Raw genomic sequence first — 144,179 nt, forward strand, 5'->3', positions numbered from 1 at the left:
AAGATTTAGAGTAATAATCTCAAACCAGAAAAAAAGAGTTATGTTCTTAAACATATGAGCTGTGTATATTTTTGGGAGTAGTATTGAGCACTGATATTAGAAAGAAAAAATTCTGATAATTCAAGTCTTCATAAATCATGTAGCCAACGTGGATATAAAGGGTAATACGTATTAAATGATTTCTTAATTCTTTTAACCTTAACTTAGTGGATCCACTTAGTTGATAGGTCTTATGCCCTGACAAAGTATAACAATTCTTGAAGTGGGGCGATACGTTGTATCATCACATAGCTCATTGTGATGGTTGTCGGTAAGAGAATCTCCACAGAGTTGTATTTATTTTATTATATACAAATTGAGTTCTTATTGTACTTTTTAATACACTGAGTTGTTATTTTCTGTATTAAAAGCTTTCTATATGTTGCATCTTTTATTTTTTCTTTATCTTGAGTTGAGTATCCAGATTTGAGTATCTAGAGTTGAGTACCTTAAGTTAAGTATCTTGAGTATCATACCTTTGAGTTGAATATTATATCTTTGAGTTGAGTATCTTATTCTTGAGTTGAGTTTAGTTGAGTGAGTTGAGAAGATTACTTATGTTTCCTTTTTATCAAGTTCAAGTTTATATTTATGCTTTAGAATTTCCCTTAGATGATATAGATACAAGTAATCAGTATTATCAATAGGAATTTCGTTGATACCACTTGCAGTTCCAGTTACCTATGGTGAGCCTCCTTACTTCCTAAAGATTTTACTTTTTAACCTTGTCAAGATGTAGTAGGTCTCTTCCCTACTTCCACTTTGTCATTATATAGTTTGAGAAGTACGTTTCATTTATATTATTAAATAATATTTTAAAGACTTGACTTTTCTATTATTGGCTATTTAAATATTATATTTATATTCAGAGTAAATTATTTGAGTTAAAACTTTTTATTTGAGTTTCAAGAATTTTATTCAGTTTTTAAGATTTTGAATGCTTGAGTCAGTCTTCCGCTTATAGTTAGCCGAATGAGGGTTCACTTGGAGACCGATTTTACAATGGTTCTCAAGTGCCAGCCACGTTCAAGGTATAGACACGGTCATGACATAGCCTAAGAAAAATCTGCATGTATGGATTTTGTTTTATCCTTGAAGAGAATTATTTATATTTACTCCAATATGTTCATGAGCAATATCTCTTTAAAGAAAGTTATTACACGCCTCAAAGTCAACTTCTTCAATTATATTTCCTACAATTTTTTAATAAAACAAATGTTCCAAGAAAAGTCGATTAGTTGGTAGACTAATGGAACTTAACTTTTATCCCTATATTGATGTAAGGATGAAGACTAGGATAGTATCGAGAAGCAAATTGCTTGGTGCTCAACCAAGGCAGATAGTTAAGGTTTTTTGCTCATACTTGTAATCATATTTCCTTGGTAATAAAATTATCATTTACCCAAAAAAAATATTTCCTTTATTGGTTGTTTATTAAATTTTGTTGAGTTCAGAACATCAGTTTGGGTGTAGTAGCATAGTGTATTTGCGCTCACAGGGTTTCGAACGAATCTCAAGCCCTCGTCTAAATATTTTAAAACTTAAAGTTAAGCTGATGTAGTTGAAGTTGGTTCCCTTCAGCCTTGTTCAGTGAGTTTGTGTGCTTGGGGCCACGTTCATGAAGGCAACTAAAATGATCTCCGCGATCGCAAGTTTGACACGACGATAGTGAATGCTAACTTCCCTGGTCGATGGGATCATGTATCTTGACATCTAATTAACGATTAAATGTTTGTAGAACTAGTCAAGGTTAATAAACTACTATCGCGACCCTGGGGCCTTGTGATCATGATGAATAACTGAGTTCAGTTATATTTGTGATTCACGAATTTCAACATGCAAGTCTCGAAGTGATCACTCCCTCTGGCAATTATTTTAGCTCGAATTGAAGAGAAAATCAATATGGAATTGTTTGAAATCATTGGTGTATGGTGTGGGATTGTGGTGGGGTTTGTTAATCTTTCGTTATATTATAAGTTTTTTTATTTTTTCGTTCTTAAAATTCTTTTTTATCATTATTGAGATTAATTGTCGGGGGGTTGATTTGAGCTTGTTATTTCTTGGATTGTGTCTGTTCTGAGGCACAAACTTTATGAGCTAGTTGGGACCTTCAGATAGAGTCAATTTTGTGATTCAACGCGTAAATCCCATGTTCATATTTTGATTCAATTTTTAGGTGGGAAATCTTTTATTTTCAAATTGGATATTAGTTTCTGTGTATTGACATTTTAATTGCTCATTTGATAATGTAATATCGTTTGGGGGTACTCATGCAACCTACTGTATCTTTTTATGAAGCACGAGTGAGCTCTTGGTGTCCAGAGTTTTATTAGCTATTGTTTTTTTTAATTGTCTATGTATTTTTTATTTTGATAAGACAAATTTGATGTACATTGTCTTTCTGTGCTTAGACATTCTTGTACCAGTTACACCAAGTTAAAGGTTTGGTTCTTGTATGTAGTTCTAGCTTTCTTATTCACTTTCCAAGCCTTCATGTATATTTTTCTAAACGTTGTGTGTGTACGTGTGCACACACGTGTTTGTGTTCGTGTGTGTTTGATCAAGACTCAATTTTGGATCGTGACAACTATTCCACCCAAAAAATTATCAACTCAATATAAATTATTCCATACTATATAACCAAACAATTAATCAAGGGGTCATTTGATGTGACAGATAAGGGGAATTAATCTAATGATAAAATTTGAAACTCTTTAATCCCTTGTTTGGTTGTAAACACTAGGATAACTTATCCCAGATTAATAATTAATTTTAAAATAAGTTATCTCTACCTTTTGGTGGAATAGTAATATCGGGATAACTTTTGACTTAGGGTCGTTCGGTACAAACATTGTAATGCATGGATTAGTAATGCAGGAATAGTAACAGAAGGAATAGTAGTGTAGAGATTAGTTTTTGTCAAGAGTTTGATTCACTACTTTTCACTTAATTTTGTGTTTGATTTAAAACTTTAGTAAAATATATTTTCTATTATACCCTTGTGTTACTATGAGTGTTTATTTCATGTAATTGAGTCAAAATAGATAACCATCGAGATCGGATAAAGTTTTTTGAAGAATTTTATTCCATTTAATTAGTTAAATGTAATACATATATACATAAAATTGTTATTAATTTTGTTGAGTGAAATAAAGAAGAAGAAATGGCCTTTAAAGGTCAAAATCTAACTGTTAGTGTCTTTTTAAGGTGTCTCATGCTCTCGCTTTGTGTGTATCACACGCTCCATGTAGAGTCTTACCACATAGGATGCCACATCAAAAAAATTATTGAAAATGTTGGGTTTAGATGGGTTCAGGAGTCCAGATGACAAAAGGGTTAGTAGGAGTGTCCAAAATACAATCCTATACAACTACAAGGGTCCACCAAACCATACTGCCTATAAGTTATAATGGGATAACAAAAATGTTTCAATTGACTTCTTTCTTATTATTTTTTTTGCCTATTTTTGATTTTTTTTTTAAAATTAATTTTTAGAGATATTTGACAGAGACATTATTTTAGGTAGCCTAGCTTTTGTCTTTTGACTTTTAAGGACTAGTTTGGTAGGCGGTGGATTAAAATTTAGTCCAACTACTACATTGTTTGGCTACTTCATTTAACCCATGAATTTCTTATCCATCATATATAGTCTTATCTTATCCCCTAGAAAATGAATTGATAACTAATCCAAGGTTTGTTAAACCTTAGATAAGACCCCTAAATAACTAAACTAACCCCTAATTCTTTTTTCTAAGTTTCTTTTGTATCTAATTTCCTTTTTATTTATGTTGGAATGGTTATAAACATTTTTTAAAAAATTTTCCAAATCCGTTTAGTGTAATTTAATGATTTCATTAATATTTTTTTCTCTATTTTTTAATTCAAGATAGTTTGTCAATTACCCACTTAAACTATTTTTTTTATTTTTTTAAAAAATAAGCTTTAGATATTGAACAATTTAAGTACTTAAATCTATGTTAAGTTTAAGATATAAACTTGACCAACAAAAAATTAGAAATACATTGTGCCATCAATGATCTTCCTAGTGGTACATTACACCATTATTAGTGCCTTTTGAGCTTTTTTCTTTTTTCTTTTCTCAATCTTGTCACTGCAATTTTTTTCTCTTTTATTTTTTTTCCTTAGATCTACTTATCTCTTTTTTGTGTGTGTTTGATTCTATTGTATTTTTGTTCGTCTTCATGATGAGGGGTTGATGTTGCTACTGTGGAATATATGTTGAACTAAAGACATCAAGAACACCAACTAATCCTGAAAGAATGTTATGAGGCTGCCAAAAATATTTATCCGGTAATAGATGTGGATTCTTCCGATGGGCTGATGCAAATGATCCAACATGCCAAGAACAATACAACATCAAGAATTCATCAACGATTCCAGGGCAAGGAAGACAAAGAAGACAAGAAAGATATAGAAGACAAGGATCAAACACTAGTATTGATATCACTATTATTGTGATTGTTGTTATTTGATTTAGAGATGTTATATTTAAGATATATTGATTTTTACAATGTGTTATTTGATGATGAAATGAACTGCATTTGCTTCAGAAATCTGAATAAAAACTTCATTCAAACACAAATTTATACTAGAAAAAAACAAAGTCTTCCCAGTACCAACTTAATAGAAATTCATATACAAAACAGTACAACCAAAACAGTTGGGATCAAGTCATTAATCAAAATAAAGTTAGTTGAGATCATGCCATTAAGCTAAACAAAGTGAAATCTAATGTGTGCCTTGAGATTCTTAAGTGTTTGGTGTGCCTTGAGTGCTTGGTGTACCTTGAGAGCTTGGTGTGCCTTGAGTGATTCTATAACTCTCCTCTCATAGCCGCCTTTGAATAATTGTAACTCTTCCCTTCCACCTTGGTCCATTGGATTTGTAATCAAGATTAATATTTGTAGGAGTTGAACTTGTCAATGTAGCACTATGTAATACCCTATCAATATTCCCAAGACTAAGAGAACAAAAAAAATCTTAACTTGAGATGAACTAATATCAATTAAAGTAATTTAATAAGTTTAAATGATAAAATACATGCCCTCTCAGTTTCTCTGCCACCTGATCCAAATAAGAGACCATAACCAGTTGTCTTTGCCTATTTTGGTCTTGGTTTCTTATAGGCTAGAGATGCACCATCTCTTAAAAGTTATGCTAGTATTTTTTGTTTGGCCAGCTGCACTAGAAGTTGATTGTTGAGTGCTTACACTTGAACCTGCACTTGGAGTGCAACGTGCACTTGGACCTGCACTTTGACCTGCTCTTGGACCTGCTCTTGGAATTTCTTTCGGACCTGCTCTTGGACCTGCACATGGAGTGCAACTTGCACTTGGAGTGCAACCTGCACTTAGACCTGCTCTTGGAACTACTCTTGGACCTGCACTGTAAGACCCCCAAAATGAGTTAGGGTGTCTAGACACTAACATGTTCGTCATAAGGGTCTAAGATCCTAAAATGGTTTATAATGTGGTATTGAGGGAGTTACTAAAGTTTGAGATGATTTGGAAGTCAAATGTCAAGGGACGACCAAGACGTTTGACGACTTAGTCACCTAAGGGGCCTCATGTGTTTTTACGTTCTTATGTGTGTTTCATGAGCTTATGAGGTCCTTTTATGATTAAAAATGATGTTTTTAGGCAGTATGGTGAGTTTTATGGTTTAGAGTTCAAACGTCCAAGAACGTCCAATATGTTCGAAAGTTAGCCCTTGAGACGTTCATGTGTGTCTTGAGTGTGCCTTGCATGTTTGGATGTGTTTTACGTGTTTGGTTTGGGTGAAATTGATGTGGAAGGTCTTCAACATGTTAAGGTTTATATTTACAATTGAAACATCTAGATATGACTTTCCAAGGGCCCCGCAAAATGGACAAAAAGAAGGAACCAAAGGCTGTCTAGAGACTGCCTTAGCAGTGTCAATCGACCGAAACAAATGACGCCCCGTTGGTGGACTAAAGCACCATCGATGGAGAGGCATCGATCAACACTTAGCCTGGGGAAGTCTCAACCAAATAACAACCCAAGATGCAACCGATGAAAGCCACAGACGGTGGTCCGTCAATAGACCTACTGGGCGTCAATGGTGGCCGTTGGTGCAGGATGTAACAGGCTGCCGGGCGACTGCCTCAGTTAACGGTGAACAGGAAATTCACCCCACGTCCTAACCTGACCCTAATAGGTTTATTTGATTAATTTTTGGTGTATTTAAGTGAGAAAAAACGTGACCAACCCATTCCCAATCCATTCTACAGAAATTAAACTTTTCCTCCAAAATCAATTCTCTCTAGAAACATCCATTGAAGGTGAAGCTCAAGAACAACTTGGAGCTTGGATTTTCATGGGTTCTTTATCAATTTTTAGAGGTTTTATTCTAAATAAAGGTATAGTGATCCTTCATCTCTAGTTATCATTCAATCTAGAGAGTTTTTCTCAAAATTTTCAAAAGAGATTTCATGATCAAACTTCTTCTTCTTCAATCTAGCCATGGGTTCTTTCTTAAAACATTTTCAAAGGATTAATCATTATAAATCGATGATAATATATTGGTTTTAACGTGAATTTTAATCCAATTGTATTGTGAACCCATGTCCCTTTCCAAACTCGATTTAACCTATGCATGGGCATTGTGATTGTGGCTTGTTATTGGTGGATTTGTGATTTTATTACATTGAATTTCTTATGCATACTGTTTATTATGTATATTTATGGTGAATTATTGATGAATTATCCATGTGGATCAATATATGAAGATTTGAATAAGTCTAGCCTATGTCTTTATGTGTTTACTGAAACCTTGCCTCTATTATGCATGAATGTGGGATTTTATTGTGTAGGGATAATTGTATCTACTACCTTACTTGGATGTTGTTGATGAATTGTAGATAAGTTATCCATGTGGATCAAGGTTTGATTAGTCTATGTTCTTCTATCTTCCATGGGTTCCTAATATAACATGCTCACTGTAATCTCAACTTTATGACAATTGTGGTAGAATTTCGATTATGCTAAGATCATTGTAGCTACTGCCTTAGGTTGATATTATGGAAGAATTGTGGGTATGAATCTTGTATGATCAAAGTAAAGTAGGCTTGGTATGAATTGATCTAGGTTCTTCTAGCCTACAGATTGATAATGTAATGTATATGATGTGATCTCACTAGGGTAGATGAAGCATGATTTCGTTTGGGTAATGATCTCTTTAACTACTTCCATACATGTATATTGTTGATAAATTGTTATTGGTGATTAATGCAAATGAATTTGGTTAAAGATCTATGTCTGTCTACTTTCTAGTATGTTGATGATGTGTTGTACTAGTTTGTAGCTTGGTCTTGTAGTAACCTTATGCATGAATTCATATATGATTATTGTACTTTAGCTACTGGTTGATTAAAGAGAATTAACGGTTAATGATGACCAAAGACTAAAGGATTGGTAAGAATTGCTCTACCCTTCTACTTCTCTATAATATTGTTGATGAAGTCTTGTAGGGCATTGTGTGGTATGGTCCACTTATGGTGGCGGTGTTTACTTTATTATCAATATATATATGTGATGTAATCATGGACTTGAAGGAAATTATACTATGAATGTGTGTTGGTGATGAATCACCTTATGTGAAGCCTATGCCTAGTTTTCTATTCTAACTTTGATCTAGGTTGTGTTGCTAACATCATGATCATGTAAATGGTTATGTTATGTTTATGTGTACCTTTTGCCTATGAAGAGGTCCTATAATGCTATATGTGAATTAAAGCTAAAATAGGTGTATGAAGACTAGAGCTTACTGTAAGAATGTTGTAAGTCTTGAATAAATGAGTCTTATGCTATGCTTACCATTCTATGATATTGTGTGATGTATCATTCACTAGGATGACTTGATAGGTGTGCTAGTATGGGCAAGAGTATGGAACCTTGTCTATGCATGAACAAGTGTGCCTTGATAGTAAGGGTGGTTGCTTTTAGGCAAACCTCCTGGCTGTCTCTGCACCCCTACCTCCTTTATCACTGAGCGGTCATTTAAGGGCCTTAGTCCTTAGGTTGGTCTTCCAAGTACATGCATAGTATTGTATGAACATGTTATGAATATGACTTACATGCTATGATGTTAAGTATAAGATGTGAGCAAATATGAATACGCATAGTGTCTTGGTGTGTTTATATGAAAGGATTGCTCATATAGTTATACCTATGGACTTGTGCATTTATATATGAACATGTGTGACATTTATATGTTAGGTGAAAGGTTTGCTCACATACAAGTACAAACGCACATCAAAGAAGATCTAGTCAATAGAGGGGCCTTGAAGGTGTGCTCATGTGTACCCTAAAACTAGATAGGTGCTTGAATATGCTCTAAGCATATAAGGAATCAATATCCTAAGCCTATGTTTTATGAAGTAAAGTAATAAAGGCTTTTCAATAAAGGAAACTTAGCTTAGAATCGAGTGAACTTGACAATAAGTTGGCTTACCTTGGAGGAAGATTTACCATTTGGGTCCTCATAAGGTGTTGACTTCCCTTGGAGGAAAATCACCTATGGTTCCACATGAGGTGTTGACTTTCCTTGAGGAATATTCACCCATGGTTTCTCATGATATGAGGCTCCAATGCTAATGAGCATGTAGAGGATCATGTTTATCTCTTAGTTCCATAAGCTACGCTTGCCACATAGGATCTAGCAAGTGGATTCACTTAGTATGCTAGCATGTGTTAATGTTCTACCTTGGCTAGGTAAGAACACCTTCCATTGGTGTAAGGCTCTACAACACCAAATTCCATGTAGAACCTATGGTCTTAGTGTCGGTTAAGGGTATAGTTTTCCTAAAGTAAAATGGACAATGGAAGTAAATGACTAATACCCTAACTAGGATGACCTAAGGGAGGTTACTTAGTATAAGCGGAAGTAATGAACCCACATAAATATTGCACAAGTGGCTCCTTGGAGATTTCTAGGAAGGTGTTCTCAGGTATATGATTATGGTTATGTCTTTATGCATGGCATGGTAGTATTTGTCTACTTGTTATGAAGATGTGCATGGTATGAGTCTGTATGATGTGATCTTGTTCTGATATGCACTATGTTGGTCTTAATGACTATATGATGAAGGTTTTGTTGACATAAATGAAGTTTTCTTCACTTACTTGTTGATGTATGAAATAAAGTGTTAAGACTTGTGGTCTTATGATAGGTTTACTAAGTATGTGTGAGGTTATGGGGCTTCACATATACATTGCACTAGTATTGTTAGAGTAGGATTGTGAGTAAGGTATTATAATGCATTGATATGAAGTGAAGTTAGTATATGTGCAAGTTGATGTAGCTTACAGTAATATTCTTATGGTATTGGCTTAAATGTGTCTTTGATGTATTATACTTCTATGATGATATGTGATGATTTGTATAGAATGTATATATGGTTTTCCTTGTGACCATAAGGTGATGCATTGCACCAAGTATCACTAGAGGGTACTTGGGAGGCTAATGAGTTAAAAGGAGAAGTTCACTGTAAAGAGGAAAAACTTAATGTGAAATATGAGAAACTTACTATAAAATACTCCCAAATGTGGCTTGAATTCTATGTGTGATTTTATATAATATTTGGCCTTTGAATATGTCTATATGAAGTATGTGAATAATATAAATGCTATTGTATAGTGGTTTTATGAAGATTTACTCAAAAAGAAATGAAGTATGATTTCAAGAAAATGTCGCTTCTAAATGCATGTTTTTGCATGGTTTCCATACTTAGTGCATTCTTGTACTAACTCTATTTTTTTCTATTTTTTACACAGTGTAGGTTATGGATTCTTTAAGGATGTCTTTATGATTGAGGAGCTTGATATGTGATTCCCAAGCTCAAGGGAAGGAAATCCTTAAGTCCAAGGATGTCCTAAGTCTAGTTTACTGTAAAATCCTTTATGATTGTTCTTATGTATTATTTTATAAGGGTCGTGTACCTAAAGTACTCTTATGATGTTGAGTCTAGGATGCAAAAGAGACTAGAGTCTTTAACTATGTATGATGATATTTTATATATGAAGTAATGTTCTAGCATATGATGTGTTAAGAAAGTTTTAAATCTTCCACTAAATTTACCTATGACAATGCAATGAATGATAACTATGGCTTGTATAAGACCTCCTAGAGGTCAAGTACTCCGTGTTACTTCTAGGGGGTGCTCCCCCGATGTGACATGCACATGGAGTGCAACTTGCGCTTGGAGTGCAACCTGCATTTGGAGTGCAACTTGCACTTAGACCTGCTCTTGAAACTGCACCTGGACCTGCATTTATACTTGACTGGCTTCCAATTGCAGCATCAACATATGTAAAATCCAAAGTTGCAGCATTTCCAGCAGTTGCAACACTTGTTTCAGTAGCAACATTTGATGTTCCGACACTTGCATCACTTGTTCCAGTAGCAACATTTTTATACGAGACATGAAAACACAACTTACCAAAGTATAAAAAGAGTAAAATCCAGTAACAAAGAGACATTAAAGCACAACTTACCAGAGTTGGACATCTTTTCTTGTTACGTCTAAAAGTCTTACACACAGAATATTTCTTTTTTCTTCCCTTCCTTGTAGCCTTTCCAAACTTCTTCTTAACTGGTTCATCACTATCTTTCCTCCTGTTTTTTCCTAGTTTTCCTGGCATGGCTATGATTTCGGGTGGTTCAATGGCTGGTCTATCACTGTTTGACCACATCTTCATGTTTATCATAGGTTGAATAAACCTATTATATGCTTTCAGATATATTTCTTTCTTAAACCAGTGATCAACAAATGACTCAACAACTCAATCCTTAAAATGAATTGTTGTAAGTGCATGACCACAAGGAATTCCTTTTAATAGCCTTGACCTACAACTACACACCTTCTTTTTAGGTCAACAACATGTTTATATGGTGGATCATGAACCTCAAAGCCAAGATCACCATTAAACTTTATCTCATAATTATCTACAATTTCAACATTTTTTCTAAGAATATCCATAGCCATTGCGATACATCAGTAATTTATTTTTCTAAAAATTCTCTCATTTGATTCATTCTTTCCATAACTTTGACTCTTATTTCCTCTAGCATAATGATTATTGATTTGAACCTAGTACCTAAAATCCAACTGTTAAAATTCTCACACATGTTGTTCTCAACCACATCACACTTTTTATGTTCTTTAAAATATGCGCTATACCATGCTTTCTTGTTGTACTTTAACAGAGATTCTATAATCTCTTTTCCTAACTCACTTAAATCATCAAGTTTGGACTATAAAAGTACCTCAAATGGTGCCCTAGAAACTGTTAGAATTTTCTTCTCCTTTCTTCACCCCTCCAGTTTTTCTTCCAGATTGCCCATATATGCATATCACACCATCTAATTTCAGCATTTGACAATACATCAGTAAATGAAAGATGCAGACCCTGTCATAAAAAGAATATTTGACATACAACAATGTTAAATATCAATTACTTCAAAAATGAAAGAATAAATTTAATAAATAATATAGTAACATCTTCTGCATATTAGACATCATTGTTAGTCCTTCATCTTCTGTAAGCTCCAAATCATGTCTGATGCACTTGATAAACCAAGACCATGTCTCCTTGGTTTCTTTATCAACTATTGCCCATGCTATAGGGTACATATGATTATTTTAATCTTTGAAAATGCAAGTTAACAGTTCATCTTTGCATACACCTTTAAGAAATGCACCATCTAAATCAATAATCCTTCTACACCCTTCTTTCCATTCATTTTTTAAGGAACCAAGAAAAATATAGGTGCTTATAAACACCTCTTTTCCTGGAATTGTATTCTTGGATGTCCTAATAGATACAGTAGTTCCAGAATTTGTGGTCTTTAATTGCTTAGTATAATCATACAACCTAGCAAACACCTCTATGAAATCTCCCCTATGTTCATCCATAACTCTCAATTTTGCCTTTCTACAACTTGTCTTACTAACATACAAATCATACTCCTTTTGTATCAAAGACAGAATATGATGTAGTTTGATAGTAGGCTCACTCATAATCCTCTCCTTGTAATGGTTACTAATCTAAATGGGGGTAACAATTTGTTTCTTGTTCTTTTAGAACACCTGTGGATTGAAAAATATGTTTTAACACTGAAGTTTCAGTGTTACCATCAATACTTCCAAGAATATGCCAAGGAAAATTCTCTTTCTTACAATGTGCCCTTATCTTTTCCTTCTTATTAGGTTTCAACTTAATATTAACACCCTTCTGAATAAAGTACGTTTCCAGTGCCTCCCTGAACTCAATATTATTTAAAATTACCATATACAGTTGAAAAAAAACCTTTTAGCAGTTGGATCAAAGTAGACCTTTGTACTTTCCTTCCTAGGTGCTAGATCTACCACTTCATCATCCTAAATAGGATCCCCTTCATCTTCACTAATGTCACTACCAGGATCCGAGCTATCAAAATAAGGGTCATCACCATCCAAAATTTTCGTCGAATCTCCCCGTTCTCTCTTTATAAATGTCTTCAAAACCAACATATATACCTACAAGACCAGATGGTATCTCATCTAGATTTACTCTATCAGCGCTCTCTTTAACTTGTTCTTGAATGTTAAACTACCTAGCTTGAAGAAACTCCTCATCCAAATCACTCAAATCGTCAATATTTTCATCAAACATCATAGAGTGAATCAGAATCAACTTGTTCTTCAAATCTAGGGGAAGGGGCTTATTCTTCAACTAAAGGGGATTGCTCTTCAACTAAAGGGGATTGATTTTGGTTTAAATCCCTATTTTAATTTCATCAAATGGTTGAGATGAAGACACATCAGCCTCATATATTTGTGGGGAGGATAACATATCAACATTATCTTTTTATAGAGATGAGGACACATCATTCTTAGTACTAGTCAATACAAGTATTTCCTCAACAACTAAAGGTATACTAATGGGATGTATAACATGTACATCAACAAAATCAGCACCCTTCAAACCATTAAGAAAGATTAAAACATAATAATCAGTATTTAAGATGTAAAAAGTACCATTTTTGTTGACTCTACATCCAAATGTCTCAACATTTTCAACACCCAATTTCAATGCTATATTATGAAACAACATACTATGCAACTCATCTACATCTATATTAACTTTTTCAATACTAGTTATTCCATCGTCATACTTTAAAGTAGGATCATATACAAAACAACCCCCATAGTCAAATACACTATAGTTAAAGTCATATCTTAGGATGCGTGTAAAGTCAAATGAAAAACAACTACAATTAAAACTTAAAGGCATAAAATTACCATGACAAAAATAAATACAGGTAAAGAGAAAAACAAGCATAAACTTACCATGAAAAACAACTACAGTTAAAGGCATAAACTTACCATGACTGTAACACAAAAAGCCCTAACTTTTTTAAGAAAATACTAGTAACAGTTAAAGCCATTAACTTATCATAACTATAATTGTTGTAAAAATGGACCAGTAACACTATCAATACCCAACCAGAAATAGAATATTAACTTTAGTCGAAATTGGAATTTTACGAAAAAATCGTAGAAGTTACTCGAATTCACGAAACATGCAATTGAAATCACTCGAAGTCACTAATCAACTAAGAGAGCAAATAACACTAACATTACACCCAAACCAAAGTAAAATCCCCAAAAAAGTTTCAGAAAATCGAATGACAATCGATCCTATAATCAAACAGATAGGCACAAGAAACTTAAAAAAATCAGAAACTAACACAAAAGGCAAAAACTTTCAACGATAAGCGGAGTGAAACTGAGTTTCAATTGAGATTTTTACCGAAGTTGGACTATTCTTAGTTGGCAGATTTACCACATGGATTTCAATATCATATGTGAATTATTATTTTTTCTTTTTGGTCAACATGTACGTGGTTTGTGCAACACGCGCCATGCCACAAGAAAAGATATTTAAAATATTGGATATAAATGGATTAAGGGATCCAGATGACAAAATAATAAATAAAAGTGTCTAAAATACAATCCTATACAAATAAAAGGGTCCACCAAACTATTTCACCTAACTTATATTCAAGTCAAACAATTTCCTCCTCAATACTCAAAATTTATCAATAATTAACTTTCATTATCCAAACAACCCCTAAAAATAAGGCCTAGATAAAACAGAAAGAGAGCAGGTTACAAATGGTCCAAAGCGTGAATATTACGCGGCACCTAAGGAAACACAATATGGACAAACCATACCCATTTTCCTTTAAATTGATATATCTCCATCACATTACCCGCAATTAAAAGGACATTTTGTCTAGTAATATTAAAACTTTCCACTAGTCCATCATTTCAAAGCTTTTTTTTTTTTGAAGAAATGGGAGTAACAATACATGCGAAATCGGACTCAGTGGTTACTAGTATCGACGCATGTTCACCAAGAAGAGCATTGTATTATGTTCAGAGTCCATCACACTCTCGAACAATATGATGTTGAGAAAATGTCATATGTATCTAGCCCATTTGGGTCACCAACTCATCACTACCACTGCTCTCCCATTCACCATTAACATGAATCCTCTACATCTAGATTCTCTGCTTCTTTGAAAAACAATCAACTAGCTGTGTGGAAAAGAATACACTGTACTAATAATGACGAGGATAATGAGGCTGAGGATGAAAACGGTGAACACGTAGACTATGATAATAATAGCAAATCTGTCAAGTTCGATGTGGTCTGCTTTTCTTTTCTTTTATTGTGTTGTTCACCATATTCTCTCTCATACTTTGGGCTGCTAGTCTACCTTACAAACCCAAAGTCTTTGTTAAGGTAATCAACTGCATTGTTGTGTGAATAAGGGATTTTTTGCTTTATTCTTGTGATTTGTGAGTAATAATATATAATACTATGACGGTGTGGTACAGGGTATGGTTATTGAAAATTTGGATGTACAAGCAGGAATAGATGGTACTAGGGTACAAACGGATATGTTGAATCTAAATTCAACGGTGAGGATATATTACCAATATCCAATGAGTTTTTTCGGAGTGCATGTCTCAACTACACTACCTGAATTTCATTATTACAAGCTCAAGCTCGCCTCTGGTCATGTATGTTTATTAATTTCTGCAATTTTCTTTAAATCTACCAACTCTTCCCTCTTCTCTTTCTTGGTCATGTTCTAAATTCAAAACTCAAACAAAAAAAGAAAATTAAAATTAAAATTATGGAATAGTCTAAGTCGTACTCTCCTTTTTTTTCTGATTGATTTTGCGTATTGAATAAAAATTATAAAAAGGAGAATAATTTCAAAAATGACTTTTCTCCATCTCTAATTATTTATTTATTTTTAAACTGATATATCCTAATAAATATCATAAATATATCATTTTATTTCTATTAATTATCAAATGAATAAATTAAAATTGTAAGATATTATAAACAAATAATTAGGAAAATAATTATAATTAGGAAAATAATTATAATTAGTGATAGCAATAATTTAAGAATTAAAATATAAAATAATTTCTTGATTTTATAAATTAAATAAATATTGTTAATATTTCAAAATAATATAGAGAATCATTATTAGTGAAACATATAAAGAAAAATATTTACAACAATAATGATGTTGTCCTTAATAAGATATTTTAAATTCAAGCCATAAATATCAAAATAATTTTGTTGAAAGCGCTACTTCAAATGAACCGTGCAATATGTCATTCGAATTTAGGGTCCTTTTGATTATAGATTTTCCAAATAACATATTGGAAAAAAATTGGCAAATAATATTTGTTCATATCATTTGCTATTATTTGGCAAATATCTCATATTTTCAAAAACTAGTTTTTTCTAATATTTGGTTCAAATATCATTATTTAGATTTTTTTTAAAATTAAAATTTTACCTTAAATTTTTATTTTTTACAAAAACATTTATAGTAGTAGATTGCGTTGTATTACATAATTTTTTACGTGAACACCGAAATAATAATATTTTATCTTTAGTGAATATTAAATAATAATATAATTATTAATGAAAATGATAAAAAAATTTAGCGCAAGATAACAAAGTCTACTTTACTTTGTATAGAATGATGCTTTTTTGCACTCATTTCAAATTATCACATTGCTCTAGTGTCATAAATATTATTTGTTATTATTGTAACGAACATTCCATTAATTTATAAATAAACTTATAATTAATTTTAATAATTTTTAAAACTTATAGATATAAATTATATTTTTATAAAAAAATAAAATATATTTTTTAAATTATATGATCAAACATATTATAAAATTTCACTCAAATAATATTTATCATAAATATTTAAAATTTTTGAGCAAAACGCCAACTTAATCTAAACTCTAATGTAAATCTCCTATCACCCGGTGGAATCAAAAAAAAGAAATAGAGTGTTGGTGTGTTAATTACTATATTGCCATTCCCTAGGTTGGTGTGTCTCTTGGGTAATACCATGAAAAAGGCTGCACAAAGTCTGTACCCACTTTGCTTTTTTGATTAAAATGCGACTTTCTATGTCCTTCCTAAAAACAAGCTGCCTGCCCTATGCCACTACATTTAACACAATATTTTGATTATTACTTTCTTTTTTTATATAAAATATTTTATTTGTCAGCATTTACTTTAAAAGATCTAACAATAATATTGGTTCAATTTTTTTAAAACATTAGATAATTTATTATGTTATATCTATTTTATCGTTGTTATTAGATTCTATTTGTTTTTTTTTAATATTTAGATAATTTATATTTTTTTATCTCATTATGTATATATTTTTTAATTGATATATTTATTAAGAAATAATCATTAACATAATGAGTTTATCATTTCCTTTATATTTATTATGTAGTGGATCAATTCAAAATTTTAAAATTTTCATAAATTTCTATCTTACTTCAAAGTAATTAATTAAGAGTATAATCGATAAGAAAATTATTTTGATTTGTCAACATAGAAGTAATTAGAAGTAACTATAAAAAAAAAAATAAACAAGTAATTAGGAACATAAAAAAATATTCAATAAGAGCGTAATCTTATAAAAGTACATTTATAGTTATTGTTTCTTAATCCCTGACAGCTATTATTGGACATGAGTTTAATTTATTGGAATAGAGCCAAAAATATTTTTAAAGTATTGGAAATATTGTAAAATTATTTTTCATCTATATATTGATTCCAAAATGTCCTTTTCATCAATTTATTGACTTTAAAATATCCTTGTCATTCATTTTTGAGTTCAAAATAAACTACTTTTTTAGCTATTTAAAAATTAAATATTTTTAAAAAATACTTGACGCTCAACTATTGATTATAATTTAATTTATTAATAAATTAAATTATAACTAATAATTGGTTAAAAAGTGGTCAATTTTAAACTTAAACATGGATGACAAGGATATTTTGGAGTCAATAAATGGATGAGAAAGACATTTTAGAGCCAATAGAATGATGAATAGTATTTTTGTATCATTTTCAATACTTTAAAAGTATTTTAGACTTTTTTTCGTAATTTTATTTTTGATGGATTGACACACTTCTTTTTTTGCTTTAAATTAACGATAAATTTTGTAGTGAAATTGAAAATTTGAGTAAATATAGAAATAAATCCTTATTAAATAAAAATGTAAAATATTTAAGTCGAGACAAAGAGACATTCTTACAAAAATAATTGTTTGAAGTTTCTATACTTCAAAAGGACAGTTTGTACATTCTCATTTCATATTATTTTATGTGATATTATAGTTTTTTATTGATTTATTCCAGAAGAACAATACTTCAAATATTGAAACTAAACAATAAACTAAAAATAATTTGTGTACTCATCTTCTCAGACTTTAAGATGTTTGTATTTTTTGATTGTTTACTTACAACACTTCAATTTTTATTTTTAATTACAGTAGAATGCCACGATAAGCTCATATTACTCACGTGTTTTTATTTATTTATTTTTTCCTAATTAATGTTTTTTTTTTGTATTAATAACTCTAATTTTAAGTTATTTTTATCGAAGTTGGACTATTCTTAGCTAGCGTTTGGCCATAGATTTTCAAATATTCTTGGCAAACATTATTTGAGTGAAAATTTGGGTGAAATTTCACCATGTGTTTGGCCATAAAATTTGGGAAATATATTTCACCTTTTTAGAAAAATATGATTTATACGCACAAGTTTTAAAAACTAACAAAACTAACTAAAAGTTTGTATTACAAGTCAATTGAATGTTCGTTACAACAATAACAAATAATGTTCATGACACTAAAGCAATGTGGTAATTTGGAGTGAGTGCAACAAGAATTATTACATACATCGTGAAGTAGACAAAGTACATGACTTTGTTACCTAAAGCCAATTTTTAATAATTTTCATCAACAATCATATCATTATTTAATATTCACTAAATATTTTATCACTATTTTGATGTTCACGTAAAAAATGATGTAATACAACGCAAGCAACAACTAGAGAGGGTGTTTTTGTAAAAGATAAAAGATTGGGGTAAAATTTTAATTTTTAAAATATCCCAAATAATGAGATTTGGCCCAAATACTAGAAAAAACTAGTATTTGAAAATTTGGAATATTTGCCAAAAATATTTACCAATAATGACAAATTGTATGGACAAACATTATTTGCCAAATTTTTCCCAAATATTATTTGGAAAATTTATGGCCAAACGGGGCCTTAGTTGGCAAATTTACCACATGAATTTCAATATTATATGTGAATTATTATTTTTCCATTTTGGTAAACTTGTACGTGATTTGTGCAACACGCGCCATGCCACAAGAAAAGATATTTAAAATATTGGATCTTAATGAATTTAGGAATTCAAATGACAAAAGAATAAATAAAAGTGTCTTAAATACAATTCTACACAAGTAAAAGAGTTCACTAAACCATTTCACCTAAATTATATTCAAGCCAAATAATTTCCTCCTCAATACTCAAAATTTATCAATAATTAACTTTCATTATCCAAACAACCCCTAAAAATCAAGCTTAGATAAAACAGAAAGACAGCAGATTACAAATGGTCCAAAGCATGAATATTACGCGGCACCTAGGGAAATACAATATGGACAAATCAGACCCATTGTCCCTTAAATCGATATATCTCCATCACATTACCCACAATTAAAAAGACATTTTGTCTAGTAATATTAAAACTTTCCACTAGGCCATCTTTTCAAAGCCTTTTTTTTGTTGAAGAAATGGGAGTAACAATACATGCAAAATCGGATTCAGAGGTTACTAGTATCGATGCATGTTCACCAAGAAGAGCACTGTATTATGTTCAGAGTCCATCACACTCTCAACAACATGATGTTGAGAAAATGTCATATGGATCTAGCCCATTTGGGTCACCAACTCATCACTACCACTGCTCTCCCATTCACCATTCACGTGAATCCTCTACTTCTAGATTCTCTGCTTCTTTGAAAAACAATCAACTAGCTGTCTGGAAGAGAATACCTGGAACTAATAATGACGAGGATAATGAGGCTGAGGCTGAAAACGGTGAAGACGTAGACTATGATAATAATAGCAAATCAGTCAAGTTCTATGTGGTCTGCTTTCTCTTTTCTTTTATCGTGTTGTTCGCCATCTTCTCTCTCATACTTTGGGCTGCTAGTCTACCTTACAAGCCAAAAGTCTTTGTTAAGGTAATCAACTGCATTATTGTCTGAATATGGGATATTTTGCTTTATTCTTGTGATTTGTGAGTAATAATATATAATACTATGACGGTATGGTACAGGGTATGGTTATTGAAAATTTGAATGTACAAGCAGGAATAGATGGTACCGGGGTACAAACGGATATGTTGAATCTAAATTCAACGGTGAGGATATATTATCGGAACCCAGCAAGTTTTTTCGGAGTGCATGTCTCAGCTACACTACTTGAACTTCATTATTACAAGCTCAAGCTCGCCTCTGGTCAAGTATGTTTTATTAATTTCTGCAATTTTCATTAAATCTACCAACTCTTTCCTCTTCTCTTTCTTGGTTATGTTCTAAAATTCAAAACTCAGACAAAAAAGAAAATTAAAATTAAAATTATCGAACAGTCTAAGTTGAACTCTCCCTTTTTCTGATTGATTTTACGTATTTAATAAAAACTATAAAAAAGAGAGTAGTTTCAAAAATGACTTTTCTCGGTCACTAATTATTTGTTTGTTTATTTTTAAACTGATATATACTAATAAATATCATAAATATATCATTTTATTTCTATTAATTATCAAATGAATAAATTAAAATTTTAAGATATTATAAATAAATAATTAGGAAAATAATTATAATTAGTGATAACAATAATTTAAGAATTTAATATAAAATAATTTCTTAAATTTATAAATTAAATAAAATATTGTGAATATTTCATAATAATATAGAGAATCATTATTATTGAAACGTATGAAGAAAAATATTTTCACCAATAATGATGCGGTCCTTAATCAGATGTTTTAAATTCAAGCCATAAATATCAAAATAATTTTGTTGAAAGCGTTACCTTCAAATAAACCGTGCAATATGTCATTCGAATTTAGGGTCCTTTTGATTATAGATTTTCCAAATAACATATGGGAAAAAAATTGGCAAATAATATTTGTTCATATCATTTGCTATTATTTGGCAAATATCTCATATTTTCAAAAACTAGTTTTTTCTAATATTTGGTTCAAATATCATTATTTAGATTTTTTTAAAAATTAAAATTTTACCTTAAATTTTTATCTTTTACAAAAACATCTATAGTAGTAGATTGCGTTGTATTACATAATTTTTATGTGAACACCGAAATAATAATATTCTATCTTTAGTGAATATTAAATAATAATATAATTATTAATGAAAATGATAAAAAATTTAGCGCAAGATAACAAAGTCTATTTTACTTTGTATAGAATGATGCTTTTTGCACTCATTTTAAATTATCACATTGCTCTAGTGTCATAAATATTATTCGTTATTATTATAATGAACATTCAATTAACTTGTAAATAAACTTATAATTAATTTTAATAATTTTTAAAATTTATAGATATAAATTATATTTTTATAAAAAAGTAAAATATATTTTCTAAATTATTTGATTAAACATATTGTAAAATTTCACTCAAATAATATTTATCATAAATATTTAAAATTTATGAGCAAAACGCCAACTTAATCTAAACTCTAATGTAAATCTCCTATCACCCGGTGGAATCAAAAAAAAGAAATAGAGTGTTGGTGTGTTAATTACTATATTGCCATTCCCTAGGTTGGTGTGTCTCTTGGGTAATAGCATGAAAAAGGCTGCACAAAGTCTGTACCCACTTTGCTTTTTTGATTAAAATGCGACTTTCTATGTCCTTCCTAAAAACAAGCTGCCTGCCCTATGCCACTACATTCTATTCGCTTTTTTTTAATATTTAGATAATTTCTATTTTTTTATTTTATTATGTATATATTGTTTAATCGATATATTATTAAGAAATAGTCATTAATATAATGAGTTTATCATTTCCTTTATATTAATTATGTAGTGGATGAATTAAAAAATTTAAAATTTTCATAAACTTCTATCTTATTTCAAAGTAATTAATTGAGAATATAATCGATAAGTTAATCATTTTAATTTGTCAACATAAAAATAATTAGAAGTAATTAGAAATAACTATAAAAAAAATGAACAAGTAATTAGGAACGTAAAGAATATTTAATAAGAGCGTAATCTTATAAAAGTACATTTGTAATTATTGTTTCTTAATCCTTGACAGCTGTTATTGGACATGAATTTAATTTTATCAGAAAAGAGCCTAAAATATTTTTTAAGCATTGGAAATGTTATAAAATTATTCTTTATCTATATATTTGCTTCAAAAATTCTTTATCATCTATTTATTGACTCTAAAATACTCTTGTCATCCATTTTTAAGTTCAAAATTGACTACTTTTTTAGCTATTTAAAAATTGAATTGTTTAAATATTTTTTAAAAATACTTGACGCTCAACTATTGGTTATAAATTAATTATTAATTAATTAAATTATAACCAATAGTTGGTTAAAAAAGTGATCAATTTTGAACTCAAAGATGGATTACAAGGATATTTTAAAACCAATAGATGGATGAGAAAACATTTTGAAGCTAATCGATTGATGAATGATAATTTTATATCATTTTCAATACTTTGAGGATATTTTAGGTCCTTTTCTGTAATTTTATTTTTGATGGATTAACACACTTCTTTTTTTGCTTTAAATTAATAACAAATTTTATAGTGAAATTGAATATTTGAGTAAATATAGAAATAAATCCTTATTAAATAAAAAAGTAAAATATTTAAGTTGAGACAAAGAGACATTCTTACAAAATAATTGTTTGAAGTTTCTATACTTCAAAAGGACAGTTTGTACCTTCTCATTTCATATTATTTTATGTGATATTATTGTATTTTATTGATTTATTCCAGAAGAACAATACTTCAAATATTGAAACTAAACAATAAACTAAAAATAATTTGTGTACTCATCTTCTCAGACTTTAATATGTTTGTATCTTTTGATTGTTTACTTACAACACTTCAATTTTTATTTTTAATCACAGTAGAATGCCACGATAAGCTCATATTACTCCACGTGTTTTAATGTATTTATTTTTTCCTAATTAATGTTAATTTTTTTTTTGTCTTAATAGCTCTAATTTTAATTCATTTTTTATCTAGCGTTTGCCAAAGTTTTCAAATATTTTTAACAAGTTAGATTTGGGTAAAGTTTTGGTCATCATGTGTATAGCCTTTCAAAAATATTTGACTATTTTGAAAGTCATGAATTATATCCATAAATTTAAAAAATTATTGAAAATATTCATAAATTTATATTAATTATCTTATAACAAATATGGTTTATTAAAAAATAATATTACAAGTTATGTAATTGATACCAATCAACAATAACGAAATAACAATTTAAACAAGATAAAGTATTAATCTAATACTCAAATGTATCATTGGTTCATTCATAATTATAACCCTGTAAATACAAATTGTTCTTTCTTTTCTCAATTGTATCACTGAAATTAGAACTCCCAACTTTTTCCTAAGGAGATAGTAACAAATACTAATTGAAACTAATAAATAATGAGTATTTTTTTTATAAAATATAAAAATATGGGGTAATTTTTAAATTTGTCAAATTAGAACTTGATCCAAATACTAGAAAAATACTACAGTAATTTTTTTCTAGTACTTAAAAACTTAGTATATTTATCAAGTTATATGACCAAATATCATTTCTCGAGTTTTTCCCAATCGGATATGACAAGATTTTGAAATATTGGTAGTACATTATATATATATTTTTAGATTAACATTACAATGTAAAATTAATTTTGATGCTGAATTAAAACTTTGAACACTTGAAAGTGAAATAGTGGGAGTAATCAACATCACAAATTTCGAATTAATGAAATTATTTTAGATTATAAATTTGGTGTGAGGTAAATATGCACAACAAATCGTGAAATGAGAATATATTTGACATGTAATAATTTTGAAATGCTTTGATTAACGATTATGACTAGTCGGATCAAGTTGAGATAGCCCGTAAATAGTTATGTGGGATCGGGACCAGAGCTAGGACCACTAATTTGTTCAATTTAAATTGCTTTTTCTGTGTGATCTTTCAATTTTTTATTTAACTGATACTAAATAAAATATATATAATGTAAAGATATCATTTGAGATTCTTGTTCAAAAATCACTTATTAGTCAACGATGCAATAAAAATATATATATATACATATATATTTATTTATTTATGATATCATTAAAGTTTCTTTATCAGAAATTACCGATTCGTCAATAATTTCTTATTAGTATATAATATAAATCATGAGTATCATAGAGCGTTGTCTTGGAGAAATGAACCGGTCCTCTATAATATCATGTCAGTATATATGATATATATCAGGTAGATGTCATAAACTACAAATGAGTGTTTTCTTTTTACAGGAAAAACCAATACTCTTTTTGAAAGCATGAACCATACTAATATGACTACATGATATATATCGTTAAGGTATTAAAGAAATCTAAGTAGTGTTCACTTGAAAGAATGAATTTGCCTTCTATGATACCATGTTCGTATATAATATATACGTGGATATCATAGAGGACCAGTTAATACTTTCTATTGAAGAAATATCACAGTTTTTAATGATACCATGTCAATATATGATATTTATCACATGAGCGCATCATAATGTCGTTTTAACGGTTTAAGCAGATGAAGAAGTTCTATGAGGCAAGGAAGAGTAAGAGGATTGTGGTGGTTGTTGTTCAAGGCCATCAAATTCCATTGTATGGCGCAATATCAGTTCTTAGTGATGCTAAAAAACAGATTCAGAGTGTGTCTCTACCTCTCAACTTAACATTCCTAGTAAGATCAACAGCGTATATATTGGGAAGGCTTGTGAAGCCCAACTTCTCTATTCATATCTCTTGTCAACTAACTCTTAAAGGCAATCACCTAGGCAAACACATCAATTTGACGAACTCTCATTCTTGTACTTATTCATGAATTACTTCTTTTTCTATCTTTGTCCACTAATTCAAATTTTTCTTTTTACACGACTGCCAGTCGAATTGTTGCTTAGCTTCTACCTTGTTGTGGTTATTGTTAGAGCTTTCAAAATGGGTTGATCTATTCAATCCTAATGTGTTAAAGAGTTGTATGAGTTAGGATTCTTTTAATTAAAGGACATCAAATAGTAGCCCAACTCAACCCTAAGTGGGCCGGAGGTTCGCACAGGTTGTTCCTTTAACTAATAGATGAACAATATTGGTGTATTAGATAGTGTATCTAAGAGTATCGAACGTTGATGTCTGATGAACACGATATCAGTATATGCAAAATTTATTTATGAATTACTTACTCAGTAATTTCTTACAACAATACATAATAATCGAGTCCGGAGCTTAAAGGGCAAAAAAAATTGATAAAATTCTAAAAGGGCTCATGAAATTTTTTTCAAACCAAAAGAGCAACTTTTTTTGTTTTTTTTTTCTCCTGAAAATCGTTGTTCTTTGCAGTATTTTTGCCAAAAAATGTTTTTTTTTTGTGAAATCGCTATTATTGCAGCGTTATTATTAATTTTGTGAAATATTTTTTTAACAAGAAATTGCTGTCATGCAGCAATTTTAGTGGAGTTAATAGGTAATTAAGTGCAGCAAACTACTTTCTTCTAAGTTCTATCAATTTATTAACATTATGTTTGGGAGTTCTTTTACACTTTCTTTACTTATCAAATATCTAATATTAATGCATAAATATAATAAAATTATACCCTCAAAATAATAATGGGAGAAGAACACCTTGTTGTGAGAAAGTTGGTCTTAATAGAGAGAGATGAATTACAGAAGAAGACGAAATTCTCATCAATTATTTTAGTAAAAAAGTTTTTTATTTTCTGTCAATTAATCAACATGTAAATTTCTGTCGACTTTATAAAATTAAAAAAGATAGCTAAAATCGCTGCCCGAGGCAACGGTTTAATTTTTGATAAATTTTCAATTTTCATTTATTTTAAAATATTTTTCTTGGCTAAATTGTTGCAGAGCCAGCGACTTTACATTTCAAAAAGAAAAAAATTGGCCAAAATCGCTGCACAGACAGCGATGCTCTTTAAAAAAATTAAAGAAATAATTTGGAGAAAATCGCTCGTGGGTCAACGATTTTGAACTTTAACGGGAGTAACGGAATGACAAAAATCGCTACGAGTAGCGATTTACCCCTTTGGCTAATTTTTTTTTGATGTGCCCTTTTGAAACTTTTGTGTCTTTTAGGATTCGCACTACATAATAATCAAGGTAAAACATCGTAAAATTTATCTTGGTAAAAAATATTACATGATCACTTTTTTCATAATCAAGACAACAAAGGGGATATGGAAAGTTAGGCATAAAATAAAAGTAAACTTGATTTTAATATACTAATGGCCTTAAAATGTAAAAGATCTGCAAAGGAGTTGAACTTTATTTTATATTTCTTAAATATTTATTGACAAAATCTTTACAAATAAAACAGTACTAAAATATGTACAATAAATAACTTTAACATTTACAGCCCACAAACTGGCCTCTAAGGCTCGTGAATTGGGCTTATTAAGCTAGATGACCAAATGAGGCTGGACTAAAAAATCACATTTCTAAATGAATAGAAAAAATTAGACTCAACCAACTTAATACATAAATTGAATTGGACCAACTTAATGGGTCAAACTCATTTTAATAACTCTAGTTATTATACTACAATAACCCAGCATGATAAGAGAAGCATATTGATTAACTATAAAAATATTTGAAAAACAAAACAGGAAGTTGAGGGTACTCTATCAAACACGTTATATGCGGAATATAATTGTTAAAGAGTGAAATATCAAATTTGTAGCTTGATTTATTGTAAAATTATTTTTCCAGTGTTATAATTATTCTATTGTTTCAAAGAGTATGTTCTCAAATTCATAACCCTTAATATTCTGATAAACAGAATCGACATATAATCTCCTTAAAATTGCTCTGTCTATAGAATTTTTGCCTAAGTCATCTACAATCCTTTAAAGTTGTCGATATATTTCACTTAGACACTCTAATAATAATTATATCCCTCAGTTTCTAAAAGGATGACCTAGTTTGACTTGGAACGGAGTTTAAGAAAAAAAATAATACTTTTTAATCTTATGGTTCTAAATTATAGTTATGTCAAATGTACCAAAATGTTCTTTAATCTTATGGTCTTAAACATGCCACGTGGAAAGTTAAAGTTAAGGTATAGCTGAAAAAGGAAAGGGATCATTCTTTTGAAACAAACTAAAAAAAAATAGGGTCATTCTTTTCGATACGGAGGGAGTAATTAAAAAAACAAAATGTGTCTAATTCAAATAGTTATAATTAAAAAAATAAACTTAAATCCTAAAATATGTTCCTGCCTCCGCCTCGAACCTTCCCCCCTCCCACTTCATCTTCTACTTTTTTTTTAAAAAAGAAATACTTAAATCATTTAAGTTTTTCTACTTTTTTGTTCTAATTTATTTTTGTGTTTAAGCTTAAATTTGATTCATGTTTGAGTTGGTTTGGCGTAAAGAAAAAGATGAGTGGTGACAGTGTTTTCCGATGAACAAATTAAAATTTGTTATTGATTGTTTGAAAGGCTAAAAAGAAAGAAAGATATTGATAATGACAATTTGGAGGAAAATGAGGTGGTGTCGATGGATGGTTACAAAAGAGAAATAAGATGATGGTATGAAAAAAAAGGGGGAAATAATATGATGGTCTGCAAAAAAAAAGGGAAGAAGACGATCGGAGAAAGAAAGGAAAAGAGAGAACTATGGATATAGTGATGACATATCTAATTAAAAAACAAGGTGACATAGAGAAGAAGAATGATTGCACCTTGAGGAAAAATGGAAATGAACTTTAATGGTGGGACACCGGTGATTGCGGTGATGAGAAGGTGGTTTCAATGGTGGTTTAGTCAAAGAAGAAGAAGAGATGCTAATTTCATTTTATCTTCTTTTTTTTTTGCTATGCCTTTCACTCTTTTTTCATGCGTGTATTATACACCTGCTACCTTGTCAGCACAAAATGTTTATTATAGGTGTTCAATAGGTAAGTGATTGAATTGAGGTGTCTAAGTGAAATATGTGAACAACTTTAGAGGGTTGTGTATGACTTAAGCCTAGAACTTTCTAGCCAAAAAGGATTAAAGCTAGCCAAAGGGCTAATACTGCCCTAGAAGAAGACCCCTAGGGATCCAACTCTACAGAGGATCCTCCAAAATTTATTGATGAGACGCACAAGACACTCCATATTATACATATCTCGAGAAAGAAGCTATCGAATTGGCTTCTTACCACCTGAAAGATATTGTATGATATGTGGGAAGACTTTAGATGTCCTAACGCACCTCCAAAATGTAGCGAAAGTTTACAAAGGCATTCTTAGAGCATGTTCTATGGCTAAAGATCAAGAAATCTATGGTCAATTAATTTGTAAGGCCTTCTTAGACTATGCTTTGGAAGTACATGCTCGACGAGTCTCATGTGCTTTCTCTTGATTCAGCTGAGATGGGCCAAAACTTATCTTTTGAAAAGGAGCCTATAACCATTTTGGATAAGCAATTCAAAAAGCTTAGGACCTAAGATATTGCACCAATGTGGGTGCAGTGGAAACATTGAGTCGACTTGGGAGATTAAGTTCTACATGCATGCCAGATATCCTCATTCTTTTGAGGATTCATATACTTTTCTTTTCTTTATGTTTATGGAGGAACATGATTTTTAGTGATGAATAATATAATGACCCGGTTGGTAATTTTTGAAAATTTGTGTTAAATACTATTTTACCCATTCTAATATTGACCCCAAATAGGGGTGACAAATGGTTGGATTGGATCAGATTTGAATGGCTTGAATATGGTTTGAGAAAAAATGGTTTGAATTACAATCCATCAAAATATAATATGGGCTAATATGGATTTGCTCAAATATGGTTTGGGCAAAATGATTCTAACCCATATAAATAAATTTGTTTTTCAAAAAAAAAAATTTAACCCTCCCCCACCTTTCACCAACCTAACCCTTTAACTTTTTTTGTTTTTCAAAAGTAAAAAAAAAAATCTGTTTTTTTTTTATAAAAAAATACCCCCTCCCCCCACACCTTCCACCAACCTATCCCTAAAAAAATTTTGCCTTTCAAAAACATAAAAAATAAATCTCTTTTTTCAAAAATATTTTTTTTACCCCCCGGGACCCCCTACCCCCCTCACCAACCTACCCCTAAATTTTTTTTGTGTCAAAAAACAAAAAAAAATGTTATTGAAAAAACAAAAGTTTACCCCCTCCTCCTTCCTCCCCTCCCCCCTAATATTTTTTTCCTAATATTCAAAAAAAGATAATAATTTACCCCCTCTCCTGGGCACCCCCGTCTGCCCCCACCTTCCACTAACCGACCCCTAATTTTTTTTTGTTTTCCAACAAAAAAAATTGTTTCATTTCACTTATATGGGCTGGATATGGATTCTCATGTTAGCACATTTTGTCCATATTTATATGAGCTTAAATAGGTTGAAGATCATATTTACCCTTTTAAGAAAAAGAAAAAAAATATGAGTGATCCATTTAATTTAATATGGACAAAATGTTTTCATTTCACTTATATGGATTGAAATTGCCACCCCTAACCCCAAGTCCCGTCTGATTGGGTTTTTGGAAGTTGGTTCTAAACCTTGAGTAAGAAGTTGAGAATTGTGTAAATTTTGATATAGAGTTGGTCTAAGAGAGTTATCAGTTTCAAATTCGGAGTTCTTTTGAGGATTTGAGATCTTAAGTTGCAAATTCATGAAATTTTAGCTTTTGAATTAACTTTGGTCAACATTTAGGATTCTCATGCTTGAAAATTCTAATTCCCAAAGTACCATTGGATTTGAGGATTATCTTTAGGCCTACATGTTGATGAAAGGGATGTCTATTAAGGTGGGATCAGTTCTTAGACAGCATATAATATAATTCCTTAATAATATGAGTTAAAGGTTTTGTTATGGGAGCTTGGAGCTTGGTAACCCTATTCCTTCGGTCGAAGGGTATTGAGGAGGAGGTTCATAACTTGTGCCCAACTAGGGCTCCTTATATGATGTGCACATCGTAGATGTGTTGGTGATCGCGATGACGATGACGATGGCGATGAGATCTAGAGGCTTAAGGGAGTTTCTATTTCACTCTTTAGTACTATTTTTATTTGTGCACTGAGGATATACATAGCTACATGAAAATAGGTATGAAATTTATTTCTAACCATACACCTCCTATATATGTGTAAGAATATATAATAGGTTCAATGGGGCTCAACATCTTATATTTATTTTGTGCTAACACTCAATCAACAAAGTTATTTTCATAAAAAAGTACTAATACAAATATGTGTTCTTTAAATAATAACGGGGATTGAAAATTTTATCTTTTATTGGTGAGTATATTGATCGAAAAAGCTTAAGGAATTTGGAGAGTATGTCTCCAACCTCTCAATTTTTCCTTTAATAATCTTATTTTATATAAAAAAATATTTGAATATTATTTATAGTTAAAACTCCACGACTGAATTGTTGTTCATCTTGTATTCCTAAGATACTTAGAACAAAACTTTGAAGAACTTGGTAAGAAACAACAAAGTTTAAAGAGTATTTTCACAACTAGAAAATTAAAATTAGTATAGAAAATAGAATCACAAACAGATTAGAAACAATATATGAAATATTTTTCTTAAAGAAGAAAATCGAGCCCATTGAATGCACATTATACCTTTAAGTAAATTATTCCCCTCAAGTACCCGAGGTTAATGAAATATATCCTCTCAAGATAGAACGATCTTACTTATCGGTGTATCGGTACCGAATTTCACGGTGTCAGTGAACCACTCAACATCAGTAAAGTAAACTTAGAATACTAGATTTAGTATTAGTTGAAGAAGTCCCAAAATAAATTGGTTCTTGAAATGAGAGAAAGTCCATCAATTTATAGAAAACAAAGGATAGAGTGGAACATTTTTTATTATGCCTTACCGGAAAGGTCTTAAACTATTACGACCGGAGAGCACCACCCAGAAATAACACAACATACTTGACCTCTCCGAGGTCTTATACAAGCCCTTAGAATGTATTCATCGCATTGTCATAAAATTAGTGAAAAATTTAAAACTTTTATTCATACCATAACACAAGACTAAAACGTCACTTCATTTACAAAGCATCGGTACATAATTTTGACACTAAGTATCGTCTTTCCATCTTAGACACGACTTCAATAGAATAGGGACATAACCCTTAACAATACAAGAAAATATTTCTATACTATTTATGAACTTAAATAAACTCTTGACATGAAGGTCCTTGAATCATTAAGGACATACTTGAACCTGGTAATAGAAATCCAAGCTCTTTATTCTAGAAAAGGTTCTTTAGCCATCAACACCTACACTTTGTGTAAAAAGATGAAGAAGAATGATATTAGTACAAGAATGCACTAAGTATGATGACCATGCAAAAACATGCTTAAAGAGGACATTTAGTTAGAAACCATGCAACATGTCTTTTTAGTAAAACTTCATGAACATTTGATACAATAAGCACAATATAGTTCACATACATCGTATTAGACAAGGATACCATCCACGACAACAGATAAAGCCACTTATCACATTTAAGACACATTCCATATCTCCAATACATTAACTTTCCATTTTTACCTTAAGTCCTTACCTTAAGCAACCCTTAAGTAATACTTAGTGCAATGCATGAATAATGTCATATTCCACCATTCATACCAAAGTACCACCTAAGGTCATCAAAGGTGGACATTCATACAACCTTCATCAATTCAAGCACATCATTCGTTAAGACATAAACATATCATAAACCACAACCTTCACACAAGAACCATCACCTAAGACAACCCCAAGTAACATTAGTGCAATGAGCAAGTAGAATCACATAAAACTATCAACACCAAGTGTTCGTATGAAGTTACCTTACACTAGGCACATCATATTCAATAAGTCATAACATATGCATATAACTTTAGATATAAGACCCACACACTTCATAGACCTCATATAAGAATTTATTCATTTATTACATCATAGTCATAATCCATTTATTCTTTATGCACATCTCATGAACAATATACAAGTTCATACTATAATGGAATCATAGCCAACATTGCATATTAAGAGTTCATTTCATCAACACGTCACAAGACCTTACTCATAACCACAATCTAAGTCTACTAGTGCAATGTATATGTGAGACCCCATAAACTCACACATACCAAGTAAACAAATAAAAAGATCACAAGCATTTCCATTTACTTCATACATCAATATGACAAGTACAGCCGACAACATGTTTACTAAGTAAGACCTTCATCATGAATACAAAATGAGAGTAACATCATGCATATTAGTTATAACAAGTATGTTAACACCATAATGCCATGTATATGTAGTGTCTCATTCTCTTACCTTCACTAAGTAACATCTCCTAGGTAGTCCTAGTTAGTGTCCATCTTCTTACTTCCATTGTTCATTTTACATTCGGGAAACTTCGCCATAACCGACATAGACAATGTAAGCTACACATGGAATCCGGTGTCATCCCCTCACACCGAAAGAAGGGCATCCTACTTGCCAAGGTAGGACATGAACATCATATAGCATTTAGGTGGATATACTAGCTAAGGTTCCTATGAGGGCACATAGTTAAGGAACTAGGAGGTTGTTACTAGAAACCCTCTTTATGCTAATTGGCATTGTAGATTCCACCTCATGAGAATATCGGGTGAACCTCCCTTGCTTTGTAAGAAACGCCTCTCATTGTCAAGTTCACTTAGTGCTAAGCTAACTTCCCTATGTCTTTATTAAACATTAGTTCATAAGATAGGCTTTAGAGTCTTAACCCCTTGTATAACATGTACATAACTCATAGGTTATATGATGAGAATTTCCTTCATAGAAACCAACACCATGTGAGAATGTGCTTTCACAAAATCATAACATTTATGACCTAGTCTAGTTTAGAGTACAATTGAGGAAACCTTTCAAGAGACTCTCATTCACTAGACTATCACTAACATCCTTCATTCATATATTCATGAGTGCGTAGACATATGTGAGAAAGCGTTTCACATGAACACCTTTAGACAACACATGTTCATACTTCAATAGTCATATACTTTTCATGCATAATAAGATATAAAGGTGCATATGAGAATTATCCTTTCAATTGACACCATAAATATATCATACTCATAGTTATGCATCGAGTATTGGTCCTCATGATCACATAATGGCAACAACATTGTTATTGAGGAAACCACCATTCAAAGGATCACAACACATTACAATATCTCCAAATCATGAACAACTCACATGTAGATCATTTAGGGACTATATAACACACACCCACATTTCATCATAGGAGACAAGAGCACATTTAACATTGAATAGACAATTCCTAACATGTAAAGGATCACACATTCATGTAGGATCATAAAGGTATGGGACATTCTACAATGGTATTATCACAATCAAGCATGTAGACCATACCCTACCCTAACATCCTTATTCACATAATACTTCACATTATCAATACACCAAAATCATGATACTAATATTGAGGACTACATACATAACCTTCATACTCATGATCATCATAATAAAAATTCACTTTACATTTATTGCCTTCAAGGATATGATAACAACATGTATACATAAACAAGAAGTGAATATCACCACCATAAGTAGACCAAACCATACAACATCAATTTACATACTATAGACTAGAAGTTAGGTCGACTTACAAATTCTCCTAGCCACGATCATTATAGGTCAATCCTCAAAAATTCATAATCAATAGCTAAAGATAGTACTAACATTTGACAATGTATCACAATCTAAGCATAATTCCATTAACATCTAATCAAGATGCAAAACTCATTTTATAGGCTAAATTAAGAGATTAAGTATATCATGTGTTATTCAAGGAATAACATTGGAAATCATTTTTAAAACCTTTATGAAACATCAATTTATCATTCCAATGATTTTGAAAACCATTTGATGATGAACCCATGTTTAGATTGGAAATTGGGAAATTTGATTCTAGAAACACATTGAGTAATCTTTGATAGAACTCCTTGGATGAAAGGTTATCCAAAGATCAAGGGCTACCATACCTTATTTACTGAAGACCCATGAAATTGGAGAAGAAATCAGTCAAAAATCCATCTTCTAGTTTGAGTTTGAGCTTGCCTCCAATGGGGTTTTGAGAGAATTTTGGAAAAGAAGAGGGTTTTAGATTTTTAATTTATCATTGGGTAATTGGTTTTGATATGGGAATGGGGTTAAATATGACATAAAAACCATTTATATTAAATCCCCAAAGTTCCTAAAATATCCTTACATCATTTGGACTTAGAAATAACCGTCCAATTTTATTTTAATTGAAGCAAGTGACGTCGGGGAACAAGTCCACGAGCGGATTACCTGACTTCACAAAAATAGGAGGGTGGGACAGAAGAGTCCGTGAAAGCCTCCACGACGCGGAGGCAGAATTTTTCCTTGGGGTAGCAGGTCCGCGAAGCGAGCCATTCTCTCAAGGTACTTCCCACAAGCTGCCAAAGCAACTTCTTGTCTAATCATTTGGGTCCTCCTCGAGGACCCTTGGGGTGTTTCTTGATGAGCCGTACCCAAAAGTTATGACCCTAAACATGTTTATTTAAGACACTAGGCTCTCCTCGATTATTTTTAGACTCCAAGCAATACATAAAAATAAGGTAAACATACAAGGACATTAGTTCATAACATAAGCCTTAGGGGCTTACCCCTTGTATAACATGTACGTAGATCATAGGTGAATACCCTTTTATCAAAACCAACATCTTGTGAAAATGTCCTTTCAAATAATCTTAACATTCATGACATAATCTAGTTTAGAGTACAATTAAGGATACCTTTCAAGAGACTCTCATTAACTAGATTATCATTAACATCCTTCGTTCATACATTCATGTGTGTGTATGCATATGTGAGAAAGCCTTTCACATAAACACCTTTAGACAATACATGTTCATATGTCATTTGTCATATACTTTTCACGTATAATAAGATGTGAAGGTGCATATGAGAATTATCCTTTCAATTGACACCATTAATACATCATATTCATAGTTATACATGGTGTGTGTGTGTAAATATTGGTCCCCATGATCAAGTAATGACAAAACATTGTTATTGAGGAAACCACCCATCAAAGGATCACACCACCTTACGATATCCCCATGTCATGAACAACTCACATATAGAGCCTTTAGGGGCTATAGATTGCACACCCACATTTCATCATAGGAGAGAAGAACACATTCAACATTGAATAGAAAACTCCTAATATGGAAAGAATCACACATTCATGTAGGGTTCTATAGGCAGGGGACATTCTACGATAGTATTTATCACAATCAAGCATGTAGACCCTACCCTACCCTAACATCCTTATTCACATTATACTTCATATTATCAATACACCTAAATCATGATACTAACATTGAGGACTACATACATAACCTTCATAGTCATGATCATCATATTAAAAATTCAATTTACATCTATTTCCCTCAAGGCCATGACCACAACATTTATACATAGACAAGAAATAAACACCGCCACCATAAGTGGACCAAACCATACAACAATTTACATATTAAAGACTAGAAGTTAGGTCAACTACCAATTTTCCAAGCCATGATCATAATAGATCAATCCTATTAAAATTCATAATCAATAGCTAAATATAGTACTAGCATTAGACAATACATCACAATCTAAGCATGATTCCATTAACATCTATTCAAGATCCCAAAACTCAATTTAAAGGCTAAGTTGAGAGATTAAGAAGATCATGGGTTCTTCATGAAATTACATTAGAAATCATCTTAAAAACCTTTATTAAACATCAATTTATCATTACAATGATTTTGAAAACCATTTGACAATGAACCCATGTTTAGATTGGAAATTGGGAAGTTTGATCTTAGAAACACATTGGGAAATCTTTAACAGAACTCCTTGGATGAAATGTTATCTAAGGATCAAGGGTTACCATATCTTATTGATTGAATACCCATTAAATTTACAAAGAAATCAGTTGAAAATCCATTTTCTAGTTTGAGTTTGAGCTTGGCCTCCAATGGGGTTTTGAGAGAATTTTGGAAGAGAAGAAGGTTTTGGATTTTTGATTTCTCATTGGGTAATTGTGTTTTGATATGAGAATGGGGGTAAGTATGACATAAAAACCGTTTATATTAAATCCCCAAAGTTCCCAAAACACCCTTAGATCATTTGGACTTAAAAATAACCGTCCAATTTGATTTTAACTGAAGCAAGTCACGTCGGGGAACAAGTCTGTGGAATGGAGGTGTTCCTTGACTTCACAAAAATAGGAGGGTGGGACATAAGAGTCTGCGACAGCCTCCGCGATGTTGAGGCAGAATTTTGCCTTGGGGGGAGAAGGTCTACGACGCGGATCCTTTTCTTCAAGGTACTGCCCACAAGCTGCCAAGGCAGCTTCTTCCCCAATTGTTTGGGTCCTCCTCGAGGACCCTTAGGGTGGTTCTCAGGGAGCGTACTCCAAAGTTTTGACCCTAAACATTTTTATTAAGACACTTGGGTCACCTCCACTATTTTTAGACCCTAAAAAACACATAAAAACAAGGCAAACATACAACATGAATTTACATATTAAAGACTAGTTTTCGTACGTCTTGGTCGTCCTTGAACGTCTGACTTCAAAACTCCTTAAAACTGACTTCAAAGGCTGCATTTCATTATTTCAACAAGTTATTAACTCATAAATTACATGTGAGGGTCTAGTTCATCCTACTTCAATTTTAGGGTCCTAACAATATTCTCCACTTGGGAACATTCGTTTTCAAATGACTCTTAGACTTTTCAAGGACTCAATGACCCAACTAGCAACTCATAATACATTCAACATTAATAAAACATAATATGCAATGTAACTAACTTACAAGGAACACCAACTTCATATCATTATGCACTAAATGCAACTTAAGTGAGTAGATACTTCATGCACTGGCTCCTAATGCGTCAAACACATAAGTATTTCTCATGTTCGTAGGATTTACTACCTTCTCCTAATCATGACAGGACCTTTACTTTTCTCTCATCAAAAGGCCCAATATGTAATGACATTCAAATCACACATAGGCATGTTCAACATTATAACTCATGACACAAATAAGTAACTCATACTAAATGCACATAAATCATGGGCATGGTAGATCAACTACAATCTTATCATTTATACATAATACCATCTAGGACATACAAAATCACCATGTTTAGTTATGTTCAAAGAGGAATTACCTTATCCTTAACATACTAACATGTCATCATGAAGTTCATATAAAAGCATTCCACAAAGGTCGATTCATTTTAAGGAGAAACTTTCAGTTTATCACCCAAGCATGCTCATACTCCTTTTCTCATGAAGTAAAAATGTAGATCACACCAAACACATCATAACATTTGGAAGTTATTTTCCAAAATTTCTATTTCTTGCATATCACTAGTTTTCATAAACATGCATCATTTAGGGAATTTATTACCATTCATAGGCACACATAATAATATTGGCTAGATGCACGATCACTTATCAAGAGTGATCCTATATTAACACTTCCCAAACAACAAAAAATGACATACTCATAGAGGGAACTTATCTTTTCTCATTTAAAGAAATTCGTCACCTTCATATGGGGCAAAAATACCTCTTCATCAAAAGTGCAATCAAGCACGTTCATTAAACCATCTCATGAAGTCCAATGTGCATTCACCATATTAAGATGCATAACAACATGAGCATCGTAAACCTCATAAAAAATATCTCTTTGCATGCAATAAAAATCTTCCAAAACATGCATAACTTAGTGTCATCAAGGACTTGCATAACATACAGAGAACATGCAACTTATACTCATATGTGAGATTCCAAATCATGAACAAGCTACTAGGAACTCTTTGGTCTCAAGCTTGAGTAAGAATAGAAGGAAAAGATAGGCATATCAACAACCTTACTACTCAACTCATCATCCCTCACTTAGGGTAAACCCATCTTAGAGCAACTTATCTTACCCTAGAGGACTTTAACTTACTAACCTTACTAATAAAGCACAAAATTACCCTTCTTGGGATCAATTTTTTGCAAACACTTTTTAAACATCACCTCATCCACTCTTAAGGAGGAACCATTTCTCACTAAATTTTAACTACACTCCATTAAGTGAGAATTTCAACATATCCAAAATAAGTATCTAAATCACTCCACTTCATATACACCACTCAAAGTGATTCTCAACATGTAGATGTTCAAGGAAACTCAATGTAAGAACATTAAGGGCACTCAAAATGTTACCATCTTGGGCCATTATCCCGTACTTGGGGTGATCATACCCTTAAGACTCTAAGGTCGAGGCAAGTCAAGACTAAACCTCCATACTCCTCACATAATATGATTTTACACCATTGAGGATTTTACTCCTAACATCATAAAAGAACTTACTCGTTCAACATCCATAGGTACCACCCAAGCACCACTATTCCTCCAAGTCCATCACTTAAGGAAAATCATAAGAATTCAAGTTGGGTTATACATCTCAACCACCTATGGTCATAACTAATCCAAAAATTCACCAAATCTCATTTCTCAAGTCAATGATTAGACCATTTCAACCCGTATCATCACTTTTTGTGGAACTTTCCAACCAATCATGTCTACTAACAATCTAAGCACTCTTTTCAAAGAACCATACTTAAAATGAATCTTAAAAGACAACTAACCTCTTTAAAGTTGATCAACATCAATTATCTTCTTCCTACCATGAACCAAGGGGTACATGCATCCCTCTAATTCAACCTTAGACCAAAACATAATCGCACATCTTATGGAATAAAACCCCTTCTTCCCTTCTTAGAGTAAGCCTACACAAGGACTACCATCCTCAGAAGGACAACTAAGAAACATTAATCATATACAAAGCAAACTCTCAACTTTTACAATATATATATATATATATATATATATATATATACATACACACACACACACATCACATTCCTCCAAAACTCCTTAAGTATACACCATAACTTTCTACTATTGCATATAACCATAAAGTAACCCATAATTCAAAAAAAGGACTTCATTTAGCCATAACAATTCTTACGATGCTAAAACTACATCACAACACAATTTCTCAATATAATACCTCAAACTCATATGTCACATATAGCCATAATTGACATCACAACAATATCTTCTAATTCCACCTTCACATATACTCATCTAGTCACAAATCCATAATAAGCATCGAAAATCACCTTTTTCTCCCTCAAACCTTGAGACATCACCCTTCCAAGCAATCACATCTAAAAGACCATCGGACAAAGTAAATAAGAGATAAATCATATAGAGTTAAGCTCTACTAGATGTGGCACTATGAGAATTTGAAACCTAAGACCAATTTTATAACATGGATCTAATACAAAGTTTTTTACGATCGAAGAGCACGCCACAAAAGTAACACGGCGTACTTGACCTCTCGGAGGTCTTATACAAGCCCTTTGCATTCATTCATCGCATTGTCATAAAATTAGCGAAAAATTAAAAAAAATCATGCTATAACACAAGACTAAAATGTTATTTCATCTAAAAACCATCAGTACATAATTAGGACACTAAGTCTCGTCTTGCCATTTTAGACACAACTTCAATAGAATAGGGACATGACCCTTAACAATACAAAATAATATTTCTATACTATTACATGAACTTAAATAAACTTTTGACATGAAGGTCCTTGAATCATTAAGGACACACCTGAACTTGGGAATATAAATCTAAGCTCTTCATTCTAGACAAGGTCCTTTAGAAATCACCACTTACACTTAACATATGAAGATGAAGAAGAATTGTATTAGTACAAGAATGAACTAAGTATGATGATCATGCAAAAACATGCTTTAAAGAGGACATTTAGTTAGAAACCATTAATATAGTTCACACATATCATATTAGACAAAGATACCATTCACAACAACACATAAAGCCACTTATCACATTTAAGAAACATTCCATATTTACAATACATTACTTTTCAATTTTTACCTTAACTTCTTACCTTAATCAATCCTTAAGTAATACTTAGTTCAATGCACGAATAATTGCCCCATTCCACCATTCATACCAAAGTATAACCTTAAACCTTCATCAATTCAATCATAAAACACAACGTTCACACAAGAACCATCATCTAATTCAACCCCAAGTCAAACTAGTGCAATGTGCAATTAGCATCCCTTAATATTATTCACACTTAGTGTTCCTATGAAGTCACCCTATACTAAGCACATCACATTCAATAAGTCATAGCATATGCATTTAACCTTAAATATAAGACTCTCAATTCATATACCTCATATAAGAACCCATTCGTTTATTACATCATAGTCATAATCCTTTTAGTCTTTATGCATATCTCATGAACAATATACAAGTCCATACTATCTAAATCTACTAGTGCAATGTATATGTGAAGCCCCATAACCTCACACATACCAAGTAAACCAACAAGGATATCACAAGCATTACCATTTACTTCATACATCAATATGAAAAGTACAACCAAAACATGCTAACTAAGTAAGACCATCATCATGTATACAAAATGAGACTAACATCATGCATATTAGTTTTAACAAGTATGTTAACACTATAATGCCAGGCATAAGATATATATGTATTCTTGGCAAGTAGGATGCCCTCCTTTCAGTGTGAGAGGATGACACCGAATTTTATGTTTAGCTCACATGGTCTATGTCAGCTATGACAAAGTTTCCTGATTGTAAAATGAACAATGGAAGTAAGAAAACGAACACTAACTAAGAGTACCTAAGAGATGTTACCTAGTGTAGGTAAGGTAATGAGACTTTACCTATACATTGCATAAGTAGGTCTTAAAGGGATTCTAGGGGGGTTCTTTATGTATATGTATGTGCGCGCGCACACACACACACACACACACACACACACACACATATATATATATATATAATTAAGGAACTAGGAGGTTGTTACTAAAAACACTCTTTATGATAATTTACATTGTAGTTTCCACATCATGAGAACATCAGGTGAACCTCCGTTCCTTTGTGAAGGAACACATCTCATTTTCAAATTCACTCGGTGCTAAGCTAACTTCCCTTTTTAAAGAGCCTTTAAGTCTTTATTAAATATTTGTTCATAAGATATTCCTTAAAGGTTTAATCCCTTTTATAAAATGTACATAGCTCATAGGTTATATGATGAGAATGTCGTTTCATCAAAACCAACATAATGTGAGAATGTCCTTTCACAAAATCATAACACTTATGACATAGTCTAGTTTGGAGTACAATTGAGGAAACCTTTAAAGAGACTCTCATTCACAAGATTATCACTAACATCCTTCATTCATATATTCATGTGTGTGTTTACATCTATGAGAATTCTTTCACACAAACACCTTTAGACAATACATGTTCATACTTCATTCGTCATATACTTTTCATGCATAATAATATATAAAGGTGAATATGAGAATTATGCTTTCAATTGACATCATAAATATGACATTCTCATAGTTATGCATGGAGTTGGTGTGCATATTGGTCCTCATGATCACACAATGGCAACAACATTGTTATTGAGGAAACCATCCTTCAAAGGATAACAACACATTACAATATCCCCAATTAATGAAAAACTCACATATAAATCATTTAGGGACTATAGACCACACACCCACATTTCATAATAGGAGATAAGAGCACATTCAACATTGAATAGACAACTCCTAATATGTAAAAGATCACACATTCATTTAAGGTCATATAGGTAGGGGACATTCTACAATAGTATTTATCACAATCAAGCATGTAGATCATAACCTTATCCTACAATCCTTATTGACATTATACTTTACATTATCAATACACCTAAATCATGATACTAACATTGAGCACTACAAACATAACCTTCATAGTCATGATCATTATAATAACAATTCACTTTACATCTATTTCCCTCAAGTCCATGATCACAATATGTATACATAGAGAAGAAGTGAACACCGCCACCATATATATATATATATATATATATATATATATATATATATATATATATACTAATTCTCCAAGCCATGGTCATTATAGATCAATCCTCAAAATTCATAATCAATAGCTAAAGATAGTAATAACATTCGACAATATATCACAATCTAAGGATAATTCCATTAACATCTAGTCAAGATCACTAAACTCACTTTATAGGCTAAATTGAGAGATTAAGGAGATCATCGATTCGTCAAGGAATTACATTGGAAAACATCTTTAAAACCTTGAATAAACATCAATTTATTATATTTGACAATGAACCCATGTATAGATTGGAAATTGGGAAATTTGATCTTAATATTTGAAAATCTTTGATAGAACTATTTCAATGAAAGGTTATCCAAGGATCAAGGGTTATCAGACCTTATTGATTGAAGATTCATGAAATTGGCAAAGAAATCAGTTAAAAATCCATCTTCTAGCTTGAGCTTGAGCTTGGCCTCCAATGGGGTTTTGAGAGAATTTTGGAAGAGAGGAGGATTTTGGATTTTTGATTTCTCATTGGGTAATTGTATTTTGATATTGGAATGGGGGTAAATATGACACAGAAATAGTTTATATAATATCCTTAAAGTTCCCAAAACACCCTTGCATCATTTGGACTTAAAAATAACCGTCCAATTTGATTTTAACTGAAGCAGGTAACGTTGGGGAACAAGTTCGTGACACGGAGGTGTTCCCTGACTTCAGAAAGATAGAAGGGTGGGATAGAAGAGTCCGCGACAGCAGAATTTTGCCTTAGGGCGAGCAGGTCTGCGACCCGGAGCCATTCCCTCAAGGTACTATCCACAAGCTGCCAAGGCAGCTTCATGTCCAATCATTTGGGTCCTCCTCGAGGATTTTTAGGGTGGTTTTTAGGGAGTCGTACCTAAACGTTTTGACCCTAAACATGTTTATTAAGACACTAGGGTCACCTCCACTAATTTTAGACTCCAAACAACACACAAAAACAAGGAAACATACATGTACACTAGTAAACAAAAGACTAGTTTTCGGACGTCTTAGTCGTCTTTTGACATTTGACTTCAACACTCTATAAAACTAACTTCAAAGGCTTCATTTCATTATTTAAACAAGTTATTAAATCATAAAACTCATGTGAGGCTCTAAATCACCCTAATTCATTTTGAGGGTCCTAACACAAACCTTTGAAAAAGGAACAATCTTTTAGAAAGATCACAAGCTTTCATAAAAGTCACAACCTTTCTAAAAGTCGCAACTCTTCATACAAGTCGCAACTTTTGTTAAAATTCTTAACTCTTAATAAAAGTCACAACTCTTCATTTTTCATTCACATCTTTTAAAATACAATACCCCCCCCCCCCCATGATTGGGGAATGATTCCAAGACAAAGACATAGACAAGTATGTGTACTTTACAAGCAATAATTAGTTGAATTTCGATAAGTGGTTTTCCCTTGGACTTTACGTAGTGAATATATGTCAGATATACTTGGTCAATCGATAGATGCTATATCTTTGAACCGTCGAGCTCTGGTGTATACCTAGACAACCGTATGTCACCCAATTAACCCTTTACCATTTATGGTTCTTACAGTTATGTCCGTTTCATCCATGAACACCTCATTGTTTCATGAGTGTATAGAGAATAGAATTTTGACCATAATTCTCTTTGAAGCGTCTTACATTATACACTAACATATGTGATTTCTAACCGTGTTGTCACGTAGATACACTATTTGGTCAAATCTACCAAACTTAGCAAATCATTAAAAACATTAAGTTTAATTAACTAATTAACAATCCTTAATGTTGTATTCTTGTTCTTTAGCATTTTCTTCATCGTGAGAATGGATTGAGTTGGTTGATAATGTCGAACTGTGAGTCACAACTTTGTTTTTCTTAATGAATCTAGCTTTTGGGATCTCTAGTCTGCTAGATAGAGTTACAACCATGATGACTTGTCCTAAGCCTTAAACCCATTCCCTTATATAATATTTAAAATTTCTCTCTAGTTAGGCCTTTTTGTAAGTGGATCCGACACATTATCCTTTGACTTTACATGGTTAATTCTGATAATTTCACTAGAGAGTAGTTTTCTAATGGTATTATGTTGATTTCCTATATGATGAGACTTTTTTTATACATCATGCTCCATGCCCTACCAATTGTATCTTGACTATCAAAGTGTATGCATATTGATGCCAATGGTTTCGAAAAAAAAAGAATATCTATCAAGAAATTTCAGAGTCTTTCAACTTATTCACCGACATTACCTAGAGTACCTAGCTTAGAGATCATTGTAGAGTTAGCGATACATATTATTTTTGGGAAAATTTTCAAGAGACTGCTCCTCTACCAAGATTAAATACCTATCCAGTCGTGAATTTTACTTCATTGTTCGGTGATCCAATTTATATCACCATATACTTTCAATACTGCTGGATATTGTTAAAATACAAGATGTAGTTTTGAGTATTTCTTAAATACTCCAAAACTCTTTTCATTGTCATCCAATGAGTTTGATTGGGATCACTCGTGAACCGACTCAGTTTTTTAATGGCACATGTTATATCTGATAGCGCACACTTTGTGATATACATCATACTTTCTAATAATCTAACAGAATTCAATTGTGAGTCACTTTCGTCTTCACTCTATTGAAATGCAAAACTCAGATTTATTGGAGACTTGACAATATTGAAATTCAAACATTTGATTTAGTCAAATACCTTTTCAATGCAATGAGACTGTGACAATGCTAAACATTATGGAGTTCTAGGATTCTTATACCTAAGATCGCATCAGCAACTCCAAGATTCTTCATATAAAACTTGCTTTCTAGCATACATGAATAGAATTTATTTCATTAGCGTCTCAATTGATGATCAACATATCACCAATATACGAACAAAACAATGACCTTGTCATTTTAATGTGAACACATTTATCACTTCCATCATTCTTAAATCCATTTACCAACATGGTTTGGTTAAATTTCTTATGTCATTGTTTGGGTGCATGTTTTAGTCCATAATGTGACTTAATAAGTTTGCACACTTTTTGTTCTTTACTAGGAACCAAAAAACCTTTGAGTTGTTCCATGCAAATTTCTTCCTCCAATTAAGTATTTAAGAGAGTTGTTTTTACATTCATTTGATGAATTTGGAGGTCATATACCACAACTAATACAATTAACATCCAAATGAATGTAAATCTAGTTACTGGCGAGTATGTGTCAAAAAGATCAAGACCTTGCTTTTTTGTCTTGCTTTATAATTGTCAACAGTTCCATCGACTTTAATTTTTCTTTGGAGGATTCACTTAGAACATTCCTGGAGGAAGATCAACCAACTTCAAATAGGATTATTAAGATTGAACCAAGCTCACTATTGACACCATCTTTCCAAAAAAATGAGTCTACAGAAGACACAAGAAATGTTACTGAATCATATTCGAAGGAAGTGGATGTCTATTTATATTTACTATGCCTTTGAATCTCTTTATTAAGTTCATTCTCATTTTGTTCTTTCCAAGGTTGTTCAGACGTTTTATTAGACTACTCAAGTCTAATTTTTCGGTCCATATTCTTAGGTCCTATTCTAATCCTTTTAGGAATAGGAACTTGGACTTTGGCTAGACACCCCCACACTTTGAAATATTTCAAGTTGAATTTTCTTCATTTCCATTTCATGTGGAATAGATTGTGTTCTAAACAAACAATTTTTTTATTGCGTTTCTTCATAAAAAGACAAAACTTTTTGTTGTTCCCTTTTGCAGTAAGTATAGTTCACCCACATAAGTTTTGTAGTAAACCTGAACTTAAAAGTAGTGCAACCATCATTTCCTTCAAAGTTCGGTTTTATCCCCATTAGATTGATGTTAATAGGGCAGTAGTTTGATGGATAATTCTGCTTTTCAAACATATTTCTGCAAAATGAGATTTATACTCTCCACTCCTATCACTTCTTATCTTTTTTCCAACCGATTTTCAACTTCAATATATATTGTCTAGACGTTTCTATTGTTTTATCCTTACTATTAAGAAAATAGACATAGTTATTTCTAATGTAATTGTCAATGAAAGTTATGAGATACTTTTTTCCACCATGAGATGATGTTGACTTCATATCACAAATGCCAATGTAAGTCAATTCTAAGGAATTAAAATTTCTTTCAAGAGGTTTGTAAGAATGCACATCATACTTAGATTCCACACAAATGTAATTGACATGTCCCAAGTGTTCATGTCACAAACAGTTTGACTCAAGAAAGTAAGAACAAATTAAAATATTAAGTTTTAAAAGCTCTCCGCGGGGTAGATTTTTCTCACAAATATTTGTTCCTATTTCTTATAATTTTGTGTGATACAAATATTATTTAGAGTCATCACATTGTAAAATATCCTTTTTAGAAGGAACTTTCCATAACCTTCTATTTGATTGTTATAGAACTACCATGAACAAAGTTTCATCGGTCCAATAAGGTCAATATAATTCAAATATTTCTTTTACAAAACATGACAAATGACTATTCACCAATATTCATGTCTATACAAATTAGTTGTATCTAATAGACATATCTTTTTTGAAAAATCACAACATTTCAAGTGACAATTTTCCATAAAAGAGCACAACTATTTTAACAGTATACATATAATTTGGTAGTTTCTTACTAGTCATGCCATATACTAGTAAATGAGAAACTCAACAACCACAATATCAAATATACTCTAAGAATTTTGTAGGTTTAACATAATACAAAAGTAATTTCATATCTTATTCTCCAAAATAAATTTGACACTAAGTCTAATTTTTTTTGTCACAAGCAAAAAAAAATAACACATTTTAAATATGATCTCAAAAATATATTTTGAGTATTTGAAAATAGTTTTTCACAGTTTTTCCAAACTACAGAAATGTCATCGCATAAAACCTCTTTTGGACATATTACTCTACGATAAAATTATAATGCTTCAATTCTCTTTGACAATCTTTTCATAGTGTAAAAGTTCATTCCCTCACTACTAGAAATTAGGCCTACGACAACAGATTTTTCAACAACACTTAAGCCACTATTACTATAGATGGTCTATTGTAACGGTTTGAGCCATTGCCAAAAGGATTAGATATTATTGCTACGACTAATTAATAAAGCCGTTACAATTGTGTGAAAACCGTTGCAATATGCCCTTTATATTGCAACAGTTACTGTTATCGTTGCCATAAAGTAATCTATGACAGAATTTATTGTGAATATTACTCTATTGGAACAATTCTATATTACATCCCTCCATAATTTCCCTCTATTATTTTCGCTGACCCCGCCAAAAATTTTCATTTTATTTAATTATTAATTAATTTTTTTAAGTAAAATTATTTCTCTTTATCAATAGAAATTATACAAACATTTCCACAAGCTAGCAGAACGTACAAGCTCCTTTCCTAATTTCTCTTCCTATCTTCTCTTTCTCTTTGACCTAATTACCACAAGAAGAAAACGTATAGGAGCTTAGCAGAAGAAGGACGATGGAAGATTGAAGTTGTGGATCTCAGTAGAAGTGGAACGATGGAAGATGGTAAGTTGTTCTTCTTGTCTCTGATTTTAGGGCAGACATAAACCCATTTTTTTCTTCAAATCTGAACTCGTTTCTCTCTTTAAACCATCTCTAAAATCTAATGAAATGGATGGTTGTATGTTTTCTTGTAAAATCTAAGATAATGGAGGTTCTCTTCTTCAATCTTTAAGGTTACAACTAAATAAACTATAAGTTTTAACTTTTGAGGTTTTGTTCTTGAATCTCTTCTTTTATCTTTAATATTTGGGTGTGGTTAGTGTATGTGAAGTATTTCTCTTTTGTGGGTTTTTTTCATTAAGTTGTAGCTATTGTGGGTTTAATGTTTTGTTGGATTTATGTTGAAATTCATTGTTCTAGACCTATTTAACTTGAAATTGATGTTGTATTTCTTGTCCATGAGTTATTCAAGTTGAACTTTGGGTCTCTAATTTATTGGATTTCAAGTTGTAATTTTCTGAGTATGAGCAGTGCTACTGTTTTTGTTGGGTATTTGATTCAATTATCAGAGTTGGATAATTATAGAGACAGACTGAGTTTGGCTACTATTCTTACTAGAAATTGTTGTGAAATCGAAGGAAATAGAGGGTTGCAGGTTTGCTTGTGAAAAATGAGAAGTTTTTATGTTCTTTTCTTCAAAAACTGAAGGTTCTGTTCTGAAATTTTTGAGGTTATAGTTGAAGAAACTTCATTTGAACTTTCGAGATTTTGTTCTTGAATCTCTTCTTTTGTCTTTAGTATTTGGATGTTTTTTTTAGTTTAGTGTAGTAATGAACTTGGCAGAGAATCTCACTAATCAAATTGTAGTGTATAGTATCACAGCAAGCTCCTAGTTCAATATATGGGCAGCTTCCTTGGCAAGAACTCTTTCCTTGGCCTTGGTTCTGGCATGTGACTTAGAGCCCATGATATCACCACCCGACTTCTTCCTGTTCTCTTGAAGTTAGCCTCAATGGCCTTCAAAATTCTGCTGAACTACATTTTGTCCTCATACTTCACAGTTGTCAAACACAAGGCTGAAGCAGTTTTCTTATGCACGATCGATCCTAAACGAGCTTTTCCCTTCACAATGCATTAAAAATTTCCATCTTTCTGCATAGCGTAGGAAGCTAGACAACCAACTTTATTGGGTCCACGTCATGAGCAATCACTACCAACGGAGCTTTGTTCTGCTCAATAAGATAAGTGATGTGCTTAAGCACATGCTTCACAATAATGGGTTTCTTTGTTTCAGGAGTCTTTCCTTCTTCTTCAGCTTGAGCCCCTTTGTGAATTAGTATTTGGATGTGGTTAGTGTATTTGATGTATTTCTCTATTTGTGGGTTCTTTTTCATTAAGTTGTAGCAATTGTTGGTTTAATATTTTATTGTATTTATGGTTAAATTGATTGCTGATCTAGACCCATTTAAATTGAAATTGATGTTGTATTTGTTGTCCATGAGTTATTCTATTTGTGGGTACTAAAATGTGCTACTGGTTTCACACAAATGTGAAAGGAATTGAATATTATAGTAAGTTCTTCTTGTTTGTAATTTCAAGTTGAACTTTGGGCCTCTAATTTAGTGGATTGCACATTAAAATTTTCTGAGCAGGGCTATTGATTCTGTTGTGTTTTAATCTGATTTGAGTAATGAACCAGTGATTTAACAAGACATACTGGTAACAGTTCTCAAAAATGACTTATTTGTCTGCATCTTTATTTTCTCTGTTTACATATGTTGTTTTATGGGTATTTGATTTAATTATCAGAATTGGATAATTATAGAGACATACACTGTGTTTGAGTATTCTTTTCTCTAGAAATTGTTGTGGAATCGAAGGAAATGGAGGAATGAAGGTTTGCTTGTGAAATCTTGATATTTTTTTCTTCAACAATTGAAGGTTCTGCTCTGACATCTTTGAGATTATAGCTGAAGAAACTTCAAGTTTGATCTGTTGAGGTTTTCTTCTTTAATCTTTTTTTCTTCCTTTAATCATTGAGGTGTAGTTAGTGTATTTGATGTATTTCTCCATTTGTGGGTTATTTTTCATTAAGTTTTAGCTACTGTGGGTTTAATGTTTTGTTGGTAGTAATGGTGAAATTGATTACTGTAGACATATTTCTCTTGATATTGATGTTGAATTAGTTATTTCATGGGTTCAAATAAAAGCTATGTAATGCTTGTTGTAAATTGAATTGTGATTGCAATATGTTTAAACTACATATTTTCCATGTACATTTTGAATGTTTGTTCCTGTGTAATACATTGCTGTATTTTTTATTTCATAGTTTATCATAAATTTGATTCTTTTTATCTGTTTGTGTCACTAGATATCAATGGATAATATAGATAGAAGTTGGATGAGTATGAGACAATGGAGTGATAAATATAATAGTGGAGTGAATAATTTTTTTAATAAGGCATTTCAACGAGCTTCAAAAGGCAATGAAAGTTATGCCCTTGCAAAATATGCATCAATCGTTATTGGCATTACAAAAATGTGGTGGAGGATCACTTGATTGTAAATGGATTTGTGAATGGATACAACAAATGGATTTTTCACGGGGAGAGAGTTTCCTCATGAAATACACAATTTTCATGAAGCCATGATGATATTGATGGACTACTTCATGACACATTTTGAAATATAGAGGGTGAAACAAGTCATGGTGAAGGAGAGAGAGAAGATCTATCTGAAGATGCAAAGAGATTTTTAAAATTAATGGATGAAGGGAAAAAAGAGTTATATCCAGGGTGTGAGAACTTCATTATGTTGAGTTTCATCATTCGGGTATACTTGCTAAAATTCCTACATGGGTTGAGTAATGTGGCTTTTACTGATCTGTTAGACTTGTTAAAAGAAGCATTCCCTTTGCTCAACTGCCCGACTCTTTCAATAAATCTAAAAAAATGATAAAAGATTTGGGTATCGACTATTACAAAATACATGCATGCCTTAACGATTGCATGTTATTTTGGAATGAAAATGCAGAGAAAGATAATTGCTCTGTGTGTGGCTCTTCTAGATGGTCAAATGAGGGTGATGACACGACAAATGCAACCTCTAAAACACCAACAAAGATTTTAAGGTACTTAGCTTTAAAGCCTAGGCATCAGAGAATGTTTATGTGTCCTAAAACAGCTGTTGAAATGAGATGGCATGATTCTGAATGACCTAATGATGGGAATTTGAGGCATCCTGCTGATGGAGAAGCTTGGAAGGATTTTGATTCTATGCATCCAAACTTCTCAAATGATCCTCGTAATATTCGATTGGGGCTTTCAAGTGATGGTTTCATTCCATTTCGAACCATGAGCATTTCCCATAGTATCTGCCTGTTATGTTGATGAAATATAATTTATCACCGTGGATTTGCATGAAGCCAGAGTATACGATGTTGTCAATGATCATTCCAGGGCCATCATCTCCTAGACAAGATATAGATGTGTACCTACAATCATTAATTGCTGAATTGAAGGAACTATGGGAATTTGGGATAGAAACATATGATGCTCATACAAATTAAACATTTCAAATGTGTGCAACTTTATGTGGAAAATTAGTGATTTTCCAGTGCTATCAATGCTTTCCGGATGGAGTACTAAGGGAAAATTAGTGTGCCCCACATGTAACTACGACACATGTTCTCAATATCTCAAACAGAGTCGTAAAATGTGTTACTTAGGTCATCGGGCTTTTTTGCCTCGTGATCATCCATTTAGAAGAGACAAAAAATCTTTTAATGGAGAGGAGGATCATAGACCTACACCTACATCCTTGTCGGGCATAGAAGTGTTTGAAGAGTGGGTTGATTTTGATAATGTTTTTAAAAAGGCCAACAAGAAAAGATGTCGAAATAATGAGGGTTCATGGAAGAAAAGATCTATCTTTTTTGAATTACCATATTGGAAACATAATAAGTTGAGGCACAATCTTGATATGATGCATATTGAGAAAAATATATAGTTTGCTTGGGACTTTATTAGATATCCCAGGAAAGTCAAAAGATCACATTAATTCTCATTATGACTTGCAATAAATGGGGATACGAAAGGAGCTTCATCCAAGGAAAGATAATACAAATGGAAAAGCTCATTTAGCTAAATCTTGTTTTACCATAAAGCCAGAAGAAAAATGATTATTTTGCACCGTCTTAAAAAATGCAAAATTACCAAAAGGATTTGCCTCAAACATATCAGATCGTGTGGATGTGGGTGAGATGAAAATATCAGGGTATAAAAGCCGTGATACTCATTTTATAATGCATTACTTGATCCAAATTATGGTTCGAAAAGGATTGCCGAAGAATGTTTCATTAGCCTTGATTAGATTGGGGAACTTCTTTAGAACCTATATGCAGTAAGGTTATAAGGCGAGCAGATCTTGAGCCAATGCAGATTGAAATCAAAGAAATTGTATGTGAGTTTGAAAAGATTTTTCCTCCATCTTTTTTTGATATAATGGAACGTTTGCCTGTACATTTGGTTGATGAAATTAGAATGGGTGGTCCAATTCATCTTCGGTGGATGTATTCCAGTGAGAGAAAAATGTGTAAGTTCAAGGGTCTTGTTCGTAATCGACGTTATCCAGAAGGTTGTATAGCAAAAGGGTTTGATGTTGAAGAGTTCTTGATCTTTGGTTCGAGATACCTACATTATGGAGTGAAGACACCATTCAGTAGGTACCGAACTGAGTATGACGAGGTTTTTGAAAAAGAGGGAGATGATTTGTCCCTTTTCTTCCTAAGCTTGGGCATCCAGTTGGAAATGGAAAGACTTTTACCATGGATCTAGAGTTATCTAGTGAAGTATATCGATATGTTCTCTTCAATACTGGTGATGAAGAAGTGCAAGAATTTATCAAGTAAGATAAGAACAAATTAATTATATATAAATTTAAACTTTATTTTTTTAATTATGACAAGTTCATTTTTTTTTAATTATGACAAGGCACTTAAAACTTTAATTATAAATGTTGATAGTCAAACTTGAATTATTCATACTTGCAGGGAGCATAAGATGTTAATTGATAGTAATATTAGATCAAATGCATGGACAAGAGCAAAGAGTCATAGTCAGAAATTTGTCAAATGGTTCAAAGAGAAAGTTAAAAATGTTAAAGTGCCTAATCAGTTAAGATGACTAGCTAAAGGGCCTAATAGAGTGGCAACCAAAATATATAATGCATATTTCATAAATGGATACCGATTTCATACATTAAAACGTGATTACTCATGCAAGTCTCAAAATAGTGGAGTGACTTTATCAGCGACAACTGATAGTTTTTCTAGTGCTCGAGATTAGAATCCCATTGATGAAGAGGTTATATATTATGGGGCTATTCAAGATATCATTGAGGTTGATTATTACAATTGTTTTAGTGTGTACTATTTAGATGTGATTGGTTTCATCATAATGAAGTAGATTAATATGGGTTAACTCGTGTGTACTTCAACAAATTACGAGGTACAGATGACCCTTTTGTGTTGGCGTCTCAAGTGCATCAAGTATTTTATGTGGCGGATCCAATTGAGAAGGATGTTTATTATGCAAGGAATAAAGTGCCTATTGATTTGTATGACTCGGAGGAAGAAAATTGTCTTAATATTGGAGATAATTGAGAGAGCCAAGTGAAGACATTGGTCCCTCATATAGATTATCCGATGTTGACATGGGATGGTCAAGAGACGATGTTCCTATTGATGTTGTTGATATGTCATCTAATGCTCAATTTTCAGAGGATACAACTATGGGAACGTCGGAAGAGGAGGATGACCATGATGATACAGATTGGGATTGGATGTATGCGGATGATTAATAAAGCACAAGTTGTGCAGAAAGAAGTGCCATAAGCACCTATGAATTCTTCCACTGTAGTAGCACAAGTTTCAGAGGAACAATTTCAACATGTTCCAAGAGAATCTCCTATTGTAGAGGCCCGTGATATACAAGACCAAGTGGATCAACAAACACAGAATTCAAAAGAAAATGACCTATCATGAGAACTAGGTAAAAACATATAAATTCACTTCTAAATTTTTTAAATGTACTGAAATGTAAAATCACTTAACATTGTTTATATGTTGTTTAACTTTGCTTCGTATATTGTAGGCCCTGTAACTAAAAAAAAAAGAGGTAGTACAGTAATGCAAAGTGTACATGGGCGAAACGAGCGTAAGTTGGTTGTGTTGAATAGGTATAATCAACCCATTGGTCCTACTAATAACATGTTCCAAGAGAATCTCCTACTGTAGAGGCACGTGATATACAAGACCAAGTGGATCAACAGACACAGAATTCAGAAGCAAATGACCTATCATGAGAACTAGGTAAAAACATATAAATTAACTTCTAAATTTTTAAATGTACTGAAATGTAAAATCAGTTAACATTGTTTATATGTTGTTTAACTTTGCTTCATATATTGTAGGCCCTGTAACTCAAAAAAAGAAAAGAGGTAGTACAGTAATGCAAAGTGTACATGGGTGAAAAGAGCGTAAGTTGGTTGTGTTGAATAGGTACAATCAACCCATTGGTCCTACTAACGCTGTTGTAACAAAGTTGGGGAGTTTTCTTGGAACCTTGGCAAGGAATGCGATGCTTTGTCCTCTAAACATTCATAATTGGAAGAATATGGACACAAAAGATGATTTGTGGGACTATAATCTAGTTTGAGTTCCTGCATTTCCAATTTCAGTTATAAACATTTCATACTTTTTACTAATATAAAGAACAAATTACAGGAGAAATATGATATTCCGAAAAGTGCAAAACTGTGGGCTTTGGATGGAATTAAGAATGCTCGGAGGAAGTATAAGAATGACTTGTATCGAAAACATTGTATAAGAACGACTTGTATCGAAAACATTATAAGTCATATGATAATGATGATCTTCGAATGGAAAATAAGCCCAAAGATGTTTCAGAATTTGATTTTAAGGATTTTTTCAAATATTGGGCCTCTGAAAAATTCAAGGTTAGATTTATATTTTAAGTTCTTATTGACTCATTTTTTTTGTTTTTGATTCAATTTTAAGTTTACGTATAATTTACAGACTCATTTATTACAGAAAATGAGTGAAAGAAATACCAAAAATCGAAAACAATTGATGAATCCACATACTGCTGGTAAAACAAGTTTTGCTGTGAGACGCAATAATTTGGTACCGTTCTTGTGTTAATTATTAAATATGAACTTGTTGCCTTAAAAGATTTTTAATACCAACTCTATGTAATTAGGAAAAGGAGAAGGAAAGTCCCGACGAGGTGTCATCTAAAGAATTTTTTGTGGCTACAAGATCAACAAAACCTGATCGAGTATACAAGGACTCCAACAAAGATACAATCAGTAAAATTGTATGAATTTTACTAGGTTATAAGGTTGTTAAGATACATTATTTGTTCTTAAATACATGATTTTGAATTTGATTTGCATGCTGAAATGGAGAAACTGCAAGGTCAACAGAGAGAAGATGACGATAAATCATTTGATGCTTTTACATCAGTCATGGGAAAGGAACACCCAGGGAGTCTGAGATTGTATGGACGAGGAGTTACCAAAACTAGTTTGAAAAGGAAAGCGCTCTCTGAACCTTGTTCAACTTCTAATGATGAGAGGATGGAAAAAATGGAGGAATTAGAAGAGAGGATGCATCAAAGGATGTTGGAAATATTAGAACAACAAAAAGAAGCTATACACCAAGAAGTTACAAATGATATTCTTGGACGACTTAAGTGTATGTACCCAGGACTTCAATTAAATGCTGCACATTGGCCTCATTGGGTGCTCAATCACCATAAGAAGATATGCAACTGTTAAATCATCAATCTTCTAGCAAAAACAATCAAGGTATGAAAGTTATTGTTTTTCTTCTTCTTCACTTCCACAGTAGCTTGGCTTGAATGTGTTGCCTATGTCTATATATTGATGTTGTTTCTGGACTATTTCTATGACTATCTGAATGTGCCTCCTATGTCTATGTATCAATGTTGTTTTTGGACTGTTTCTGTGACTGTTTGAATGCGTTGCCTATGTCGATGTGTGAAAGTTGTTTCTCGACTATTTCTGCAACTGTTTGAATGTGCTGCAATATATGTCTATGTATCAATGTTGTTTCTGGATTGTTTGTGCGATTGTTTGAATTGCTGCCTCTTTCGATGTATCAATGTTGTTTCTGGACTAGCACAAGTGTGGCATGAATTAAAGTATTGGACTATTTCTGCGACTTTAGAATCTGGATCCAAAATAGTTGCTTTTGCTGAAAGTCTGTATGATGTTCTGTACGATGTTATGGAAAGTTATAACTTGTGTGCTTGCTGTGTGTGTATGTGTGTGTGTGTGTGATTTATGATGTTTTTTTAGTATAGGATCCATTTCCAAGTATAGTACAGGTTTTGGAACTTCATGTAGGTTCATTGTGTTGTCTTTTGATACTTTTTTCGTGGTAGTAGATTGTTTCTTTCTTGTCTTCGTTATAAGTGGTAACATGCATTTCTTTATCTGTTGAGTGGAGTTTTCAGATTTGGATTTCCCTTTTGAGTTTTCTTTCTTCTTTCATTTTAAGGTTTGATCAAAATGTGATGAATAGGAGAAGATAGTTATGGATCTCGAAGTCCTTTCAACGATTTCTACTTCATGTACTAAACTCATGCATTTTCTTCTGTTAGGACCAAATCCTTTGTATAAAAGAGAGTATTATGGGACCAAATCCTTTCTACTTCAAGAACTGATCAAGATATCTTTTTTCTTTTCATTTTATTGAAATTTACTACTGATGAGTCTTGTGAGATTCTTGAGTTTTTCAATATATATTAGAAAATTTGCTTCCAGCTCATGTTCTTTAAGCAATGAAATTGAGTACTTTAATTTTATTCCCTCTCATCCATAGCCTTACACTTACTCTTATCATATTCTTCAGTTTTCTTGAGATTATTTTTATGTTATTATATTGTTTTGTTGAAGAATGATACTATTAATGTAAATTACAGTGTTAACTTTTGTCCCTTGCTGTTAAATTTCCTTACTCTGGAAATTGTTTGGTATACTTTGGTCCTTTGTTTTGTCCCTTAATAAACTTCTAATTATGGTTTTTATAGGTGGAGAAGATAACCAGGAGGAGGAGGATGAAAGTAGTAGTGATGAAGACCTTACTTGATATATTTGAGACTTAATTTTGTTAAGCCGGAGGATGATGAAAGCATTAGAATCTTATTAATTTAGATCAATTCTCTTTTGTTTCTTTTCATTTTGAGTCTTTTGTTAAGAAACACTCTTTTGTTTTAATATCTATTAGTATGGAAGTACAAATACTGTTTTGTTTTGGTATATTTTACTTTTATGGATATTGTGACTAGGATATTTCAAATTATATATATATATATATATATATAATTTCACTATATATAATTTGTCTTTTCTTTTCATGATTTGATTTACAGAACTTTTTATAAATTGTTGATTTCGCGTTTGGGAAAATCAATATATTCATATAGATTAGTTACAATAGAAAATAAAACTGTTGCAATATCAATAACAATTGTTTCCATATTATTTAAAAAAGTGTTACCAATATGAAGAAGTTATTGCAACGGACTCTATTGCAACACTATCTAACAGTTACCACAACTCCACAGTTCTTAACAGTTACAATTGTTGTAATATTATAGTGCCTATAGATGAAAGGAAAAATGTTGCAATAGAGGCTCCAATAGCAACAGTTTTGAAAACCGTTACACTACCAGTTACAATAGAGCTATAGTAACGCGAGCAGATGAGACGGTTCACAAACGTTGTTGTAGCTCTATGGCAACAGTTTGTTGTCCTATTGCAACACATACGAAACTGTTGTCGTAGGCCTAATTTCTAGTAGTGCCTAAAAGTACCTATTCCAAGCACAAAATCACACACTTTTAAGTCATTGGTCTTTCCCCCCCCCCCCCCCCCCCCTATTACAGTTAGACATACCACTTAGTATTTAGAATACTAATAATAAGGACAAATTTTTTTGTATAATTTGTTTCTGTGTAGCAATGAAGTTTGTAGATACCTAAACGTACAACCAATTGCATAGTCCAATTTATCATTGTAGAAAACTATAACAGTTTTTAATCTACAACAATTAGACACAATCAAATTCACAAGGAGTACAAAACTACAAAAAAAAAATTTCTGCAAACAGAATAAAACATGTTCTTAGATTATCACATAAAAATATTTTTCTTTTCAAATAGTTTTTCAACTATAACATTTTAACATACTATTTTAATTTATCAAACAAAAATATGCATATCTCATTCTGCAAACTAGTGAATTTTAGACACAACACTATTTACCAAAGAAAATTCATTGAAAAAACATACGAATTGCAGAACATTTTTCAAAAACACACATGATAAATATCAAAACTGTTAACCTTTAGAAACTATTTTGCTCCTTAGATAAATTATAAGAAGGTTACCTGTAATCTTTAACTGGAATACCTTTGCTTATTCTAGCAGATTCTCACTTTGACCTTGCTAAATAAATATCGAATTCATGAGAACTAGTACATTGATCTTTAACTTCCATGATCTGTTTCCCTCAATCAGTAGAATACAAGAAATACCAATAGTACAATAATTTCCTTAAGATTGTTGTTCATCTTGTATTCCTAAGATACTTAGAACAAAACTTTGAAGAACTTGGTAAGAAACAACAAAGTTTAAAGAATATTTCACAACTAAAAATTAAAATAAGTAGAAATAATAGAATCAGAAATAGATTAGAAACAAATACAAAATATTTTTCTTAAAGAAGAAAATTGATCCTACTGAATGCAACTTACTCACAGGTGTATTGGTACCGAAAATCACGGTGTCAACGAACCATTCAACGGCAGTAAGTTACACTTAGAATACTAGATTTAGTAATATTAAAAGAAGTCCAAAAAAATTGGTTCTTAAAAAGAGAGGAAATCCCTCACTTTATAAAAAACAAAGGATAGTGTGAAAATGTCGTGACTTATCGGAAATGTCACAAACCTTTGGAAAAGTTATTCAGAAATATCACAACCTTTTATAAAAGTCACAATTTTTCATAAAGTCGTAACTTTTCATAGCAGTCGCAACTTTTATGAAAAGTTGCAACATTTCTTAAAAGTCGCAACTCTTCATAGAAGTGGCAACTCTTCATTTTTCATTCACATCTTTTAAAACCTAACACAAATTGTTTTAAAAAAAATTGTATACTCAAACATTGATATAAAGTAGTATCACATAAACTGCAGGAGTATTATTTTTCTTTTACCCAATAAATCTGGGGTGCTACTTAAAATAGAGAAAGTCAAAGTCTAACTTGAGAATGTTATAACACTGTGGCTAGGGCTGCTTTCATCCTACGCGTCCTTCCTAGTGTATCGGAGATATGAAACGAGCGCCCCAAAAAAGAACGGAAACTTGATTGGTATATTCTATAGTACTGAGTTCATTAGTCATATATAGTTAAGGAGGATGGGGTCAACCTCTTTCTTGACCCGTGACCTCAGTGTTTCACTGATATACAACAACCTATCCTGAAAGACCACTCTTTCGGGTAATAGTTGATATAATGATATTCCAACAATTTTGTCCAACTTCTCCCTCAGTTTCATTTGTTTTCCTATTTTAACATGGTATATGAAGGTTAATAAATAAACAAGATTTTTATATCTTTTGGTTTTAAATTGAAATATCTATCAAAAGTATAAAAATATCTTTTAATATTTTTATACCAAACATGTTGTAAATACTTATCGAAAATACCTTCATCATGAACACTTGTACCAAATTCATCAAACCTTATGCTTTACCACGAACTTTTTCAGAAACTTCCCAAAGCTTGAGGCTTGTCGAGAGACATTGTCCTTAAGGATATTTCACCCGATATGGGTGTATTCCCCAGGATTCAACAAGCTCTTCTAGTATAAAACTAGGAATCAAAAACCGACAAAGATTTTTAAGAACAAAACCCAACACATCAATAGAATATAGTAGGAAAGATTTACTCTCATAATGTATATTGTTTTTCACATATTGTGATAGAGGAAGAACCCATTTATATGAAAACATACCTAAGCCAAAACGCTCCATCGGTTACAAAAAAGAATAAATGCCAATAAGGGCAAAAGATTTGAAGGTCATTTATTTTGGTTAAAATTAACAGTATTCTCATCCGTTACCCATTCAAGAACTAATAATTGGATCGATGGAAAACTAGCGTTATATTTAGATTAGGAATAATTGTCAATCAAGGGCTACTATTTATGGAGGGGAAATATTTAGGACATAAATAATAATCTCTTCCAAATATAATAGGATATAAAATAATTGTTTTGAGGTACATAATATTTTTCCTAACACATGTCACGTGCAAAAATTGAAATTAGAGATGCTTAAAAGAACTTTTTGTTTTATTTAAAAAATAAAATAAAATAGATTGTATAGTAGTAAACGTTTATTAGTTGTTTTTGTTCCTACGGATGTGGAAGATATGTAAGTAGGTTTGGTGGGAGAGTAAGTAGGTAGTTTGTTACGAACAAATCAAGATCTGTATTCAAAGTAAGAGATGCGATCCATTTTGTTTGCTTTCTATTTAAACAGTTAGAAATTTATAATGTTATACCCTATTACTCTTCTTTAACGTTGCATTTTGTAAAACACCTGTAGTGAGTTTAAAGGTTGAGTGATGTCGAAGCCAGCAGAGATAGTATGTTTCGGAGAGATGTTGATCGATTTCGTTCCTGATTCTTCTGGAGTCTCTTTAGCAGAGTCTACTGGCTTTCTGAAAGCCCCGGGAGGTGCCCCTGCCAATGTTGCTTGCGCCATTACCAAACTTGAGGGGACCTCTGCCTTCATTGGCAAGGTACCTGCTACTTCACTCTTTCACTTTTTGCCAACTCAGTATTAACAGTTGCAGGGGCGTAGCTACAGTGAGGTGTCCAATTGGACCCCCTTCGTAGGAATATAATATCGCTTTTATAAGTAAAATGATACATAAAGTGATTAAATAACAAATTTTGGACACCCTTGATAGAATAAAGTGTTGTAGACCAAAGGTTTTAAATGTCTTGAATGAGCCCTAGTGGACACCCTTCGTGAAATTCCCGACTCCAATTTGCATTCTAACCTTTATAAGTAGGTTTATGTATGCATAATTTGTTATAAAATTATGAAAAACTATATGTCTCACTCCCTAAACTACTCATAGACATGTGAATCCTTTGAACTCTCCGACAAAACAAAAGTTTTTACTTATTTGCAAGTTTTCTATTATATGTTCACTTTTTCTACTTAAACTATAATCAACATTTTATCGAAACATTCTATTATATGTTCGCTTTATCTACCTAAAAATCCCACCATAGCCTGAGTAGGAAGGGAGACAATGGTGAGTTAAGATGTGTTTTGATAAATATTTAATGATAGATAATTAACACATCTGATAGTTCAGGTGGGAGACGATGAGTTTGGGCGGATGTTGGTAGATATATTGAAGAGTAACGGAGTGAACAGCGAAGGAGTGTTGTTTGACAAGCATGCAAGGACAGCTCTAGCGTTTGTGACATTGAAGAAAAATGGAGAGAGGGAGTTCATGTTCTACAGGAACCCTAGCGCGGACATGCTGTTGAAGGACTCTGAGCTCAATTTGGGTCTCATCAAACAGGCTAAAATCTTTCATTATGGTTCAATTAGCTTAATCACCGAGCCTGTCAGGTCCGCTCACATGGTTGCTATGAAATCTGCCAAAGATGCAGGTGTCCTACTTTCATATGACCCTAACGTTCGCCTTCCTCTCTGGCCTTCCCCTGAAGCTGCCAGAGAAGGTATCAAAAGCATCTGGAATGAAGCTGATTTCATCAAGGTTGCTACTCCATCTTCTCAATGAATATACTATGTCAAAGTGTACGTCTCGATATATTTAATGAATAAATGTGAATTATTCTATGATTGAAGGTTAGTGATGATGAGGTAAATTTCCTCACACAAAAAGACGCGGACAAGGAAGAGACTATAATGTCGTTATGGCATGACCGCTTGAAGCTTCTTGTTGTTACTGATGGAGAGAAGGGATGCAGATACTTCACCAAGGTAACGTGTTAATGTTTACCTTTTTTTTTTCCTTTTCATTTTGAATCAAAGTCTTGATCATGAAATGTTCCTTTATTATGATGCACAGAGTTTTAAAGGAAAAGTGAGTGGTTTCTCTGTTAAGACTGTAGACACCACAGGAGCTGGAGATGCTTTTGTAGGTTCCCTTTTGGTTTCCATTGCCAAAGATCCATCAATTTTCCAGGTATAATTTGAATCCTTCACTTCCACATCCCCTTTCATTTGCTTTCTTATTCAAACATAAACGTTAGCATGTTTATTTCAACATGTTTTTTTCTCAGAAGAACTCCTAGGACCTAGTTGAGTAACTTGCTAAGAAAAATACTTTAGTTGAGTTAATTAATGAGAAAAAAACTTTAGTTGAGTGACCATCTCGTATGCTTCCTTATTCAAACATAAATTTAGGATGTTTATCTCAACTAGAGGGTTTTTTCTCAGAAGAATTCGTAGTTGAGTAACTTTCTGAGAAAAAGAACTCATAGTTGAGTGACTTTCCGAGAAAAAAACTTTAGTTGAGTGACTATGTGAGATATTATCTCTTAAAATTGACATAATACATAAGCATGATCCTTAACATGACTCCAACTGACAACTATAACCTTTAACTTTGGGTGTTTAGAAGTAGACACTTAAACTTGTACAAAATTGAAAAAATAAACATATTAGTCCTACCTGACACCTTACATGACAATTTTGTGTGCTACGTGACATCTTACGTGTATTATGTCATGTAGAACACGTGTGTTTACTTGTTTAATTCTATACAAGTTTAAGTGTCTACTTGTGCACTTCAAAAGTTGGAGGCATAGTTGTCAGCTGAAGCCAAGTTAATGGTCATGTTTATGTATTATGTCCTTAAAATTTCATATATTATTTCACATTTTTTACTCTCTATTTTCTTCATTGCTTTGAAATGTTGAGCTTTTTCAAATGACTCATGTGCTTGTGTAGGATGAAGAGAAATTGAAGAAAGCCTTGAAATTTTCAAATGCGTGTGGTGCAATCAGTACAACTCAGAAGGGAGCCATTCCAGCATTGCCATCTACAGCTGATGCTCAAGGACTCATTGCTGGCTCCAAGGCTTACTAAACATTGATTCTTACCTAATTATCATTTTATTTTTATCATCTTCTCTTATTTTCAATTCACACCATTTCTCCAAATTAATAAGTTCTGTAGACAATTTATTTAAGCTTTAAAGTAATTATTCCTATTCTAATTTCATCGATAGGCTTGTTAGAATTAATATTGTTTCAATTCGTGGTTCGATAGGATGTATAAGAATAATAATGCTACATAGAGTGTATTAGTAATGATTTTATTAATGGAAAAGGGTCAAAGTGCCAATAAACTATTCGAAATAGATCATATTAACCCTTAAATTATATTTCGGCTCAAAACTATCCTTCCCGTCAAACTATTGGGTCAAAAATGTCCTTATTAACAAAAGTTGTTAACTGTCATGTGGATGTCACATGGATGCCACATTGCACGTCAATTGGATTCCACTGGCACATAAAACTAAACGGAAAAGGGTCAAAATACCCTTAAACATCCGAAATAGCCCATATTTTACCCTTAGACTATATTTCGGTTCAAAACTCTACTTACCGTCAAACTATTGGGTCAAAATTACCCTTCTTATTAACGGAAGTTGTTAAATATCATATGGATGCTACATTGCATGCCAATAGGGTTACACTACCACATTGACTAAATCTATAAATCCTAATTACTCTTTTCCCTCTCTCATGTCATTATTTTTCAAAAACGATTTCACCCTTTTCCCCTAATTTCGCGTCTAGGGTTTAACAGTTTTCTTCGTGAATGAGTTTCAAGTGGATATTAGTGGTTGTAGGTTTGTAAATCTTTGTTCTTATTTTATTATGTTTACGATTTCAAATCATGATAGTTAAGATTATACAACTTTTCCCTCATTTCGCGGCTAGGATTTCTTAAGTTCCTTCAGAGCTGGATTTTAAAGTGGATATTCGTGATTGTAGGTTAGTAAATCTTTTTTCTTATTTATTATGCTTACGATTTCAAAGCATGCTAGTTAGAATTTCACAACTTTTCTCGTATTTCGTGGCTAGCGTTTCATAGCTTTTTACGGGCTGGGTTTCAAGTGGATATTCATGGTTGTAATCATAATGAAATAAGAAAAAAAAATTACTAACCTACAACCACTTTTATGAAAAAAATTGTGAAACCCTAGCCGTGAAATGAGGGAGAAGGGGTAAAATCAATTTTGGAAAATAATGAAATGAGGGGAAAAAAGTAATTAAGATTTCAGAATTTAGTCTATGTGGTAGTGGAACCCTATTGGCGTGCAATTTGGCACCCAATGACATTGAACAACTTCTGTTAATAAGAAAGACACTTGTGATCCAATAGTTTGACGAAAAGGGTAGTTTTGACCGAAAATATAGTTTAAGATAAAAATGAGCTATTTCGGATAGTTTAAAGGTATTTATTACCCTTTTCCTTTTAGTTTATGTAGCAGTTGCACGCACATGACATTTAACAACTTCAATTAATAAGGACAATTTTGAACCAATAGTTTGACGGGAAGGGTAGTTTCAAGTCGAAATATAGTTTAAGGAAAAGTATGAGCTATTTCACATAATGTAAGGGTATTTTTGACCCTTTTCCATTTTATTAATTATGCTTTCATTTATCATGCCGGATGTTTTTATGCATTATTTGATTTGATATATTGAAAATAACATATAATGCATTTGTTTTTTAAAAAGTAATTTTTCACACACCCTCCACAAATATATATGGTGAAAAACATGTAAAAAAAATGGTTTGGGCATTTGAATCTTTAACGATGCTAACACATACATCAAAATCTTTTGCATTACTAATATCATGAAATTTCATGCATCATAGTGTATAAATAGTGTAAGCATTAGGTATATATAAATCTAAGAAGTATACCAAACTAGATAGTATTATACAAAGCTAATGCATGCATTACTTCTCCTAATACACTCGATCAAGCGACTCCTTACTGTTAATATGAATTGCTTATAAACTATTCATTTCCTGTTATATCCTTAATGAGTAAAATTTTCATCTTCCGAGTGTGTTTGGTATGACGAAAAATATTATCCATCAAAAATATTTTCCTAGAAAATATTTGCTTGGAAATAAGTTGGTTTCTAACTTGTGTTTCTCATGTTTGGTTGGTGACTAAAAAAAATTATTTATCAAAAAAATATTCTAGTGTTTTGTTGATGAATGAAAAATATTTTCCGTAAAATATCCTTTATTTGTTTATTAGAAAGTAGAAAATATTTTTTAATAAAGTAGTTTCTAACCCAGAAATGACACGATCCAAAATCAGACCATGATGACGCTTAGTATAATCCCCTAGTAGGTAAGTCAAAACTCGAAACTTGCAAAAGTTAACGTAAAGATAAAGAAAAAGCAGTAACAGGAATAAGGATACAAAATAGGACCATATATAAAATCATAAATTCAATACACAATATACAATAAAGGCCCAACAGTGACCAAGAAAGGCACGGTAATACAAGAACCAACCCCCTGACCTAGTGTCATCAGTACAGGAGCATCTAAGTAAAAACTAGTTATACATACAAGTATGTCTAATCCAAAATACAAAAATATAGACAGGTAAGAAGGAAAAGCAATAAATCTTCGGGCGCCAAGAACTCACCACAATCTGAATCTGAGACGGCCAGGAGAGATCCAATGCTCACTGAGAATGACTCATACTAGAAGCTGCACCTATAAAAATGATGTAGAAATGTAACTTGAGTACCATAACTCGGAATACTCAGTAGACATCATAGGCCGACCGAACTCAAAAATATCAAATATAGAGAGAGTAGCACAATAATTTGAATATTACAATGGAAATGTTATATAATACAATAACCAACTATCGAGAAACCAGGAAAACACCAACACAAAATAGTGAGCAGGAAACACTCAAGTAAAAGAAAATCCCAACACACAGAATAAGCCAGACAACAGGATGATGCGATGCAAGTGATGATTACTTGAAAGTAGAAGCCTAGAAAAAACTTCAAATTGTCTGGAACACTCATCAACATGTGCAACACAATTTAATATAATTCTGATTTGAGTCAACGGGCCACCCAAAATATACATCAAGCTTATCAAAGCAAAAGTAACATATCATACAAACTCATAAGTATTCTTGTCATTTTGAGTCATAAAGATCCCAAAAATATTGTATTTTCCATATAAACTCATTTTTCCTTAATTTAAACAGTAATCTGCCCCTTCAAAGCTCAACAAGCGGGAAAAAAGCGAAAATGATTTTCCTTCCTCAATATTGACTTTCCATTTTTTTTTCAAGAATAAACAAGTCTAAGTACAATTATCAAAAATCTGCTATCGTGACAACATACACAATCCAATCAAAATCAACATAGAAACAACCATTTGGGTAACACCTGACACAACATAGACTTACTAACCTGGAACTCTAGAAAGTTCAAACTCACGGCCTTAGGCCTTAAAATAAATAAAAGCAAAGAACTGAAAGGCTTGAAAACATAACACAAGCACACAATTATACCAAAACAAAGAAACACACGGAAACCTAAATTTCATGCAACCTAAAAGCATTTCTAAAGATACTAATTGACACTAAGGACAAAGATCAACCTAAACTAAGATTTTTTGGCTAAAACAAAAGCTAACCAACCCGAAATGGCAATATAGCATCTAAAAATCATGTAAACCTAGCCCTAAAATCTTACCCACCAATCAAAACAACCCAATATTCAAATAAATTAACTTAGATAAGTCTAAAAAAGGTGAAACCATAACCTACCTCAAGGACAAAACTGCACCTAAACATCTACTCTGGCACTTTTCTCTTTCGAAGGGCCTCTAAAAGATGCCACATCATTAAAAACATATCAAGAACATCAAAACAACAAAAATGATACCCATATCAATATAGAAATTTGAAAATGTAAAAGTTACCCAAAATACAATTGTGGAACTTAGGCTTGGAATCATCAAATTACTTTGTCACAATGTCTCAAATAGCTCAAGAAAATTGTGCCTCGAAGATAGACACAATTCGATCATCAGTTGAGGAAAAAAATCCCCACTAATATTTAAGCTCAGAGAATTCAAAAATGGAAAACTAAAAGAGAAATATTTGAAACCAAACAACTTCAGCAAAAGATTTATCGACCCCGAGGTATGCCCACTTAATTCACCGATACAACCCAACAAATACTACTAAAAATCTCCGTGAATTTCTCCCAAAATTACCCCAAGACTTAAGTCTTTTAGACCATCTCCAACCCAGTTCTCCAGAACTACTATTCATACTCTCTATTTCACTTTTTCATTATTTTAATATTATTTCTATTAGTACTTACTAATTATCATATTATTCTTTATATAATTTTATTAATTAAATATCTAATATGCATAATTTTTTTTAAATGCAGTATAATATTTTTAAAAGATATTATTTAGTATATACTACTTAAATTTAAATTAATAGTATTTCAATATTTTTCTAATTTTCGTCAATAATAAAAATTTATTGTATTATTATTTTTCATTATAAAGAATACACAAAAGTAAAATGGGAAAATGAAAAAAATAATTTAAAAATACAATACATGATGCGATAATTAAAATACAAGATAACAATAAGTGATCTCAATGTACAAATTCAAGATGTCGTAGAGGTTTCAACTCCAAAGGTAGAAATGATGGTAGATGAAAATCTACGGTTTGAATAATCTTTAGCTAGGCATAAAAAAATTAAGGAAAAAAATGTTTATTTTTAACTCCGTAATGCATTAATAGAGAATTTATGGGTGCAACGTAATAATTTTGAAAAATAAGTATTTATGTAATTGTATGTTACTTTTATTTGAATTTGTCCATTAATTTATGTATTATATTATATTTTCTTGCAATTTATATTATTTAAAAACTTAGAATAAAATATAATTTTATATCACATCAAAATTATATAAGTAATTATTTGGGAAAAAAGAAATTAAAGGTTTATATTATGAAAAAAGAAAATAAAAATGAAATAGAAATAATAATATAACATTGTGTAGAGAGAAAAAAACTGTTTTTTAGAGAGTAAAATAGAAAATTGAGTTAGAGTTGGTTGTTTGAAAAAATAGAGAACTCTATATTTGGAAAGTAACATAAAGGATTGGATTGGAGATGCCCTTAAGAATATGCATGCTGAAAAATGAGCTGATATTAATTTAACATTGCAAGCATTTGTACTCTCCGAGAACGCAGAGCCCTTTTTGTGAACGCGTGAATGCAGAGGCTAAAGGCAGTACACTTCACAAATGCAGAGCTCCTAGATTGAATACGGAGCTCAACCTGTGAATGTAGAGGCCAAATAAAATAATGATCGATGAAAGTGGAGAACAAATAGTGCTGCACCAACTCATCATCAAGTAGAGAAAATTCCCCTCGGGGACTCAAGCTTCATTCAGAGTCCTGTAAATGCAAACAAACTATGCTACCTGGCCAATATTGACAATATTCTAGACTCAACGAAATTAAGGAAACCACAAGCAGAGGTCGTCTTGTAAGAATGTGGACCCAAGTAAATACTTACAAGGCAAACACACAAAAAATGACAAATACCACAAAATCATGTTGATTGTGATCCAAACCAAAGGTCGTTCTAGACCAAACTTTGCATTTGGAAGCTAACTGCACTTATGAAATTTTCATTCGATCCCTTTTACCAATAATATTGTCATAAGTCAAACTTTCTAAGTTATTACCCTAATGGCTCATCGCTCAATTTCACGTTGAGGCCTTGGACCCGAACTAACCATCCAACTAGACCAACATGAACTCTCTAGAGATGATGAAAATTGACAAAAAATTCATATATCAGATTCTCTAGATGTTGACTAAAGTCAACTCTTTTACTTTAAGAACCTCTAGAAGGTAAAACTCATATGTTTATGAATATGACTTTTCCTTTAGGTTTTTTGCTTAGCACCGAGAGGACATTAAGATGAAGGTCTTTCCGTTAATAGAGATCGGTCTTTAGTACCAATCTCCTTATTCCTAACTACGTGTCTCCGTAGAATTGTCGTAGAAAAACATAGCTAGTGGATCCACATAAGTTAGAAGTTCATGGTTCTTACCTTGGCAAGTAGGACATCTCCTTTCGGTTGTGACACTGGATTGTGATGTATCATGAAATCGCGATACTTTTTATACATTTCACTTAAGAAATGTGTATATCTAGGGCCATTTTGTAATGAATTTTATGTGTTTTTCTCATGTTTTCATGAAATATGTCCAGATGCCGGAAACGAGGAAACACAGCTGAAAAAGTAACGAAAAGAGCATCCATGGAGGTGATCTACGGAACATAGGTCCATTCACGCTCTATAGGTTATGAATGTAGATGGGGAAGGAAAAGCACGACTGAAGATTAGGGAATTCTTGACTAAGTGTGAAACCATGGTTGCAACCTATGGATCATAGATTGATCTACGGAACATATTGTTGCTCCCATCAAATTAGTTAGAGAATTAGTTCCAGTACCTTATGATTAAAATTCTAAGTATGGAGCTATAGAGAAGGATCCAAGAACCGTTGATTGATCTCTGGTATGTACTGTTGATCCGTCGATTTGATCAAAGATGTGGATTTTTGAAGACTGAAAATTTGCCTAAGTCATGAGCCATGGAAGGGACCTACTGACTGTAGGTCAGTGTCGTAGATCGAAGACGCATGTTGAACATTATTTCCTTATTTCGCTTCTTTTTTAGTTAGGACTTATTTTTCTATATATAGGGTATGTAAACCTCGTTTTGAGGGTTATACTTTATTATTCTTATTCTAGTTCTTGACTTTGGAGATTAATTTGCAAAACTTCTGCAACAATTGATTTCTAAAGCACATTTTGAAGATTTTGACTTGGCAATTCAAGTTGAAATATTGGGTTTATTCTTCTTGTTATGTAAGTTCATGATTCTTTCATAAAAAAACATGAATTGTTTTCTTGCTAATATGAGTAACTAAATCCACAACTAGGGTTGTGGGAACCATAAGCAAGTAGCAAAGTATGAATAGTAATTAAGAAACTCTTGAATAGTGTTATTGCATGCGTTGATAATTCTTTCATTTAGAAGTCTTTTTAAAAAGTGCACGCGTTAGAACTCGCCTTGTTGCTATTTGCCAGACCAAGGAGGTAGTTAATGAAAAAAGAATTATTAACATAGATTTAGTGTGATACTATCTAATAGGCTAATGTAGATTGGTGTGAGGGTGAAAACTAACTCATACATCGATGTCATGTCTAACATGAGGTAAAGATAAGGGTTAGTAAATTGTACACACGTAGCCGGACCAATATGCGGGGTGAAATTCTCTAGATGTCAGATCAAGGATTTAGATATACATAACTTATCACTTTACATGCAATACACTAGGCAATGGTTGCTATTACTAGGATTACCGCGTTCTGAGCTTATGGGGTACACAAACACCGTAGTTACTTTCTCATCTTTATAACAACTAAAGTTTAAATCTTGCTCACTGATTACTTATATAATTTTCTTAATTTGTTTCACAAATCCCTCCCCCCCCCCCTTTTTAATTACTTGTTTTCAAAAATACATTGGCTAAACGAATATAATCATCACTTAAGTTTAAGTCTACACCATATTCCTCGTGGGATCGACCCAAACCTACAAGTTGGGTTCTTTACTTGATAACAATCGCTTATACTTTTTTAGGGAGGTGTAATTTGAGCGTATTAGATTCCATGTTATAGCTTACATGGTATATGTCGGTTAACGATAAATGTCTTAAAAAATGAACTAAGTTACTTTCAAATATTTTATGAAGATTTTGTTACGATTTAAGATGCTTTGACCATGTTCATGATTTATGATTCTTCTTTAAAAGTTTTAGTATGCTTTAGCTTGGTCATGCGTAGATGTTTTTCCATTATGCCCATGTATGATCACGCTTCACATTTTTATGTATATCCCTCATAGCTAGTACATTCTATATACTAATGCATATTTGTGTCTATATTGTTTCATAATGTAAGATTCAACTCTTCTTTTCCTCATGCTCGTTTTAGTTGATTGGATGATCATTTAAGACTTGGTGAGTTCTAATGTTCTGAGGACTGTCACGTTTACTATATTTTTTTGTCTTTAGTTTTCAGACATTGTATGTGGTGTATTGGTTATGTCTAAACAATTTTTTTATGTAATAGATTGGCTTGTCAAGACTGATTAGACTTCTTCTTTTATATAAAACTCTTTTTTTATCTGAGGCCGATTGCTTAATTTGTCGTATTTTCTATTATCTTGTATTGTATGTATGTGAAATGGCTTGTGTAGGACCTCTCGGGGTCTTATATATCATATCACGCCTAGGGTACTTTCAATCGTGACAAATGATCCACTACAAAAAAAGCTCAAATTCTGGGGGTTATAATTACATATTGTGACGGTCAATAACCCCCGCAATTTAGTGTTGTCGGGGTTGAATAAACTCCTCCAAATAGGAGTGTCACAATTAAGTCACGTGGGTTTATTGGCAACTCCCGGTACCATTAGTAGGGGTTAACTAGCGGGGGTTTTGAACCCCAACCGCATTTCAAACTAGGAGTCGAAACCCCCAACGATTTGTGAACTCGGGGAAATCAAAAACCCCCGCAATTAATGATTTTTACATTAAAATTAATAGGAGCTTGGATCCCTGCAATTTATGAAATATAACTTTTTGTAGAATTTTCCAGGAGTATTCAATTTTAGATACTAATATTAAATTAATTAACTAACATGTGCATCATTATTCAAAGGACATATTAGTATTAAGAAATAATACAATATTCAACACAAAAGTATATCATAAAGTGAACAAAAACATATCATTTGTTTCAACCATTACGATTACGAGAAACTTCATATCATTAATTATCATATACTACACAACAACAAACTCAAAGCAATAGAAAAGGATTAAACCATTTACACAAGCAATGATTCTAAACCATTTCAAAATGACGAAATATTGTACTACTAAACAAGACACCATCAAACTGATTTGAACAAATATTAGCCATAGTTAAAACATGAACAAAGAATCTCAGGTTTCTTATCAGTAGAAAAGAGACAGACTAGGAACTAGAATGCTATTTTTCTTATAAGAGACAATTAATGTTTACTTCTTTATATTTGGACTATCAGTTTATTGGTTATAATGTTTACGAGGTTGTATATAATCCGATGTTCAATGATATGACTTTACTATCGACTAAAATGCTTGAATGCAAACAGTATATCTAGATTAGAAATGAGGACGAATTACCTTTAGAGGCACGGGTAATGGAAGCATAACTCTTTGATAATGGTTGTTAGCCCACTTCAAGTCACAAAACACCCGTAATATTAACATACTAAGGTTGTAAGCATTAAACGACAACAACTATGCCTCAATCCCAAATAAGTTGGAGTCGGCTATATGAATACTCACAATTTAGATTTATAGACAAAGATACTAGTAGAAATGACGTCTTTCCTTTCTATGTTAACACTTGGACAGAGAATTTGCATGTTAAAGAGTTACAACAACAGAAAAAGAGTTAAAATCATTTCATTGAGCAAGGATTTCAAATCATTTCAAAACGACAGCACAATACTCAATCTTTCAACGGAAACAACTGGTTGGACAACAGTGTTATTTGTAACTCCAATGAACAACACTACAACGTACATGTATCTCATTGCACTAAATAAATCCCGTTAAGAGTAACATATCAATAGTTACGAACAATATGATCACGACAAAGGATTGTAAGTACCACAGGACAAGTCATGCTTGCATGAAAAACGGATATGTAAAGAACCAAAATCATGCTGCTGAAATAAGCAGTTATGATTATCCAAAAATCATGAATACACATGCACTTGAGTTTGTTCCAAGAAAAACACAACCAACTACTGTCGCAAGTGAAGATTCAAAAGTGACTATTGATGTTAATTCTTCCACAAGGTTGAATAATTCTGTCATAATAGGATTTAAGACGAAGAAGAAACAGGCGACAATTTTAAAAGCACAGACCTTCTTATGCAACTATGAGCTAGTATGCTATTCATTTTCTTTACTCGTAAAAATCGTTAATACTAAAGAATGCCAATCCAAGTCCCGCTGAATAGGCGCCAGGTGAATGGTTGCTGTTAATAATTTTGGGAAACTTACAAGGTGTTAGAAATAAAGTGCACCCACAAATAAAAAAGCATATGAAACATACTACACTGCACCCACAAATAAACAAGCCGAACAAATTTGAGGAGCAGTAGGGGCACACCTTCTACTAGAAAATAATAAGCTTCTCCTGATATTGCTCACAAAGATTGTACAAATCTTTGGGAATCAAATACGTATATGAAGCACAGAGTAGAAGGTAAAAGATACACAACTCTAAACTTATAAACATTCCCTCTAGCCTCTGAAGACTAAATTATCTTTACTAGCTTAAAGAAGGCTTTATCAAGGGGGGAAAACAATCTTTTGCCGCCCGACGAGGGACAAAGAAACCAACACGAGTGACTAAAGTAGTGAGTCTGGAAGAACATGTTAATCCTATCAAATAGCAATGCTAAAAAAGAGTAAAATTACCTTGAAAATACTTGTATTAGTCAAATTTTACCTAAACAAACAAAGTTTAAGCAGCTAACCGCACATCTGCCTATAAAACACATACGAAAATCAACTGGCAACTACACAAAAAATAAATATTCTACACAAAGTAAAGAAAACTACACGAGCAAAAATTTTAACATACATGTACCAAATTTTCTATAAACTGACCTTGAGTTAGTACACAATATCATTTTCATTCTTTAGCAGCGAAATCAACTGTCAATATACCGATGTCAACGCAGATCGCGGAGTTGATGACGTCAAATGATTCATTTCTTGATGAAGAAAGTGCCAAACCTTGTGAACTAGATGATGAGTAAATGAGTTGCGTAAGTTATCGTAATGCTTCAGCTTCGGCATATCTGCTAACAATAAAAGTAGATGAAACTATGATCTTTGGTCAAGAGAATTTGGATCAAGATATGAAATGAGTCATATTTCTATTTTTCTAATGATTGCAGGTCAATTTATTCACCATTAACAAGGTATTACCTCTTTGAGTATCAATGTACTAAGTTAGTAGCTTCACAGGTAGTCCAACTAGTAAGAAAAAATAAAAAATCTCCCAGTAGTAAAAACAACATTCATTGTATAAATAAGTGTTGACTATTACTTCATTTATTGTTGCAAATATACATTTATTTTACCTGTTGCAGAAAGTTGCTACATTACTAATATTGTAAAAGATACATATATAATAGCACACCGTGTACTTGACTCGACATACCCATCTAGAATGAAAAGTTCACTAAGCTTGCTGAGCATAGCGAGACTGAGAGAGAATATGAATCTTTGTATCTATCGGACAACTAATCACACACATTTGTATTGCTTTTGCATTATGATTGGTCATGATATTACGATATAAGAGAGTTAGTTCTGTTGCTCCAACATGGATGAACATATGTGTGGCCTGGGAAGAGTACATCAAACTTACCAAAGCTCGACAAAATATCCTCACAACGATTTTGGTACTCAGTCACGTAGGTTACCTGTTCGAGATTGGCGCTTCACTCTGCCGCAGACTCATATCATTTCTGTTTAAATCGAATTTTCATCTTATCAGCAAAATTCAACCAATCACTTAATTGATTATTCCTAAATAATCACGGGTACCATTGTAATGCTTCACCATCAAGGTAGAGCGACACCACATTAAGCTTTTGATCTTCCTCAATTTTATAAAAATCGAAATAATGTATAGCTTGAACTATCCAAGCCTCTTGATTCTCTCCTCGGAACTGTCATAGTTTGGCAACCATAATTGTGTTTCTAGGTTCAAAAGATGTTCGAGCCTTTTCCCCCCGGATCGAATCATCAACGAAATTTTCAGTTAAGAATTGATTTTATTCATCAATTTGATTTTTTATAAAAGCATAAATTCAATTAAAATTAGAAGTTCATTCTAGCACTTGCCAAACATTCTCTGTTTGAAATGTATGCAACTATACTTGTGCAATCCTAGTATTATTCTGAAGAAAATATCACCACCAACACTAAGAACATTCACTGAGAGTAAATGTCTATTTATCTTTATTTAGTACTGTTACAGTTGATTTTAAGCATAAGCATCAGATGAACTTGAGGCCTCAACTATTTCCTTAGGGGCCTAACCACTGAGAAATTATAGTGATCTAAGCAAATGAAAGAGTACCTCAACTTTTTTTATCCCTGAAGATCTAGAAGCTCTCCTGTTAATTTCAGTTCCAAATAAGAATATAATGTATTAATACAAGTATACAGAGATATGTGAACATTGAGGGCACATTTAACAGCTAAAAAAGAATTAATTAACAAACAAAGGGGAAACTATATAGACCTTACTCCAGCATAAAGAAAAGGATATATGGAGACGACAACTCCAAATTTCAAGAAGCAACAAGGCACTTGTTAGAGACACCATTTTAGACAAGTGGCCCCAAAAAATCTGCAGACACAGAATGTCTCGAAGAATCTGTAGAATCACCAAAATTATAACAAAATAAACCTAATTCTACAACAAAATACATGACCAAATTTGATATTTTGAATTTTCATCCATGAAGAATATAACAAAGTTAACCTAATTCTACCTCTATGCATCAATACAAACAGCCAAAAAGTAAACTTACCTAGTAAATACAACCAATAATTTGTACAGTTTGTGAAGATTCATATGAGAAAATCCAAAAATGTGAGGTAGATTCATTATTCAAAGAGATGAGAAGTGGAAAACATTACCTTAGAACACATATCCCATTTTGAATTTGGTGAGTAGCTGAAGTTTACAGAGTTGTAAGGAGACGTGCCACTGTAGAGAAGTGCCGAAGTAGACGGCGGAGAAGTGCGATGTAGACGGTGGAGAAGTGCCGTTGTAGAGAAGTGCGGCGGTGAGAAAAGTGTGACACTAAGAGAGTAATTTTGAAGTTTCCAAAAGCTGTGTTTTGTTTTTTCTTTGTATTTTGTAGTTAAGTTAAAAATAGCTATTTATTAAATTATCTATTTTCAAAAGTTGCGAGTGTTTTATATTTTATGAATTAAAAATATATTATTTATATTTTGAAATAAAAATTATATTTTGAGATAGCAGGTATTTAAATCCCGCTATTTAATTAAATTTTTTTGGGGATTTTAAATTTCGCTACTTACTTTTATTTTCCATGAGTTATCAAACCCCTGTTGTTAGGGTAATTTGTGGGGGTTACAACTAGCCTCCGCTTTGAAACCCCCACGGTTAAGGTATTTTTTTTGTAGTGATCATCTAAGACCAAGTAATTATTCATCTCTAATGATCAATCTAGGACTAGGTAATTGTTCGTACCTTAAGTATAATCTTGAACCAGGTAGTTTCTAGTTTCTAAAGTATATCTAGGACTAGTTAATTGCTAGTCTATAAAGTATAATAGTGGACCAATTAGTTGTTTGTCACGAAAGAGGTTTAACAACAAGAAAATGAATACTCCTCATCAATGTAGAACATCTATTTGGGACGAGTTATGTCCAGGGGGCAGATTCACATGGAGTGAGAATACTGTACATATGAATCCGAAGTCTAAAGGGTACAAAATATTAACAAATATTTCAAAACGGTATATAAAAATTTATATTAACCAAAACGGTAAAATCGCTGCATCAACAACGACTTACCCCACCGGAAAAAGCAAAATCGCTACCTCTACAGCGATTTTGTAAAATGTCATTTTAAAAAAAAAAATCGCTGCCAAGGCAGCAATTTTAAAAAAAAAAATTAACAATTTTTTTTTTAAAAAATAAGGTAAATCACTGCCATATAAAAAAATAAGAAAATCGCTGCCACAGCAGCGATTTCAAAAAAAATAATTTAAATCGCTACGATTTTGTAAAATAAAATTTTAAATAGGGAAATAGCTACTGTGGCAGCGATTTAAAAAAAAATTAAAAAATGCTGCCTTGGCGGCGATTTTCCTTATTTTAAAAAATAAAGAAAATTGAAAATCGCTGCCTAGGCAGCGCTTTTTAAAAAAAATAATTAAAAATCGCTGCCATGATAGAGATTTCATTTTTTTTAGTATTTTTAAATATTGCTTTTCACGTAGCGATTTCATAAACTGTTATATATATACACTCATGATCATTACTTCAAGAGATCATTATTTCTAACTGAAGTGTGGTATTAGGGGAGAGTCTAGCCAAAATTTCAGTCATTTGAATTTTTTCTCATCGGATTCAACTAATAGGTAAATAAAGTAATGTTTTCTTATTTCTTAAAAACTATTTTTCTTATATGTAATATATTTTATATTATTATTTTTATAGGTATGATCAAATTCAAAATGCAGTGAATTATTGTACACAAATTGTAAATAATAATGTCATGGGTGATGAACGAGTTAGTGAGTTGCACAATGATGAACCTTCCGAGCATGAATTAACAGACAATGATGATATGTATGACGACGATGATGATAATGTGGATAGTGCACCTAATGCATCCGTTGAAGATCAAAGTATTAACTATAATGCTACAACGATTCCATACTTAGACCACACTGAAGAAAATGCATAAGATTTTATCTGCACGAGAGATGACGGTTCCATTCGAACGACACTTTGGAATTCAAACAATCCCAAACATATCCAGTCAGGTTCGATTGTTGAAAGCTAAATATTTTATAGTTGTTTATTTATTTATTTATTATTTATTTATTTATTTCATGTTGATTAATTTAATTTGTATATGCACCTAAGTATGTTATTTATGAATAAGATGCAAATGAAATCTGCAGTAAGATCATATAGTCTTGCTATTAAAAAAGAATTTCTTTGTGATCAAACCAAGCGTAAAAGTTGGAAAGTTATTTGCAAGCGTCATGAGTTAAGGTGTGATTGGATGATTCGATTTAGAGAGATTTCAAGCGGTATGTGGAAGACAGGAAAAATGGTTGAACCGCATACTTGTCTTACAGATAACTATAAGGAGGATCATTTCAATTTGAATGATAACATGATTGTCACTTCATCAATACCATATGTTATTCAAAATCCAGACATAAATATTAAGATGATCTGTGAAATTATCAATGGAAAGCATCACTATACTCCTAGTTATAGAAAAGCACAAAAAGGTCGAAGAAAAGCATTTCGAATGGTTTATGGTGATTTTGAAAGTTTATTTAAGGCATTACCTCGATACATGGCTGCACTACAATTATTCAATCCAGGCACTATTATTGAGTGGGAGAATCATTCTACAACAATGCAAGGTGAGCAAATTTTTAAATTTCTTTTTTGGGCTTTTAAACAGAGCATTGATGGTTTCAAAAGTTGTAGGCCGGTCATTTCTATCGACGGCACACATCTTTATGATTTGTATGATATCAAATTGTTAATTACAGTTGGAATTGATGCGAATGGAATTTTTTTTTCACTGGCATATGCTTTAGTTGCACGTGAGAGTTTTGAGTCTTGGTCATGGTTCCTCAAGTTATTATGGACACATGTAGTTTGTGAATGTCAAGGAATTGGTCTTATTTCTGACCGTCATCAAGTAATCTTGCAGTGCGTTCAATCTTATGATTGATTGAGTCCACCCAACACATATCATAGATTTTGTGTTCGACACTTAGAAGCAAATTTTAATAAAAAATTTGTAAATAGTGACCTCAAAAAACTAATGTGGTTGGCTGCTACTGAGCATCACGAGAAAAGTTTGTGCAACGTATGCAACAAATCAAAACATTGTCTCCTGTAGCATATGAATGGTTAAATGAATTTCCTTTGAAGAAATGGACAATGTATAAGGATGGTGGTCGTAGATGGGGTGCCATGAAGACAAATGTGTCTGAGTCATATAACAATTTATTGAAAAAAGCTCGAGGGCTTCATGTGACTGCCATGGTTCGAATGACGTTCAAAGCTCTCGTTGATCGTTTCGTCGAAAGAAACAATCTTGCAATTGCATTACTTCAAAGTAATATATCATGGCCTTTTGCGATAGATAAAAAATTTAATGATTATTATCAATGAGCTCAAGGGCACACAAATATGATGACTTACAACACATGTGATGGAATTTTTGAAATTTTTACTTTTGCTCATGATGGTGAAGGTGGAAATGTCCACAAGGTTACTGCAAAAGGTAAGAAATGTTCTTGTGGAAAATGGAGAAACTATCATATGCCTTGTTCTATGCCATTAAATTTTGTGGACTTCGCGGAATCGAACCAAAATCTTATGTAAGTAAATACTACAGTGCAAAATATTAAAAACGAACATACACTGAGACATTTAACCCAGTGGGTGATGAAATTTATTGGCCACCAGCTCCTTTTAATTTAATTGCAAATGTTGAATATTTGCGGACAAGTGGTAGCAAGTAAGAAGCCGACTTAAGAATGATATGGATATAGCTCCAGCTCACATGACTAGAAAATGTAGTGTTTGTAAGGAGACAAGTCACACAAAGGCACGATGTTCTACTCGATTTTAAATACTTTGTCTATGTTTTTAAGGTTAATGTATTTTTATTATCTTGTTATTAATATTATGATATATCTTTTATATTTATTTTTTGACATGAATTTAATTTGTTTTGCTGCATTGTAAATATTGTAAGTATATTATCTTTATATTATTATTATATTATTGATTTGAACTCTATTAAAAAGTAATGATTTGACCTAACATAAAAAGTATTGATTTGACCTATGACATAAAGAAAATTAAATCCTATAAACTTGTTCAAACATTAAAAAAAAAGAATCTCATTACTTTGTTCAAACTTGCACGAAACAACAAAATTTACATATTTCAAAATTCGAATCTTCAGCCTTTTAGAATAAAGGTGCATAAAAATTATTCTTCTGAATTTGAATCTTTTACATCTTCATTTTCAAAATCTTCCTCATTTTGATTGTGACTGCCTTCCACATCTAGTTGATTTGTGTAGCCTAGATGTTCTCCGAGGTGGATTTTGTCTATTAAAAACTAAATTTTGTGAAGCCTCTGCATTAAATCTTGAATCATCGGACACAGTTACCTATAATACAATACAATATAATATAATCAAATAAACATGCAATAAAATTTAAAAAAATTATAAAAAGTTAAAAAAAATTGTATGAAAATTATCATACTTACATTCGAAAAATTCAATCTATCACTAAATGGAGAATTATGTATAGGAAATTCACGCATACCTTGTGGAATACCATATTGAGATCCACTAAATTGCGCAAAATCAGATATTGGAACCTGTGGAGTTACAAAACCAACTGTTTGTTGACTAGAAAAATTAACATTAGTGTTAGAGGGTCCTGTAGAAAAATCAAACGTGGGATAATAAGGCTCGGGCGTGACCAATTAGTGTTAGAGGGCCCTGCAGAAAAATCAACTGTTTCACCAGTGGTCCTTCTACCTCGACGTGCACCCTTTCTCGGTGTTGTTTGTCGTGATCGACGAGATACTTGTACTGGTGATGTTCATCGTATTGAGTGGGAGGATTGTATTCAGGATCAAAGCTCAATCACGTTCCCTGGAAGGCCGCATTCATTGACTCCATTGAAATACGAGCGACTTCTTTTGCATATTGTCTCATTTCATTAGATTAATTTTCATCATTTTCAATCATCCGAGCTCGACGATACTGCATTTCATGACCCCTAGCCTATGATGAATAAACAAATATTAATAACAAAAGAAGTATTAAAGTTTGACATACTAATTTAAAATTTACATAATATACATAATAATGCCTCATGTCTTCCTGCCATGTGTTGATACCCGTACAACATGTTGTGGATTTCCAATGACCATGCGGGGATGCCTCATGTACCAACGAAAGTAATCTGTTTGATCACTTATTACAAATGGAGGTCGAAATATATGGTTTTGACTTTTTTTCCATAAATATTGTGTGTAGTTAAATGCATCTATATCTTCTTGTTTTATTTTGGATCGTTTATCACGCTTAAAATGATATTCGGAAAATTGGGCACACGGTCCAGGAATATGTTGTAAATAACTGAACTGTCTCACAACACGATCAACCATGTGCCACTCATGATAAATTCCATAAATTAGTGGCACCTGTGCCATCTAGACGCGTTGTCCTGACCGACACCACTCAGGCAATCCATTAATAACATCTTCTGAATAAGGTTGTCAAATAAACTATAAAAAATAATTAAGTAAGATAATTATAAAAACAACATTGGCAAAAAAAAAATATGTACGTGAAAATGAACAATATTACCAAATAATTTTTTTGTACCATTGTGTCATAACATATTTTACTTTTAAGGACCTAACAAGAATCTATGTATATGTCATTTTATTCACATAATTTTCTTGGGTAGTGAAACATAAGTGCCTCATTTAAAGATCTACCAAACATATTTTTATTTAAAATGAAATAAAAATATGAATAGTTTAAGATACTAATAATATTAAATACCTGTTCATCAGTTAAATTATCTAGTACATCCCTAATCACATCGATTACAGTTCGTGCCTCATTTTGATGATTTTTACGTCGCGTCCATTTACGTGCAAGCGCAGTTGAAGCCTCAAGTTGATTGGTCCTAGAGGCTTTGGCAATGGTTGCAGGGGAATAATTCTTTCCCATGTCCAAATCTACAATAAATAAGTTCACCATTACTTATAATGCACTTAAATTTAAAAGTGCATATTACTAGTATATAAAAAAAATTTAATTAAAAAATATGTACACCTGCACTAAAGAGAGAAATCCACAAACTTCATTTGATTTTTTCATTGATGCACGGCATAAACAATTATACAAATATGATAATACGGCTGATCCCCATGCTTGAGTTGACATTAAATCTAAATTTCTCATGTCAATCAAAATGTCCACATTAATTTTATTATTAGATTTATCCGGAAATATTGATCCACCATATAACCATAATAAATATAATCTAAATCTTTGTTGCACTTCATGCTCAGTTGAGTGATCATTAATACCATCCAAACCTTCAACATAATCAATCAATTTATATGTTAACAATCTACTAACACCAGAAAAATAACTAGTATCGGGTAACCATCCTGTTAATTCAAATATCATTTCTTGTCCACCTATAATCCCTAAAGAATCAGCTCCATTTAAAATTATAGGACTACCATCTACTACCATTCCGAATAAAATTTCAATATCTTGTAAAGTTATGGTAGTCTCGCCAGTTCGCATGTGAAAAATATGAGTTTCTGGACGCCACCTTTCAATTAAAGCAGAAATTAATCCGGAGTCATATGGCACACATCCTACATCAAGAATTCCTTTAAATCTACAATTTTTAAAATATTGACGGATGCGAGAATGTAATGGATGAATTTTATATATTGCTAAAATTAAATATCACCACGACGCGTATATAAGCAAGACCTCTCTTCTTTTATGCTACCATTCCAAATTCCTTCAGAACGATGATGAACTTGATATTTAATACATCATGCTCTACTGGACCAGGATGTGCGTATACATTTGACGGATGATATTTATACACAAAAAATAAAAAGAAATATTAACATTAATATAAGTATCAAAAGATTGAATATATCAACAATATCATATAAAAGTATAAAATTAATTAAAATAAATAAAAATTCAAACTCACCTTATAAAGAAAAGGCTTTTAAAAACTTTAGAAAATTAGAAAAATAGCAAGACTTTTAAGATTGTTGGAAAATTGAAAAAGTACAATGCAATATGAATGAACAATTCATCAATTTATAACAAGTAAAAATGTTGATACTATTTACACGTGAACTGTATTCAACAATTTATAATAAAACAAAAACTATACTATTTACATATTAATTCAATCAATCCATAATAAAATAAAAACTACACTATTTGCATGTGAATATTCAATCAATTTATAACAAAATAAAAATTACACTATTTACCTGTAAAATATAATTCAGTCAATTTATTTATAACAAAATAAAAATGTAATGTGACTTTGACACTATTTGCATGTGAATTGACACAATTTTTTATAAATGCATGTGAATTTTTGTAAAATGTTTTAATATTTTTGTAAGAATTTGGCATATCACCTTTTTTTTTAAGTTGACATGTGATTATCTTTAAATTATATATATATATATATATATATATATATATATATATATATATATATATATATATATATATATATGAATTTAGAATTATATTTGAATTCAAACATTAAATAAATTTAAATTCAATATAATATCTTTTTTAGAAAGAAAATATATTTGTTACCTTAATTATTCTTAATTTTTTTAAAATAATGTATATTTTCTTATAAGCTATATATTTGAATTTCAAAAAATATTATAACTTTTTTTATATATAAAATCGTTGCTTTAACATTTTTTTTAATTTTTTTTTGAAAATCGCTTTCTAGGCAGTGATTTCAGAATTTTTTTTTAAAAAAAATGTTAAATCGTTGCCTTGGCAGTGATTTTGTAAACAATTTAACATATTTAAATTATTTTTTTTACAAAATGTTAAATCGCTGCCTTGGCAGCGATTTTATGAATTTTTTTATAAAATCGCTGCATAGGCAGCGATTTAACAATTTGCAAAAACTTTTTTTTATTAAATATGTTAATTTTTTTAAAATGTTAAATAGCTGCCTAGGCAGCCATTTTAAAAGAAAAATTTTATTTTCTTGAAATCGCTGCCGCAGCAGCGATTTTCATATTATTTTTTTGAAAAATCGCTGCCTTGACAGCGATTTACCTTATTTTTTTTAAAAAAAAAAAATTTAATCGCTGCCTTGGCAGCATTTTTTTTTAAAAAACAAATCACATTTTGCAAAATCGCTGTTGAAGCAGCGATTTTGCTTTTTCCGCTGGGGTAAGTCGCTGTTGATACAGCGATTTTACCGTTTTGATTAATATAAAATTTAATATACCATTTTAAAATTTTTGTCAATATTTTATACTCTTTAGGCTCCGAACTCATGTACATATAGGATAAAGTTTACGATATACATATATATACTAAATGTTCAACCCCCTCAACATAAAATTAGTACATAGTGCAGCGATTAAGCAGGTTTAGGCCCATGCATTTTAGCTGAGATTGAATCCCGGCGGAGGTGTTCTTTGACAACTTTTTTTTTTTGATTAAGACTGTCAAAGCTTTTCAAATAGGTTTATATTGTAAATTTATGGGTTTATTTAAAATATTAAATTAATACATACTAAAATTTCAATAAAAGAATTTGATTTGCAAGTAAACGTTAGTATATACTTAATAAACTTTTTAATAAAAATATTTAAGTTAAGCCGACTCATACATGATTTAATCCGTTTATATCTAAATTGACTCGTTAAATTTGTCAACACTATTAGCATGCTTACTTTCTTCTGAACCTCCTTAACTAAAATTTTGGGTATGCCACTGGTTATGTCGTCTCTAAATGTAATATAACGACTAGCTTTTTTACCGTCGCTACAGACGTTTCACGACTAGATGTTTGACTCCGTCGTTGTTAAGTTTTTGCGACGGAAGCTATAAGGACTGGTTGCAACCAACATTTTGCCGTCGTTATTTCTCATTTCGGACCAGATTTGGACTTTTAGGCACCATATATCCCTTCCTTAGAAGTTGTTTTTTGTGTGTCTTTTCGTTTCTTTATGAAATTCTTACCATATAGCTAGATATAACATTTATGTTAACGTCAATTGTTATTTTTTAAAAAATAATATATCAGTTTAGTGTTTGATACTAGAATGAACACTAAATTAGTCTTTTCAAGTTGATGAATGGGTATATCCTTTGACCCTGGTGGTACGTAATTAGTGGCAACAATTTCTTTTGTAGTGTGTGAAACTATGCTCATGTATAGTCCCCACCTTAATTCAAGGCCTAGACAAAAAAAATAACAAAATGTGGCAGTGAGTGCGCTGGAAGCCATAATATAGTATATGGTATGTGGACCACACCATTAGCACTAGAGGATCAACTAATATAATTAACAAAAAGAAAGTAATCAAAAAGATGCAAATATAAATTGGAGGTGAAATTCACTTGCAACTTTGAGAAACAAAGAGTAGATTGAGTTGATGGATAGAGAGGAGACAAGAAAAAATAAATCGAAAAGAGAATCTGCAGTGTCCATGGCGTCTGCGACACAGAAAATCCCTGTCGATTGGAGAGGAAGACCTTGCAAACCTAACAAACATGGTGGCATGACTGCTGCCATCTTTGTATTATGTAAGTCGATTAAATTTTAGAAAAAGAATGACTTACTTTCCTTTTTAATCTGTTTATTTTGCTGATAATACATTACGCAGGCCTTCAGGCATTTGAAATGATGGCGATTGCAGCAGTTGGGAATAATCTTATAACGTACGTCTTCAATGAGATGCACTTCCCTCTCTCAAAGTCAGCAAACATAGTAACAAATTTCATTGGAACTGTTTTTCTCCTCTCCCTTTTTGGTGGCTTTCTCTCTGATTCTTATCTTGGTAGTTTCTGGACTATGTTCATTTTTGGCTTCGTCGAGCTCTCTGTAAGTAGTACTACAGATATTATGTCTTGTGATCTTTTGTTGCTCGTCTTATAATGTGCATATTTGACAGGGGTTTATTCTATTGGCAGTGCAAGCACATGTTCAACAACTAAGACCGCCAAAGTGTGACATGATGTTGAGCAATGGAAAGTGCTTGAAAGTAAAGGGATATAAAGCTATGATATTCTTTGTGGCGCTATACTTGGTTGCTTTAGGTAGCGGTTGTTTAAAACCAAATATAATTTCTCATGGGGCTGACCAATTTAAGAAACAGGATTCAAAGAAACTTTCTACTTACTTCAACTTTGCCTATTTTGCCTTCTGTGCTGGGGAGCTTCTTGCTCTAACACTTGTTGTTTGGGTCCAAACTCGTTACGGAATGGACGTTGGATTTGGTGTTTCTGCGGCTTCCATGGTCTTTGGGTTGATCATTTTCCTTTCCGGAACACTTGTTTATAGGAACACACCACCCGGAGGAAGTATATTCACACCAATTGCCCAAGTACATCCCTTTTTTTTTCATCTCCTTTTCCACATCTACAAATCTAATCATTCACTGTCATGTGACTTACTTTTCGGTCCTTTTAAAAAAGAATGACACATTTCTATATTAAATAACAATTTAACTATAAAATGTTTATTTACCCTTAATATAAATGATTTCCACTCATACAAATTTCTATTATTCCTTTGGAAGAAAGTATTTGTCTTTCTTTTCTTAAACTCCATACCGAGTCAAACTATAATCGAACGGAAGGAGTAACTAGTATGAACTTTATGTTAAAAAAAGACAGGTCTTTACTTTATATCATGTAATAAAATATGAATAAGCATAAATTAAATGGCTTAGAAAATATTTATTTGTCATTAATCCTGATTCTAAGGTATAGTTAAGCATAATTTCCGTTTTTATAAAGTATCAATTATTGCTCGTGTTTCATTGTTTTTTTTCTATGAATGATTTGTCCATTTGTTAAAAGGTTTTGTATCACTTAGCTTTTGTTTTTTCTTCTTTCTAGTATGTCTGTTCATTTAGCTTTACAAGGAAGTTAGGATATGGAACGTCTTTCCTCTTTTTCTTTTTTACTTTACAAGTCATGTAACAATACGAATTTTCTTGCATATATATATGTACACTTGTCGTGGTCCCTTTTAGACTATTTTATATCTCGATTGAAAGGTGATGAATTTTATTCTAATAAATGTTCTATAATGTAGAGATATGTTTTTTCTGTCTCAATTTATGTGTCACAAACACACCTTTTAATTTTGACTAGAAATTTGGTAATCTGTTATCCAAGGTTTTTGTGGCTGCAATCACTAAAAGAAAGGAGAGCTGCCCTTCAAATTTGAAGATGCTTCATGGAAGCCAATGCATTGTGCCACAGGATGGCACGCTCATCCACACGGATAAATTCAGGTGCTATACCATCATTTATTAGTCAACCAGATACATCATCTAAATTTTGTGTGTTCAATTTTTTATATTTTTGGCTTAGCTGTTATTAATGGGTACTTTTGAAATTATGAATTATTCTATAATTTAATTATTTTTTTAAAATGTCAATGGGTTTTTTTAAAAGTATTTTTAAACTCTGTCTGTTTCTTTTTATATTTTATATTAAAAAATTAAATAAGTTTATCATTCTATCCTTATTTAATATTTTCTTAAGTCAACTTTTGAATAAATTATGAATATGCTAGATTTCAAAAATTAAAATGTATTTGATGACTATTTAAATTTTTTACTTTATTTTTTGAGCCAAAATTTTTCACCTATTAATCTAAAATTTTTTAAAGTTTTTGTTAAAGCTTCAACTTTCAAGATTATTTTTTATTTTTTCTTGATCTTTTATTTTTAATTTGTTTGTTGAGATTTCTTCTTTTTTTTAAACAAAAATTAAGATAAAAGTGAATAAAGAGAGTAATTAATCAGATATATGATAATTTATGCATTGATTTGATAAAATGGAAAATATTATGAACAAATTATTTATAAAAAAGAATGACATAAAAAGAAACGCATGGAGTATATGTTTCTTTTTATATATATAGTAATAAGCTAAAATAGGTATATAACACACTTTTCTTTTTTCCTTCTAAATTTCTACATTCTCTCTGAAAATGCAATGTAGGTTCTTAGACAAGGCATGCATCAAAATAGACAATGGAAGAAGTACAAGTGAAAGCCCCTGGAGATTATGCACAGTATCTCAAGTGGAGCAAGTAAAAATATTAATCTCAGTTGTTCCTATCTTTGCTTGCACCATAATCTTCAACACAATCTTAGCTCAACTCCAAACCTTTTCAGTACAACAGGCAACTATAATGAACACACGCTTAACCCACAACTTCACGATCCCTCCAGCTTCCCTTCAATCCATACCTTATTTCATGCTAATATTTTTGGTCCCTCTTTATGAAATAGCATTAGTCCCCGTGATCCGAAAGTTCACGGGCAATGATTCAGGGATCACACCTTTACAAAGAGTTGGCATTGGCCTTTTTATTGCTACATTCTCCATGGTTTGTGCTGCTCTAGTCGAAAACAAGAGAAGAGACTACGCAATGAACCAGAACAGGATACTGTCGATTTTCTGGATAGTCCCACAATTCATTATTTATGGGCTATCAGAGATGTTTACTGCAGTGGGACTTATAGAGTTCTTCTATAAACAATCTCTAGAAGGGATGCAGTCATTCTTAACCGCCATGACGTATTGTTCATACTCATTTGGATTTTATTTGAGCTCCATATTAGTTTCATTAGTTAACAGAATAACTTCTACTTCAGATGGAGGTGGGTGGTTAAATAATAATGATCTCAACAAGAATAGGCTAGATCTTTTTTATTGGCTACTGGCTTCTCTTAGCCTTGTTAACTTCATTAACTATGTTTTCTGCTCCAGATGGTATTCCTATAATCCATCTCTGTTACCTGTTGTTCCACTACATGAACCACAAGCAGAAGGACATGACTCTGAGAACCCAAATTGAGGTATATGTAATTGAGGAATTAAGCTACTAACTATAGTAATATAAAGCAATAGAAGTTGATAAAGTTGGATTGATCTTTCCAGTTCTCTTTCATTTCTTTAAAATAGTATTTCTGTGTATCCAATATATTGATTGTTTATGATTCATCATCTTGTTCGGTAAGATTAAATTCTTTAATACTTAATATCAGGATCTTAAACACATAATTTTACATAGAAACCATTAGGGGTACATACGTGATGCAGACGACATCATCATAGAGAGAAGCGGAAGCGTTAGTCATAAAATGGTTTCTACCTCCTTGTCCTAACTTTATGTTACCATATCCGTCTGCAATGAAATTAATATAGAGAATATGAGATAATCCTAATGGATGGAGGGATGACCAATTTATACAGGTTATGACTTAATTTGGTACGTCCATCAAGTAACCAATGTACGGACGAGATTTATTCCTTATTAAATATTATTTATGGTATCACTTGGATTACAAGTAAATTTTGGTCATAAGTAAGAAATAATTAATAACAATTCTTACATTCTCCCACTTAACCCAGTGACCATATAACATTAATATTAACAAAAAATGTTGTGCATACAATAAATCTCTTCTATAATGTCCATCATATATATCACAATATAACAAACTAATAATATGAGTTATGATGGTTGTACATAAATTTGAAGTTATATATTTCCTTCCACATACTACTACATTAACAACTTATCATACTAGGTCCATAAGCTATAAAAATATATAAAATTACGGTCCACAATAATGTCTCATTGAAACTTATCTTGTTATATCTCAAAACAATAAAGTGTACATCATTATGAGAAACAAGATATTCATTAATGTATATATCAGAAACAAAATTTGAGCTCAGAGTGTAAAATATCATAAATGTATCAATCATAAGTACAACCGAGATGCATTCTTTGAACATGTTCTTTACATGTCTTTGTTTGTAAGACCTTTGTTAACGGATCTGCAATTATGAGGTCTGTTCTAATATTCAATACTCTTTCTTTTTGAACTTCTTCCTTGATAGTAAAATACTTTAATTTCATATGTTTGACATACTTGGAGTACTTATCATTCTTGGAGAAGAATATTGCTGCAGTATTATCACAATAAATTTTCAGCTGCTTGGTGATGTTGTGGACAACCCCAAGTTCTGAAATAAAGTACTACATCTATATTGTATGAATTGTGGTTTCATAACATAACACAAACTTTCTTTGCAGTTTTTCAATGATCAATTTCAGGATTATTTTGATATCTTTCTAGCATTCCAACCACAAAACTTATATACGGTCGTGTGCAAGTTAGAACATACATCAAACATTCAACATAGAAGATTAAGGAATTGATTTCGTTTTCTTTCATTCTACATCATTCTTTGGGCATTGCATGAAATTAAGTTTGTCCTTCTTTTTTTTTTTAATAGGAACTATTTCTACTGAGCAATTGTTCATGTTAAATCTTTCTAGAACTCTTTCAATATGACCTTTTTGAGACAGTCTTACTAATCCTTGAGATCTATTACAAAATATTTTTATCCCTATCACATAAGATGTCTCACCCATATCTTTTATTTCAAAGTTCATAGAGAAAGTCTTTGTCTCACGCAATATGCATAAATCATTAGCAGCAAGTAAAATGTCATCAACATACAATACTAAAATATAAACTTACTTCCAGTGATCTTTTGGTATATGCATCGATCAATGGTAATTTCTTTAAATCCAAAAGATGACATGGTATCATTAAACTTTATATACCATTATCATGAGACTTGTTTAAGTTCATATAATGACTTCTTTAGTTTACACACCATTTGATCTTTTCATTTAATTTCAAAATTCTCAAGTTGGTCCATATAAACATCCTCCTTGAGGTCCATTAAGAAAGACAGTTTTCACATCTATTTGATGTAACTCTAAATCATAATGAGATATCGAATACAAAATAGTTCTTAATGAGTCTTTCTTTGAAACCGGTGAAACTGTCTCTTTCTAATCAATGTCTCCTTTTTGAGTGTATCCCTTGAAAACAAGTCTAATTTTATATTATTCAATATTATCATTTGAATCGTGTTTGGTCTTGAAGACCCATCTACACCCGATTCTTTTAGAATCGTCTTGTAATTGAACGAGATCCTAGACTTAGTTGTATTCCATGGTTTTAACTCTTCATTCATGACATCAATCCATTTATCAGACTCGTTATTTTTTATGGCATGTGAAAATGAAATCGAATCTTTATTAGTTTCAATGTCAAAATGTGACTTTTGCAAATAAATCACATAATCATCTGAAATGATCGATTTTCTTAATGACATTGTTTCTGGTTCATTTGCATCAGATACTTGTGAGTTAGTTCCTTCTTAAAGTGTTTCACCCAAATGTTGTTCAACATTGTCAAAGTGCTCTCAAAAAGAGGAACAACACTTGTGATTGGTGCGGAAGTAGGTGCATTCATGGGTAATGAAATATTTATCCTTACCTCATTAATTTTCACACTTTGTCATTCAACACTCCTACCAACTTAACCATTCTCAAGGAATTTTGCAAATGAACCTAGACATTGTTCTGATTCATTGTAATTTTCATAATATTCACCACCTCTATCTGACCTAATGATTTTCACTTTCTTATGTAATTGTCTTTCAACCTCTTTAACGTACACTTTGAAAGCGTCCGCTACTTGAGATTTTTTTTCTTTCAACAAATAAATAAACCCATAAAGTGAATAATAGATAAATGTGATAAAATATTTTTCTCCACCAAAAAGATGGAACATCAAAGGGTCCGCAAATATCAGTGTGTATAATTTCAAGAAGTTGAGTGATCATTGTGATACCTTTCTTGGTATTCTTGGTTTGCTTTCCTGTAACGCAGTCTAAACATATATCAAGATCAATTAAATTCAGATTCGGAAGAATCTCATTCGTTACTAACCTTTTTTTTAGTCTTTCTTTGGATACTTGACCCAAACATTTATGCCACAAATAAGCAAAAGTTTCATTAAGTGAACTACATTTAATTCTAATATTTTGATGAATAGTAAAAAATTAATCAAACCCAAAAACATCATGTCTTGAAAGAGAAATCAAATTTCTAAAAATTGAAGAAGCATAAAGAGTTTGTAATAGATCAAGGTCATGTCCAGTCTCCAAGATCAAACGATAAGTCTCTATCCCTTCAATTTTGACCTTTATGCTATTTCCCATGAACATGAATTTCTTATTTGAATTTATAGTTTGGATCGTAGTGAATCCCTGCAACCTAATAGATACATAAGTAGTTGCATCATATTCAAGCCACCAAATATTATTAGGAACTTCTACTAAATTGATTTGAAACATACAAGAGTACTAAATATACCTTTCTTTTCAAATCAATCTTTATGTTTCAGGCAATCTTTCAGATAGTGTCCTTTTTTTTATTTACAAAAATGACATACATCAGCCTTGAGTTTCTTATGAGCATCCTGTGAAACTTTAGCAGGTGCCTTATTTTTTCAAAAATTTTTTGGCTTTCACTTTTAAGTCCTTTACCAGCCCTTTGATTCATGAGGTTAATAGAATGAGCTACTTGTTTCTTAAGTCTTGACTCCTCTTAAATAAGCATACTGGACAATTTGCTAACATCCCACTTATCCTTAACAGTGTTATAGTCAAATTTGGAATGGTCCATACTCAAAAGATAATGAATTCAAAATAAACTGAACCAAGAAGGTATCATCCACTTTCATCCTCAAGGTCTGAAGTCTTGCTGCAATGGATGATATGATTTTGCATACTATGCAACCCATAAAACTTCATGGTCGTGAACTCATTCATCAGTATACCAGCGAGAGACTTATCAGTAGAACAAAAACTTTCTTCCACAAACATCAGTTATTTTCTGTCACTTTCTGTTTGTGAAATAGTACTCTTAATGTTGTTAGCAACAATCATTCGCATGAACATAAGACTAATCTATTAGAGCGCTCCCACGACTCATTCTCACTACTCTTATCAGTAATGACAGTAGATTTGTAGCTAAGTCAAAATTCATCACACCTAAGAGGAACTGGACTTATTCATGTCATTCAGAGAAGTTTAATCCGTTGAACACAATAACAGAAGAAGCAAGTGAATGAAGAGGAATAAATGCAAAATAAATATACATGCTCACAAAATCATAAAATAGTGTGAATTTAGTAAATCAATAAAACGAATCACAAGTTTCCTTTGGGTAGATACTAAGATACATTATCGTAATTTAAATGTTATTTTTACCTTTAATAGGTGATTCAATATTTTTAATCAAACATATACGGAATCTTTGGATATACAATATATGTTCGACTAAAATATCAATTCACCTCATAATTTTCACTATTCATAGAATGATGGATTCACTTTGGTAAAAAACTTTAGGTTCTAAAAATAGTGAAAGTCAATTTTCTATTTATTTTTTCAATATATAGGCATTTAATTAACCTTCATAGGTAAATGACAATTTTATGAGTGCAATTTTTTTATTAACCAAACTAGTCTGGCCACTTTGGTGACTAACAAACTATATGAATACAAATGCATATATAATCTCATAAATTTTGTGCATGTGAATAATTTTAAACATTTTAGTTTGACCACTTTGATGATTAACAAACTATAGAAACATAATACATGCATCAAGTGATCATAAATATGATATGTGTAGACTTTATTTTCTCTAGTTTGACCACTTTGGTGACTAACAAACTATATGAATACATATCACACATAATATCATAAAATTTTATGCATGTGAATAATTTTATACATTTTAGATTGGCTACTTTGGTAACTAACAAACTATAGAAACATAATACATGTATTAAGTGATAATAAATATGATATGTGTAGACGTTAGTCTGACCACTTTGGTGACTAACAAACTATATAAATACAAACGCTTACATAATATCATAAAATTATGTGCATATGAATAATTTTATACGTTTTAATTTGGCCACTTTGTTAATTAACAAACTATAAAAACATAATACATTTATCGAGTTGAAAGCCAGACCCAGACTCTCTTGAGATAATGAATATGCCAAAAAATAATGAATTGTACTAATCCACATATGTCAAGTGATCATAAATATTGAATGTGTAAACATTAATTTCTCTAGTTTGACCACTTTGGTGATTAACAAACTATATTGCACTAAGTACACACATATTATTTATTGCTTAGTATAACAACCACTTTAATTTATTGCAAAATCTAAAAAGAACATAGTTATTACATTATGAAAATGTTAAAATTGTGAAGAACAAAGTAGCGTTTCCTCACATACGGAAGCCCAAACCGATCAAACCGGATAGGATATATTGACCCCTTAAAATTACACATGGATAATACTTTACTTCAATTTTGCCGACTTATATAAAAAAAATTCTTTAAAGTTCAAACAATACTTACACACCATTACACAAGGGAATGGTTCACTGATGCGGTGAAGAAAACTTATTTGGGAACAAGAGATTCAGTGTAATAGTCTTTATGTCTTTGTGCGTTGATTACTTGATTTAGTTTCGTTGCAAAATTTTTCATATGCCAATGTTTTATACATGAAGATTGTCAGTTCATACAATCCAAGCTTTGATACCACATGTATGATTAAATACTTTAATACATAATATCAAGATCTTGGACATGATAATCTTTTATAGAGATCTCTAGGGGTACATATCTGATGTGGAAGACATCATCATAGAGAGAAGAGGAACCGTTAGTTGTAAATTTGTTTCGACTTTCTTTCCCTAACTTAATGTTACCAGAACCGTTAGCAATGAAATTAATGTAGAGAATATGTGATAACTATAATGAGTGCAGGGAGGACCAAAGGTGTGTTTTATTTATGAGGAAAGCTCCTCTATTTATACACAAAATTTACAAACTTTTGGCCAAAAGTGGCCGACACATACTTTACACATGGCCTCTCTTTATTCGGCCGACACAAGAAAACAAAATACTTACTATTACTACTTTATATAATTGGCCGACAAACTTTTTACATGATTGGCCGACAAACTATTTACTTCACGATTTTTATACAATTTGGCTTTTTATAGCCGACGCAACACGACAAAAATAAAATTATTTCTTTCTACATATGGCTGATATTCATCCATTACAAGGATGGGAAAAACATAAGACAAAAGTAAAAATTGAATTAATAGATGAAAATAGTATAATAACACAAAAACCATTAAAATATAACTTTGATGATCTAGAAGAATTTAAAATACATATAAATGAATTGTTAGAAAATAATTACATACAAAAAAGCAATAGTAAACATACAAGTCCAGCATTTATAGTAATAAAACATAGTGAACAAAAAAGAGGTAAAAGTAGAATGGTCATAGATTATCGTAATCTAAATGCTAAAACCAAAACATACAATTATCCAATACCAAACAAAATACTAAAAATAAGACAAATACAAGGATATAATTATTTCAGTAAATTTGACTGCAAATCAGGATTTTACCACCTAAAACTAGAAGAAGAATCTAAACAATTAACAGCATTCACAGTACCGCAAGGTTTCTATGAATGGAATGTTTTACCTTTTGGATATAAAAATGCACCAGGTAGATTCCAACATTTTATGGATAACTGTTTTAACCAGCTAGAAAACTGTATTGTATATATAGATGACATATTATTATATTCTAGAACACAAGATGAACATATAAGATTATTGGAAAAATTTATACATATAGTAAAAAATGCAGGTATAAGTTTGAGTAAAAGAAAAACAGAAATTATGAAATCACAAATAGAATTTCTAGGAATACAAATAGATAAAAATTTTCTTTTTCTGTTGTTTCTTCATTCGTGTTTACTATCTCACTAGGTAGTCCAGGGCATGTATGTCCTGTTCTTATAATTTCTTCTTCTAATACTAACTCTCTTGTTATATAATTTTCTTCTTGTCCTGTATTTATTAATATTTTATATTTTCTTTGGTCTATTATTCCTGTTATGAAATAATGATATGGTGTTATTTCTTCTTTATCTAATAGGCTTTGTGGAATTTCATATTTTCTTTTAGATGTACTCATCCTTGATGAGGTAGCTCTTGTCAATGTATTTGGTACGCTTGAAGTGCTTAATCTTTCTTTTACTATCTCTAAATCTTCTTCTATATCAATTTCTTTATAGCTATAGTCATTATTGTCTATTACAGTAATTATTTTTTCAAAAGGATTTTCTATTTTTATTTTGTTAATTTTATTTTTTGCTGTTATTTTATGCTTTGTTGTTAGTATATATAAATTTTTACATCTTGCTGTAAATAATTTGCTTCCTGGTGCTAGTTCTATTCCAGACATTTTCCAATATAGAACTAATGATCTATCTATGTTTTTATCTGTTAATGATACTGTATAATTAGCACTTATTGTAAATTTAAATTTTTGATATATCAAGTTTCCTTTTACTGCACTAATTACGCTTTTTTCTATAGGGTGTATAATTCTATCATCTGCTAAATATATTTCTATAGGTGTATCTATTCCTTCTCTAAAGCAGGCTTTTATTAATATTTCTGTTCCTCCTAAATGTACATATTTTATTGGTGATTTAGCTTTTATATCTTGTATTTCTTTGTTTATCATTCTTTTATTTATTATAGGTATATATGCTTTTCCTCTTGTGTATTTGCAATCTATGATATGTTCTTTTTGGCTAACTACATAGTATTCTTCTTTTTGTCTTTTAAACAAATTTCTTAAAATAGGTATTTCTAATACTTTTTCAACACTTAAATCTAATTCTTTTCCTTTTATTTGTTCAAATATCGTATTATCAAATATAATTTTCTGTTCTGATGATTCTTCATTTTGATATTCTTCCTTAGATATTATTTTTATTTCATTTTCAGACATTATATTTCTTCATCTGTTTCATTATTATCTATGTTAATATTTTCTTCTTCATTCTCAGTTTCTATATCTGATACTTCATATATACTATCATTTTCACTTAATTCATAATCTATGTACTCTATTTGCATATATTTTTCATTATCTATAATTAATTCTGCTATCTGTTTTCTTTTTGGATTTTTGGGTAATTTACAATCTTTAGCTATGTGTCCTATCTTTCCACAATTATAACAAGTACATTGGGATATCTTTCTTTTCGGTCTGTATGGTCTTTTTATTTTATAGTTTTTTACATAATACCTTCGTCTTGGTTGTTTATATTTATATATAGATTTCTTTTTTCTATAATTTTTATATCTTTTAGATTTTTGTTTTTTAGTTGTGCATCCAAATTGTGGTGCTATTTTATTTTTGCAACATGATAAATTTTTATTTAGTACTTTTTCCATTTTTAATTTTTCTTTTTGGTTTTCACATAGTTGTATGAACCATTGATTTAAAAATTTTATTCTAGATCCTAAAGTATCTATCATTCCTTCATTATTCCAATCCTTTATTACGTTTGTACTAAATGGTTCTGGTAATTTTGTATAATATTGTTTTCTTATTTCTTTTGCTTCGTCTAAATTGTATTTAGCTTTGTAATAATATTCTTTAAATGCGCAAGTATATTCTTCTAAGTAACACATTTTACATATAGCTAATTTTGTCATAAGTTGTCTATTTATTATTTTTTCTCTATTTTGTTCTCTTATATCTGTAGTCATGCTTCCAAATTCATTTCTTATTGCTGATTCATATTTATCTAGTATATCTATATTTGTTGCTGATGCAGATCCATCCATTTTCTTATCATTCCTAAGTACTTCTAAACTTTCCGAGGGTAGATTTTCTATCCATAATTTTGTTGTTCCTACAAATGTTCTTTCTATGTATCTTGGTGTTTTTGCTGTTTCTATTTTATTGTCTATTAACTGTTTAGACATATTTCCTATCCATATTAATATTGCTTTATTTATATCTGCGACACAATCTAAATCTAAAAAATTGTATTGTTCATTTGCTGGTTTAGGTGTCCAATTTTTATTTAATCTACTGTTCCATATTGCATTATTTCTATCTGATTGTTGATAGCTCTCTGTATAATAAGTTGGTGGTGTTCTCCTAGAACTAACTCTAGGACTATTTCTGGGACTATTATCTGGGGTTTTAACTCTTGACGTACTAGGTCTATTCATATCTCCTGTGTTTATCTCTAATTTTTTCGATTTATTTATCTGTTCTAGACTTAATCTGATACATCCATCAAGTAATCAATGTACGAACAAGATATATTCCTTAGTAAATATTATTTATGGTATTACTTGAATTACAAGTAAACTTGGATCATAAGTAAGAAATAATTAATAATAATTCTTACATGTTCTTCCACCATTATAATATTGTGTGCTAAAAAATGGTGGTGTAGTTTGTGAAGAACCATCCTAAGATGTTGGTGGAATAGTTATAAGATTTTTAAAAGGTGTAAAATCTTAATGTATAAATCTGCTCTGATATCAATTGATATAAAACTAAGGACAAACAAATACTTGTAGGAACCTGGTTCCTCGAGTCGTACTTGAATAGATTATAAATAACACTTAAGTTACCTTGAAAACTTCAATTCTCAATTAAATAAAAGACACGACCTACATTATGTAGAATTTTCAGAAACCTCCACTAACTTCAAGGAGTGATTTTACATTATAACTCTATAATTTAAGCGACTAACTCTGGTACATCAACTCAAAGCTAAATCTAATTGTCCCAACAACACTCAAAGAATATAAATTCTTATATGTTACAATTGTTACTTCCTCACCAATAAAACAATAACAATATGAATGTTTATGACTGAATAACTATCCTTACAAGTTCAAAATAAACAACACCATTCTACCTTTTCAATTGAGTTGCTTCTCTTTTTCTTCTATGTTGCCTCTTCTTTTTTCAAGATAAATTCTCTTATTTTAAAATTATTACATGGAATTGACAAGATGAACAGTCTTTACAATATCTTTTTATAGCATGTGTAATTAGACCGTAGAACCTTTTAACTAACTTAACTTGAAACTCCAATTCCTTTGGGATAAGATTAGGCATAAATGGTACTCTCTCTGTTTTAAAACGAAGAACCTATTTTTCTTTTGGCCAAATACATAGACAAATTTCTAAACTTGTTGGGTTTTTCCCCTCAAGTACCTCAATTATACTATTTTCCTATTGAATCATTGAACAACCCATAATTTGTTCTTATTAAACACCGTTGAGTGATGTGGAACTATATACCCCACGATACCTCACCCGTAGGCGCCACCCCCCACCATTCTCGTCAATTATTTTTTAAAAAAACATGTTGTTGGAAACAATATTTTAAATTTTAAATTTTTTTTATGCCATCCTACCCCTTACCCACCCAGCCCCACAGGTCCCTACCACCCCATCAACTTTTTTTATAAAAAAAAATTCCTGGTTCGAAACTTTGGGTCAGGTCTTGTGTCAGAGCTCAGGGTCGATTTTGAAACGGTCATTAAGGTCTTGTTCTAGTTTGGGTGTCGAGGGTCGGTACCTAGATTAATTATCAGGGTTGATTTTTGATAAGAAATCATATTCCTAAATAATCAGTTTTTAGTCTTAGGAAAAAATTGAAGATATTATCTGAAAAGTATTTTTCATTTACCAATTAAACATTAAAATATATTTTTCAGAAAATATTTTCTACTCACCAACCAAACATGAGAAAATAAGTTAGTAGTTCATTTATTTTTCAAGAAAATATTTTTCATAAAGAACATTTTCCTTCGTACCAGACACACTCAAAAATTAATTGCTTTTGAGATATTATGCAATTGTTTTATTAAGGTGAATAAAGTAGGAGTTGCACTTTTTCTTTCTTCGTGAGGTTTTGTCCCATTTGGTTTTCTTTTGAAACTTTTTAACGAGACAGTAAATAATGTGTACTAAAAGATTTTAAGGAGAAACACAATCTCTGGATGTCCAACGGAGAGTATTATGAATATATATCATTTTTATGGATGTCCACAAAATGAATCTCTCAATCTTACCACTAACACTTGACCATCTAGAGGCACACGTGCTCTTATTATTGACACTTGAATATAATTCTGGGAGAATAAAAGAGAACTCTCATTTTTGTGTCTCTTCATCTTCTTGATTATAATATTAGGAATAATTTGATAGAGTGTATAAGAATAATGCTGAATAGAATGTATTAGTAATGTTTGCGTTAGTTATTTAAATAGATTATTTTTTGATTTGGTGTATTAAAATAACATGTATTGTATAAAATATTCTCCACAATTATGGCGAAAAATATATAGAAAGAGTTTTTAAGGTAATTGTGTCTTTAAAATGCTAATGCAAATATATTTAAAACAATCTACTAAAGTGTACCAAAAAACTACTACTGATACAAAAAGCTAATGCATACATTAGTTTTACTACTACTACACTCTTCCTCTGCATGACATATTTAAAACAATCTATTAAAGTTGTTCCAGAGGATCAAAGCAGTCAGTTATATAAGGAAAAAAAGACTTGCATAATTTATTAATGGGAAAAGAGATGCACTAATAAATGTCTAGAGAGGATTCCATAGAGCTGAATCACTTTCACCACATGAGTGATGCACATGTTTCATCCTCTCTACCGAATTGCATACTCCACTGCATGACCAATCAAACGACGCCACACACATATTCCCTCCTTTAGCCTTCCATTCACACTCGGGCGGAGTCCCACAACACATCGAACGTTCATCAACATGTTCTACTTCCAGTCCAATTAACCAAGATCCCAGTGACACATCTTCATTTGCATATCTATGTAATATACCCCTGATTCATACATGTACAATCATGTTAAATTTATATTACCTTACTCGTCATTCAATCTAAAGTTCCATTAGAGAAACGTACGAGTTCATGGAGATGTAACCAGCAAGATCTCTTGAGATAGCGTATATTTGACCTGTCGCATGCCTGAAATACTTGTTCCCTTCTTCTCCAAATTTCAAATACTCAGGCTCATGATACTTTAATCCTCTGCAGAATAAAATTTCATTTCAACCCTGAGGGAAATAAATAAATATCGATTTTGTTTTAGGGAACAAATTGAAGACGGACTAGACTTACTTTTGAGAAAGAACTGGCCCTGACTTCATGCACCCGATATAGACTCGTGGTCTTGATTTGTATTTTGCTAATGTTACTGCAAGCATACCTGCAGATGTTTTAGTTAATTAACTGAGTTATGTATGCATAAAGTATTAGTTATTTGTGTGTTAAAGGCTAAATTAGTCACCCAAGTTGAGATGGACATCATCATCCACTTTAACGTAGAAGTCCGCGTCCCAAATGGAGATTACTTTAGAGAAATATAATCTCGTCTTGGTGGACAACTCATGATAACCTTCGATGTGGTCAAGTCGAAGGAAATCTTTGTACTGAGCTTCCTCGCTATCAATGGCGCGATCCAAAACTCCTCCTTGTGTAGCACTATGTCCTATCACAAATCGTATTACTATACCTTTCTCTTTCTCTAATTTCCTTAGCTTATCTCCTGCATTACAAATATACATGGTATCAAAATTTTCTACACAATTCAAACTGATTATTACAATAAGCAACACCTTTAGGCATCCATGTTTCTCTAAGAGAATCGCGTCTTTTTCTGCTGCTGAATGCTGTATTTATTCCAATCACCATAAATGCTTTATTTGGAATGCTCTGATTCGATGCTCTGTTTTCCTTTGTATTTTGAGTGACTTTTTGCCTTGTCCTTGCTATAGCTAGTTCCATTTCCAGTGTTGATATACTTTTATCAAGTGATCTGTTATAAAAAAAAAAATATATGCACAAATCTAAATGGTATATATTTGAGTCATGCACTTGATTAAAATGTGTGATCGCTTCATTTAAAAATTAAAGGTTGATACATTATCAAGAATGTGCTTACTGAATAGCTTGATGGGTTTTCATGACTTCCCCCATGATGTATCCTGAATTGGTTTCCGCTAATTTCTGCCAAAATATATGAAAAATGAAGTGAAAATCATTCATAAGAGCACAGAAAGTTAAATTTTCAAGTTTCAAAATTGAGCTTACGCGCTTGTGATCACATTCGCGTGAAATGGTGCTAAGCTTGTCATGATTAGACATGGTGGGTAGCACGAGGTCGGTGTTTGCTTCAGAATCAGGTTGAGTCCATTTCCGGCTAGCGAAAATTGTTCCTCCCAGAAAGCTAGCAAGGCATAGCAGCATTATGGTTTTCCCAGAGACTGGCAGCTTCCCTGATCTCATTTTATGAATTTGGCAGACACAGAGCCGTTGACCACAACTAGGCGCTTCTTTTGGCAGTTGTTTGTTTCTTTTTGCAATTTTCTTCACAAACAACAACATTCAATATCTCTTATGTATAAAATGATAATGACTTCAAACTATAGCTGAATGATTTGTAAATACAATTCCGAGTGAAACATGTCATATGCTGAATTGCATGGAATGTTTGGCCTGACCTAAACTAAGAAATAAATTAGTTTTCGTAAATTATTTCACAGCAAAGATGGAAATACTGGACAGAAACAAACTCTGTATCAAAAGTAAATCAATCATGTTAGGCAGAAGATATTAATACTAGTTCCTGAAATGAATTGGAGATTCATTTATCATGTGCAATGTCATAAACAAGATTACCTCATTTGGAATACAAACAAGTGGAACACAATAGATATAACGATATTCATTTTCAGCTAAAAGACATTCGTTCGATTTGGGTACACTATTTTTTTTCACAAATGTGCAATTTTCGTTACAGTAATAATAGAAGAGATGATAGTACCTGCTAGGGCATGATGATAATTGAAGTGACAATTGTGATATGAAATATGTGTGTCATTTTAAAGAAACTTCCCTTCTTATTAGATGAAAAAGTCCAGCTGCAAGCCAGTCAGTTTAGTCATGTAACTGTCATGTTTCAACGAACTGTTCATCTAATCTAAGCATAAAAAGAAATTCCTCTCTCTGTTTTTTTGAACCTACTACAATGCACCTTTCTCTTAATACTTGATTTATTTTTGAATATGAACATTGTCTTACCGATCGATGCAATTAAATTTGACAAGATTGGCCTAAATATCAGCTCTATGAACTCCCCAGTTTTTTTCATAATGTTGGAAAGACAAATGGAGTTAGGAGAATTTATTGTTTGTCAAATATTTTGAAATTAAGAGGACAAATTTCCTCCATTAGACTTAATAAAAATCCTTCATTTTCAAAATATTATATTAAAGATTTATGGGCAATTTCTTTGTTTGAATTGAAAGAATTTGGACATGTGAGATGCTTTAAGATTGTTCTTGAAAAGAATTTGGACGAGTGGTGCTTTTTTTTTTTGAACGTTTTTTATTAATCTTAATTGCTAGAAGTTATAAATGTAATGATGCAAATCAAATCTTGGGTATGGCTGAGCTTTGATTCTATTCTTAGTGAGTGTTTTGCTTGAGGACAAGTAATAATTCAAGTTTGGGGGGTTTGATGAGTTGGTAATTTACCCATTCATTTGACTCAAATTCATGAATTATTGTCGTGTTTTAATGCTAATTGAAGGGATTTAAGAACCTAGTTCTCTAGGATGCAGGCATTCCTTGGAAAAAGTAAGTTTGACGGATTAGAAGCTAAAAAGCGCCGTAGCACATTGGCAATGGAATTGGCGTCTCGCAGAAGCCAACAGGTGTCTCGACAGTAAATGTTGACTTGAATGGAGCAATGTTGCCTCATGTTTACCTTATAGAACTGAAGGTTGATGCGAGTGACAACTAGTGCTCCCCTTTCTTTGATTGACGTCTTGCTAGTCCAGCACAAGTTTGAAAAATGGAAGCTTGTAACACCTCATATTAGAGAAAGGCTAGATACGAGTCAAATGGGTATGTCAAGAACCCACGGGTGGACCACGGAACCCTTCACGGAGCCCTGAAAGGGCCATGTAGGGGACCACGATCCGTTGGGTGCCCGTAAGGGGTCCCACAACTTTCCCAAGCATGTGGACCTCCCAGAGACGCCTAGACGGCATGCCGTGAGGTTGACGACCGTCCAAGGGCACTTCAAGTTTCCCACTCAGAAGGGGTTTCTCCTCTAGTCACTAGTCTAGGACCACGTAAGTCTAAACGGCCCGTGAAGCCCCCACACGAATTATGAAAGGGATTTATCAAACTTGTTTATGGTCAACTTCAAACAATCATATTTTTTAGCACAAAATTAATTAGGTGGCCAATGGCTTATCAAATTAAAGATCTTTGAGTCTTTTTTTCGATGCCATCGAGTTTGCCTAATTCCAAGCTCGGAGTAATGCATTATGTCCAAAATAGTGAAGCCCTGTCAGAGTCACAACCCGTTAGACGAGCTGTGGTGCTATACCCAACCTGTTTAGGCCTTCTAGTGTGTCAATTTGGCAGTTTCAAGTTAGGGGTTTACAGGTCTTTTCTCAATTGTTTTAACTCAATACAATGTCGTTTACCTTCTTCCTAAAGCCCTTTATAATGTTTTTTACCCTCAAAATCACCCAATTCAATTCATCATTTCAAATTTCTAAAAGAAGAACAAGTTCATCCTCCCAAATATTTCTCTCTCTTAAGTTTGAAGAAGAAGGCTAGGGTTTCGAGTCAAGTCTCCAATTCCACCGTATGATTTCAAGCTTTAACATCAAGGTATGATAGTATTCATCTATGGACTTGTTTCTTTCATAGGGTTCCTAAACTCTCCAATTTACATGTTAGAGATCTCCAATTGAAGTTAGGGGTTTCTTCCATGTCATTGGTTCCTTTCCATATTGGTTCAATTGATTGTTTTATGAACTATTATGAATGAATTAGGATACTTACATGTTTTTAAGATGAATCCCCACGAACCCATACATAAACCATGTTTTCCCAAGCTATGATAATATAATGTGGGTTTCGAACAATGAAAAATGAGTTTATGAAGATATGTATGTTCTCAATTGTCATACAGAGTCCTAATGGCAGTCTTCAGGATGTCTGGTGCCCTAATCCTCAACTGGTTGTAGCCCAACCTGAAATCTATCTTAGAAAACACAGTTGCACCATGAAGTTGGTCAAATAACATGTGACATATGATATATGTTCTTGATGGTTAGCTTGTTCAGCTGTTTGCAATCGATACACATACTCAAGGTACCATCTTTCTTTTTCATGAATAGGACAAGATCACCTCAAGGGGATACACTTAGGATAATGAACCCCTTCCCTGAGAGGTCCAGAAGGTTCTCCTTAAACCCCATCAACCTAGTTGGATCCATCCGGTATGGCGAGATAGAATCTGGTTGCTTCCCAGCTCAACATCAATACCAAAATGAATCTTACGGTCAGAAGTGAGACTATGTAGATCGGTAAGAAACATGTCTGCATACTCTCCAGCCACTAAAACCTACTCAAGAGAAGGAGTGTCGACACTAGTACAAATGAAATGCGCAAGAGAAGTTAGACAACCTTTCCCTGCCAATCTTCATGCCATAAAAAGAGATCCAACCACTCGAAATTTGGCTGTCAATATGAGTTCGCAAAAGCGGAGAAATACTAGACAAGACCAATGTACCAATCATGGAAGAAATACAAGACCGCATGGTAATGAGAGACAACTAAGACATGCCTAGAATAAGTAAAAACACACCATCTAATAAGATCAGGTCTACCCAAGTGTCATACCCTAGGATGGTTACCACACAAGATCTATACACGTGATCCACTACTAAAGAATCACCTACGGGGCAGCTACACGCATTAGCACAAGCAATGATTCACAATATACTCCAACCGCGTAGCTTAATAAGCACACATATGAAATGTATTCCCTGGATCAAACAAACCATATGAAAGTTAATGAAAAATGTATACCATACATGTGATGACGACATCTGAAGACTATGCCTCTGGCCTCTTAGAAAAACATACATATGGTTGTTTCTACCTCAAGCATGATTGACCTTGCTGAAGACTACCTCGAGTACCATAAGGACCACTCTGCTACCTTCAGTACACCCCTAGTTGATTGAATTAGAGCCATGTGGGCATGAACCTACCAATCTAACTATCTAAAAGGACAACCAGTACAATAATCTCTCGCAAAGTCCCAACTCATCACACTCATAGAAACCTCAGCCTTATGTAACTGTTTGAGTTGACTCAGCTAAAAATTTATGTCCACCATGGCCTGAATGCCCTTAATGTGATCTTCAAAAATTCTAAACTTTAGCTTTACTCATTGCCTCACCCATCTTACCACTAGCACCCGCAGTGCCACAATGGATAAGATGAAGATAAGATGAAGAGTTTCCTGAACCATCCTATTAGGGTGAAAGTGTTGTGGGTAATCTTTGTCGAAAAATCCTCTACTATGACACTAAGGCCTACTAAAACCACTTTGACGGCTGGGCCTCCTTTTGATACCTCCATATGCCTCACAGTGGATCCCCTCAATGGTGTGTACATGATAAATTGTCTAGAAAAATGAGTAGTCTGATGCCATATTCTGCTCTTGAGATAACTGAAGTAGAAATATCAACCCCCAAACCAATGTGCACACACTCTCAAGCTCTATTGACAAAAGAATAGTCACATGTTTGTCTATCTCTACTCTACAACTGTAATCGATCACTACGTCAAGTTGGTGAACTCATTTTGCAACCGCTTCCTAAGGATGTGAGGTAGATACTTCTCCAAGAAAGCTTCAGAGAACTTAACCCAAGTAATCATAGGTGACCCCAATGGTATGCAATCGAGATAAGAACTTTACCACTACTCGTTGACCCATGCATATGGAAATAAGTGTAATAAACATCATGAGAGTCCACCATATAGAGGTTATGCAACCTATCTTGACATCTGACTAGAAACTTGTTAGCATCCTCGCTCACAACACTTGTGAATCTGGGAGGAACTAATTATTGAACTATCCTGACATTTTCTACTAATTATAAGAAATAACTTGTCTTGCTTCCACAGGCGGAGCGACTGTGAGAACCGACTGAACCACTACACAAGGCAACACTCCTTGAATCTGACACCAAGATTCCTGGTCAACGCGGAAGTCTTTGTCTCGTCTGAAAACTTCCAATTGAAATATTAGGAAAAGTCCCTGTGTAAGACATACCTTCCATGAAATTAAGGATCCTTGCAAAAGGTCACTATGATAAAAATACACATTAACATAGAATGATAAATCTTTTACCTGCACTAGTTAATTGTCATTGGATCTGGTGTCACTATAGGCTTTAGGACACTTACGATGAATACTAAATGCCACTAAGAAAATATGTTTCTAATGGAGATTAAGCTATTGTTGTAAATTAATTACCTCTAAAGATCATTTTTGATGTACTGTGTCTTTTAGCACTTGTGCGTCCATGAATCTCGGTGGAGGCTGCGTAGGTCCCATACGATTCAGTTGAAACTAAACTTGATCATCCAGTACCTCGGGTTGGTTATGCAACACGTGATTTACGTTGACCTCTAACCCTAGCTTGGGTTCCATCTGGAGTTGCAAGAGGCTCTCTTTACATACGGACGATCTCTTCCAATCCATATATGGAAGAACGAAACAAATGACGTTCAGAAGTTGTTGTAATCTAGGACGCATGATAAAATACAATAAAATGTTCCTAATAATGTTTTACAACCTCCAAATATTGTATACATATGTCACTATACCGATCCACGAGAAGATAATTGGAACTTGCACTTATAATGATAAGACTTGTGAAAATAAAGTTCTAATACCGTACTTTCACGACCTAAAAATTGGGCCATGATGGTGCACACCACAACCTCGAGTAGGCAAGCCAACCCCAAAACTAGAACTCGCGGAAATAAAAATTTAATAATAAGAAACAAGAGGAAATATCAATAATAATACAAAACAGGGAAAACGTATAGAAATGTAAATATGATACACAATATATAGCCCTAAAGTGGACAAAAAAGACAAATTCTACAAAAGTATCAATCTGTGGACCTAGTATCACCATTACAAGAGCTACTAATTATAGAAAGGTTATATATACAAGAGAATCGACTAACCAAAATACAAAATATAAGTCTACACAAAAGAGGGAAAGCACCAAGTTTCAGGAATGTAGGAGTGCATTACGATCTAAATATATGACAACCTCATTAGAATCTGACACTTAGTGAGCGTGGCTCATAGTGGGAGGTTCATCAGAAAAGATGTGATGCATATGTGGCCAATGCATATATAAAGTAAATATTTGCGGAACTATCTCATTATGTCCTATGGGCACTCGAGACATCTAGAAACTTGCACAAGCTTAACTATATATATGCTATAAAACATGATGACCCAAAATTCATTTTGCAGGGTGTCAGACATTATCAAAATGAGCATAAGAAGTCCAAAATAGTATGTTTCCTTCCGAAACCAAATCAGTAAAAATCCATATAATCAGTAATTCCGCTCCTATAGAGTTAAGATAAGTAGAAAACTTAGTAAATTGAGTAAGTGTTTCAAAATCCTACTTTATTTCTAAAACGAGATGCAAATATGCCATCAGTACGTCATTAACATTATTTCATATCAACACAGTCAATCCATTTTCAAAAGTAGCCATGCCATACACATAAACGGGTAAACACTCGTCACTACACAATCATGATAGTTACGAACTCCATATAGTCTAAGTTTATGACCTCAAGACCAACACAATTCAATCCATACAATGATATACCCAAATAAAGACTAAGAAGGCAACAATACACCAAATAAATCAGCATACTTAAAATCTAATGTTCACACCAACTAAGGGAATTCTATGTATTTAAAGTCGCAATCAAGCTATGATTCAACCTAAACTAATGCTTATTGACTATTTACTAATACTAAATAACCCAAAAATGGCAAAATGTATTTGACTAAGGATTATGCAAGCATATTGAGATAAACCTAAGCCTTCTGAACAAACAAACTACACAAACATAAATATTATCATTCTAAGTCAAGTGTAATAGAGGGAAACCATAATATACATCAAGTAAGAACCCATACTCAAACCTAGTTTTCCCTCCCGAAAAGCCTACGAACAATGCCATTTTGTCAACCACGTGAAGGGAACTCCAAAACAAGAAAATCGGTGCTCATATCAATATTGGAATTTGAAAATGGAAAAACAACCCTAAAAATGATTATGGGGATCGTGTATGGAGTCACAAAATCGACTTCATTACGAGGTCCTAAAAAACTCAAGGAGTTTTTCCCTGTAAATGGGCTGAGCAACAAATGATCCAAAACAACCCTCCAACAAATCTCATTTCGAAGGGACAAAATTCAGAAACAGAGAGGAATTGAAGGAATTACATAAATAGATGGAATATCCCGACCCTGAAGCGTGTCCACAAGGGTTCCCCGATCCATCTAACTAAGAATCAATGAATACCTAAAATATTTACACTCAAAATTTCAAATAGAGAAGCGCTCTTAAAATAAGATGCATGCTCAAAAGAAGTTGTTAAGTCTTATAACTGTCAGAGACTTAAATCTCCACAAACATGAAGTCTTGTCCTCAAACGCAGAAGTCAGCATCCTTGACCCTTCGAGATCACAACAAGAAGCTCACATATGGAGAGGCTTGAGAAGCATCACTTCGTGAACATGGAGATCTCTTCTCAATCGTGAAAAGCATAGAGTCTACACTCCTAGAATGCAAGTCTCCTTACACGAACATGAAGGGTAGATTAACCACCACTCCTCGAACTCAACAAAAGGCCTGTGATCGTAGAGAAGAAAATAGTGTTTTGCCAGCAACACTGCATGAACACTTCATCAAGTTGAAGAAATCCTCCAACAAGTTCTCAGAATTCGTTTGAAACTGCATGAAATCAAATGAACTATGCTACCTAATTAAAGCTGGCATTCCAACTCAACAAAATCAACCAAACCACCAACAGAGGTAGTTATCACTTATAAGGTAAATACAATTAAAATGACAAGCGCCACAAAATTACCCCGATCACATTATGATCAAACCAAAGATCCATGTAGACCAAAGTTGACCTTTTTGAACTAATTGTAATGATGAAATTCTGATCCGTGTTTATTTACTAAAAATTTGAACGAAGTCAAACTTTGGACAAAATATCACTGCCGAGGCTACCTTTTAGATGTAAACATGAGACCTAGGATCATTAGTAAACCCAAGCTAAACCTGAGCTAGAATATCATAAGCAAACTAAACAAATCTATGAAATGATAAAATAATGTGGAAGTTAAATCATGAGATAACTGAATGATGGGGAATACCCAATAGCGGTCTGAACATATAGTTTTTTTAAGAGTTTAGTAATATTGAATAATCACTTAAAAATGGTGAATCTAATATTATATATGAAAAAATTTCTAACTGACTAGAGTTGTTGGGACATGTCCAACTACCCTAGCAAAACTAAAACTGAAATGAAAGACTAAATCTGAAAACACGTTTATTGTCCTTAAAGTATGAGGAATCACTAGTGAAGCTGATGAATGTGGATCGGGAATCGATCTACGTGTAATCTGAATGCTGAGGACTTGAACCTACATCATGAAAAGATGAGGTGCAGAGCGTGCGTCAGTGCTTGGAAGGTAGTTGTAAGGTCTCTCAAAATGAACTAAGGTTTTTAAGACTCACATGTGCCTAAAAATTTTAATAATATGTTAATTAAGTGTTTTACAGGGTGTAGACTTGATTCGAAGTGATTTGGAGGTCAAACGTCCAAGACGTTCGAAAGTTAGCCTTGAGACGTGCTAGTGCGTTCTAGTGTGCCTTAGTATGTTTTATGTGTTGTTTGGTGCTCAAATTTATGATAGGACCCTAACATATATACGAGTGTATTTAGGGTCGGAACTTCCAGGCACGACTCTTCAAGGACAACCCTAGGGGTCCTTGAGGAGGACCCATCCTTTAGCCAACAAGCTGCTCAAAGGCACCCACATTTTATTCATGGATAAAATAGGTCCGCGTAGCGGACTAGGGTCTTCAAGGGACAAATGATTGATTCACATCATGGACACAATACAAAATCTACTACCCCAAAATCTATGTCCAAAAATCATGTGGGAATAGCTCCGCATTGCGGACTTGTGCCCCGACGAAGATTTTGAAAATGAAAGTTAAGTTTGACATGTCTAAATGTCCAAATAAGTATGGGGGTATTTTGGGTAATTGGGAGTCGGTTATAAACAATTTATATATATTATTAACCCCTTTCCCAAGTCTCCAACACCCAGTAAGAAATCAAAATTCCAAAAGCTCTCTTCTCTTCCAAATTCTCCATTGTAAGAAAAACTCAAGGTTCAAGGTAGAGGCTGGATTTTCATGGTTTCTTCTCCAATTTTTCATGGGTCTTCAATCAATAAGGTATGTTTATCCTTCATCCTTAGTTATCCGTTCATCTAAAAAGTTCCTTCAAAGGTTTTGAAAGAAGATTTCATTATCAAATTTTCCAATTTTCAATCTAGCCATGAGTTCTTCTTTAAATTGATTTCAAAAGCATGTTTATGATAAATTGATGATTATATACTGTTTTAAAGATGAATTTCAATCAAATTTCATGATAAACCCATGATCCCCCCCAAATTCTCAAATTATGATATAATGTGGGTCTTTTGATCTTAATTAGATGATGATCAAATTATGCTTAGATTGTAACGAATTTCTTTGTTCTATATTCCATTATGTCAATTGATGATGAATTTTGGGGTAATTTATCAATGAGGATGAAGGTATGAAGTTTTGGTAAGTTCAACCTATATTCCTCCACCTTCTATAGAATTAATGATGTAGTGTACATAATGTGATCTTGATCCTATGATGGTTAAATTATGATTTCGTTTATGCTATTAAACTTTTAGATACTTTCTTATTTATTAATTATGAGTATTGATCAATGCTGATCAAAGTTTGGGGAAATGGTGAGTTTGCCCTACTTGCTCTGCTTTTCTATAGAATTGATAGTAGAATTGGCATTGAATGGCATTAATTGGTATGATCCACTTATGGTGTTGGTGTTTACCTTATTTTATATCTATTTATATGTTTTTATCATGGCCTTGAAGTCAAGTTATGAATTATTAAGTGTGGTTATGTGACCACACAATGTGAAGTACTATGCCTAGTCTCTTAATCTAGTCATGTACTAGGTGCTAAGGGTGTCCCCAACATTTAAATGAAGTTGTTAGGGTTAGTTTTGGTCTATGTTCTGCAAATGATGAAGTTCTAATGGTTAATGAATCCCTACATTTGTACCCTATATGAATGTGTGATCTTAGCCAATATTAGGATTCGTGGATGCAATGTTGAAGATGTCTTGTCTCCTATGCTATAATGTGTTGTGTGGTCTAAGCATGAATGTGTATTCTGGTCTTAAAAGGGTGGATTCATCAATGTGATGTTAATATCCATTATATGATCATGTTGTCCAATGCGCACACACACACCTTATGCATGCTTATAAGTAGTATAGGTTCATCGTGTCTAATGAAAGGATAATTCTCATATGCACTAATGTCTACTACTATGCATGTAAAGTATATGTCTATGAAGAATGAAATGTATCTTAAATATGATAAATTTATAGGTGTACTAGTGCAGGCAATGATATGGGACTTTGCCTATACATTGATGTGTATCTTGATAATATAGTTCCTAGGGTGATTACTCTATGTACATGAATATGAATGCATGATGAAGCTATGAATATGAAAGTGTATGATATAATGAAGTATGCATATGTATAGTGTCTAAATGTGTTTATGTGAAAGGTCTTCTCATGTAAGTAAACATACACACACATGAAAACATATAATGAAGCATGTATGATAATCTAGTAAACATGGGTTCTTTTGAAAGGTATTCTCAATTTTACTCTAAACTAGATTGTGTTTGAAAATACTATGTCCATGTGAAAGGTTTTCTCACATGATTTAGGTTGGTGAAAGGACATTCTCATTACCTATGAGCTAAGCATATGAGGAGTTAAACCTCCTAAATCCATTTTATGAAGTAAAGTTAATAAATGCTTTTCAATAAAAGGAAAGTTAGATTAGCACCGAATGAACTTGATGATGAGGGGTGCCCCTTACCAAAGGGAAGTCTTGTTCACCATAGTCCTTACGAGGTGGATAACTACAATGCTCAATTGGCATAAAGAGGGTTTCCATATATACCTCCAAGCTTCCATAACTATTTTGCCCCATAGATACTAGCTAGTGGATCCATTTAAAATGATAGAATGATATTCATGTCTTACCTTGGCAAGTAAGATACCCTATTTTGGTGTGAGGGGATGACACCAAATTCCAAGTTTGGCTTACATGGTCTTATTGTCGGTTAAGTCTAGGATTGCCCTAAAATAAATTGGACAATGGAAGTAATGTAACGAACCCTAACTAGGATAACCTAAGGGAAGTTGCATAGTGTAGGTGAGAGTATGAGACTTTACCAATGCATTACACAAGTAGCTCTTGAAGGGAGTTCTAGGAAGGTTTTTATATGTATATGACTATGTATATGTCTTATATGCGTGATATTATGGTATTGACCTACTGATGTACCGTGGTTTCACAGTACTTTCAATACTTTTTCCTTAAGTTTTGTGTGTGTAGGGTCTTTTTGTAGTAATTTTAATGTGTTTTATCTGTGTTTTGCAAGAAAGTTGTCCATATTGGAAATGCAAAAAGCTGTGCAGAAATTAATGCAGAAGTGACCCACGAAGCCATCGATGGTCTGTCGTCCCATCGATGGACCGTAGGTAGTGATCGTTGACTAGAGGTCCAAGCATCTCAAAGAACTCGGGGAATTTTGACCAAGTGTGGGACTATGGAAGGATGAACGGTCCGTGCTGGCAAAGCTAGATCAGATCAGAGATATGTCCCAGTACCTGGTGTTGAAGAAAAGCTAAGTATGGAGCGACGAGAAGCATCGATGGCCCGTACGTCCATCGATGGACTGTGCTATTGGTCCATCGATTGGATCAGAGAAGATGAAAAAATGAAGGCTAAAGAAAAAGTTGTATGGACCGACGGAGGCAGTTGACGGTCCATCGTTCCATCGACAGACCATTTGTGGGGTCATCGATTGAAGCCGCATTTTTTGGATAAACATTCCTTATATGTTTTCCTTTTATTTTAGGACAATGTCTTTATAAATAGGGTATAAAACCTCGTATTTAGGGTTGGATCTTTTATTGTTTGTCATACTTTTGTTCTTGGAGATTTGACTTTTGCAACTTGGCAATTAATTCAAGTTTCTCGAATTGATTCTCAAGTGAATTTTATTGTTCAAGTATAATTTTTGGAATTTCTTCAAACTTGTCAAAGTAAGTTCATGATTTATTATTCAATAAATATGAATTGTGTTCTTCTAAGCATGGGTAACTCAATCCACAACTAGGGTTGTGGGAACCATGGGTGATTAACAAAATATAACTAGATAATAACAATTCTCAACTAGGTTATTGCATGTATCGATATTCTTTCATCTTGAAGTCTTTTTAATGAGTTCACGCGTTAGAACTCACCATATTGTTTTTTCGGGACTAAGTGCATAGTTAATACTAAAAATTAGTGGATACTATCTAATAGGCTAGTTTTGATTGGTACGAGGTGATAACTAAGCCAAACATAAAATATGATGCCTAATATTAAGTAAAAGGTAAGGGTTAGTAATTTAAACACACATAGCGGACCAAGGTATGGGGTGAAATTCTGTAAATGTCGGACCAAAGATTTAGAGATACATAACTTATCACTTTGCATGCAAAACCTAAGGAAATAATTGTTACAAGCTAGGGTTATGGCGTTATGAACCTATAGGGAACACTTACACCCTAATTTATCTCATTACTTGATAAACACCAAAAATTTACTCTTGCTACTTGTTAGATTTCACAATATTGCAATACTTTTGTTTCACAACCACCACCCCCAATTACTAGTTTCCGGAAAGGACTTGACTAAATAGAGGTAATCGTATATTAAAGTTAAGTCTAAATCATTTTCCTCGTGGAATCGACCCCAACCTAATAATTGGATTCTCTACTTGATATGATCGCTTATACTACTTTAGGGAAGTATAATTTGAGCTTATCAAATTTTGGTGCCGCTGCCGGGAAAAGTGGCATTTAGATTAACTTTAAGAGCAATTACTAAAGTTTAGTCAACAATTTCCTAATTTTACTTTTTCTCTTTGTTTTTGTCTCTTTCATGTCTAGTTCTAGTGTATTCCAAGTACACGGAGTCGAGGAGAACCAATACTCCCATTTGATCCAGAACTGAATCGTACATTCCGCAGAATGAATGATCCACACAGTCCTGCTAATATTGGGGATGGGATCAACCTTCAATTTACTCCGCCTATTGATGCTCACAACCAAGTGATTATGGAGAACCCTGGTGATGGTGCTTTGAGGAGGCAACATCCCGCCCCACGTCCTCAAGAGTATTATAGGGGCAATGTTAACATCACAAATTCTGATGGGCCTCTTGTTCTACCTCCTCTACCACAGGGTCAGACATTTGTCTTAACTAGTAGCTTGATGCAGATGCTCTCTGCTAGAGGTTTGTTTTTGGAGCTACCATCTAAGGATCCTCATGCTCACATTTCCAAACTGAGTTCGATGTGTAAAAGTTTTGTAGGGAGGCAAGACTTAGACATGGATGTCATCGGATTAAGTGTATTTCCTCTCTCACTTATGGGAGAGGCCGCAATTTGGTTTACTGAGTTTCCCAATAACTCTATTTATACTTGGGAGCAGTTGAGGGATGTGTTCCTAGCACGGTATTATCCAGGGTCTAAAAAGCTCAACCACAAAGATAGAGTGAACAACTTTGTGGCATTGCCTGGGGAGTCGGTGAGTAGCTCTTGGGATAGGTTCACCTCATTTGTGAGAAGTGTTCTAAGCCACCACATTGATGATAAGTCGCTAAAAGAGTACTTCTATATGGGGAAAGATGATAATAATAAGGCATTAGTTGACACAATTGCGGGTGGTTCTTATGGTGAGTTCTCATATGTAGAGGTTGCGGATAAGTTGGAGAAAATCTTTTGCAATAATAAGGCTTGGAGCACTAGGAAGTCGAACACTGGGAGAAACACCTTTGCAGTGCAAGCTACACACAACCCCACCGCAGACGAGATTCGTGAAGAGATGGCTCAAATGAGGACTGAGCTTGTATTGGAATTCAAACATGTCACTGTGGTTGCAGAGAAAGTGAATGCGGTGAATTATTCGACTAAACCACCACCGCAGTAGATGAATTTTACCATAAAAGGATTGTTATGCAGCAAATAAGCAGACGGGGAGAGAGGGGGGTGTTCCGACCGAATGCCCAAGGCTCCAATTAGGATAATTGGCGCCAAGGTCAAGGGAATCAAGGTAGGAACTATGGGAATTACAACCGAGAGGGTCATTATGTTCGGAGTGGGCCCTATGTTCCACCTCAAAATTGGGAATTTGCTCCTAGGGATGGTGGAGGTAGTATGGCGCGAGTTGAGGACATGTTGCAATAGATGATGATGAGGTTTGATGCTAGTGATGAGCACGCCAACGAGTTGAGAGGTTATTTGGCTAATATTAGGGAAAAGGTGGACGCACATTCAATCTTTATCAATCATCTTGTGTTGCAAATGGCCCAATTGTTTCCTATTGTGAACCCACGTCAACCGGGTACTCTTCCTAGCAACACTATCTAAAATCTAAAAAATAATGGACATTGCAGGGCAGTCACTACTTGAGGGGGTAATCAAACCATAGATCCACCTATTTCGCCTAGCGTAGAAGATGAGGTGAAAAGATTTGATGAGGTAGTGGACGTTAGCGGTGAGTTGTTAGACAAATCAGAGAAAGAAGCTGAGATACCCCAAAAAGGTGACCCACATTCCTAGACCACCACCACCATTCCCAAACAGATTGGTGAAAAATACCAAAGATGGTAAATACCGGCATTTTATTACTATGTTGAAATAGCTTTCAATGTACCTTTGATAGAAGCTCTTGAATAAATGCCCGGTTATTCCAAGTTTATGAAAGATATGGTTACTAAGAAGAGATCGGTAAGTTTTGAGGATGATGATCGGATGCAACGTTGTAGTGCTATTACTACAAGGTCTCTTGTGGAAAATAAAAAAGATCTGGGTGCTTTTACTATTCCATGTACCATAGGGTTGTTACACTTTGCTAAGGCATTATGTGATCTTGGAGAAAGCATAAATATCATGCCTCTCTCTATTTACAAGAATTTGGGTTTGGGTGACCCAAAGCCCACTGCGATACGGTTACTGATGGTTGATCGAACGGTGAGAAGGCCTATTGGATACTCCATGATGTCTTGGTGAAGGGGGAGTCATTCCGATTTTGTGATTCTTGACTGTGAGGTTGATTTTGAGGTGCCTATTTTTCTTGGGGGGCCATTATTTGCTACTGGTCACGCCTTGGTTGACATGGAAAAAAGGAAGATGAAGTTTAGGTTGAAAATGAATAAGAAACTTTCAACTTTTTTAGGTCAATGAAGTAGAGTGGTGGGATCCAAATGGTATCTGCTATATCTTATAGGGTTGAGATTACGTCTGAGGTAAAAATCTAAGAACTCCTTGGTCTTGAGGCACTAGCGGTGGTGATGATGAATTTTGAGAGTGATGGTATTGAGGAGTATGGGTCATTGGTTGTGGCACTTGATCGAGGGGAGGTGCGGTTCAAACCAAAGAAATTGGAGTTAGATATGAAGCATCGCGAGTCCCGACCCTCGCAACCATCTATTGAGGAGGCTACAAAATTAGAGCTTCAGATTCTACCACCTCATCTAAGGTATGTATTCTTGGGAAAATATGAAACTTTGTCCGTAATCATTGCATCAAATTTGAAGGTGGAGCAAGTAGAGTGTCTGATAGCGGTGTTAAAGAGGTTCAAACGAGCTATTGGTTGGACTATTGAGGACATTATTGGGATTCCACCTGGTATTTGTTCACACAAAATCCAACTCATGCCCAATCATAAGCCAAGTATTGATCATCAAAGACGGTTAAATCCACCTATGCAAGAGGTAGTGAAGAAAGAGATTATTAAGTGGTTGGATGCCGGATCATATATCCTATCGAAGATAGTAGTTGGGTATGCCATGTTCAGTGTGTGCCATAAAAGGGGGAATGACTGTGGTCCCTAATTATAAGAATGAGATGGTTCTAATGAGGTCGGTGACCGCATGGAGAGTTTGTATGGATTACCAGAAGTTAAATGCATGGACTGAGAAGGACCGTTTTCCTATGTCCTTTATGGATCAGATGCTAGATAGGCTTGCAGGAAAATAGTGGTATTATTTTCTTGATGATTATTCGGGTTACAATCAAATCTCTATTGCACCGTAGGACCAAGAGAAAACCACTTTCACTTGCCCGTACGGAACTTTCGCATTCAAGAGGAAGCCTTTTGGGTTGTGTAATGCACCAGCTACTTTTCAGAGATGTATGATGTCGATATTCTTTGATATGGTGGAGGACACTATTGAGGTTCTTATAGATGTTTTTTCAGTTGTTGGTGACTCTTTTGAGCGTTGTTTGAGTTACTTGGCTGAGGTTCTCAAAAGGTGTGAAGAGTGAAGCCTTGTGCTAAATTGGGAGAAATGTCACTTCATGGTGAAATAGGGTATTGTATTGGGTCATCACATCTAAGATAAGGGGATAGAGGTTGATCCAGCCAAAGTTGAGGTGATAGAGACACTTCCTCCACCCACCTCTGTAAAAGGTGTGAGGAGTTTTCTTGGGCATGCGGGCTTCTATTGTAGGTTTATTAAGGATTTTTCAAAAATTGCACATCTTCTGTGTAAGTTTCTTGAGAAATAATGTAAATTTTATTTTGATAAATCCCATCTGAAGGCATTTGGAGAGTTGAAGGAGAAGTTGGTGTTTGCACCCATTATTATTTCCCCGGATTAGAGTAAACCATTTGAGGTGATGTGTGATGCTAGTGGGGTTGCACTTGGTGTAGTATTGGGTAAAAGAAGGGATAAAATTCTTCACCCAATTTATTATGCTAGTAAGGCCCTGAAGCACAAAAGGACTATACTGAGACTGAACAAGAGCTCCTTGAGATGGTATTTGCTTTCAAAAAATTTTGCTCCTATTTTCTTGGCATGAGATTCATAGTGCATACCAACCACTCTACTTTGAGATATTTGGTGGCAAATAAGGATGCTAAACCAAGGTTGATTAGATGGGTACTACTATTCCAAGATTTTGATTTTGAGGTAAAAGATAGAAAAGGGACCGAAAATCAAGTTGCAGATCACTTGTCCAAATTAGAGGATGAAGCTATGCGAGAGTTGGGTGAATAGGCTGAAACTGATGATACCTATCATGATGAGCATGTATTGGCCTCTTCTCATGACTTTATTTCATGGTTTGCAGATTTTGTGAATTCTTTGGCTAGTGATAAAGTTTTATCGAACTTGTCCTTTCATTAAAAGAAAAAGTTCATGCATGATGTGAAAATTTGTTTTTGGGATGAGCCGTAATTATATCGGAGTTGTGCTGATGGGCTTATTCTCTGTTGTGTGCTAGAAGTTGAGATGCTAAGTGTTTTGGAGGCATGCCACTCCTCGCCTGTGGGTGGGCATCATAGTGGTATCCGGACTGCCCATAAGATTTTGCAAGTTGGGTACTATTGGCCAACCATCCACCAAGACGCTCATGAGTTCTCCAAGGCATGTGATAGGTGCCAGCGAGATAGGGGTATTTCGAGAAGGCAAGAGCTCCCTTAGAATCCCATTCAAGTAATTGAGTTGTTTGATGTACGGGTCATTTACTTTATGGGCCCGTTTGTGAGTTCTCATGGGATGAAATATATTTTTGTGGCGGTGGATTATGTGTCAAAATGGGTCGAAGCCATAACACTTGACAATAATGAAGGGAAGAGTGTCACCACATTCTTTAAAAATAACATATTTCCAGATTTGGCACACCTAGGGCTATTATCAGTGATAGGGGGTCCTACTTTTGCAATAAGTTGTTCAAAGTAATATTGGAGAACTATGGGGTTCGCCATAATGTAGACACTCCATACCATCCACAAATTAGTGGGCAAGTTGATGTGTCCAACTGAGAAATCAACCGTATACTATAAAAATGGTGAATGCTAATAGAACAGATTGGTCAATGAGGCTTGATGATGCTCTGTGGGCTTATTGAACAACATACAAAACTCCCATAGGTATGTCTCTTTACCAACTTGTATATGGGAAGGCTTGTCACTTGCCGGTTGAGTTAGAGCATAAGGCTATGTGAGCGATGAAAAAACTGAAGATGGATTGGAATAAAGCAGTGGATCCGAGACTTAATGGGTTATATGTGCTTGATGAGTTTCACCTAAAAGCATATGAAAGTTCTACAAAGAGAAGATGAAGAAGTACCATGACCAAAAGATGATAAGCGTGAATTTGTAGTTGGAGATTTATTACTTCTGTTTAACTTTAGGCTGCACTTGTTTTCAGGCAAACTCAAGTACAAATGGACTTGTACATTCTTGGTCACTGAAGTGTTCCCACATTAAGCGGTTGAGTTGGAAAACAAAGAGGGTGCAAGGTTCACGGTCAACGGGCAGAGAATCAAGATCTACCTCAGGCATGCGGAGAGTGTGATGAAGTGGTTGAGTCATATTACATTGATGAAGTCTGAGTTATCAAGGGTCTTGCATGCGCCGCGATGTTAAATCAAGCGCTTCTTGGGAGGCACTCAAGGTGTATCCTCTAGACAACAATAGGTTTTTATTTTCTTTGTAGGAATATTCGCATTATTTTGTTTTGATTTCTTTACTAAAAAATCATGTGTAATTTTCTTTTATAGCTTTTAGTCTTTTAGCTAGAGAGTAGCTTATTGTCCGTGTCTAAAAAGTGTCTAGAAAACACAAAAAGAATGGCTTATTGGGTGCTCAATGTGTAGAGACCAAACCAAAGGAAATCTGTGAATATTGGTCTGGTGCATTGATCTACGGACCAACTGACGATGTCCTCCCATCGACGGACCGTCGATGGTGTCTGTGGATCCCAGATATGATTTTCAATGTCGTTTAAGTTAAGGAACAAATGGCGGATTAGTCAATGGACCATCGACTGACTTACGGTCCATCAACGAGGAACCATTAGTTCCAAAAACCCGCGACCCAACCTGACCTGCGCGATCAGCTATATTACAAATTATCCTTTCAATTACACCCCCACACCTTTTCAAATTCTCCCCCAACCGTTTGGCTACCCCTATTACCTTATTCCACCATTACTTTCCACATTCAATAAATCTAAATTCCCTTCTGATTTCTCATCCTCTCCACAATCCAAAACTCCCAAAACCCTAGCCCCCCAAATTCCCCATCCATCTCTAGCATTTTTTGGTCGGTGTTTGAAGGCGGGCACGTCAGTTGTTATTGCAAAGTTCACCCACACATTCACTCCACTACAGCGTACATGTATGTCATTCTCATCCGCTCAATGAATTCTCGTTCATTTGTATGAGAAAATATATAGATTGTATGTGGGTCTTCAATTAGGGAATACTTTACATGAAGAACTTTTCAAAATTGAGTTCCATGTCCCTTAGAATGATAGAAAATACAAAGATTGGGGGTGAAAACTGTCTCAATAAACTCTATCTGTTGTTTGTTTTGTGTTTTTCTGACTTCGGGCTTGATAGTCTCTTAGAATCTAAGACCAAAAGTTGAAAAATCGAAGCCCTAGGAATGAAAAAGTGGTTTGCTGATTGTTATTGAATGTTGTTTATCTTGTTATTGGGTTCTTTCCATTTAAGGGATTTGAGAGGTGCTAAGAATGTCCGAAAAAAACTTGTCTCTGACTGACAGTATGAGACCATGTCTATGGATTGTTGGTGGATCGACAGACCCTCGATGGGGTCCATTAATATCTAAACCCTATATTTCTAAACTCTGGGATGATGAAAGTGGACTACGGTCTGTCGATTGATCGATGGGACGTTCTGTACGTCCGTCGTTCCTAACTGAAACTCTGATCTCTAAAGTATTATTAAATTTTCCAAGTGCCCAACGATGGAAGTGGACTACGGACCGTCGATTAATTGACAAGCCGTTTTGCACGTCCGTCATTTCTAACTTCAAGTTCTGTGGACATTTGACTTCTGAAATTTGCTAAGTGTCCACCGACAGACCCTATTGACGGACCTTCTATTCATCAATGAAGTGTCGATAATGGCGTCACATAGCTCTGTAGTTCTGCACTTCACTGTGTCTTTTGTTTCCAAAATTGGTTTTGCTTCTTTTGTGTGTGTATTCTGATTATAATGAAACTAACAACTCTGTTTTCAAGTACCAATGGCCCCCAAACCAGATATTGTCTAATCCAGGAGACGATCCAAGTTTGTCGCACCATACCAACGCTTGATTGGCTCATCTGATGTTGAGCGAGATCCTGAGTATGTTCCCTTAGGCACCTAGACCCCGACTCTTGCTGCTCGAGCTAGTAATGGCACTCTTAAGAAGGTGGTTCCCAGCGTAGTCACTGCCTCTCAGTCTGATGAGGAGCGCACACTGACCGGCACACCATCTAAGTCTCCTGCGGGTTCTGGAGGAGCGTCTGGCTCCGAAGAAGCCTCTCGTTCTGAGTCAGCACACTTTACAGGCTCAAATGAGGCCACTGCCCAGTTCTGGGTCCCAAGGAGCCACTCTCCCAACCAGGCCTGCCCAAGATGCCTCGTCTGATAAGGCCAAGAGTGCGTAGTCTACTCCAGCACCTTAGTTTGAGGTCCCTGCACTGGTTGCTGATCAGCCCAACGGGTGGTGCGTAGATGGCCAATACCAGGTTTACAGGGATGCTAAGTTGCTGAATGGTAATGTGGTGATGACTCGGACTTTAGCAGTGGAGCGGCGGGTTCTGACAGGTAGCCTACCCATAGCCCTGACGATACATACCTTATTCACTTGCCACAAGCTCGAGGGGATGGCTAGGAGTGTGTCACCTTACAAAGAGGAGATGGTGCAAAAGTTCTACGCCTCGTAAGCGGCTCTCTGATGGCCTTTGACAAGCGTACCAACCCTACCAAACAGGCACCACTCACATATGTTCGTGTTCGAGGTCGCTGGGTGGATATTTCTTCTCCTGCCATTCTCTGCTTCCTATACAGTGAGGCCACTGATGAAGGGAGGGCCCCCTTCACCGCTGAGTTTGACTACAGATGGAATGTGGTCAAGAGTGTCCAGTTTCAGTGGGACAGAGATCTGAGAGAGACCACAAAGTGGTTGATTGCCCAGCAAATATCCATAGACGTTGAGGAAGTGGACTAGGTGACTGACTCTAGAGGCCTTATCAAGAAGTCCAGCCTCACATTTGCTTCCAAGTTGATTTGGCTTTTTGTCCGTCACCGCCTATCAACCACAGCTACTTATAATATAATTTCCTAGGATAGAGCGGCCATGGTAGCAGAGATGGTCGCCGAATTTGAGATTGACTATGTGAGATTGTTGATCTCTGTTATCCATAAGAGGGATTTCAAAGCCTCTACCACTTACCCATTTGCCTGCATGATTTTTCAATTGTGCAGAAATGCTGGAGTACCCATCTGGCACATAGATGTCCTCCATACTTCTACCGGTTCAGTGGTTATTGGTCTCACTAGGGATGAAGCCAATGAGGCGGCACTATGGAGAGGGCCCAAAGTAGAGGTGCAACCGCTAGGTGAGAACTTGGCGGATACGGTAGAGAAAGCCCAAGGGATGATCATTCTACATTAGATCCCACCATTACCGCCCCAGTTGAGCCTGCCCCGGGCACTAGTAGGCACCGAGTTCCTCCGGGTCTATGCCTCCATCAGCAACACTAGTCCAGCTTGCTAGGGTCCAAAAGTTAGAGGCCCAGATGGCTACCTTGCTTCATCATATCCAGCCTTGGATGCAGAGATACATTGCTAAGGCTGAGAACCGAATTGAAAAGAAGGTAGCTCAGCAGATGGAGAGGAGGATTCAGGCGTTCCACCAGTGCCTCAATGTTTTTGGGTTGAGAGTACTCGCACACTTAGCCGTTACCATTAATTTGACGACTCTTCAAACGGATGTGGCGAGTTTGAGGGATGATGTTGATGCTATCTTACACATGAGGGTACCCGAGCCTGAGGCTGCACTTGTGGAGCTTGCTGAGGATACAGTAATTGCTGCAGTGTTCACTACCACTACTGCACCGCCACCCCTGCCACGTGAGCGTGCCAAGAGGCACCAGTCCAAAAAGAGTGAGGAGACTGGAGCTACGAAGAAGGAGCGTAGTGATATGGAGGCTGCGAGGAGAGCTTCATTGCTTGATGAGAAGGCCCGGCAGATGAGGGCTCGTGAGTTAGCTGTTGGGACGTCTAGCTGTAGGTTTGCGGACGTTGAAAGGATCACCACTGAGGGTCTAGATATTTCTACGGGCACCACTGATTGTGGACCTACTACTGAGGGAGCGTGTTCCGAGAAACCAGACTCGTCGACTTGTTGATCTTCGGGGCTATGCGCGTCAAGTTTGCTTCACCTAACACCTTTGCTTTATTTTTATGCATTGGGGACAATTTCATGTATTTTTATTGGAGGTGGGGTAAATTGAAAGTGAGTTCTAGGGTGAAGTCTGAGTAGCCCAACTCACGATCCCTCTTGGTGGTTTTCTTGCCTGTGTTCCTTTTCCCCAAGAAACTGGTTATTTTATTGTTGAACCGGCATGTGTGGTATCCTGTACAAAATATGAATGTGAAATTTGAAGCATGATGGCTAAATATGTAGGATATCCCATTCCAAATATAATGTTTGCATGATTAGGCATAATGAATGTTGAATGTGTTAGCTCTAAGCATGACATAGAGATGCACCATTACATGACCCTCAATCTAATACTCGTACTAGGCATCCGATAAACTGATAGGGTAATGAGGTGTTAAGAGAGTGTGAGGAAAGTTGATTGTTCCACTGTTGGTACCTAGCTAGAACTTGCCCGGTTAGTCCTGCAAAAAGAAATCTGTGTTAGACAATTAGGAAAGGATTATAGGCTCTTGTTCGAATTAGCCAATCTTTAGCCTAAAATAAAAGAAAACCAAATGAAATTTATCCCTTTTTATCCAAATATTTTGAGCTTACAATGAACTTTTATTTTCTACCCCAACTCATCTTCCCGGGGTATAATGTGTTGGCCTTGGTCCCTCCTTGGACATGTGCACCTCAACTTAGACAAAAAACATAAGTTGATGGTGACTAATGCAGAAACCAATCTCGTCTTGGCCCTGACCCAACCTTGGGTATTGTGTATCTCGACTCATGGCAAAGCCATAAGTTGAGGTTGGCTATTATGAGTAATGTCCCGAAAAGTGGGGTTGAAAGGATTGATGAGAAAAAAAAGAAATAGTGAATAAGAGAAGTGACTCATTCAAAGTAGAAATCAAGTAAAAAAAATAAAAATAAAAGAAGTGCTTAATTAAGAGTCATTTTCACAAAAAGGAGAAAAGAAAGGAGAAAACAAGTCAAAGAGTACAAGAAAATTAAGAGTATGGCATAATAGACAATAAAAGAGGTAGACGCTTAGCCATAATGTCAAGGAGGGACACAAGTCACTAAAATGTACCCATATGTATCAACCCTAACCCAGAGCGTATGTTACAAGCCAAGAAAGCCGTATCATGATCCTAAGAGTCTAATATGGTGAACTTAAGCAGTGAAAATAAAGGCAAGCCTATGGCGACAAGTACCAACTAGGTGTGAAGTTGTTTTGAGCGTGAGTGTTGAATAATGATCCTTATACTCAAATTTGATATCATTGTGTGAAAAAGAAGTATATCTTTTGAAGTGAGGGCACTATTTTCAATATTGGAATGTTGGTACCTTGGTGAGAGATAAAAGAGTAGAGGTGTCGGTGCGTGATGAGTCTGTGTCATGGTCTGATCCACATGAATGAGCCTAGTGAACCTAAGAGTGAAATCATACATTAAAACAATGAAAATAGTCTGGATTGATAGACAAAATATTGTGAAAGCTTAAAGTAAGATACTTTTGTACAAAGGTGTTGTGGTGAGGGTGTTGATGTACGGTTGTTTCACGGTACTTTCAATACTTTTTCTTTAAGTTTAGTGTGTTTCTAGGGCCTTTTTGTAGTAATTTTAATGTGTTTTATTTGTGTTTTGCAGGAAAGCTGTCCAAAATGAAAATGCAGAAAGTTGTGCAGAAATCAGTGTAGAAGTGACCCATGAAGCCATCGGCGGACCGTCTTAGTGACCTTCGACTGGAGGTCCAAGCATCTCAAAGCAACTCGGGGAATTCTGACCAAGTGTGGGACTACATATGGATTAATGGTCTATCCTGGCAAAATGCCGATCAGATCATAGATATGTCCCAGTACCAGGTGTTGAAGAAAATCTAAGTATGGAGCAATGAGAAGCATCGACGGCCCGTAAGTCTATCGATGGACCGTGCTGTTCCTCTATCGATTGGATTAGAGAAGCAAAAATGAAGGCTGAGGAAAGAGCTAAGTGTGGACCGACGGAGGCAGTCTACGATTCGTCGTTCTATCGACGGACCATTTGTGGGGTCGTCGATTGAAGCAGCGTTTTCTGGACAAACTTTCCTTATTAGTTTTCCTTTTATTTTAGGACAATGTCTTTATAAAAAGGGTGTAAAACCTCATTTTTGGGGTTGGATCTTTTATTATTTTTCATACTTTTGTTCTTGGAGATTTGACTTTTGCAACTTGCCAATTAATTCAAGTTTTTGGAATCGATTCTCTAGAGAATTTTGTTGTTTCAAGTATAATTTCTGGATTTTCTTCAAACTTGTCAAAGTAAATTCATGATTTATTATTCAAAAAATATGAATTGTGTTCTTCTAAGCATTGGAAACCAAATCAACAACTAGGTTGTGGGAACCATGAATAATTAACAAAATAAACCTAGATAATTAACAATTCTCAACTAGGTTATTGCATGTATCGATATTTTTTTTGCGATGAAGTCTTTTTAACGAGTGCACGCGTTAGAATTTGCCATAATGTTATTTCTCGGACTACGGCGATAGTTAATAGAAAAAGAATTCTCGACATAGATTTAGTGAATACTATCTAATAGGCTAGTTTCGATTGGTGCGAGGTGATAACTAAGCTAAACATCGAATATGATGCCTAGTATGAAGTAAAAGGTAAGGGTTAGTAATTTAAACACACATAGCCAGACCAAGGTACGGGGTGAAATTTTCTAAATGTCGGACCAAGGATTTATACATACACAACTTATCACTTTGCAAGCAAAACCTTAGGAAATAATTGTTACAAGCTAGGGTTATGGCGTTATGAACCTATGGGGAACACTTATACCCTAGTTTCTCTCATTACTTGACAAACACCAATTTACTCTTTCTATTTGTTAGATTTCACAATATTTCAATACTTTTGTTTCACAAAATCCCCCCTTTAATTACTAGTTTTCGGAAAGGATTTGACTAAACATAAGTAATCGTATATTAAAGTTAAGTCTAAGCTATTATCCTCGTGGGATCGATCCCCACCTAATAATTGGATTCTCTACTTGATAAGACTGCTTATACTTCTTTAGGTAAGTATAATTTGAGCGTATCACCTACTTGTATGATACTATGCATAGTATGAGTCCTATGGTGTCCATATGATGTGGTATCACTTTATATGCATAATTTTGGTCTTTTTGACTATATTATGAAGGTCTTACTTGGTATACATGTAGTTGACTATACTTGTTATGATTATGTGTGAAGTAAATGATAATACTTGTGGTATGTTTATGAGTTTACTAAGTATGTGTGAGGTTATGGGACTTCACATGTACATTGCACTAGTAGGCTTTAGATTGGGATTATGAGTAAGGTCTTGTGATGTTTATATATGAAATGAAGTCCAAGTATTCTACTGTTGACTATTGCCTAATATAATGTTATTGGTAGTGTTGACTTGCATGTGGTATTGAAGTGAGTCTTAAATGTGGTTCATGGAACATGTTGGTTCATATGTGAAGTGGGTGTCTTAGGATATGCTATGTTTCTATGAATGCCTATCTTTAAGTAAATGAAGGTTATGTGAATGTCACCTTAGTGACATAAGGTGATGCTAGAGTGTGGGTGGTGGAATGGGACACTATTCATACATTGCACTAAGTGTTACTTGAGGGTTAAAGACTTAAGGTAAAAGATAGGGTAATGTTATGAGATACTAAATGAGCTTTCAATAAATAATGTGGCTTTATGTGATGTTATGAATAGTGTCCATGCTTATGTGAAGTTTATGAGCTATGTTGTTCTTATTATATCAAAATTTGTATGAAGTTTTACTAAAAGTCATGATGCATGGTTTTCTAAGAAAAATGTCCTCTTTAAATGCATATTTGTTCATGGTTGTCTTACTTAGTTAATTCTTGTACTAACACCATTCTTATTCACCTTTTTACAGAAAGTGTAGGTTATGGATGCTTAAATGATGTCTCTGTGGTGAAGGGATTGATATCTGTTTCCCAAGATCAAGTATAGGGATCCTTATGTTTCAAGTATTTCCTATATTATGTTTCATTTCAAAGTATATGCAATAGATTAGATATTATGTTATGATGTTAAAGGGTCGCGTCCCTATCATAATTGATGTTTAGTCTAAGATGGCAAAAGAAACTTAGTGTCTAACTATGTACAATGACTTTTATATATATATATATATATATATATATATATATATATATATATATATATATATATTAACTTGACTCTTTGGATTTATATGATTTCCTCTCTTCTCTTGATGACTTAGATCTATTCTTGATTTGATTGATGATTTCTTGATATGGTTCTGATTTACTTGATTGATTTGTTGCCATCTTATTTGTTTGATTGATCTGCTGCCAACTTTAGGCCATGTGTTAATTATTTGTTGGTTCCTTTGGTTATATCTTTCCTTTATGTAGTAATTGCGATTTTCAGAATATATTGCTTTCCATGTGGGTGTTTACTTGGATCATTTCCTTATTGGATCTCCATGCCTTTATGTTGTAATTGTAAGGATCATAATATATTGCTTTCCATGTGGGTGTTTGCTTGGATCCTGTTATTATTAGATCTCCATGCCTTCTAGAATTATGAGTAGTGTGTTACGTGTCATTTATTAAATTTTACATAACATCAAGAAGCTAACATTCTCCCCCGTTTTGATAAGGACAACTAATTCACAATTTTTAATGCAGTGTGGAGAGACAATGATACTTCCCTGAGATATGACAGTATGTGAGCTCCCACCGTATATGTGGCTCCCTTCCTTGAAGGCTTTAGGAATATGTTGAATTTTGATTTTGGTCCCCCTGTTTAAATATTGTGGTGGCAAATTATCCCCCTTTGGCAAAATAAAAAAGAACAAAACACCAAATACAAACAGAAACAGGTAAAAGCAACTTAAAGTAAAGTAGTGAAGATTTTCGTAATCAACAAATTCAACTAAAGGTTTTGTGAAAATATCGGCTAACTTATTTTGAGAATTAACAAATTCAAGAACAAAATCTTCATTTTCAACATGAACACGAATAAAATAATGTTTTATATCTTTATGCTTAGCCCTAGAATGATGCACATATATTTAGATAGACTAATGACACTTGTATTATCATAAAATATAGGTACTCCCTCAAAGGATAGATTTATATCTAAGATTGATGCATCATCAAAATTATTTGAGTGCCACAACTTCCGATCACCAAATATTCAGATTTCATAGTAGAGAGAGCGACGAAGGTCTGCTTCTTACTATGCCAGGAAATAACGGATTTTCCCAAGAACTGGCATGATCCACTTGTACTTTTTCTATCATTTTTATCACCTACGAAATCAGCATCTGAATGTTCAATTAAATTCAAAAATTTTAGAAAAAGGATTTTGGGATCAGGTCCAATGAAACGAATTATTCGATATCGCATTGGATCCGGTCCAAAGTGCTCAATCTTTCATACCAAGATTTTGGGGCTTGTTTTAGACCGTAGAGAGCTTTTGATAATTTTAAAACATAATCAAGATGAGAAGGATTTTCAAAAATAGGAGGTTGCTTAACAAAAACTTCTTTAATAAAACCGTTTAGAAAATCACATTTAACGTCCATTTGAAAAATTTTGAAACTATTTTAACAAGAAAATTCTAGAAGAATACGAATAGATTCCAACCTTGCTATATGAGCAAAGGTTTCATCTTAGTGACTCCTGCTAGCTAGCATTGTATCTCCATTCCCTGGGTACATTTGTTTTGTCAGCTAGAATAGTCAACTCTAAATCTGTAATAGTCGTCTCTTAAATGATATTTCCAGGAGATACTTCAGAAGTAATGTTTGCTAATTTGGATGATTCAATTTCATCCTCACCGGCTTCACTTTCCTGCATTCTTGGGGTAGCGTCATCAAATAACACACGTACAGTTTCTTCAATACTTAAAGTTCTTTTATTGAAAACATGAAAAGCTCTGCTGACAAGAGCATAGCCTAAAAACATACATTCGTCACTTTATAGATCAAACTTACCAAGACTATTCTTACTATTATTGTAGATGAAACACTTGCATAAAAAGGGATAAAAGTAGCTTATATTTGGTTTCTTACCTCTCTATAGTTCATAGGGAGTCTTCTTTAGGATTGACCTAATTAGACACCTGTTAAGAATATGACAAGCAGTGCCTACAGCTTCTGCCCAAAAATGATCAGTAAGCTAAGATCAAGAAGCATTGTCCTTGTTGTATCCTGTAGAGAACAATTTTTTGTTTCTACTACTCCATTCTGCTGAGGAGATCTGGGTGAAGAAATTTTTTACGAAAAGTCATTTTAGCGCATAATTGATCAAAAGCATTATTTTCAAATTCACCACCATGATCATTATGAATGGTTGTAATTAAGTAATCTACTTTTCTTTGAACTTTCCTACAAAAGATTTCAAAGTTATCAAAAGTTTCATTTTTATGAGTGACAAAGATTACCCATATAGACCTTGAAAAGTCATTATCAATTATGAATGCATATCATTAACCTCCAATGCTTACAGTTTGAGTAGGACCAAACAAATCCATATGAAGAAGCTGAAGAGGTTTAGAAGTACTTACAATATCTTTTGGTTTGAAGGAAGAACGAGTCCGCTTACCCAATCGACATGTATCACATATATGATCTTTCTCAAACTTTAGTTTTGGCAAGCCAACTACTAGTTCAAGTCTCGATAATTTCTAGAGAGAATACTTGCTTTCTTGTCCAAGCTTTCAATGCCATATCTAAAGATCGCTTAAAATTGTAGTAAGACATGTAGGAGATGAAAAATCAACATTATTTAAAACATATATATAATTTACTCGATCTCCGATAAGGGTGAGCTTTTTCTCAAAATGCTTGATGATGCAGCTAGTTTTGTTGAAGGTGACTTGAAATCCAGCATCACATAGTTGACTAATGCTTAGGAGATTATGTTTTAGTCTTTCAAGAAGATACACTTCGACTAGATCACATGATGAGCTAAGAGCAATAGTTCCTACTCATGTTATTTTTCCTTTAGCATTGTCACCAAATCTAACACATCCTCCATCGAACTTTTTTTATAATTTTGAAGTTTTCTTTCTTTCCTCACATATGTCTGGAGCATCCACTATCAAGTACTCACATCCCTTTTCTGGAGGTTTTCTTAGATTGCTCCTGCAAGACAAGAAGGTTAGTTTCTTTTAGGTATCCAAGTATTTTTGGGTCCTTGATGATTAGTAACTTTTGGTCTTAAACCCCATTTTCGGAAGAATATTTTCTATAGTTAAAAGATTTGTGATCAATTTCTTTACAAGTATAGCAAGTAATTTTAACATAATTATCAGGAGAATGAGAATTTAATATAGATATATTAGATCTGTTAGAACTCTGATAAGGAAATCTTTCCTGTTGAAAATAGATATTTTTGATATGACGGATCTTTGACTGGCAGATTTCCTGATACTATTTGGCTGCATTTTTACTTCTTCCAGTTCTTTCGTTAGTAAGTCGACTTCAATCAGACTTGCTTCAAAAAGAACCTGCCAATCTTTCTTTTCTTGGGCAATTTTATTGTATTCATCAATAACTTTTTGTAATTTTTAAGCAACCATGTTTAAGGAATACTGTAAGTCATTACAATTAGGACGATTAAAATATCTTTTGAAATCATTTTTAGTGAATTCCTGCTGGGGTCTCTGTCTTCTTTGTCTAAGCATTTGTCTTACCCCATGATTTATGAGTGTCATTACTTTATTTTGATTTTTATTAGTTTCATCTTTGATGTCAAATGTCTGAGTAGTAAATGTCACAATTTCTTCTTGTTATCATTATTGTATCGATTAATATGATTTTGTTCATAGGCTATTAAGTTGCCTCGAAGTTCATCATATGTTTTTTTGTGTAGATCTCCATCTTCAAGAATGGCAGCTTTAGTCTTCCAAGCCTTGGGAAGACTTCAAATGAGTTTCTTGACTTGTAACGCATTTGAACTTGTAACGCATTTGAATACACCATTGCAAGAGTTTTTAGTTTGCAAACAATTTTCCTAGATCTTGAAAATATAGATTCATTGTTTTCATCTTCGGCCATTTTGAACAACTCATACTCATTTACATGTGAACTGATTCGAGCTTCCTTTACCATGGTGGTGTATTCATACATCACTTCTAGTTTGTCCCACATTTCTTTCGTAGTTTCATAGGTTGATATTTATCATATTTTTCTCCACTCACTACACAATATAACAAACTTATAGCTCTAGCATTAGTTTAGCTTGGCTCTTGTTGATGTCAAATGATTCGGGATTAAATGGCATTTTAGTGCCATATTTTTTCAGTTAGTCCAGGAATAGGATTATTACTCTTCTTGATGACTATCCATGCTTGATGATCTATTGAGGACACAAAGATTCTGTTTTTTCTAGTGAGAGTAATGTTTTCCATTAAAGCAGGGTGGTCGGTGTGAGGAGTGTGATGTACCGTGGTTTCACAGTACTTGCAATGCCTTTTCCTTCAGTTTAATGTGTGTCTAAAGCCTTTTTGTATTGATTTTTTGGGAGTTTTCTAATTATTTCCAAAAAAATCTGTCCAAAGGAGAACGCGGAGATTTTGAGCTGTGATTGCAGAAGTGACCACCTACGGACCCCACGACAATCCGTTGTGACTGTGACGGTCCGTAGGGGTCAACCATCGTGAGAAAATAACGGATGCTAAAGGAAGTTGGGGAATTTTAACCAAGTATGGAACTACAGAAGCTCACGACGGACCGTTGTAGCCACGATGGTTCGTCTTGCACATTCGTCAATGCTGATAAAGAGTAGTCCCAGTACCCAAATTCAGAAGATTCTAAGTGTCGTGCAACGAAGGCCCTCGACGGACCTTCGTGCTTGCAACGTTCCGTCACACCTGTTCGTCAAGGGTAATAAATAGTTGATGAAGAAAAGCAACACAAAAGAGCTAAGTATGGAGCGACGGAGACCACGATGTTCCGTCACGAGGGTCCATTATGAATTGTGTGATTGTTAGCATGGGTAACTAAACTGTATAACTAGGGTTGTGGGAACCATGTTTAAATAACAAGGTAAAACCTAGCAAAAGTAACGATTCTAGAATAGTGTCTTGCATGTATTGAGAATTATTTCTCTTAGAAGTCTTTTTAACGGATGGCCAATGTTAGAACTCGCATTATTGCTACTTGACGGACCAAGGAGGTAGATAATAGGAAAAGAATTATCAACATAGATTTAGTGTATACTAACTAATAGGCTAGTGTCGGTTGGTACGAAGTAACTACTTAGTCAAATATCGAATATGATGCTTAATATGAGGTAAAAATAAGGTTTAGTAAAGCAACACGCGTAGCCAGACCAAGGTGCGTAGTGGAATTCTCTAGATTTTGGACCAAGGATTTAGTGATACATAACTTATCACTTTGCATGCAAGATACTAAGAAAGGATTGTTATAGCTAAAATTACCGAGTTAGAAGCCTATGGGGAACACTTACGCCCTAGTTACTCTCATTACTTAATTAAACTCCAAAACTTGAACCTGTCACTTGTTTACTTTAATTTAGTTAATTGTTTTCATTAATTAAAAACCCCCTTTACTTATTTGTTTTCGGAAAATAATTGACTAAATATAAGTAATAATAGAATAAAGTTAAGTCTGAACCATTTTCCTCGTGAAAACGATCCCAACCTCACTAGTTGGGTTCTTTACTTGAGAGACCGCTTTTAATATCATTTTGAGAAGTAAATTTGAGCGTATCAAAGTGTCCGTCGTTAAGTAACGCCAGGAATTTGATAGTGTGTCATTGGATCTTTGCTCACGTGTGGTTAAACACTGAAGCAGTGAGACCTGCTATGTTACCAATTGAAAGTCAAGAGAGGGGGTGAATTAAAATTTCTCTTTAGTTGACTTATTGTAATGATCAGTGGACTCCCCTGCATATTAATAGAATAGATAAACAGTAATGATAACTTACAGTAAGTAAATAACACATAGTGTTTTTATACTGGTTCTGATCACCGATATGGTTCCTAGTCCAATCTCCTTGGGTTACAAGGGTTTCCTTAACAATTTATTGAGAAATTAGGTGTTACATACTGTTATAATATGAGCCCGTCTGATACGCAAATTAGATCTTTTTCTTCAACACAACCTCTACCTATATAACCTACTCTCAGTTCTTTCATTCTCTTTTCTTTTAAATTGTTCACTCAAGTGTGTACAAAGTTTTATGAAAGATAAAAAGAAGATTACAATATAAGTTCAAGTGCATTGTGTAGTTGTACTTCAATCATGGATTTATTGAGGTGATTTGTTGATCCATGTCCATATTAGATATGTGCATGGTAGATCACATTCCTTCTTTCTTGACAGATATGAATCAATTTTGTGCTTTGGTTGAAGTATTTATCTTAAATCTTTGGATTGATCTAATTTCCTTTCTTCTCTTGATAGCTTGGATATATTCTTTGTTTGATTGATGATTCTTTGATCTGGTTTTGATTTACTTGATTGATTTGTTCCAGCTTATTTGCTTGATTGATCTGCTGCAAACTTTAGGCCGGCTTTTAATGATTTGTTGGTTCCTTTGATTATACCTTTCCTTTATGTAGTAATTGCAAGGATCATAATATATTTTTCCATGTGAGTGTTTGCTTGGATCATTTCCTTATTAGATATCTACGCCTTTACATAGTAATTTTAAGGATAGAATATATTGTTTTCCATGTAGGTGTTTGCTTTAATCCTCTTCTTATTGGATCTCCACGCCTACTGGAATTGTGAGTAATGTGTTAAGTATCATTTATCAGAATTTGCATAATATTAAGAATATAATAAAAACTTATCGCATTCTTGGAAGGGTTTTGAGTTGTCTCGTTCTCCTCGTTTGTTCTAAGCTTGGTGAATTCTAGAGAAATATGGTTTATGGTAAATTTTGACTAGAATAATTGGCTAAAACTAATTGGCTAAAACTAACTAAAATGAAGTAGTTTAGGAATAAAATAATAAGAAAAAGACCCTATTACCCCTATAATAAAAGTCGACTGGCCAATCGATGGAGCTGACTAATGAGTCGTAAGAAGATTGAGGGTTCGTCTAGTCAGTTGATTTTTGGCTGTAAAAACTAAAAGTAAACTAGCCAATCAACGGAGCTGACTGACAGGACGTGTCACATCCTGGAGCACCCCCTAGATGTAACCGGTGTCGTCGTCCTCGAAGAGGACTTAGATTATCCCTTACCATTCGTCATTACATGTCATAGACCAAAAACACATAAAAATTTAAAACTTATACATATACATAGAGAGGTTTACATACACGTTTCGCATACTACATATAGGGAGTTTACATAGACTCCTTGCATAGTGAAGCTTAATTAGGCTTCTCACTTAGGCAATATAAGCCATACATAATCATAGTCTAATAATATCGTTTCTTAGGAAAGGTTCTCATCCACACCTAGTCCTTCAATAGGAAGAATGGACTCGAGGTCACCAATACACTTCTTAAGCATGGATACATGAAATACCGGATGAATCGAAGCTAGTTCACTAGGTAATTTCAACTCATATGCAACCTTGCCAACCCGTTGCAATAGCTCATAGGGACCCACATACCGAGGACTAAGTTTCCCCTTCTTGCCAAACCTCATCACCCCTTTCATGGGTGAAATTTTTAAGTACACCTCATCACACACTTCAATTCAAGGTCTCTACTCCTATTGTCAGCATAAGACTTTTGCTGACTATAGTCCGTTTTCACTCTATTCCTTATCACATGAACTTTCTCCAAAGATTCATATATTAGTTCGGGGCCAAGGAGTGAAAACTCGCCAACCTCAAACCACCCAACGGAGACCTACATCTCCTACCATATAGTATTTCAAAAGGAGCCATGGCAATAGTCTAATGGAAGCTATTATTATAAGAGAACTCAATCAAATACAAGTGTTCATCCCAACTTGAAGTCAATAACACAAGATCTAAACATATCTGCCAAGGTTTGAATGGTATGCTCCGTTTGACCATCCGTTTGAGGATAAAAAGCGGTGCTTAAATTTACTTGAGTACCGAACCCCTTTTGGAAAGACCTTCAAAATCGAGAAGTGAATTGAGCACCTCTATCCCAAATGATGGGTAAAGGGATCCCATGAAGACTCACAATCTCATTAATGTAGATTCTTGCATACTCTTGCGCCGAATAAGTAGACTTAACAGGAATAAATTGGGCAGACTTTGTCAATCTATCCACAACCACCCATATTGAGTCATTTTGCCTTTGTGTTTGAGGCAAACCAACTACAAAGTCCATATTAATGTCTTCCCACTTCCAAGTGGGAAATTGCATTTCTTGAAGTAAGCCACCTTACTTTTGATGCTCGACCTTCACTTGTTGTCAATTTAGGCATCAGGCGACAAATTCTGCTATGTTCATCTTCAAACCATCCCACCAATAGACCTCCTGAAGGTCATGATACAATTTGGTGGCACCCGTATGAATAGAATAACAGGAAGCATGAGCTTCTTCCAAGATCTGATTCCTCAAATCATCAACATTTGGTACAATAATCTACCTTGGTACCTAAGCACACCATTTCCCTTGGGAAAATGACTCATTCGTTTTACCAAGAATCAATTTCTTCAACTTCGTTAATAATGGATCAAGGTGTTGCTTAAACTTCACCTCCACCACTTAAGACGATTCAAAGTTATGATGGACCATAAAATAACAATTTGAGGAATCTTCAAACCGAACACTCGATCGAGCCAACGTATGAACATCTTTCACTAGGTATTTATTGCTCTCCTCAACATGAGATATACTATCCATAGTCATATAACTTAAAGCATCCACAACCACATTATCTTTGTCGGGGTGGTAGAGAACACTCATGTCGTAATCCATCAATAATTCCAGACATTTTCTTTGTCGGATATTCAACTCCTCTTGAGTAAACACATATTGTAAAATCTTATGGTCGGTGTAAACATCCAAAGGGGCACCATAGAGATAATGCCTCCATATTTTCAAGGCAAAAACCACACTGGCTAACTCAAGATCATGATTTAAGTAGTTCTTCTCGTGAAACTTGAGTTTCCTAGTGGCATAAGCTATAACCTTACCATGTTACATAACGACAAAACCTAAACGTACTGGAGAAGCATCACGATGCACCACAAAACCCTTAAACCCTTCGGTAAGATCAACATCGGAGCGAAAGTAAGCCTATCTTTCAACTCTTGAAAACTTCTTTCACACGCCTTCGACCACTCAAATTTTACCTTCCTTTAAGTCAATGTTGTCAAAGGAGATGCAAAAGACGCAAACCCATCGACAAACCTTGTATAGTGCCCAGCTAGACCCAAGAAACTTTTTATATCGGTTGGAGCCAAAGGTCTAGGCCAATTTTTAACCGCATCTGTCTTTCTTGGATCAAATTCTACGCCCTAACTAGAGATTATATGAACAAGAAACACAACCTATCTCAACCAAAACTCACACTTTCTATACTTAGCAAAGAGTTGGTGTTCCTTAAGGACTTTCAATACCACCCCAAAATATCCAATAGGCTCATCCTCACTCTTAGAATATACCAAGATGTCATCAATGAAGATAATAAACAAAAACATCAAGGTAATTTTTGAACACTTTATTTATTAGGTCCATAAAAGCCGTCGGGCATTTGTTAATCCAAATGACATGACTAGGAACTCATAGTGATCAAACCTAGTTCATAAAGCCGTTTGGGGAATATCCTCACCTCTCACCCTATGTTAGTGATATTATCAATCTTTTAAAAGTAACTCGCACCTTGGAGTTGATCAAATAAATCATCAATCCTAGGGAGAGAATACTTGTTCTTTATGGTGACCTTATTGAGTTGACGGTAATCAATGCACATCCTAAGGGACCCATCTTTCTACTTCACAAACAAGACCGGAGCACCTCATGGATAAATACTAGGTCAAGTGAATCATTTATCTAGTAAGTCTTTGAGTTGAGCCTTCAAATCTTTCAATTCGGCTGGAGCCATCTGATAAGGAAGAATTAAAATGAGATTTGTATCCAGTAAAAGTCAATACTAAAATTAATTTCCCATTTGGGAGGAATTCTGGGAAAGACTTCCGGAAATTCCCTCACTATGGGGACCGATTTAATAGAAGGAGTTTCAGAGTCTATATCTTTGACTCTTACAATATGGTATAAATACCCTTTAGAGATCATCTTACAAGCCTTTAGACAAGAAAGATACGAGCTCTAGAAATTGAATTTCCCCCTACCACTCCAAGATGTGTTCATTAGGAAAATTGAACTTGACAACCCTTGTTCTACAAACTATGGACCCAAAACAAGCGTGAAACCAATCCATTCCAAAAATGACATCAAAATCAACCATATCAAGTTCTACCAATTCAACATGAGTAACTCTATTGGGCAACATTATAGGACAATTTCTATATACTCTTTTTGCAACTACTGAATCACCCACTGGGGTAAACACCATAAAGGTTCATTTAAGATATTGGGAAATATATCAAACTTTATAGCTACCAAAGGAGTAACAAATGACAAGGTAGCACCGGTATAAAACAAAGCATACACATCAATAGAGAAGATTTGTAACATACCGTTCACCACATCGAGAGAACTCTATTGTTCACCCCTAGAGTGGAGAGAATAAAAGTGATTCTTCCTTGGAACATGTAGTAACACTTTCTTGAGCTTGTCCACTCCCTTTCTCTTGACCCCACACATTAGGGCAATCCCTCCCTTTATGGCCACTTTTTCCGCACCCAAAGCTATTATCCCTCCCACCTAGACATTCACTCATATGTTTCTTGCCATAGTTTCCACAAGTAGGCTTCTTGTTTGGTGAGCTAGTACGTCTTTCCTTTTGAGACATAGGTTTAGATACTCTATCATCACAAGCCTTGGGAAATTTGGAAGGACGTTGGTTGGAAAACCTCTTTTTGAACCTAGCCTTGTCTTGAATTTCCAACTTTCCCTTAGAAGAACCACCCCCATATTATTTTGCCCTCTTAGCCTTTCTATTCTTCTTACTTAGTCTACTCTCTTACACTAGTTGAGTATGAACCATTAAACGGGATATATTAATGTTTTCATGAAGCATAGCCGCACGACATTCCTCTATCAAATCTTTGGATACTCCCGTCACAAAGTGACTCATCTAATTCATTGGGTTAGACACCAAGGAAGGGGCATAATTAGACAATTTAGTAAATTGCAAAGAGTAGTCTAGCACACCCATACCACCTTGACGAAGGTTGATGAATTCTTCTACCTTAGCTTCCCTCTTCTCTCTAGGAAAGAACCTATCAAGGAAAACCCTATTGAAGATATCCCAAGTCACGGGACCACCTCTTAGCACCATATTATCCCCTCCATTGAGTATATCAAGTTTGTGCCACATCTTTGAGTTGATAGGCGGCCAACTCGGCCTTCTCACTCAAAGTTACACCTATAGCAAACAATATCTTATAGACCTCATCGAGAAATTCTTGGGGTTCTTCACCAAATTTTGTCTCGAAGAACTTAGGGGGGTTCATCCTAGTGAAGTCACTCAAATGAGAAGCCATTGTGCTAGCATGTTAGGGCACATGGGATCCAACTCCCCGACTCACTTGTGTCGTCATAGCTTGGACATGAGAGTTACAACATTAGCTTAGCTTGGGACAGATTGAGAAAAGTGAACCTTATCTTTCTATATGTCATAGGTAGAGGATTGACCAGAACTTGATCACCCATGGGAACTTGCTCTAGTGGAGGAACTTGATTGCCTTGCGAAGGAGCTTGGATGTATTAAGGAGGAGCTCCCGCATTAGTAATTTCTTCCTCGACTCTCCTTATAGATGACCTTTTAGTAGTCATACCTATAACCACAATAAGAGGGTTAGGTTAAAAGAACACATAGATTTAAAACTCTAAAGGCACGACAGAGGAGTACCAAGAAGGTGAGAATTTCCTAAGCATCACATAGTCTCTCATTCATAAGTGTGGCGCACTTCACAATTATGGATAAGAATCTATATAGAAGTGATTCAGTGAGACATCAATCCTAGGGTTACTTAACCTATCTCTGATACAACATTTTTCACATCCAGGGAGCACACCTAGACGTGACCGGTGTCGTCGTCCTCGAAGAGGACTTAGACTAGCCCATAGCATACATCATTACATGTCATAGACCAAAAACATGGAAAATTTAGAACTTTTACATAGACATAGTAAGGTTTACATAGACCACTCGCATACTACATATACATAGACTCCTCGCATAGTGAAGCTTATTTAGGCTTCTCACTTAGGCAACATAAATCATACATAATCATAGTCTAATGGCATCGTTTCACTTTAAACCATCTAAATGGAGTAAAATATTGGACATAGAGATTACAAATTGTAAATGTCATTATAGGCTTACATCAATAGTCTCTAACGATAAAAGGATGAAATAGTGTCTTAGACAATACTATTGGAAAGCTAGAATATGGAAAAGGTAACATCCCCTAACATGAGGACCTACCAACAACTTGGAAGAAAGTGTCCAAGTCTCCTTGGAAAGTGGCCTTCTAAACTAAAATGATCGGGATCTACATAATTGTTGAAAACATAGAAATATGAATTAGTACATCACTTGTACTAAGTATGAAAACAATGCACATAAAACATTTGAAAGCATGCATGAAAGGGACCATTTCTTTAGAAAACATGCTAAGTCATTTATAAAGCCTTTAATGCATATACCAAGAGCATTTACAATATAAGGATCACAATAACATAAAACATGTTCATAATCAATGGTTAACATCAACCCAAAGCCTTATAAACATTTCATATTCAATATCTCATTTCAGCATAGCATACAAAACCCTTACCAACAACTCCTACCAAGCCTATCAGTGCAATGCTCATGTGAAGCCCCATAACCCCACATAATCCTGTAAACAAGGTAGGAGATCATAGATAATGCTTTTCTTCATATCACATATCATCATAGGTAGCCATCACCACATATAGCAATTTATGTCAATATCATGTTCATTCAATATAACCGACATTATATAAGATTACCATCATATGAAGTCAACATTACATATTTCATGATCTCATAATACATAAGACCATCTCCTAGGACTCCTTTTAGAGTTAACTTGTGCAATGTCTTGGTAGAGTCCCATTATCCACCTATACTAACTAGACCTCTCAAGTCATCCTAATCAATGTCCATTTTCATTTACATTAAGCCATTCATTTTACTTTCCGGAACAATTGTCTTAACCAACATAGACCACACGAGCTAAATGTGGAATCCGGTGTCATGGAACCCTACACCGAAAAAAGCGTGAACATAGTATTCCAGGTGAATCCACTAGCTAGTATACCTATGGGGGCAACATAGTTCAAGAACTAGGAGATATAATAGAGACCCTCTTTATGAAATTAGCATTGTAATCTCGATATCATGAGAACATAGTAAACCTACCTTCCCACTTAAGAAGGAACACATCTCACAACTAGTTAACTCGGTGCTAAGCTAAAGTCTGTTTTGGAAATGTCTTTAAGCCTTTATTAATCATCATAACTTAGTATATGCCATAGGATACTAACCCCTTGTATATTCATAATCATTAGCTCATTAGGTACTGAATGAGAACTTTCTTTCATAACGACCCTTCATTTGTGAGATCAACATATCACATTCATAACATAGTAAGACACACAAGTGAAATCACATTCAACCTTGTATCTTCATATCCTTAACATAACCTCACAATTCACATAGTCAAGACATTTCATCCCATTCACCATACCATCACCTTTCTAATCTAATCATATACAATACTTCAATTGAACACCAATAACATGTATAAACCATCATAATTGAAGTAAGGAGTCAAGATCACAAAGTCTTACCAATCCACCTTCATAAGCCATCTTTAATATCTTACAACCAAACCCACCATATTCACCCATAAATATAATTAATAACATAATATAATAGTAATAAACACAAGAACTAAGTCAATTGTATCATCACTAACCAATTTAATATGAATGCATAACCTAGGGTTAGGGGAAAAGAGTCAAATCATGATTTCTTCCATGGAACTAAGACAAATACCAAGAACTTCCATAATTAACAAATAATACATAATAATATATCCATAAATGTCAAAGAAAACCAACAAAAAATCAATTTTGGAATAAGAAGAAAATCCATGTTTTTATCAACTTTAGAGAATCAACTTTGAATAACCTCTTGGGGAAAGGATTCCCAAGAGTGAATAGATTTCATACCTTGTTAATTTTAGATAATTATAAATGAAAGATTTAATCTTGAAGCCCTAATGCACCTTGAAGCTTGGTCTTCTGTGGAGTCTTTCAGAGAGAGAGAAAGTAGAGAGAAGTTCGAGGAATTTGAGTTTGCGAATTGAAGAGTGTTAGGTTAGTTTAATGTGGGTTAGGTGTTATATAGTCCCTCTACTAACTTACTTCACCACCAATTAACCCTTAATTAACAAACTAACTAATTAATTTACTTTTTAACTTAAAATTAGGCAGCCAAAATAGACCTTCACCTACGAGACCCCGACCTACGGTCCATTAATTCCCCGTACTGGCAAGGCGTCGATGGGGTTAGAGACTGGTTTTTGGACCACTTTAGCCGTTTGGATAAGTTTCAAACAACAGATCCATCGATGGAGCGTCGATCGACCGACGGCTCGTCGCTTGGCTTATCGATGCACAGTGTCAAAAATTATAGATTTGGGTCAAATGCAAGGGTCCTATCCAAGGACCCTTAGGGTAGTCCTGGGGAGTCGTACCCGGACGTTACCACCCCAAGCACACTCTAATACATGTTTGACACCTTTATTTCAAATTTCATTGAATTTCGACTCTTAAAACCCCATGAAACATGCAAAGGCACACTAATCTCTATTTCACTAGTCTTCGGTCGTCATGGACATTTCTTGACTTTTTAACTCTAAAACTTCTTAATTGATTTAAATACATTATTTTAGGTCTAAAAACAATGTTTCAAGCCTTAGTTCATCTTATAAGGCTCTAGACCAAGTCATGGACTTTTAGAGTGTTACAGGTCGTAAGTTGACTGACGGTCCGTCCTGCCAGTCGTCGTTTGGCTATCTAAAGACTGAAATATGGAGTTTGAAACTAAAAGTTTATTGGACCATCGACAAAGTTGTATGACGATCCGTAGGTGGCCTCCAACGGTGGCACCTGCAACTCCTGAAAATCTTGATTTTTTCCTTCCTCAAATCGGGGGTGTTACACAAAACTTCAAAGTGAAAACGCCTAACAGAACAAACTCAAAACAAAAACCTCAAAACCCAAAACAATCATTCTACTATAACAAAATGGACCTTCTGGATCTAATGGAACTTTCAAAAATCTCATACAATATCATATTCTCCAGATGTTGACTAACGTCAACTATTTCACTTAAGAACGTTTAAAAATAGTTGCACCAAACTATTCCAACCACCTCAAGAAACATGTCACTCATCCCAACACCATATAAATACCACAAGGAAGCTACAAGGATGGGCGAAAAAATAAAAGCACGCATAAACACAGAAATGACCACAAGGTTCATTACACATATTCTCTATTTTACGAAACAATCAACACCAACTCAAGTCTTTATTTTACTCTCCAAAATTAATATTCTTCTCTCTCCTCAGCGTTATATTATTATTTCTCTTTTATTTTTATTTTCTTAATTTACAATAAAAAACATTTTTTTTCAAATATATAATATAAAATTTTATTCTTTTTCAATTATTTATTTAATAAAAAAATTATATGTTATTCTATATTTTTTGAATAATATAAATTGAAAACAAACATTATAAATTATACATATTAATGGACAATTCCAATAAAAGGGAAATAATTAATGACATACAACTACATAAACATTATATAAATACTCGACTTTTCAAAATTATTATGTTGTTCTCATAAATTCTCTAATAATTAGAGTTGTCAATATGAGCTATCCCACCCCATCCGGGATAACTCGTACATGCTTTGATATTTTATAGGTCAGGTTGGGCTAGCCCATTTTTTTTGTGGGCATGAAAATGGTCGGCTCAACCCACAAGTACGTGGACTACAAGCTTGTCAGGTCAGCCTACTTTTAAAAAATTATATTTTTATAATGATTAAATTAAGATTTTACATCTTTTGAAATCGTGCTCTTAACTCAATTATTTTTGCACAAACAATTTTGTGAATGTCAAACTACATATTGACAACAAACGCACATGTGATTATCTTATAAATGCATCTTTTTATCATATCACATGATAGGTGAACGGGACCATATTCACCTTTTATACTTTTCA

General features: G+C 33.5%; 6 protein-coding genes and 2 long non-coding RNA genes across 32 annotated transcripts; 7 read left to right on the plus strand and 1 right to left on the minus strand.

Annotated features, from left to right (window-relative positions):
* Positions 1-262: 262 nt before the first annotated feature.
* On the plus strand, positions 263-10,116 carry LOC138339493 (uncharacterized). The gene is made up of 2 exons (XR_011212280.1): positions 263-6,439; positions 9,855-10,116. It is a non-coding gene; the product is annotated as an uncharacterized lncRNA (long non-coding RNA).
* Positions 10,117-14,339: 4,223 nt separating this feature from the next.
* LOC138339494 (uncharacterized) lies at positions 14,340-15,138 on the plus strand. The gene is made up of 2 exons (XR_011212281.1): positions 14,340-14,873; positions 14,969-15,138. It is a non-coding gene; the product is annotated as an uncharacterized lncRNA (long non-coding RNA).
* Positions 15,139-19,144: 4,006 nt separating this feature from the next.
* On the plus strand, positions 19,145-24,691 carry LOC101261986 (uncharacterized). The gene is made up of 3 exons (XM_010314761.4): positions 19,145-19,732; positions 19,828-20,013; positions 24,345-24,691. The coding sequence occupies exons 1-3, from the start codon at positions 19,280-19,282 to the stop codon at positions 24,636-24,638; spliced, it is 933 nt and encodes a 310-aa protein (XP_010313063.2). The 5' UTR covers positions 19,145-19,279; the 3' UTR covers positions 24,639-24,691.
* A 22,388-nt stretch (positions 24,692-47,079) lies between these two features.
* On the plus strand, positions 47,080-56,808 carry LOC101261387 (uncharacterized). 23 transcript variants are annotated; one of them, XR_011212595.1, is made up of 10 exons: positions 47,119-47,431; positions 49,229-49,368; positions 52,882-53,418; positions 53,521-53,738; positions 53,840-54,062; positions 54,153-54,385; positions 54,480-54,572; positions 54,649-54,789; positions 54,867-55,258; positions 56,506-56,808. XR_011212595.1 is itself a non-coding variant. In XM_069291715.1 (10 exons), exons 6-9 carry the CDS (start codon positions 54,308-54,310, stop codon positions 55,226-55,228), a joined length of 675 nt encoding a protein of 224 aa, XP_069147816.1. In that variant the 5' UTR covers positions 47,133-47,431; positions 49,310-49,368; positions 49,740-52,273; positions 52,882-53,418; positions 53,521-53,738; positions 53,840-54,307; the 3' UTR covers positions 55,229-55,258; positions 56,506-56,808. The 23 variants fall into 23 exon arrangements, 19 of the variants coding, with proteins under 19 accessions (XP_069147820.1, XP_069147826.1, XP_069147811.1 ...); XR_011212594.1 differs by having other exon boundaries at positions 47,133-47,431; positions 49,310-49,368; XR_011212593.1 differs by having other exon boundaries at positions 47,133-47,431; positions 49,310-49,368; positions 54,875-55,258.
* Positions 56,809-59,947: 3,139 nt separating this feature from the next.
* LOC101261091 (probable fructokinase-5) lies at positions 59,948-62,755 on the plus strand. Its single transcript, XM_069291458.1, has 5 exons — positions 59,948-60,286; positions 60,875-61,285; positions 61,378-61,512; positions 61,601-61,717; positions 62,485-62,755. Exons 1-5 carry the CDS (start codon positions 60,110-60,112, stop codon positions 62,620-62,622), a joined length of 978 nt encoding a protein of 325 aa, XP_069147559.1. The 5' UTR covers positions 59,948-60,109; the 3' UTR covers positions 62,623-62,755.
* Positions 62,756-84,704: 21,949 nt separating this feature from the next.
* LOC101268640 (protein NRT1/ PTR FAMILY 4.4-like) lies at positions 84,705-88,291 on the plus strand. 2 transcript variants are annotated; one of them, XM_004250673.5, is made up of 5 exons: positions 84,705-84,922; positions 85,003-85,220; positions 85,291-85,722; positions 86,522-86,640; positions 87,356-88,291. In XM_004250673.5, the coding sequence occupies exons 1-5, from the start codon at positions 84,772-84,774 to the stop codon at positions 88,215-88,217; spliced, it is 1,782 nt and encodes a 593-aa protein (XP_004250721.1). In that variant the 5' UTR covers positions 84,705-84,771; the 3' UTR covers positions 88,218-88,291. The 2 variants fall into 2 exon arrangements, with proteins under 2 accessions (XP_004250721.1, XP_069147490.1); XM_069291389.1 differs by having other exon boundaries at positions 84,747-84,922; positions 85,011-85,220.
* Positions 88,292-99,584: 11,293 nt separating this feature from the next.
* LOC101260790 (probable beta-1,3-galactosyltransferase 8) lies at positions 99,585-102,204 on the minus strand. Of its 2 annotated transcripts, XM_004250764.5 has the most exons (8): positions 102,059-102,204; positions 101,326-101,601; positions 101,177-101,241; positions 100,851-101,050; positions 100,523-100,780; positions 100,354-100,441; positions 100,138-100,263; positions 99,585-100,056 (listed from the first exon to the last, which is right to left on the minus strand). In XM_004250764.5, the coding sequence occupies exons 2-8, from the start codon at positions 101,518-101,520 to the stop codon at positions 99,801-99,803; spliced, it is 1,188 nt and encodes a 395-aa protein (XP_004250812.2). In that variant the 5' UTR covers positions 101,521-101,601; positions 102,059-102,204; the 3' UTR covers positions 99,585-99,800. The 2 variants fall into 2 exon arrangements, with proteins under 2 accessions (XP_004250812.2, XP_069147518.1); XM_069291417.1 differs by lacking the exon at positions 102,059-102,204 and having other exon boundaries at positions 101,326-101,974.
* A 14,077-nt stretch (positions 102,205-116,281) lies between these two features.
* On the plus strand, positions 116,282-116,614 carry LOC138339403 (uncharacterized). Its single transcript, XM_069290998.1, has one exon. It carries the CDS (start codon positions 116,282-116,284, stop codon positions 116,612-116,614), a length of 333 nt encoding a protein of 110 aa, XP_069147099.1.
* The last annotated feature ends 27,565 nt before the right edge of the window (positions 116,615-144,179 follow it).

Source organism: Solanum lycopersicum, chromosome 11 (assembly GCF_036512215.1).
Source record: "Solanum lycopersicum chromosome 11, SLM_r2.1".
Taxonomy (NCBI): Eukaryota; Viridiplantae; Streptophyta; class Magnoliopsida; order Solanales; family Solanaceae; genus Solanum; species Solanum lycopersicum.

Coding starts and splice junctions, on each gene's coding strand:
- LOC101261986 (XM_010314761.4), top strand. CDS start 19,280: ATGGGAGTAACAATACATGCAAAATCGGATTCAGAGGTTACTAGTATC. Junction 19,733..19,827: donor AGCCAAAAGTCTTTGTTAAG/GTAATCAACTGC, acceptor GGTATGGTACAG/GGTATGGTTATTGAAAATTT. Junction 20,014..24,344: donor TCAAGCTCGCCTCTGGTCAA/GTATGTTTTATT, acceptor CGGTTTAAGCAG/ATGAAGAAGTTCTATGAGGC.
- LOC101261387 (XM_069291710.1), top strand. CDS start 54,308: ATGGAAAATAAGCCCAAAGATGTTTCAGAATTTGATTTTAAGGATTTT. Junction 54,386..54,464: donor GGGCCTCTGAAAAATTCAAG/GTTAGATTTATA, acceptor TATAATTTACAG/ACTCATTTATTACAGAAAAT. Junction 54,766..54,856: donor AAGATACAATCAGTAAAATT/GTATGAATTTTA, acceptor GCTGAAATGGAG/AAACTGCAAGGTCAACAGAG.
- LOC101261091 (XM_069291458.1), top strand. CDS start 60,110: ATGTCGAAGCCAGCAGAGATAGTATGTTTCGGAGAGATGTTGATCGAT. Junction 60,287..60,874: donor CCTCTGCCTTCATTGGCAAG/GTACCTGCTACT, acceptor CTGATAGTTCAG/GTGGGAGACGATGAGTTTGG. Junction 61,513..61,600: donor GATGCAGATACTTCACCAAG/GTAACGTGTTAA, acceptor TATGATGCACAG/AGTTTTAAAGGAAAAGTGAG.
- LOC101268640 (XM_004250673.5), top strand. CDS start 84,772: ATGGATAGAGAGGAGACAAGAAAAAATAAATCGAAAAGAGAATCTGCA. Junction 84,923..85,002: donor TGCTGCCATCTTTGTATTAT/GTAAGTCGATTA, acceptor TACATTACGCAG/GCCTTCAGGCATTTGAAATG. Junction 86,641..87,355: donor ATCCACACGGATAAATTCAG/GTGCTATACCAT, acceptor AATGCAATGTAG/GTTCTTAGACAAGGCATGCA.
- LOC101260790 (XM_069291417.1), bottom strand. CDS start 101,619: ATGTTGTTGTTTGTGAAGAAAATTGCAAAAAGAAACAAACAACTGCCA. Junction 101,051..101,176: donor AAAACCCATCAAGCTATTCA/GTAAGCACATTC, acceptor TTTTTATAACAG/ATCACTTGATAAAAGTATAT. Junction 100,264..100,353: donor GGGCCAGTTCTTTCTCAAAA/GTAAGTCTAGTC, acceptor TTTATTCTGCAG/AGGATTAAAGTATCATGAGC.
- LOC138339403 (XM_069290998.1), top strand. CDS start 116,282: ATGCCCGGTTATTCCAAGTTTATGAAAGATATGGTTACTAAGAAGAGA.